The 144,179-nt window shown below is 40.8% G+C and overlaps 1 protein-coding gene across 1 annotated transcript; it reads left to right on the top strand.

Moving 5' to 3' along the window:
- The first annotated feature begins 28,229 nt into the window (after positions 1 to 28,229).
- LOC134603184 (aminopeptidase N-like) lies at positions 28,230 to 118,130 on the top strand. Its single transcript, XM_063448917.1, has 21 exons — positions 28,230 to 28,473; positions 69,776 to 70,622; positions 71,816 to 71,958; positions 73,924 to 74,066; positions 74,186 to 74,315; positions 74,935 to 75,089; positions 76,719 to 76,832; positions 90,857 to 91,000; positions 92,430 to 92,495; positions 92,719 to 92,784; positions 93,149 to 93,327; positions 94,980 to 95,053; positions 96,249 to 96,382; positions 97,459 to 97,514; positions 98,242 to 98,389; positions 99,416 to 99,507; positions 99,765 to 99,872; positions 102,188 to 102,355; positions 111,041 to 111,181; positions 114,255 to 114,336; positions 117,424 to 118,130. Exons 2-21 carry the CDS (start codon positions 70,000 to 70,002, stop codon positions 117,574 to 117,576), a joined length of 2,919 nt encoding a protein of 972 aa, XP_063304987.1. The 5' UTR covers positions 28,230 to 28,473; positions 69,776 to 69,999; the 3' UTR covers positions 117,577 to 118,130.
- The last annotated feature ends 26,049 nt before the right edge of the window (positions 118,131 to 144,179 follow it).

Genomic DNA, 144,179 nt, shown 5'->3' with positions numbered 1-144,179 from the left:
AAAGACAATAAAGTTTTTTATTTTTTTTTATTTCAGTTACGCAAAACTTTATTTACTTCATTGTGAAATGTCTCTAATTCCCTGGTGTGGAGACCACCTACTGCTGATATCCTGATGCACCCACCGAGGGCAAAAAACGAGTTCAGGGCAAGTTCTAATGCTGTAATCAAACCATTGGAGTTCAACTCTTACTAGAAATGTCTATTGTAAGAAAGCCATTTAAATATGGGCAGAGCCAGGCACAATGAAGTATTTATACTATTTTATAGAGAAACACTTGATTAACATAAAATAGATATTCACTTAGAAATGTAGTTAAGTGTTTTAAAGGAATGTTTTACAAGAAGTAAAGTTAATGTCAGATGCGCAACCTTGAAGCTTCCTGGAAAATATCCAGTATTAATTCTTTGGTAGACAGTCAGATTCTATGTAGCAACTGATCAATTGTGATAAACAAATGTTGCTAATCTTCTCCACATGTTAAATGGTTTAGGACTTAATAGTATCCATGATTTGAGCTTTCAATAAAGTTTAAAAATAGCCTTTACTATTTTACAAAAAGAACATTTCTTTTAAAGATATCCATATATTCGTTAAAATACTTTCTAACATCTGTGTAATTTATTTTCCTGATCCAGATTGCAGCTGATTAACTGGAGGAGAGCAGTAGCATTCCTTGAGATGGTCCTTTGAGAATCATTTGGTGACCGATGCCAGCATTCAAATGGAATCTAGTTATTTATGAATTTAAACATAAACAAGGCATCATGTTGAAATCTACTATATGTAAAATCAAACTAGGGGGACAATGAGTGGCTTACTTTAAATAGTTTTACATGCAATTCCACATTTGGACTAAGGCTATCCTATGTGTGACAGAGACTCTCCAAGCAGAGAAAATGAAACTACTCATCAAGTTAATAGCAGTTGTTCATCAGCTTCTACCAAAAGAACACTAAGTAAAGGACCACTAATGTCACCAGGGTCACTTCATATTGATGACGTGGTCCTGTCATTTTAATGATGCAATGTATAACTGCAATGTTCACATTGTGCGGTTAAATACAACTCTAGTAGAGGTCTTTCTGACAACCACTAAAGACACCTTCACCTCCAGAACTGAGTGCATATCGGTCCTGGAATCAAATGCTGCTGATAGCAGTATTAGATTGGAGGAGTGTGATGTTCAGCTGCTCATGCCTATTTTCAACCCGTTGCTTCTCTATGGAAGCTAACACCACCAGTGGAGAAGCTGGAGGCTGTAGCAGAGTCCCAGCGCTGGAAACAAAGTGAATAAACTTTATGTTTAATTTAATTTTACTCAGCAAAGGAGGTGGACTATGATCACAAAGCTATGAGGGAAGCTACAATCCTGAAATAGATTGATTTTTTTGGGAATATAGGTTCCCTTTAATAAAAATAGTTTTATTTTAATTGGGGTTGTTTCTTTCATGTTTAGATTACTAGGCCTCATCGTTTTTTTTCTTTTAAATAATTAAAAACATCATAAAACTCAACTTTGAGTAACTGAAAAGGCTCCTCATAACAGCTGATCCTCCTCAGAAGCTTGTCATAGAAAATCATTGATGTCATACGGTGCATGCACGGGAATTAACACCATGTTCCATCAATCCACTGCTTCTCAAAGAGACATTGGCTGAATTCAGTGTCAACTTGCAGAATGTGATGATATGGAAAGTGAAGTCCTTCAAATATCAGAGGATGTACGAAGGAAGTAGCTCTAGCGGCTTTTTGTCTGATAGCCACTAGAGGTGTGTTTTCAGCCAAAAGTAAACATTGATGCTTCTCAGGTATGGAAATGTTTTACATCGCTTGAGAAAAGAGACAACACCTATGCACCAAAACCACTACATAAAGATTTAGTGATTTTAGTGCTTTGGGAGTCCCTTTAATTTATTACTCACAGAATAGCATGCATATGACTGCTAGGCAAGCTCTGTCATGAGAACGCAAATACTAGCTACTTAGGAGTTGTATGCTCTGCACACTAAATGACCATATACCATGTACAGATGATAGCATGACATTGTGATTTTTGATAAAATTACTGTATGCGAAATATGTGAACTCATAATATAAAAATAATAATAATGTTAACTCTTCGCATGCCATCACTAGCCAAACTGCATCTCTCCCCAGCGGGCTGACGATATTCCCACACTCCATAGCCAGGTAGGGATTTGTAAGCACAAGCTCATGCTGTGTTTTACACTCTGCATATCCTGTCCTGGCAGGGAGAGCCGTATAGTACATTTCTGTACAAGGAGATATTGCAAAATCTGTCTCTCGTGTATTTTAAGCAGCCAAGTACTTGCACATAAGGGAAGGAATAGAGCTGTTCTCTATCCTGTCTGCTGATTGCTTATAACTTCAACTGCAAAGCCTTGGAGATTACTGATAGCTTTTAACGAGGCCCCATTTAGTTTTATTATCTCAAGCTGTGTGCATATTCTCTGTTACATTATTACCATAATTTACATATGAGTAACGCATACTGAACTTATAAAATTGAAGGGGAAATAAATAGATAAATGTGACACCTCAAAACTACTTTAATATAATAATCCTTTCAAAGATTTAAAAGGAAATACATTTTCGACCTTTGCTCACATAGTGTTGGAAAACCAATAGTCTCTATGGTCTTCCCTGCTTGTGTGCAGGGAGTGAAGCAAGGAAGACCATAGAGACTATCGGTTTTTAAACTCTGTCTGACCCAAGTGTATGGCTGAAGACCATGTCATACACTAAAGTTAGGGATGAGTTTTTCTAATTTATACTTATACTTCGTTTAAAAAAGAAAATAATCTATTTTCTTTCAAGACTTTATAAAATGATTATTATATAAAAAAAATATAATTGTGAGGTGAAATTTGTCCTTTAAGGATGCATAATTGTATACCCTTATGTATATTTATTTGTGCTTTACAGTGGTTATATTCCTTAACCCTGGGAGATTTTCCAACATTTTTTTTTTTACAAACATCCTTCTTTATGTTCATTCTATTTTGTCCTAAAGCATGTCCTCATTTGCACTTTATTACGCAATCTGGATTTCATTTTTGCTGTTTTGCATATTCTTTCCAAGTAACCTTTGTATCACGATTTTACTTGATTCTGATTCAGTTGCTCCTGAAAAGCTGTAAAAACATGTTTAATGTGAATGCTAACATGTCTCAAAGTCACAAGGCGGCCAAATAGATAATTTGTGGACCCGGGATATACTTTTGTGGACCCAGGTCATACTTGAAAACGAGAGAAATTTCAATGTATCTTTCCTGGTAAAATATTTTATAAATAAATAAATAATCTGTAGCAGAAGACAGATATAATGAAGAAGAGAAGCAATACTTCATAGAAATTTAATTCTTCAATCTCAAAATGGTAATACTTGGGAGAAATTTATCAAAGTGTTCTTAGAAGGTACAGTTCAATTCCCCCATTATTTTGATTGGATTTATTAAAGCAATTTAAAATGGTTGGTTTTCTTTATAGCAAATTTAGCCAGTTTTCTCAGAAATTTTATTTTAATAAATTTTTAAACAAAAGTTAAAAGGAAAAGTGTCTATGACCCTTTGATAATTACCTAATGTAGACGTGCGCACTGGGTGTGCCAGGTGTGCCCATGCACACCCTAATGCACCCGACATGCCAGATGCTCTAGAAATAGTTTATAAATAATCTCAGTACACATAAATACATGAAAAGTAGACAGTCAAGCAGAACTGGAACTGGATACCATGCATTACTTAATTAAAAAAAAAATTAAACATTTGTTCGCTTGCTATTTATCCTTAGTTTGATTCTTGATGGACATGATGGTATGATATCTGAAAACACATATTATAATTGTGTGAGGACTTGCTCTCAAGCATATTGTTAATTAAAAAAACAAGTTTACTTAAACAAATTATTATAATTAAGTCCTTCATAAGAGCTGTAATATCATTCAGTTTTTAATTATGTTATAGACCTAATAACATACACCTTTAATGTTTTTTTATGTACATATACTAATAGTGTTATGCTAATTGTGCGATTGTTTATAGCTTACAATGATTGTATTGCTTAATGATGAGCATTTGGATGAAAAATGTTACCCCCTTTCTGTTTCCACATTTTTCTTTTGTTTGCTGTTAGAATATTTTTAAAATGTGAAATAAAAAAAAAACATTTGACTAGAAAGCCTCACCCAACAAAAACTGATAGTCAATGAGAGGGGAGCCCCATTGTTTTTCTCATTTGTCTTCCCTACATGATGTCCTGCTGTTTCACAACATTGGATGGAATGATGGACACTAAGGACAGAAGAGTGGTGACGTCAAGATTCCAGAAAATTTGTGGATGGGAATCCGCTTACATTCTTTCAGTCATGATGTCATCTGCTAGTAGAATGATGCAAAGCTACTTTGTCTTCATGTTGGACCTGATGCATATGATATGCAACATAGTGACTTTGGATACTGACAGTAAACCTAGTTTTGCAGTAATTTTCTCATTTCTGGTGTATTTGTTTTGGCAGAAAATTCAGAATAAAACTTTAGTGAGTTTATTTCTGACTGACTGCTTTCAACCTGAGAGACCAGTGTTTTGCTTTCAGTTATTCCTCTTTGTAAAAATTCAAATAGAAGGTGATGGAGGACAATTATTATATGGTTTCCAGTCACAAAATAGAAAATTATCAGCAAAACTACATTTAACATGGTTTTGTTTTCTTTTCTACTTATGCATGTGGAAACTTCATTTGTGAAGGATTTTTTTGTTATTTTCATGAATTACTTTGGGATGCAATATGTGGCAATTTCCACATGCATAGCATACTTTCTATTCCACAGAAGATATGTAAAACTCTCACACCTAGAAAAATGTAAAAACGTGTTTCCTTTAAATGTATATTCCAGGTAGATGTCTACAGCCTTTTTTTGGATGCATTAAAACAACATCGTCGCTTCTGGGGTCTTTCATCACCGAGGAGACATGACCACCTGGCATGTGAGCATATTCAGTATTATTACAGAACCTCTAGAAGTTATAAAGGAGAAATAAGACTACAACTTTGGTACTCCAAATTACTTCTAAATATTTCTATGTGAAAGCGTATTCACTGATTTTTCTGGAATGTTATTTCTCATTCTACAAACGTTTTAACTATTGTTTGCTCCACCTTTGCTGTTCTTTTGTGTGGATAGTACTTGCAATAAATGTTAACGATATAATACATTAAGGATGAGTCACTGAATAAAATCACAGTTGAAGAATGGGCTATTATGCTAATGCCATGTATGTTTTTTGATTCCCAGTGTAAAAAGATTGGGAATCATTGCTCTGGCGATTACATGAATATCCTCCTCGAAAACAGATCCTTGCCAGCAGAAGATGTTCCAATTTATGGAAATGCAAAATACTAAATATATTTGTGTTGAAGGAAGTGAAAACATTATAACATAACAGTCCTGCAACAGCCTGTGACCATTATCTGCTGATAGGCCTTAAGGTTACGATTCAACAAATAAACTTTTGTTTCCATCACTGATCCTTGGCACTTTCACAAGTATTTCTTTTTAAATGTATAAATGTATCTATTGTTATCCAATTGCCTCCGGTTCCATGAGACAATGCAGTGATTTAGAATAAGGGCATAATGTTCTAAGGTTGATCGGTTTTATAGTGTTGGCATGTTCATTGGGATGGATTAAAAAAGGGTGGTATTCTATCTTAGTATTAGGTTAGTTTAATGCATGACCATAATTAGTGATTATGTCAGCAGAATTCTTGCTTTCACTGTCATATAAAATATTTTTAGGGTTTTGCAATAGTATTTATAGTGTAATCCATTGAGCCCTGGCTCTATCTCTATATTCAGTACTGCACGTTTGCTTGTCTAGCAGACCTGCATGCCTTGTTGAACAGACAGGTGTCTATGCAGGTTTATTAGTTAACTCAAATACCATAAGGACAGCATTGGGAGTAAAGTGCACTGCTACTATTCATAATCTTCCACTTGGTTCATTCATTGAACAATGCCAGAGGAAGAACCGGGATTAACACCCTACAGCTTTTATTTTTAAAAATAGTTTTTAATGCAACTATGATAAGAACTTAATATATATTGCCAGCAAACTAAATCATGCTTTGTGTCACTTTTCAAATGGATAGCAAAATGCAATATTGCCCAGTATAGTAAAATAAAGAATCGAGACCCTTGCAAAATAATAAGAAAAACTCTGTATGTTTTAAAAGGACTCAAAGCACCATAAGATTTTATGCTCAAGGAACATAGTGTCTTATAACTCCAGAAATTTGCAAACATCATCTCAGCTGTTAGCTGACCTGCTTAGAGAAATGTATCATAAAGGGAAGCCACGATACCCTTTGCTCATACAAGATCTTATACCTTCCTGAGAGACTTTACAGTATGTTATTCTGTGAGGTGTGGTTCAGTTCAGAATGTAACACGACCATCACGATCATGTTCAAAGTCACTTTCCATGCCTGACCATATTTCAGTGCAGAAATCACAAACCCAGGGGATTTACATCAAAAGAACTTAAAATGCGATTTTTAAAAATAAACTAGATTTGAAATTACAATGTTGGGGTGGAGCCAGATCTCGACCGGGTCGGCCGCATGAAAATGGACCTCTGTCGGCTTGGCACTAAAATGCACACAAATACAAAATATATAGCGCACATTCTGCCCATTACCCAACCCGAGGGGTCACTCACAACATGGGGCGTAAAACCAAAAGGCCCTGACCGGATCGGCCCAGATTCACCTCCGATATCTGAGATATCGATATGTACACCTGGACACAGTTGAACAAACCTCTAAAACACACGTTTCACAAGTCCTGAAACTCTAGCATCAGGTCAAAGATCTTGCTTTGGCCCATGCCACTCTGAGCCACCAAGTATCAGCAATGGAGGATAAAAGGCATTGGAAACACCTCAATATATGGGGCCTCACTGACACCGTGGCAGAAATGCCTCATCTACTACGCAGGATCTTCTCAGTTCTATTGCCTCTGAAAGAGCTAAAGGCATTATATTAAAAGGCATGTTCCGCCTCCCTAAGTCTCCAACAACCACGTCCTCAACCACCAGCGACCTACAAGTTAAATTTCAGAACAGCCAGGTCACCCACAGCATCAAGTACCATTGGGGAACCCCTTGCCTACTTACAATACAGCACCTCAATGTGGAGCACAAAGTGACCGAAGTCTCTGAGATAGAAGCTATCCTGACTACAGTAGGCCTGAAACAGGCTGCAATATCATGGGATCCGGCTACAATAGTCCCATTTGTCCCAGCCAACAAAGCAGCAACCAATGTGGAAGTCTCCTGACTTTCCTCCTATTTTAATTATTTCTTAGGAAACTTTTTCTTAGGAAAGACAGAATGGGACTGACGTACAGTGCCCTATGCAGCCTTCCAGTCAGGGCCCCCTTTACTTGTAGCATAGGGAAGATAAATGGGACCATGCATGGCCAAGTATCTTCATGGCACTCAAGCCTCTGTCTTACACTTGTGGGTGGCCACCTTACCCTATTGGCTAGCTCAATTAATCTTACCAATATTTTATGAATTAACTAAATAAAACAATACTCTAAATAAAACAATATACATGTCTGACTCAAAATTTTAAACAATAAGAATATACCAATAATCCACAATTCACTCACTGGTTTTACAAAATACTCTTTAATTTTTAATGATGGCTTCCTGTAAAGAGTATTGTCAACAAACCTTAACATCTAAAGAATCATCACTGTATATGTTTCTGTAGAAGAGAGATAGGGAAACTTTTTGTAGCACCATGAATAGTAAAACTTTGAAGTTAAATTTTTTTTTTAAAGTAACATTTATGTATGTTGAAAATTTATTTTTGTTATATATGGGTATGGAGGATACTTTGTGAGGTTGTATATATGTGCAGGTTTTGCATATCTGTTTGGGATATCTATGATATTTATGTGAGTTTGGTTGTGTGTAGTGTTCTGTTGTCTGTTATATTGTATGTGGATGGGTTTGCTTGCAAGATTTTGTGTGTGAATGTTGGCTGTTTGTGGTATTGTGTGAATTGTGTCAGAGACTGTTTGTGTGGATGGGTAATAAAATTGTGTGTCAGCTGCCTGTTGTGTTATGTATGTGTGTGCCCTGTTTTTGGAATTTTTGTATGTGACTGTCTGTGGTATTATGCGCTTGTATGTAGACTGTTCATGGTAAGTATGTTTATATCCGTGTATGTGGGATGCCTGATGTTTGAAGTATGTGTGTGGGCTTTTGTTGGCACGCAAGTATGTGAGTTGACTATTGTTCGGTGTATGTTTTGGCTGTCTGTGATACGTTGGTGTGTCTAGTATTTATGTGGGCTGTTTGTGTGGGTGGGTGGGTGGGCTGTTACTGTGGGTGTATGTGGGCTACCTGTTGTATTATATATTTGTGGGAACTGCCTGTGTTTTTGTGTGTGTGCTGTTTGTGATGTTATGTGCCTGTATTTGGGTTGCTTGTAATATTTTTGTCTTTAGACACGGAGGGGGACATTAATTCTCATAAATCCCCGGAGGTCAGGTGGGAGGAGCAGGCCCCTTCTGGACTCATTCTAGTCTGGTACTTTGATACTGAGTCAAAACACGGTAACCCGTGGCAATACTCAATTACTGAGAAGAGCCAGATCTTGAGTTAAAGCTCCATGTGATGTCTGTACCTGGTGAAGTTGCAGACCACAGATTACATATTTACATGGTTACATAGCTGAAAAGAGACAGGTGTCCATCAAGTTTAGCCTTTCTCGCATTTGTTTTTGCTGTTGATCCAAGTTTTCTTTTGCTGGATCAATCTAGGCTGACTGGGAAGATCCTCTGATCTCCTCAAATGGCACATTTGGGTAAGGCAGTCTCACGTGCCATGCAATCTCATATATTTTCTATGAAAGTAATGAGGACATGGTTTGCCGCATATAAAAATCATATTTTAAATGGACACTCCCGCACTTGCATAATTGGGACAAATATTTCTGTTAGAGAACTTGAACATCAAGCACGTGCTGTCATAACTAAGTACCTACATTCAGGAAAAAACACAAATGTAGAGACTCTGTACGTTAATTGAATTTGTCCACTCGTTACTATAACACCCCAACTGTATTTATTTATTTATCTAGCCACAATTAGACCTGCTGGTTAAATATTTCATTAAAGAGGAACCTAGAATGTATAGAACCTCAATGTGAGGGTTCTAACACTGTAATACTCTGCATGACTGATTCCTGTTTAATCGTGGATTATCTAGCAGGCATGCATGAAGGCATTCAGCAATCAGTATGTGTTATATATTGACATTTCTAGGAATACAGACTGTTCTTTGTGTTTGAAGATTAAGTGATTGCAGATCAGAAACCCTGTATTTGGACCATACTAGGACTGTATATCTGCAGATCTGCTGCAGAGCTGAATAATCATTGAAAGTTATAGAAGGACCAGGATTGCCTATATCTGTAATACATTCAATATGCATTCAAGGGGTGGGAATCTCAAGCCTGGAGTGCCCTTTAAAGGAATATTCTAACTCTAATAAATAAAAAAAATAAATATTTCTAAAATTATTATATTACTTTTAAAGTTAAAAGTGTTCCTAATTGTGGTTTTAGATTCAGGGCTTTCTTTTTAAGAAAATAAACTTAAAGAAGGAAATACGTTTACCTATAAACTTGAACTCTGTGCAATCCAATCATTTTCGATATTCCCGTATGGGACACATGGGCAGCGATTGTCACACTGCCAATTCAGTGCTTTTCAAAGAGAAGTATTAGTGTATTCCTAGCAACCTACCTTTCTACCCTACTCTAACCTTTTGTGTCACATTACCCCACTCCCTCTAGCATGTAAGCTCATTGAGCAGGGCCCTCAATCCCTCTGTTCCTGTGCGTCCAACTCGTCTGGTTACAAATACTTGCCTGTTAGTCCACCCATTGTATAGCGCTAGGGAACTTGTTGGCGCTTTATAAATAATAATAATAATAATAATAATAATCATGTTATGTGTGTGATGACATCAAATATGGAAACCTTTGAAAATTAAAGGTCTTAAAGAGGACGTGCCTATAATTAAAATGCTGTTTCTTTGAAAACATAAAAGCTTTAATCAATAAACTCTGTGACAAACAAATAAATAATTATGATAAAGGGGAATACTTCACAAAAAGATGCAGAGGCCTGAAGATTAGTCTTATTAAGGCTCAGTTCTCTATCAGATGTGAATTAAGGGCATGCAATGCAAGTTCTGCTACTTGTTTATTTTCCAAACTGCGTTTGGGAATGGACTTGACCTTTAAAGTCTTAAATTATAAAATATCCCTACATCATACTTTCGAAGATATGCGGCTGTGTACCTCTTTGCCTCAGCACACTCCAGCTCAGTCAATCTCCCAGTAATTTCTATTATATTTCCAATATTAGTTATCTCTGTTGGAGCTCAATTAATCGTTTTACTTCATAAATATCATAAAACAATTCAGTCCAACATCCTGCACGAATGTAGACAATCTTAAACTCCCTGGAGGAGGAAGGAATGAGGCCATAGTTGATCAGAATGTACCTCCCAGGGAGATAACCATCTCATTACGAATAGCTGGCTTTCTGGGCAGAGGCCTTAAAATGAGCATTTAGGCCTCAATTTCATGCACCATTGAAAGGAAAGATGCTGTTTAAAACAAATTAGCACAGTTATAAAACGTAAAAGTAGACATTGATATCCATTTTATGCCGAATTGTAATTTGTCTGAAATTTGTCTAACTCCAAACTTACGATAAAAAAAAACCGACTTGTCTAATGAGTATATTCCTTTTGTTTCAGAGTACTGATTAAGTAAGAAGTAACCAATAAAGGAAAAAAAAAAAACATTAAAATATCCAGGGCTGGATTTATTCTCCTTGCTGCCCCAAGGTCAGTTTCCTCAATATGCCCCACACATTCTCTTCATTTATACACGTATATTAATGCATGTGTGTTACAGTAATTTTTATTTTTATTTTTTTTTATTCTTTATTTTATTTGTGCATAGTGGGAACAACCGTTTGCACTGCCACAACAGCTGGTGCAGACAAATACGTAAACATCTTAGAACATTGGTATGGCATCAAAAACAGTGCACATTTTTTTGTTTTTTGAGAGTCAAGGCACACGGATTACAAGCTTAATTTTTTAGTTTGCGCAGGCGTAGTTACTCAGATCATTCTTTCTTTAAACTGTTTAACTAACGAGATATACATTTATATTTTTGCTAGGACATGCATCTCTAACTGGCATTGATACATCTATGATAACACATCCACTCTGTACAACCTGCTGATAGTGCTAGTACTACTTAAAGGCTGTTGGTCTGAGTAGATTATCTGTGTTTCCACGATGTGTTTAGTATAGGTGCTATTAAGTTAAGAAGGAGAGACTGTACTACCCAGCTGATGGTGAGTCTTATCTAGGCACAGTTATGTTCTTGGAGTTTGAGTATAGGGAGGGGGGGGGGGGGGGCTGTCTGTCTGTAATCTAGTTGGTATGCTAAGGTACTTGCTAGTGGACAGATGAGGTTCTAGTGTCTAATAGCTACCCCCAGCTCCCTAGAGTAGGTTCAGAAACAGGCTACTTAAAGGTCACATATAAAGCAGCTATACCCAGGGCATTAAGTAAGTAGCTTGTGGGCTTTTCACAGAAATGAGGGTTAAGGTTAATACCCAGCAGGTCAGTTTACTTGTGTGAAGATATGCTATCTATGCCTACTTAGATACAATTTAAAAGCAAGTTAAATGTAATGTGAGTGAATGCATAAACAAAAGCGGCATACAGGAAGAGTCCACTGGTTCATCAAAAGGCAGACCGCTGCAAGCCCTTACATGCTGTGCCACGTTACAGCTGCCGAAGGTGTGCCGGCCGGCTCTCCCGGTATTGTAGCTGTGGTCTCCACCTGTCATCTACCCGGCTGATTGTAGTGCTGGTAGAGTCCCGGCAGGTTGGTGCGTCAGGAGGGACCCACGCCACTAGCCCTTGGCACCGCATGGGTCTGCGTGCGCTGGTTTCCTGAGGGCAAGCACTGGGGGTCCCAGACCATGCTGGGAGCGATGTCCTCGCATGGCTCGGAGTGGAGGTTCAGGCTGCCGGCTCCTTTATTCTGCTCGCTGGTGTGACAGTCCAGTCCGGGAATCGAGCTGTGGCCAGCAGATCACGTCACCGTTAAAGAAGCTTGCAGGTAGTTAGTGCCCGTCAGCCATCTTGTGGTCAGAGCGCGGGAATCCCTAATCATGTTTCATTCTTTAGGGTTGGTGCTGTGAGTGTTGGATCTTGCCAGTGGGGACCGGGATGACCCCCGCCGGTCCAAAGGGGGGGGGAACGGGTCTTGTGAGGCGTGTGACAGGGTTGTTGTGCGGCAGCTAGGCATGTGAGCGGGGCGGCGGCCGTCCACCCCTCTCCTTTTCCCGAGTAGGCCGCAGGCTCCAAAGCTTTGTGTTGTCCTCAGGGACCCCAAAACTCCCGATCTTGGAGTGTGCAGTAGCGCCAACAACTGCCTGTGCACTCTGCTGTATTTTCAGGCGTAGATGACCGTTATAAATAGCGATTTACAGCCAAAAGGGGCCTCCTGTAGCAGGAGCCTCTCCCGCATGCGACCGGTCAGCATGGCGGTCAGGCCCCGCCCCCCCCAGTAATTTTTTTATATACATTAGATTCTGTATTTATATATATATATATTTTTTTTTATATAGATGTATATATATATATATATATATGATGCCAAAATACCAGAATATTGCAGTATGCAATGGTACCGTTTTTATTGGACTAACATAATATTTCAAAGACAAGCTTTCGAGAGTTTCCACTCTTCCTCGGGTCTGAAGCAATACTATATTTACAGCACAAATAAATATTAAAACAATACACATATACTAATGTACATGCCTATATATGTCCACATGTGCATGATCTTCTCCCACAATTTAAAAAGTATTGATTTTTGCATGAACATTTTGCCTTTTTCGAAGATCCATGCAGACACACACATGCACTGACCCATGTAGACACATACACACACTAACCCATGCAAATTTGGATCAGAGCGACTGCTAGGCAGAATAGGCGGCTGCCTAGGGCACAGTGGCCTGGGGGACGCAGTCTCCTGGTGACCAGTAGGAGGGGAGTGCTACAGTATCCTCTACCCAAGCTGACAGGAAGTGCTCACTGAGAGCGCCAAACTGCTTTCTGTCAGTCCGAAGCTCCTCTACCACTGTCGGGGCTTGGCCACGCTGAATGGCGGAGGGAGGTGAGTTGGCAGGCACAAACAGGGGAGAAATAGGCACACATAGGCTGTGGGGGGAGAAATAGGCACACAGGGGCTGAGGTAGAGGCACACAGGGACTGGTGGGGGGAGAAAGAGGCACACAGGGGCTGGTGGAATGAGAAAGAAGCACACATGTGCTGGCAGAGGAAGAGAGAAACACAGGTGCTGGTGGGGGGATAAAAAAAGAACACAGGGGCTTGGGGAGAAAGAGTCACACAGGGTCTGGTGGGGAAAAAGAGAAGAACACTGGAACTGGTGAGAGGGAAAAAGAAGCACACAGGGGCTCGTGGGGGGAGATAGAAAAGAAAAAAAAAAGAAAGAAGAAAGAGGAACACAGAGACTGTTGGTGGTAGAAAAAGCCACACAAGGGCTGTGGGTGGGAGAAAGAGGCACACAGAGGTGAGGGGGAGAAACAGACACACATTGTCTTGTGGAGATAGAAAGTGTCACACTGGGACTTTTGTGAGAAAGAGAAACATAGAGGGGGCTAGGGAGATCAAAGAGACATAGGTTGAGAGAGATAGGTTTAGATGAAATGTAGGAATAGGTCATCTGTGAAATCATTTATATTCAAAAGTGTATAGTTCATATGGATCTCAGTGAAGCTTTGCAATAGTTCCAAGGTTAACAGATCATGCAGGAAAATTTTAAATAATATTTGGAAGAGTGTACATTGACAAAACCCCTCCTCATTACGTGGAATGCAGACTCAAACCCATTGTTTACACATGCCATTTTAACTCAATTTAAGGTACTGCTTTTGAAAAGTATGCCACTAGCCTGTACAACTTTATGCTATTTTTTGAAACAGTAGCCCATTGATGTCCTCTTTGCTTTTTAAGCATTTTATATAACTCCCTCAATATTCTCATACGATCTTTATAGCAACTTTTCTTTATCTTTATTGCACTTTTATGATTGAGCCAGTGAATCACAATCTTTAAGTTCCCAATATCACCAACTTCAACTTTGCCAATGTTATTCAGAGGAGCACATTGTGCTAATGTGTCATTTTCCTGGTATCTGTTTAATTATGGAGTCTCTTCATTGTTCTTAGATAATTCTCAATCTGGATAGTTTCCATTGTATAACATGCAATCTTAATGACTAAACCATCACCTGAACATGTTCTTATGTAAACAATGCACCTGTCAATCATACACCAGTTAAATTATACTGCCCACACCTTGAGTTCATAGCTTGTGTCTACATGTCTCATACATAGTTACAAATCTAATTAATGCTTATAACCTCTCCCAGTAGGCACAACATAAAAAGGAGAAAGCAACTATATTTAACATGTTTTTGCTCCATACAAAAAACAGAAGAAAAGAATAAAGAAACACGACGTAAAGAAATGTTTTTGGCATGAGTTGACCGTGCGGTTCCCGGACAACTTGGTCCAAGGTTTTGAACGACTGCAACCCGCCAGGAGAGCGCTTTTTGGAGGGAACGTGCCTGAGCTCCCGAAAGATCAGAACTTTAACACGGTGGCGTTTTCACTACACTGCATGGACCTAAGCGCTATTTGGAGAACTTGGGCGGGTTATTAAATATTTTTAATGCTGTTTTGGGGTATCTTTATGTTTTATATTTTTGCGTTTGCCTCTCTGTTCCTGGGAGATAATTAGCTTACCGGTCTATAACGCGATTATCTCCCAGACACAGATATTTATGGGAGGGGCTTGTCTTGTATTGAATAGAGACCTCATGCTGGGGGCAGTGTATAAAAGCAGGCAACGTGGCCATAATAAATGAGTTCCTTGTCACACTTCACTCAGTCTGGGCTAGTGTTTGGGTTGGTCAGCTCTCTGCAGGAGTGCTTAATCACTTGAAGCTGTTCCAGGGCAGGAAGCAACGTTGAGACCTAAGACTATTTATATATGACTAATAAAGAACAAGCCAAGAAGGCTATTACCAATGCCGCTCTTTCTGAGCAGGCAGATGATTATGAGATTATAAGTGAGCATCATTTCCAATTTATATTGGATCAATCTGTGCCTAAAACAGTTTCAGATACCAGACATGTCTTCCATGCAAGTATCTTTGTTTAAATCTATGGTTCTATGGCTTTATTGTATACTTTTACTAGATATAAAAGCTCTGATGATCCCACTACACCTTCTGATCATTTTTGGTCAGTGGAGGAATCCTCTCATAACTAGGCTAAAGGTTTTAAAACAAAACGGTAAAACGACCCATAAAAGAATGCATTGTGTAGACTGTCCTATTATCTCTCCTAAACAGGGTAAAAGCCTCAGGAAAAGTAATGACCAAAATAAAATCAAAGTACTGATATTTCACCATAGAAATAAGAAATTGGTGTCTAAACCACACAATAGGCCCTTTAACCTTGTGGAAGTAATACAAATAAAGAAATAATCCAGACACAAACCAGATTCATATCATACTTCATCCAGTGAATGGCCTGATTCAGACTCTGATGATGATTATAATTTGGTTGAAGACTTTTTACCTAATTCATTTTCTGAAAATGAGAAGTGTTCTACTATTCCTAATAAAGCTTAGACTGTTGTTTTGGATGCTAAAGGCTACAAACGTTGGGCAAAATGGCCAAGACCATTTCTACCTAACAAGTCATTTGTAAGTAAATCAGAGAAGAATCCCAAAAAAAGATTAAACAGATAAATGAGATCCTGTCAAGATAAATTGCTGGGTAATTTCTGGGTAATTTGGGACCATTCACAAAAATATTTGCATTAGCTAAAGAATCAGCCAAAACAGGACTGTAAATACTGACATTTTTTTTTTTTATTCTTTATTTTGTTAAGGCATATATAAAGGGTACAAAATGAAGAAAAGGGAAATGCAGGGGTGTTCCACATTTATGGATTAGTACAGAGATAGTATCATTAATTACATTTCCAGGTAGTAAGTGCCTCATTTTTCTTTTTATATGACATTCAATATGAACAGGAACGTTATTCAAACATTATAGCTCAACGTAAAGCATGATATCAGAAAGTAGTGTATTAAACTGGTGAGTGACATTTTAGTGTTGGAGCGTCGACGTTAATGCCTAACAAGAAGTAACCCGGTTAGGCTATTGATTTTAAGCAGAGGTATATTATAACGTCTTGTTATGTGGTGTATGTGTAAAGGGCTTCCGTGGCGGTCGGGGTATGATGAGTGGGTTCCTGGTGGTGCCTTATCAGGGGTCGGCTGCCTTCGTGGGTCGTACTGTCTGGCCACCCATGAGGGGTTGAAGGGTGGGTAAGTCAGTGGTGCAGTGTGTTTGTAGGCGTGTGCCTCTTAGGTAGGTAGTTGGTGAGGGGCAGTATCAGAGGCCCCTGTCGTTCTTGTGTTCCCCTAACCTATGGGGAGACGGGGGGGGGGGGGGGAGATTGTGAATAGAATTAACGGGTTCGTCTGTTTGGGTGTCAGCATTAGTGGAATAACTGGCAGTATGCGTCATGAAACATAAAACACGAAGTTAAAACATGAAATTAAACCAAAACTAGGTACATTAGAAAAGAGAGAAGAACATGGAATATTCAATTGCTACAGTCCACTTTGCAGGGTGCCACTATAGTGTGGCTCGGTGGTAGATGATTCTTTCTTTGCCGCCAACATTGGAGAGGTGCACTAAAGTAGTGCCATTCAAGCTGCGATTAAGTCACTGAGTCTTGATCTTGAGATGGGTTGCGATTCCGAGCTGGAACAAAGGGTGTCACATTGGGTATGTCCCATTGGTGATGTGTTGCCGGTCTCGGTGGAGTTCCAGCGCCTCTCATCAGGTCCAGGGCTGTGAAAAAGGTGGGGGCATCCGTTGGAGAAGACGCTGTATGCACCTTTCCGTCCTTGATGACCGTAAGGGTTCGGGACGCCGACCACCGGTAGGCCACGCCAGCCTCTCGCAACTTAGTTGTGATAGGTTGCATGGCTTTTCTCCAGTGAAGTGTTGCCCTGGTGACATCCTGGTAAAATGTCAGCTGGTGTGATTCAAAGTCCATGGGGGCCCGTTCTTGGAACGCCTTCATGAGCTTTTGTTTGTCTGTAACGGTTTGGCACTTGAGAATAATATCCCTGGGCAGGCTCGTTGGGGCGCGTTGTGGTCTATTGACCCTGTAAGCTCCATCCAGCGGGATTTGTTTAGCTTGTTTGGTGGGTAGGGATGAGGCCATCAGCCGCCTAAGGAAGTGCGTCAGTTCCTCCGCGGTCACCGCATCGGAGACTCCACGGATTTTTATGTGCTTGCGCCTACTCCTGTCATCCAGGGTGTCCACTCTGTGCGTCAGAGAGGAGTGCAGAGTTCTCAGTTGTTGCACAGTGTCCCCTAGGGCTGCCAGGCTCTGCTTGAGATCGATCACGTCTTCCTCCGTGGCTTGTACACGGTCAGTGACCGCTTGTACTTCAGTTTTGACTAGGGCGATGTCAGTGTCAAATAGTAGCTTGATTCTATCATAAAGGTCTGCAATGTCCTTTTTAGTGGCGTGTGCTGGACTTGGGGACTCTATTGCGATGGCTGTCGCTGTTTCTGGGTTCTTGCTGCCTTTCCCGTTCCCCCCTTCAGTCTCCTGAGGCTCTATGGTGTCTGGGACGGCTGGGGGTGGTGAGGGTTCTGCTGTTTTGGGCCTGGAGCATTTGAGGAGCGTCCCTATATCTCTCGCCTCTGGAATGGGTGCCCCTGTCTGTTTCTGCGTTTTTCGACCCATGATTGGTGTGTCAGGGTCGTTTTGGTAGGGGTGTAAATACTCACTCCAGTCCGCGAGGAGCTCGGCGTGGTAAGTTGCGGCCTTCAGGCTTTCAGACCGGAGCTTCTGCCGGGTCTTGCGGGGTAGACTGAGGCGGATGCGAACCGGAATGGCATGGGTCGATGCAGCCGGGGTTCCCCTTCCCGCTGTAAGTGTTTGTAGTCGGCGGCTTGAAGTTATTTTCGCAGTTTTTCTGCGTTTTTAGGCAATTCGTAGCGGAGCTGTCTGTAATGGCGTCTAGGCTGTAGCGGTGCCAGGCCACGCCCTTACATACTGACATAAATACTGACATTTTAAGAGTATGGGCTCAAAGAGCTGTGTGTTTTTTAGGAAACGCCAATTCGGCTTTATCCTGCGAACAACACAGAACTCTCCTCAGGCGTAAAAAACTAATATTGCCATTAACGAACCAGTTCCTTCAGCAGATGTCTTATTATTTGAGTAAGTATTGAAGAACTCAGCAAATCCGTCAGTATTTTTTAATCTCTTGGCAAAGCACAAGTTTCTTTAATGAAAGTTTTTAACCTGAAGGTTTTCGTAGGGCTGGGAAAGGTAGAGGCCGCTTTTCCAGCTGTAGTTCCCAGAATTGACATTTCTCCACCAATTTCCCCCAATCTTCTTCTTGCTTTCCATCAATAGAAAGACAATGCAGACCAAGAGGTCAAAGAGGATTTCCATGATCATGACATGTACCCTTCTTCCCACATAAAGTTAGGAGACAGATGTACCCAGTGGTGTATCCTGGTTTTGTGCTGCCCTAGACATTTGCCCTGGGCATTTGGGGTCAGCTTTTTTTGCCGACCCCTGGAAAATGCCGCCCAAGGCAAATACGTCCCTGGATGTACCCCTTTTTCATCAGAACCATGGGTTCTAAATGCCATCTTGGGTTACAAAATAGAATTTTATTCCCCTTTAATTCCAACCAATTTACCCATAACATTTTCAAGAGGAGACACAAATCTAATTCTAATAGAAATCAAGAATCTAAAATCCAAGAGAGCTATTATTCAAATCCCCTTCATGTTCCTGGTTTTATAAGAAAACTTTTTCTAGTAAACAAGAGAAATAGGTGTCACAGACCTGTCATAAACCTAAGAAATTTAAACAAATTTGTATGTTACCAACACTTCAAAATGTAGGGAATTCACTTACTTTGGGACATATTAACCCAGAACGACTGGAAGATAACAATAGATGTAAACGAATGTCTCACTGTTCCTATCTACGAAACCTACCAACAATACCTCTAATTCCTCCAGGAAGACCACAAATGGCAGTTTACATGCCTTCCTTTTGATTTATTTCCAGTTCTTTCTTTACAAAATTAATAAAACATGAAGTATCCCTATTACGGAGTCAGTCTAATCATTTATCGTGATGATATTTTAGTCCCTACATACCATTCGCGAACATTTGAATTGGACTCTTTCATTACTAACAAGTCTAGGTTTTGTTATAAACACACAAAAATCTGACCTACTCCAGAAGAAGAATTTTTGAGGATTCATGGTCAATTCTCAGGAAGCTACCCTAAGTCTTCCATCGAAGGAATTAAAAACCATTCGCAAGGAAATTCGTTCAGTAAAACAAACATTACATGTCTCTCCAATCATTAGCATGGACAGTAGGATTGCTTTCAGTGTCAGTTCAAGCTATATTCCCAGAACCCCTCCATTATCGAGCTCTTCATTGTCTCAGAGTGAAACATTTGACAGAGGGACTGGTTTACTTGTGAAAAATCCCGTTCAATCATGGGACCGAAAAATTATATTCAGTTTCCAAATATCATCATCGAATCAGTCGCTAGTCTTTTGGGCTGGGGAACAGCATGAAGTCCACAGGAGGGAATTTGTCTACAACCGAATTCCTTATCCACGTAAATTATTTCAAATTATTAGCAGGTTCTTTTGACCAAAATAGTTTTGTGAAACACAAAACTAATTGTTGGGACCTTCTCAAGGTTGACAATATAACAGCAGTTCAGTACATCAACAAACTGGGAGGTACAAGATCAAAACCTCTAGCAGACCTTATAAAACTATTTTGGCATTTGTCTTTCAAAAGAGATATTATACTGAAGGCAGAACACCTACCTGATTTATCAAATAATATAGCAGACTGAAACTCTTGATTCCTAGTCGACTGCAGTGATTGGCCATTAGATCCTTCAATTTTTCATCAACTTCTTTCACTTTAGGAGCCTCTCAAGGGCGATTTTTTTTATCGTGCCTCAAACATCATAATTTCAGTTGGTGTCCACATCCTGAAGCATTGGGCACAGATGTGTTCCTTTAAACATGGCCCAGGGGAACCAATTATGCATTTCCCCCATTCATCATGAAGTTCTACTTCGATTTTCAGTTCAGAGATAATCTCTGGCTGTAAAACCTCCTTGGTAGCCAGCTCAACACTGATTCCCTCAAATCCTGAGCAGGATAATAGATTATCTGAGAATTCCCATTCAATTGATTTAGACTTTGGATTCATTGCTGCATGGAACAGGGTTTATGATCCCGTACATGCACTTTTCTCCTCCATACTAATTTTTTTTTTTGTTACATGCTTTTAATTCAGATAAAGCGTATTGTACAATAAAATTAGTTCTGCCATTTTGACGAGTCATTCCCTATCGACTCTTTTAAGGTAGGTAAACACACTTTAATCTGTAAACTCATGAGTGGAATTAGACTTCAAAAACCTCCTTGTCCCAAATATACTTGGGATGTTAACTGATTTCTCTAAATGCTTAACTCTTGGAATAATAATGAATTGTTATCTTTAAACTTGTTATTTTGTAAGTTAACTCTTTTACTTTGCCTTGTTTCTTTTAAAATGGTATCTGATGTCAGGGCTTTAGACTGTTCAATTCTCCATCTCCATGCATACGAACTAACTAACTAACTAACTAACTAACTAACTAACTAACTAACTAACTAACCTCAGAACGGTTTCTACCCTTCATTTCCTGATCATCCCAATCTTTGTGTGGTTCACACAAACACACGTAGTGTGTTTAAAAACATATAAATCACAAACTCAAACCTTCAGGAATCCATAATTTTCCCTATTGTTAGTTTCATATATTAAACCTCACCTTCATTTAACTACTCCACTTTAGCGAGATGGGTTAGACTTATCATGTCTATGGCTGGAATAGATATGGCAAAATTTGGTGCTCATTCCACTAGGGGAGCTATGTTCACCAAGACTTATCAGACAGGTGGTTCATTGTCAAAGCTGCAGACTGGTCATCAGAATCTACCTTTAAATCATTTTATTTTAGACCTTATTCTCATATTTCTATATTTTTTTTGTAAATATATTTTGCTGTAAACTTGCATCATATGAGTCTCCTGTCTGCGATAAAATTCAAGATTTTCCTAGCTTAAAAGCAACATAAAATATGAGTTTTATTAAAAACAGGAGGCGAGTATTATCCTGCCAGTTAACCCACCCTATTAATTCTCTCTTCACAGTTTAAAAGAATCCAACTTTTCAGTTTTAAGTTGCACTTCAAGTTTTCATCATTCCTGTTTCCTACCATTATGGGATTAATTCCAATACATCCTTCAACGTTACATCTATTATCGTCGCAGCACGAAAGAGGAATAACTGCCTCAGACTACCTGTTCTATAGACTAAGCTTGATGCTGATTGGTCAAGGAGTTTACCTGTTCATGCTGGGTTGTGACATGTTTTTCTTTAGTTCTACCTATCTGTCATTAATACTTTTGCTACTCTGAGTAGTAAAGAAAGATAAACGCATTATACACGCCTCCTGTCTTTAATAAAGCTCATATTTTTGGTCACCCTGGGCTAGGAAAGTCTTCTATTTATTGTCATGCTTAACAGATTGCAGAACGATCTCTTACAAAATAAATTATATAGGTGACAAGCAATAATGGATAGCATAATATGTCCACATAACAAAAAGGCATTTATTCAGCTGTCTAAAATAACTAAGGAGACATTAATACAAATAATAAAAAAAAGCAGTACAAAGGATATATAACATAGACCTCACCCAGGAGCAGAGGTCACCAAAAGCCTCAACATAGAGAAGCTGCAAGGCCATGTCTAGCAGTATACCGTATTTTTCGCTCCATAAGACGCACTTTTTTTCCCCTCAAAAGTGAGGGGAAATGTCTGTGCGTCTTATGGAGCGAATATGAAGCTTTACTTACCTGTCTTGCAGCGTTGGCCGGCAGCACAGGGCGCACCGCGGTAGTGGAACTTGAATTTCATGTTCCGGTTTCCGGCGGGACTGAAAGGAAGTGTGCACAAGCTGAGTGCGCACTTCCTTTCAGTCCCGCCGGAAACCGGAACATGAAATTCAAGTTCCACTACCGCGGTGCGCCCTGTGCTGCCGGCCAACGCTACAAGACAGGTAAGTAATTATGGGACAAGGGTAGGGGGACAGTATGGGAGAGAAGAATATGGGGAGGGGGTTGAAGTCTATGGGGAGGGGGGGGGATGAAGTCTATGGGGAGGGGGGGGATGAAGTCTATGGGGAGGGGGGGAGATGAAGTCTATGGGGAGGGGGGGAGATGAAGTCTATGGGGAGGGGGGGAGATGAAGTCTATGGGGAGGGGGGGAGATGAAGTCTATGGGGAGGGGGGGATATGAAGTCTATGGGGAGGGGGGAGATGAAGTCTATGGGGAGGGGGGAGATGAAGTCTATGGGGAGGGGGGAGATGAAGTCTATGGGGAGGGGGGGAGATGAAGTCTATGGGGGGGGGGAGATGAAGTCTATGGGGAGGGGGGAGATGAAGTCTATGGGGAGGGGGGGAGATGAAGTCTATGGGGAGGGGGTGGATGAAGTCTATGGGGAGAGGGGGGATGAAGTCTATGGAGAGGGGGTGGATGAAGTCTATGGGGAGGGGGTGGATGCAGTCTATGGGGAGGGGGTGGGTGAAGTCTATGGGGAGGGGGTGGGTGAAGTCTATGGGGAGGGGGTGGGTGAAGTCTATGGGGAGGGGTGGGTGAAGACTATGGGGAGGGGGTGAGTGAAGACTATGGGAGAGAGGAGAAGACTATGGGAGGGGGGGACACTATGGGACAGGGGAGAAAAAAAAATATTCTGTACAAACTGTCCCATAGTAAGAAACACTATGGGTCAGTTTGTTCAGAATATTTTTTTTTCTGGGTTTCTTCCTCTAAAAACTAGGTGCGTCTTATGGTGAGGTGCGTCTTACGGAGCGAAAAATACGGTAATTGGAAAAGATATTCAACATGCATCAGCATCTAATAAAGTGCATTGGAGCCTACTAACTTTGCTTTTCCCTCAAACTACAACGTTCCAAGCTCTTTGTTAAACTAAACAGCTTTTACAGGGAGTTTTATAGTCATCAATCTGTCTGCAATTTCTGCAGGACCTTACAAAAATATGGCATGAGGGAACACAAACCTGCTCTATTGGCTTCAAGGTAAGTAATGAACATTTTCTCATACCTTATACATGAAACCCATTGTAGCGAAAGTAACCTCGCCACTAGGTTTTGGAGAGGCCTGCTTGCCAGCCTCTTGCCCTGTGACTATGGCCCCCGGCGTGTATTGCCTTTTAAAAACACTATTTGTGCATATTGGGACTTCGCACAATGTCCCTTTCAAACATGTGGCGGCGGCCATCTTAAATTATCCAGTGTTTTGTCGTCGAGTGTATGGAACTGTGTGCCCATGTGCACCGTGGGGCAAAAATAAGACTTCCATCACATTCCTGAACCCCTGAACCAATCTGGGTGATTTTTAGATATGTTGATCACACAGATCTGGCTATCAGGGGATGTGACTGTGGGGATATGTTGTATTTTCGGGTACTTTTTGGAGTTTGTAAAATGTATGTTTTTTCTGCCTAGAGTTAATTGAGTTAGTCCATTGTCTTTGTTAATTGTATCACAGGCAGAGGGGAGGGTTTGTGTACATTATCTGGGAGTGTCTAACTGTACAAGACTGTTTTGATTGGTTTTGTGACTTTGTGTCCTGTGCTCCACGTGGGTGGTAACCTTGTGGGGAAAACTGTTTAAAAGACAATAAACCCTCAGTTCAACTGAATTCCTGTTTTACCCTCAACATAGAGCCTTGTGTCATGTGTGGGGGAAAAAGCTGCATCTACTCTGGGGGATTGCTATACTCTGTATACTCCCCCGGGCTATAATCACTAAGCTCTTTTAAGAGCTTGTTCCTGCTCTTGGAGGAGAGGTTCACCCACTGGAACCTGGAGCATTATCGTAGGTCCTGGGTGGGTAGAGGACGTCGAGTTTCCAGCCAAGCTGCGGTGGTTCATGGGATCTGCAGTGCTTATGGTGTCTGCTGTGGTGCTGATCATCCTTGGTAAGCACTAGGAGCATCTGTCGGCGGAGGTACCCAACTGAGGTAAAGGAAGCTCCGTTACGCTTACACCCATCAACTATAAACGACACATTAATTTAAAGCTCTTTTCTAATGTCAGCCTCAGTGGTGAACATAATTTAGGTTTAGTTAGAAAATATTAAATATCCTATTCAAGGCTCAATTTTCCAATCACCCAAATTATTTATAAATTGAAATTGAGCCCTAAAGAGTTAACATGGAATTTGTGATTTATTTAACAGTGACAACAGATGGGAAATAAGTTAGTGTGTGCACACAGACGCGCGCACACACACACACACACACACACACGCATACTCAAACATACAAATCCACCTCTCACACACGAAAAAAAAGTAACAGAGGCTCACAAATGTTGAAAGCTTGAAACTGTAGATACTGCATATTACTGTTTTGGCTCAACTATTAATCTGAAACATGTATGCCTATAAACATGCGTCAATAAAACAAAGATTGACAAAAAAACAAAACAACAAATCTTCGTCTGAATGAAAATAGAATGCTGTGCATGTGCGATTGAGATGATGAGCTATTTTCAGTCCTGGCCAGTAACCTAAGATTATATATATATATATATATATTTATACATATATAAATATATATCAATGTCACCCTCCTTGAGCTTAGAAGTCATGCAGAGAAATAAAGTCAAAATCAACAATTCTAATTATGAGGATTCTTGGTCGTATACACTTTTTAGTTTATATTTTTGTATCTCTTGTGTCTCAATGATTGTTGTCCCCTCTGAAAGGGTTTTCAGTTTCCCTCCTGCCCCCTCTACAATGAATGCCGAATGCCGCTTGATGGCTAATCTTCCATACACATTGCTCCTCTAACAAAGCATCCTTCTGTCAACTTGTACTTTGATTGCCTGTTTCATTGGAGACTGCATTCACAATTCCGATCCTCACATGAAAACGCTCTCTACAATAAAACCCTTTCTAGTATTTCACCTTGTCTTACCTCCAAAATCACTCTGTCCCCTCGACTTAAACTTAGACTGGAAGCTCTATCTTCGCACAGGTAAATTTAATGCACAAGTTATATCTTCTATTTCTGGTTCTGCCACATAGCACAATTTATATTTGTCCTGTCCATTCTATGTCAGTGAAAGACATCTTCCAAATTCTGTAACTTCAAAATGGAATATGGACAAATCATGTAGCAAATTAAATAGACAGTGGATGAGCTGTTATGTTTGTTTCGTAATTCGGAGTTCCATCTGTAGAGACAAAATCTAAAAAAAAAAAGATGGTTGTTGGATAAAAAGATGATTGGTGGCTTGGAAAAAGCCACTAACTATTAATTTTATTCATAGGTCAAGTGAGAAGTGTCAAATAAAAGGGAAAATGTAGGTACAGTAAAAATAATCTTTATATAGTTAATATATAACAGATAAATACAGTTTTTTGCTGCTTTTTCCTTCTTTGGTTACTTCTTCCTACTTGCTATGTGAACCAAATAATCCAATAATATGCAACATTTACATTTTGCAGTACAATGCTTAACCTATTTTCATGTCCTTTTGGTTTCTCTTAATCATTTCCCCAAAATGACGGGATGAAATTCATGTAAGCTAAAACACCATGTCAATAAATTTTAGACCACCTGAGCAAATGTTTGTTTGTTTTTTTCAAACAAGTCGATTTGGTTAAACCGATTTTTATTTAACAAATCAATTTGACTGAACTGAATATTTTCTCTATGCACATGTTTAGTCAGTGACACCATCATTATTCTTGCACTTTTTAACCGACGCTGTGTTTTCCTAATGTCCCTAATCTCAGGACTGAGGCAGGATGTACCTGTCCCAGGGTTGCTGAGGTTAGTGGGCGGTACAGTCCCATGTGACAACTGCCAACTGCCAACATCACCTTAGGTCCCCTGGTTTATATTAAGGCCCCCACAATCAACATATTTTCCCATAGTGCACCTTATTGATGTTATGTACACTGTTGATTACCAACTAGCAAATTAATCCTTCTCTACTAGATACTGCCACCAGTTCTGTTTTCCCTATTTTGCTACAGAGTATTATGAAACTGTATATGAAAACACTAATACCTATCATCAGGTCTTATTGTATAGCTTCTGATTATCTTTACCTTAACTCTCTCTACTCTTACTTTCTTCTTCCTATCAGCCATAAACATAAATAAAAAATAAAAAAAATACTAAACAACATAAATAAAATATGTATAATATATATGTTAACACCAGTTAAATCGTATCATTATGTCTCTGTCTGCTTTATATGAATGTCTGTGTTGGGTAAGAAGCGTCATGTTTCCAAAATGTTTGATGTTAAAAATTCTCAAAAACGAGTCAAATATATTTCTAAATCACTTGAGGAAAATGAAAACTGATATTATGTTTTATTAGATCTTTTTACGTTTGCTCTCAAACACAGGAACAGTAAATAGAGATTATGTTTACTATATTTAGAAGAAGAGCCTTCATTTCAAGGAAAGGAACTGTGAGCCAGAAGACTATAATAATTGTTTATTAATTGTTACATGTCACTGCATTGTTAAAGAATCTAGTAGAGAGTTTAACAACAGAATTAGGTAGTGGTAAACTAATCCTCAATCGAAGTTTTCCTTCGATCCTAATAATATGCATGAAAAATAACCACACAGCTTATTTAGTTTTGGGTTTACCATTACGATATTTTGAAATAAGATAACTGTGAAAAATCCCATTATGGATCTTTTATTCATGTGTCATCAGAAGGAAATCTTAGATTAGGTCAAACTGGCCCCTGAACAATCTAGGGCGAATGCCTAGTGGATCTTGATAACTTTCTGGCATGGCTTAATCTTTTAAATGTTGGCATTCCGTCAAATGGGCTGTGGCTGAGCTTTAGAAGCTTATACCCATAAACTGCAAGAATGCCCTCAAGTTGTGTTAGTACATATGGGGTATTTTTGACCTCTAGGTTTTGTTTTGTTTTTATAAATAGTGAATCAATATGTTCATCTTTGAATTTTGGACGTCTTAAAGTCACAAGCTGCTCCTAAATCTCAGAACACTATTAGTAGTCCATAGTACGTGTTAAAGCAGAACAACAGAAAATATTCCATTGTGTATTTGAGCTTCAGAATAGTAAATAGTATTGTCACATGGAACACCTCAGAAGTTTTCTGGGATGTAGCTGGCCAAATACGTTTGTAGGAGCGGTTGTCAGCAGGGTCAATTCAACTCTGCATTTTACCATGGTCAATAAAATGAACCCTAGTAATTTAGTTAGCCATAACAATGATAAATAAAATGGTGATTCACGTTAACACATTGGATTGGGGCAAGAACCTTTCTATAAAAATTATTTGGATAGGTAAAGAGTTTTTTCAGAATACATGTCTTAATACGTATTATTAGTTTAAACGTAACAATAACTATGAAAATGCTGTAACAATAAGCACACTGACACGAAATGTCAGGACGATTTTTAATTGGATTATGCATTGCGCCATTTGCACTTTCCACACTATGCAAGGTGCCAGAATGCCTGAAGGGTTATTCAGGACAGTAATAACCCTGAATGTGAAAAAAGTGTTCGAAGCAAAGAAAATATGTTGGATAAAATAATGAGATGAGTTAATATGTCGAGAATTCATTACATGTGCTTTGGTTCCTAATTCTGTTCATTTAACAGTATTTGATCAAGTGCAGAACAGGTTAAATCTGAATTTGTCTTGTTCAGCCAGAAGGTCAGGTTACCAACATTTATGTGCAAGCAAATTATCCCTACTCTGTTTCTAATTTTGAGAGAGAGAGGGAGAGAGACAGAGGGAGAATGTGGTTGATGTTCTTAGTATAATACTCACTCCACTAAGTCAGTAGAAAAGTGCTGTATCTGTGTGGGAGAGGAATTGAGGAACAAGACTCCCTACAATTCACCCACAGTTCAGGACACAACACATCATCTTCCCTGCTAAACATTTAGAAACAAAAAGCACATATTTATTTTTCAAGAAATTCCAATCCCTGAAGGAAGCAGCTAGAAGCCTCTGTGTTGCTGAATCTGTGGAATGAATTAACAAAGGTAGGTATGAATTGTTTGTTATTACATAGCAGCAGAGGGACTTCATTAAAGGTTTCTTTTATACTCAGGAATAAATCTGCTCGGTTTTACGTTTGTATCCTTTGACTAATATCAAAATTTATCGCTAGCTTCCTAAATTTGCAGTAAAAAGAAAGTTGGGGAAACAGCTGTGACTAAAGTGTCATTGTGAATTACATTGTAGAATGAATGTAGTTTAAACTTTTTTTTTAAACATTTTTTTTTTTTACCAACTTTTGTTTAAATATTCTGATTATGGTTAATAATATTGATATATGTTATACCTTTTGATTTATGGCATTGTGCAATTTAGTGATTTTTAAAATTTTATTGATTCAATAATTGTTTGTAATATTTTATTTTAGAATGGCATTTCGTACTCTTTACAGGTATATAATGAACCTAATCATTAGAATTTTGAACATTTCTACACATCTTACTGTATCTTAGTGAACAAGTCACCCCTGATGCAACATTACTATTAATGAAACCTACAATACAGCTGTCACTAAAGCAATTTAAATGAGAATGGGCATGTGAGCCAATTTGTCTGAATTTTACATAGAAATTTAAATATTTATGCCAAAATAGCTGAACGGGAAAAAAAATATGGAAAATGTTAAAGTTGGATTTTTTTGAAACATTTTAGAAAACGTCCTGTTTAATAAATAATCCTGAATATTGCTTTGCACATACCTACGTATGTAAATAGATAGTGACTTAGGCAGACAGGTGACTAGGCAAATGGATGGACAAATTGATGGATAGATGATAGAGAAAGAGAAATAGAGAGAGATCAGTGTTTGTGCACATAATCGAAGTTGAATAAACTCAGATTGTAAACTGCTAAATATTTTGGCGCTATATACATGTCAATAATAGTAATAATAATATGGATTTCTGTGTTTCTTGTGCACCTGTGTAAAACATAATTGCAGTGATTGAAATGGGGCCAACAAACTCGCCATCTATTCTCCCCACTGTGAAATCTCAGATAGAGTGTCTGATAACTTCAAGTGCACTAGTTGCTGAGTTAGACGATTATTAAATAAATGGATAAAAAAAGCAAATTTTAGAATAGAGGACATTAATAGTGCATATAAATATATGCTGCTGTAATTGCTGGTTTCTGTATTTAACTGTGAATTTATCATGAAACCACTGGTAATTCGATATTTGACCTCCAGAGTGACTGCTGAGAGGTAGACACAGGCAAAAATAAAACTAAACATAAGGCAAAATAGTAATAGGAACCAGTGCCCTGCTTTTCTCATGGTTCCCCATTGACTAAGGTCACCCCACTCCCAAACTTGGAAGATTGTTCCCAAAAGGAACTAAAATCCCTGCCGGAGGATAGCTGAGAAATTGTCTGCTTCTCCCACTCTCGCTGTACCTAATATAGGCCTTTAGAGCCCCCCTGAATGAGTCTGTTCAGGATATTCATAAGAGGCTAGCTCAATATGTATGCAGGTTTAACCCCTTAAGGACACATGACATGTGTGACATGTCATGATTCCCTTTTATTCCAGAAGTTTGGTACTTAAGGGGTCCTTAAGGGACGAGTAATGTGAGATCAAAATAGGCAAGTTAAAGCTTAATTCCACAGAGCGCTATCAAAGTGTGACAGATCCGCATGGCAGTCTGGCCTCGCCCCCGCCCCCTTAAACATTCTTAATTGCATCACAGTGACAGCATTTCGAGTTTCCATAGGAATGTCATTCCATGTATCTATTACCCCTATCGTAAAGTATTGCTTCTCCATCAACCTCAGTCTTTAACTCTCTGATCTCAAATGATGTTTTATTATTCTAGTTATTTTATTTTAAAATGCTGCCTTCTCTATTAACCCCTTTATGCATTTGCTAAACATACAAAAAGGTACAATATTGCTTTCTTTAAATTATTACCTTTCAAATGAGATTTCCTCAGTAATCTTTACAATAAATATTTAACCATTGTAGCCATTATAGTATGAACATTGGTGAACAAGTGTGAAATGGATGACAGGTGGGGACATGATCACATATGTCCCTTCTAGAACCCCAATGTACTGTTTATTTACTATGTAAGCCCATTGGAAGATCGGAGGGACCACCAGACCAGATTTTCTCCTAACACACCAGGAGCATTTATGTCTATATAGCAGCAGTACAATATATTAATAGAAACATAATCCATGTAAGTCAAGGGTGTTAAGTTAGACCATGGGCCAGCACCAACAATGGTAAATATCAGTAAAAGAGAAGAGGCTCAGGCACTCCAATAGCTTCACGTTTGTTTGAACATAAGTAACACTGCAACGTTTCGACCCAAGATTGTTTTTTTGTCAGCAGTGGTTAAAATAATGAACACCACCATCAACTACCTGTAGCCATGTTGTATATATAAATCCGTGTAAATTTCTGTGCTATAACATATGAAAGTGACATTTCATTTTCAGATTGCTGTACAATGGCACCTAAGAATAAAAAATCACTTTAGTCAAATTCAATTCATATCTATCATGTATATATCTCTGTGTTGTTGTTTATGTTTAGGTGTAGATATTTGAGTTTGGTCTTAAATATGAATCTTTATATGCATTGGTGTAGAACATCTCTGTTTGTAAGTGTGTGTATGTGTGGTTGAGCAAATGTATGTGTTTATTTTCTAAAGATAAACTTTGACACTATATTCAGCAGTACCTCTCGCGAATGCAGGCTCAGCTATAATCATTAAAAATCACCTTTACTTTATAGCGTTGTTATATGTGTCAAAATATTTTAATGCTTTTAAAACACACGATAGTAAATGAAATAAAATCATCATCACAGGTTTTATGACACATAGTAATTACGATTAGTCATGTTTCCCTTCTTAGAATGTTACACACACGCTAGTATGACAGTATGTAGCCAGCCACCGGAAAATATTAGGAACTTTCAGTCACATGATTGAAATCATAGTGAAAAGAATAAATAAAAGGACAGAAACACTGCAGGGGAATAAGACTTGGAAACAAAACTGCAGACTAGGGAATCCTGGAGGAAAACACAGTAAGGTTTCCTGCTAATATGATCCCAACAACAGCTGCACACACAGAGAAGTATTCACAAAACCAACTCTGCATATGTGATCGGACAAAAAACACTATTTTCAGAATTGCAGAATGCTGGTTGTATTCTTCTTACCCCGCTTTCAAACAGCAGAATATCTAGTGACACCTTTTAAAGGAACTCGCAAAGTTTTTAATTTAACCCCTTAAAGACCAACAGTACTTCATTTACTGAACTCTGGTCCCTAAGTCCTCTATGTTTGTATGTAAATCCCTCCTTTGCAGCCTTACCTTAAAGGAACACTATAGTGGTAAAACTACAAACCTGTATTCCTAACGCCATAGTGCCTCTATCCCTCACTGTATTAAGATGTCTCCTCCCCTGTTTGCCATAAAAATTAATAAAATAAAATAATTACATAGCTTTTTCACCCCCTTGGTGCTGCTTACCTTCCGCCTTTCACAACATGGCCTTCTTCATGAAGGTCCAATCCTAAGCTCTAACGGTCCTGTAATGCACCCACTCAGTCAGTGGCACTAGAACATTCAATTTCAGTCAGTACTGCTTAAGTGCCACTAGTGGCTGTCAGTATGACTGCAATGCAATATAAGACAGGTTCATTGAGATTGAGTGGGTTGGGTGACTACAGTGTCCATTTAAGACAAATGGTGCTGATTTTCAATGAATTAACCCCAAAGTTGCCTCCCAGGTGTGTGTCCTCTCTTCCAGCTGTCTTTTCATTCAGCCATCAGGTGATACTCTCAGCCTGTTAACAACTGCCAAGGCAAAACCTTGTATGGTGTGATAAGTTGGCAGGATTATTCACTAACGTAAGAATTGGCAGGAATTCATAGTGAATTTAAAATGTATGGTCAAAATAGTTTTACTGAAAACCGCATTGACTTGGAGAAGTTTTTTCGAATTTGGTTACTTTGGCCTAAATTTTGAAATTAATTTGGAATTCCCAGCGATTCTCACTAGGGAATAACCCAATATGTTACAGAAAGGCAACCTTTGGTCTGTTCTGTACAATTTCCAGACGGGCTGATGAATGGAAAGAATGATTGACAGATCATCAGTTAATCCTTCATTTTCTCGAATTATTAACTTAGCAGAAAACCTTTTCTGCCTTGAAGTATTTACGATGGTGGTATGGGGGTTCAAAACACAAACAGTGATAAGAGTACATTGTCTGCATTATATTTTACTTTTAGGAACACGTTGTTACATAGTCAATGTGTTCTTTAGTTCATTTGTGCTTTCCTTTAAGTACTGTGGACAGTATTCTGTTATCACAGAGATATTTAAATGAAAATGTTAATGTTAAAAAATAAATATATTTATTTTCAAGTTATAGTCGTTACTATGTTTTAAGTTTAGCTTTAGGGCCCCCTTTGAAAATCAAAGGTTAAGTTGGTACCACCTCTAGTGACAGTGTTTTACATTGTCTAAGAAAGGGCACAGCATTTCTGTATAAAGATGTTGTTGTTTTGCTGAATTGGAGATTATTTTCCAAATCAGTAATCCAGGCCTGAATTTTGCTGTTTTCACTTCAATTCTATACAATTAACTGTTTAGAGAATAACCCAGTAAGCCTTCATCCCTTACCTTGAAACCATACTCTCTTATTGTAATATCTTATATTGTTATTGAACCATATCGTTGGGAAAGCACAGCCCATCACCTTGTCTTCCCTGTATCAGTTATCCAGAATAACTGCATTCAGTTATGTAATTGTATACATATGACTCTTTTTAAAAGCAAATAAACAAACTATCCATGAACAAAAATACTACAATTTATCAATAACAATTACATTAATAATATAATTTTGCAATTCAGATTCAAAACATACAACAAAGATAAAAAAAATAATGAATACATTTTTCCTGTGGAACCCTTTGACATAGTGTATCAAGATCGTGGACCTCTCCCTCCTCCCCCTCCCTCCTAGGTAAAAAAAAAAAAATGTGCCGGTGTGTGTCTGTGTGTCAAGGTGTGTGTATTTGTGTTTGTATGTGCCAGTGTGTGTATCTGTGTGTCAATGTGTATCTGTGTGCCAGTGTGTATGAATCTGACACACAGATACACACACACTGGCACATATTGGCACACAGACACATACTGAGACACAAATACACACTCCTTGACACGCAGTGTGTATCTGTGTGTTTGTGTGTGTATGTATCTGTGTGTCAAGGTGTGTGTATCTATGTGTCAAAGTGTGTGTATCTGTGTTTGTATGTGCCAGTGTGTGTCAAGGTGTGTGTATCTGTGTTTGTATGTGCCAGTGTGTGTATCTGTGGGTCAGTGTGTATCTGTATGTGTGTGTGTGTGTGTGTGTGTGTGTGTATCTGACATAGTGATACATAGTGGCTCACAGATACACACTGACTCACAGAGACACACACCTTGACACACAGATACACACACTCAGATGCACATATACACACTCAGATGCACACAGTGACACATACACACATCTTAACTCAAAAATACACACACATAATACACACAGTGACATATATACACACTTGCACCCATACATTCACACACTGGCACATACACACTCAGATACACACATTGACACATACACACAGTTGCATATACACACACTGACACACACTCAGATACACACACACTGATATACACTGGCACACACACACACACATACACACCAATACACACATACTGACATACACACACACACTCAGATACACACAACGACACTTACACAAACCTTGACACCCAGATACTCACACTGACAAACACACACTCTTTGACAGACACACATACAAACATATATACACTCTCACTGACAAGCACACATGCATTCTCACTGACAAACACATACACACTTACACACTCACTGACAAGCACACATACACTCTCACTGACAAACATACATACACTCTTTGACAGACACACAAGCACATACAAACTCCATAACAGACACAGATACAATTTGGGAGTGCTGGCATGCAGTCTCTATGTCCCTGTGGTCCAGTGGGGCTGCTGGGAAGGGTGTGCAGTCCCTGGGGTCCAATGGGGCTGCTGAGTGGCTGGGTGTGCGGTCCCTGTGGGCCAGTGGAGCTGCTGAGCGGCTGGGTGTGTGGTCCCTGTGGTCCAGGGGGGCTGCTGAGCGGCTGGGTGTGCGGTCCCTGTGGGCCAGTGGGGCTGCTGAGCATTTTGACATGCAGTCCCTGGGGTCCAGTGGGGCTGCTGAGTGGCTGGCGTCCCGGTGTACAGTTCGGGCGGTGAGGGAGCATTGATTTTCCTGCTCCCTCGCACGCCTATTAGTGATGCTGAAGCCGGAGTGACGTCCGGCATCACTGCTGTGCGCGCGAAGGAGCTGAGCAGGGGAGAGTACTCTCTCGCTGCCCGCGGCCATTTTGTTTACTGATATTTGGATGGAACCCCATTTGGCGAAACACCAATTGGAAAACGTTGCTCTAGGCCAGTGATGGCGAACCTTTTTGAGCCCGAGTGCCCAAACCGCAATACATGCCAACTATTTTTTCCTTAAAGTGCCAACACGGCAATTAAACCTCAATACTGAGGTTTAAGTTTAGAAAAAACAACTCGTACTGTTGTCCGAACTAATTAACAACTTTTGTTTTAAAAGAACACAACAGCAGAGAGTTCAATAATACAAATTTGAAATAATTATATAAATAGATAAAATTAAGCTTATATTTATTAGTATCTCCAACAAATGCAATACATACACACAGAGACTGCTGAATACATACACACAGTCTGCTGAATATACACACACAAGACTGCTGAATACAGAGACTGCTGAATACACACACACACAGTCTGCTGAATACACATACACACAGACTGCTGAGTACACACACACAGACTGCTGAGTACACACACACAGACTGCTGAATACATACACACAGACTGCTGAATACATACACACAGTCCGCTGAATACACACACATACAGTCCGCTGAGTACACACACACAGACTGCTGAATACACACACACACACACACACAGACTGCTGAATACACACAAACACTGCTGAATACACGCACACACACAGACTGCGGAATACACGCACACACACAGACTGCTGAATACACACACATACTGCATTGAGGGGTGTAGTTTAAGGGGCATTGAGGGGTGCTGTGTGTGTGCTGTGTGTGGGGTGCTGTGTGTGTCTGAGGGTTTCTTTGTGTGTGTGTGAGGGGTGCTGTGTGTGTGTATGAGGGGTGCTGTGTGTGTGTGTATGAGGGGTGCTGTGTGTGTGTGAGGGGTGGTGTGTGTGTGTGTGTGTGTGTGTGAGGGGTGGTGTGTGTGTGTGAGGGGTGGTGTGTGTGTGTGAGGGGTGGTGTGTGTATGAGTGGTCGTGTGTGTGTGTGTGTGTGTGTGAGGGGTGCTGTGTGTATGAGTGGTGGTGTATGTGTGTATGATGGGTGGTGTGTGTGTGAGGGGTGGTGTGTGTGTGTGTGTGTGTGCGAGAAAGGGGTGCTGTGCTGTGTGGGAGGTACGGCTGCTGTGCAGGGGTAGGGGTGCTGTGCTGTGGGGAGTAGGGGTGCTGTGTGTGTTGTGGGGGTGCTATGTGGGGGGATAGGGCTGCTGTGGGTGGGGGTAGGGGTGGGGAGCGAAGCTGGGTGTGGGGGAGGGGTGGGATGCTGGGTGTGGGGGAGGGGAGGGATGCTGGGGGATAGGGGTGCTGTGGAGGGGTGCTGTGTGGGGGGCAGGGGTACTGTGTTTGGGGGATAGGGGTGCTGTGGGGGGTAGGGGTACTGTGTGTGGGGGGTAGGGGTGCTGTGTGTGGGGGTAGGGGTGCTGTGTGTGGGGGGTAGGGGTGCTGTGGGGGTAGGGGTGCTGTGGGGGTAGGGGTGCTGTGGGGAGTAGGGGTGCTGTGGGGGTAGGGGTGCTGTGGGGGGTAGGGGTGCTGTGGGGGTAGGGGTGCTGTGTGTGGGGTAGGGGAGCTGTGTGTGTGTAGGGGTGCTGTGTGTAGGGGGTAGGGGTTCTGTGTGTGGGGGGTAGGGGTGCTGCGTGTGGGGTAGGGGTGCTGTGTGTGGGGGATAGGGGTGCTGTGTGTGGGGGTAGGGGTGCTGTGTGTGGGGGGTAGGGGGGCTGCTGTGGGGGGTAGGGCAGCTGTGGGGGGGTAGGGGTACTGTGTGGGGGTAGGGGTACTGTGTGGGGGGTAGGGGTACTGTGTGTGGGGGGGTAGGGGTACTGTGTGGGGGGTAGGGGTATTGTGTGGGGGGGTAGGGCTACTGTGTGGGAGGGTTGGGGTACTGTGGGGGGGTAGGGGTGCTGTGGGGGTAGGGGTGCTGTGTGTGGGGTAGGGGAGCTGTGTGTGGGTAGGGGTGCTGTGTGTAGGGGGTAGGGGTTCTGTGTGTGGGGGGTAGGGGTGCTGCGTGTGGGGTAGGGGTGCTGTGTGTGGGGGGTAGGGGTGCTGTGTGTGGGGGTAGGGGTGCTGTGTGTGGGGGGTAGGGGGGCTGCTGTGGGGGGTAGGGCAGCTGTGGGGGGGTAGGGGTACTGTGTGGGGGTAGGGGTACTGTGTGTGGGGGGTAGGGGTACTGTGTGGGGGGTAGGGGTATTGTGTGGGGGGGTAGGGCTACTGTGTGGGGGGGTAGGGGTACTGTGTGTGGGGGGGTAGGGGTACTCTGTGGGGGGTAGGGGTGCTGAGTGGGGGGTAGGGGTACTGTGTGGGGGTAGGGGTGCTGTGTGGGGGGGTAGGGGTACTGTGTGTGGGGGGTAGGGGTACTCTTTGGGGGGTAGGGGTGCTGTGTGGGGGGGTAGGGGTACTGTGTGTGTGGGGGGTAGGGGTACTCTGTGGGGGGTAGGGGTGCTGTGTGTGGGGGGTAGGGGTGCTGTGTGGGGGGTAGGGGTACTGCATGTGTGGGGGGGTAGGGGTACTCTGTGGGGGGTAGGGGTGCTGTGTGGGGGGTAGGGGTACTGTGTGTGGGGGGTAGGGGTGCTGGGTGTGGGGAGGGGAGGGATGCTCGGGGATAGGGGTGCTGTGGAGGGGTGCTGTGTGGGGGGCAGGGGTACTGTGTGTGGGGGCTAGGGGTGCTGTGGGGGGTAGGGGTACTGTGTGTGGGGGTAGGGGTGCTGTGTGTGGGGGGCAGGGGTGCTATGTGTGGGGGGTAGGGGTGCTGTGGGGGGTAGGGGTGCTGTGGGTGGTTATGGGTGCTGTGGGGGTAGGGGTGCTGTGGGGGTAGGGGTGCTGTGTGGGGGGGTAGGGGTACTGCGTGTGTGGGGGGGGGGGGGTAGGGGTACTCTGTGGGGGGTAGGGGTGCTGTGTGGGGGGTAGGGGTACTGTGTGTGGGGGGGTAGGGGTGCTGGGTGTGGGGAGGGGAGGGATGCTCGGGGATAGGGGTGCTGTGGAGGGGTGCTGTGTGGGGGGCAGGGGTACTGTGTGTGGGGGCTAGGGGTGCTGTGGGGGGTAGGGGTACTGTGTGTGGGGGTAGGGGTGCTGTGTGTGGGGGGCAGGGGTGCTATGTGTGGGGGGTAGGGGTGCTGTGGGGGGTAGGGGTGCTGTGGGTGGTTATGGGTGCTGTGGGGGTAGGGGTGCTGTGGGGGTAGGGGTGCTGTGGGGGGGTATGGGTACTGTGTGTGGGGGGTAGGGGTGCTGTGTGTGGGGGGTAGGGGTGCTGCGTGTGGGGTAGGGGTGCTGTGTGTGGGGGTAGGGGTGCTGTGTGGGGGGGGTAGGGCTAAAGTAATAAAATAAAAAATAAAATAAGTATATTAAGTCCCCCCCTTCCTCCTTCTTACCTCTAATGAAGGAAGGGGGGGGACACAGCCATCCCTGGTGGTCTGGTGGTGGCAAGCAGTCTTCCGGTTTGGGAGGCAGGGGAGGGATCTTTGCAGCAGCTCCCCTGCCCTCCCGCGCGATGCTGTGTGGAGCGTTGCCATGGTAACGCGCGGCAACGCTCCACACAGCTTGCTCGCGGGAGGACAGGGGAGCTGCATCACAGATCCCTCCCCTGCCTGCCGAACCGGAAGCAGAGTAGGCGCCTGCCGTTTCGGGCAGGCAGGTGCCTACTCTGCATTATTGGCGAACCTATGGCCGCGTGCCCACAGAAAGGGCCCGGCGTGCCACCGGCCATCACTGCTCTATCACTGCCATCACTGCTCTAGGCGTTCATTATCCTAAATAGTGCTGATAACAATTTTTGCAATATATCAGTTTGTAAGAATTTGCTGCAATCTGCTTCAAATCAGCTCACCCAAATTGTTTTAATCTGGTTTAAGTGAATTTGCAGGCAGATAGTTTTGTTGAATCTGATCATTTGTTTGTGTATTTACATAATTCGGTTCTGGATTTCAACAGTTCAGTTGAATCCAGGCAGACTGAAATCTGAATTGGTCAGACTAAAACCTGATTGGTAAATTTTGACATTACATTCGGATCAGGGCATTTATAACTCTCTGAATAAACCTGTTAGTGAATTAAATAGGTGACACAGGAATTCGGAGGAAACCCTAGGATAGCTGAGTTCCTGACACACTTTTTTGTGAAGATATCGCTGATTCCATGCGGGTCGGTCACCACACCCAGGGCCATATTAAGAGCCCAGTGGACCTGGTGCTGACAATTATGATGGGCCTAATTACAGAATCTTATCAACCTAAAACAGTGATAACTCTCAAGCGTCATGTATCTGATGGAGTTGGTGTTGGAGGGAAGCGCAAAGGATGCAGCTATAAGAAAACACATACTCTATGCTAATGTCTTTATTTAATTTGTGCTTTCATCAATCAAGTAAATCCATACCCCCTAACAGCAGTGTCCAGTGAAGCAGGAAGTCAATGGGCGGGGTAAAAGGGTGGGCCACTGACGCGAATCACATGACCAGAACTGCCAAAAGGGTCGAACATGCCCAAAAAGAGGGCATGTCTGTCCAAAGAATTGGAAGGCCAGCCTGGCATCAGTGTCCCTATGTATCACAGTGTCAGTGTCCCCATGTCGCCCAGTGTCCCCATGTCTCAGTGTGTCCCGTGTCACTAGGATATCAGGGGACACAGAGTCATGGGGACACAGTGAGACATGGTGATACTGAGAGGCCCAGGGACACCGAGACACTTGGGGACACTGGGAGACATGGGGGCACTGAGACACTTGAAGACACTGGGAGACATGGGGCACTTGTGTATACAGACATGGGGACACTGGGAGACATGGAGACACTGGGAGACATGGGGACACAGACATTTGGGGACACTGGGAGAAATGGGGTCACAGACACTAGGGACACAGAGACATGGGGGCACAGACACTGGGAGACATGGGAACACAGACATTTGGGGAAACTAAGACACTAGGGACACAGAGACATGGGAACACAGACACTGGGAGACTAGTGGACACTGGGAGACTAGTGGACACTGGCTGGGAGGCATGGGGACCTATACACTTGTGGACATAGGCATAGGGACACAGACATTTGGGGACACTGGGAGACATGGGGATACAGGGAGACATGGGGACACAGACATAGGGACACTGTAAAACATGGGGACACAGACACTGGCTGGGAGACATGTGGACTCTGGGAGATATGGGGACACAGACATTTGGGGACACTGAAAGACATGGGGACACAGACACTGGGTGACTAAAGGACACTGGGTGACTAGGGGACACTGGGAGACATGGGGACACTGAGAGACACTGTGTCCCTAGTGTCTCCATGTCCCAATGTGTCTACCTATGTCTCACAGCTTCCCCATGTGTCTCAGCATCCCCATGTCTCACAGTGTCCCCTAGTGTCTGTGTCCCCATGTTTCCCAGTGTCCCCAAGTGTCTGTGTCCAAATGTCTCCCAATGTCCCCTCGTGTCTCAGTGTCCCCTAGTGTCTCCCTGCTGCCTATCCACCCATCCTTCCCATACCTGAGCTGTAGTCTGTCTCCGCAGGCTGGGAGCTGCTGTCTGGACTCTCTGTGCTGTGTAGCTGCTCCCCCACGGATCAGTGAGTAGAGAGAGGCAGTGAGTTGCTGTAACTTCCTATGCCTGCCTTTCTCCATACACTGGTGCTGGTATTGCAGAGTTAGAAAAATATTTGCATTTGTATTGCCGGTATTACTGCAATACCGTCACGGCCTCAAATACCGTCTGTGCCTTAAAACACCAGTCAGGTGGCAGTAGTGTGTAAAAATGTTTTATTTTTTTTAATGGGCCTATTCCATGGGCCTGGGCCTGGAGCTGCAGCTGACCACACCATATAAAAACGTGGAACAAGGGTCCATATGACTCTCTTTTAAAACCCAGTAAATATTTTAAAATCATGAAACTACTTTTCCTGATAAATGTTCTTATTCAGTTCAGCAAAATGGCAGGTGGAAACAGTTGTTTCAGAGAAAAATATTGCAGATGGGAATTAACTAAAAGCAGGTGAGTTGCAAAGTCATTTTTAGCAACCAGATCCATATAAATGTGTCCGTTTACTAAGCATTAGCTTGAAATTGTTGCCTTTTCTACCCCCTACCATAACATGTGCGGTTCTGGTGAAAAAAACAGGTTGGACTTTTGGCCAAATATAATAGGGAGGATAATAGGGAGGAATAGGCAGGAATTTTAACCCCTTAAGGACCAAGCTTCTGGAATAAAAGGGAATCATGACATGTCACACATGTCATGTGTCCTTAAGGGGTTAAATAACTATTTCTCCTCTGTATATATTAAGGAAGAACCCATGGCTATAAATGTGCAAATGATTGCTACTAAAAACTTGCAGAATAATTGTAATTGGTTAACTCATGACAAGGTGCTGCAGCAACTAAAGAAAGTTAATATAAACAAAGCTCCAGGGCCTGACGGTATCCATCAACGTGTACTTAAGGAACTAAGTGTAGAAATAAGTGAACCTTTGTTTTTAATCTTTCAAGATTCTTTTCTTTCAGAAAGTGTTCTGGAGGATTGGAGCAAGGCAGATGTGGTTCCTATATTCAAAAAGGGTTCAAAATCCTTGCCTGGAAATTATAGACCTGTGAGCTTAACTTCTGTTGCTGGTTAAATATTTGAAAGGTTATTAAGGGTTATATTCAAGAATTCCTTGAGGAGAACATGGTTATCAGCAAAAATCAGCACGGTTTTATGAAGCACAGGTCGTGTCAAACTAACTTGATTGCATTCTACGAAGAAGTAAGTAGAAGTATAGAGCAGGGTGTTGCAGTGGATGTGATCTATTTGGACTTTGCCAAGGCATTTGATACAGTTCCACACAGAAGATTAGTGTTCAAACTCAAGGAAATCGGTCTAGATGAAAATGCTTGTTCTTGGGTAGAACATTGGCTTAAAAACAGAGTACAAAGAGTTGTCGTTAATGGTAAATTTTCAAGCTGGACAGAGGTGGAAAGTGGTGTCCCTCAGGGGTCTGTTCTGGGACCCCTTCTATTTAACATGTTTATAAATGATCTTGAAGACAGCATTGAAAGTCATGTTTCAGTGTTTGCAGATGACACAAAACTTTGTCAAATAATACAATGTGAGCAAGATATTACTTTGCTGCAGAGGGATTTAGATAGACTGGAGGACTGGGCACTCAAATGGCAGATGAAATTTTATGTTGAAAATGCAAAGTTATGCACTTCGGTGTAAAGAATACACAAGCAACGTATACCCTTAATGGAAGCGAATAAGGGATAACAACACACAAAAAGGACTTGGGAATTGTTATAGACAACAAACTATGCAACAATGTGCAATGTCAATCTGCAGTGGCTAAGGCCAGTAAGGTATTGTCATGCATGAAAAAGGGCATTCATTCTCGTGACGGGAATCTAATTTTGCCTCTTTATAAATCACTGGTAAGACCACACATTGAATATGCTGTGCAATTTTGGGCACCTGTTCTAAAGAAGGATATTATGGCACTAGAAAAAGTGCAGAGGCGGGCTACAAAATTAATAAAAGGAATGGAACATATCAGCTATGAAGAAAGGTTAACAAATTTAAACCTATTTAGTTTAGAAAAACGTCGCCTGAGAGGGGATATGATAACATTATACAAATATATTCAAGGCCAATACAAACCATTGTGTGGAAATCTATTCACAAACCGGACTTTACATAGGACACGAGGTCATGCGTTTAGACTAGAAGAAAGAAGATTTCGTCTAAGGCAAAGGAAAGGTTTTTTTACTGTAAGAACAATCAGGATGTGGAATTCTCTGCCTGAAGAAGTGGTTTTATCAGAGTCCATACAGATGTTCAAACAGCTACTAGATGCATACTTGCAAAAACAGAATATTCAAGGATATAATCTTTCAATGTAGGGTAATAACTGCTTGATCCAAGGATAAATCTGACTGCCATTCTGGGGTCAAGAAGATATTTTTTTCCTAGCTCGTTGCAAAATTGGAAGTGCTTCAAACTGGGTTTTTTTTGCCTTCTTTTGGATCAACAGCAAAAAACAAATGTGAGGAAGGCTGAACTTGATGGATGCAAGTCTCTTTTCAGCTATGTAACTATGTAACTATGTAATGTTTTCTCCTTTTTCTATGCCCCATGTGTGTTGACGTATTCATTAACATTGTAACAATCTTTTCAGCCTGATTCAATTCCTGAATTCTAGGTGTTACAATGGGATTTGCTTTATGCTAGTGGCTCTTTGAATGGAAAACACTCTAGACATCACATCAAGTTACAGGATTTATCTGCAATGTAGCTTTCATATACCTACACCGTTACTTGTGTCTATGGATACTGTTGATCTAGAATAAGAGACTCTATAGGCCTCTTGTGCGATCTCCACAACATGAAGGAAAATGACTGTAGGTTAGATTTTTTTAAACTGTTCGCAGCATTCTGTTCAGGAAATGCAGTTGCTTGCACACCAGATATTTGATAAAATCTAGCACATACTACACGCTACTTGTGGTTATTCATAGCTAATACTTCTGTTTTCCAGAGATTGGCACAATGACGCCCACCATTCAATAGCAGCATTTATTATATTTATAGAGAAGTGAATCACAGTGGGGAGAAGAATTACTCTTACTGCCATTACTCAGTGTCTTGTTATGTGGCAATGGGACAGACAGAGGCTCGTGGTTATGAACTCAGTCACTTACAATGCACATATTTTTCAGTGAGTTTCTTCATCCGAAATTCTAAGAAAATTAATGCTGTGCAGGTACCCCTTCCCCCCAAAAAAAGATTGGTCCAAAAAAATGTTATCACAAAATTATTTATTGTGGAGACAATCTAATGAGAAATAGTCAAAGATGCAGAGGACAGTAATAATTTGTAGAAGTATTTGTGTTATACTCACATGCTGCTGTATAAAGAATATTTGAAGATTCTGGAGTTGATATGCTCTTTACAGATTCTAAAATGGATTTCAAAAGTTCAAATGAGGTTCTCAGCACTGCATAGCTAAACCAATTGTAGAACAGGCATGCATGATTCTTTATACTGTACATACCATATGAATAAATATATCCCTATCAGTATACAGATTGATGTAAAGCGTGTGTGTGTTAAAGAGGATTCTTAAAAATGGTGCCTAGTTGTTTTTAGCCATTTCCAAAATGTAGTTAGTTTGTGGCTGGACACAGTCAGTATAATTCAGATACCACTGAAACATATGGCTAACTGGCTAAAAGCTGGCAATTTCTTCAGTAGCACTGGAAGTCTTCAAGCACCATAACCACTACAGCCTGCTGGTTAGGATGTCAGAAGTGCCCTGGCTCCCTTCCAGACTAACTTGTTAAACCATCGTAGAACAGTTTGACTTATCTTGGTTCCTTACGTGCCTGCACCATATCTGGTTTTCTCCTGCAGTACTAGTGGAGAACCTCAGGGATCTACACTTGGACCCATTCTCTTTAATATTTTTATTAGTGATATTGCAGAAGGTCTTGATGGTAAGGTATGTCTTTTTGCTGATGATACTAAAATTTGCAACAGGGTTGATGTTCCAGGAGGGATAAGCCAAATGGCAAATGATTTTGAAAAATTAGAAAAATGGTCAGAGTTGGGGCAACTGACATTTAATGTGGATAAGTGCAAGATAATGCATCTTGGACGTAAAAACCCAAAGGCAGAGTACAGAATTTTTGATAGAGTCCTAACCTCAACATCTGAGAAAAGGGATTTAGGGGTGATTATTTCTGATGACTTAAAGGTAGGCAGACAATGTAATAGAGCAGCAGGAAATGCTAGCAGAATGCTTGGTTGTATAGGGAGAGGTATTAGCAGTAGAAAGAGAGAAGTGCTCATGTCATTGTACAGAACACTGGTGAAACCTCACTTGGAGTATTGTACGCAATACTGGAGACCGTATCTCCAGAAGGATATTGATACTTTAGAGAGAGTTCAAAGAAGGGCTACTAAACTGGTTCATGGATTGCAGGACAAAACTTACCAGGTAAGGTTAAAGGAACTTAACATGTATGGCTTGGAGGAAAGATGAGACAGGGGGGATATGATAGAAACATTTAAATACATAAAGGGAATCAACACAGTAAAGGAGGAGACTATATTTAAAAGAAGAACTACCACAACTATAGGACATAGTCTTAAATTAGAAGGGCAAAGGTTTAAAAATAATTTCAGGAAGTATTACTTTACTGAGAGGGTAGTGGATGCATGGAATAGCCTTCCAGCTGAAGTGATAGAGGTTAACACAGTGAGGGAGTTTAAGCATGCGTGGGATAGGCATAAGGTTATCCTAGACTTAAGATAAGGCCAGGGACTAATTAAAAGTATTTTGAAATATTGGGCAGACTAGATGGGCCGAATGGTTCTTATCTGCCGTCACATTCTATGTTTCTATGTATTTATTGATTTGAAGCAGATTTGATACAGGTTTCACTGATTGGCTGAAAGTGCTCAGCTTATGCTCTAAGCCTATGAGAGTGGCCCTGTTAGTTCAGTGTGCCTGACCAGATTTCTCATGCTGGAGAATCCAGAACCAACTGCTCTGAACGCAGACATCTGACGGGCCCAATTATGTTTTCTGTTGTTCTAAAATGGTTTGACAAAGTTCTTTGGAACGGTGCTAGGGTATTACTGGCGCAATAACCACAACATATAGCAGTAGTGACTATGGTTCTTGGAGTGTTCTTTGAAACCTGAATAGTAACATCCAATCAATATGTTTTGAAGTGAATAAGCTATTTAAAGATCTTTAAATAGATATGTGTGAATATAGCTCTCTGAGTAAAATCAGATTGACTAATTTTTCTTTTCTGTACATTGAATATGGGATATATCTGATCATTATAATCATGTCTTCTCATTTATATTTTGTTGAAGAGCATATATTACTTTTAGTAACTTTGATATTTTTATACAGGGCGAAAATACATTTTGATAGTGTTTATTTAATTGGTGCAGCCAGTCTTATTTACATTGTTTTGTTTAGTCAGAGATGTTTTATGTATTTCTGTATCTCTACTTGTACAAGGTGTTGTCCTCAAGCACAGTGGAGTTCTTGACCATTGGGAATGTGTTATAAACATTCAGTAAAAATTGGACATGATTAATTGTTTAAAAATAGAGAAACCTTTAGATCAAATATATATTTTGTATTGACACTAATCTTTTAGGAGTATGAAACAAACATGTTCTCAAAGTATGTCCGGTAAAACTGGAAAAACTCATAAAATACAGAATGCCTGCCTCTCAATACTGCAGAAAGACTACATGACTTGCTCCACCTCTTGGCAAGTACTTGCTAAGCTGTGGCATGAAATATTTAGCAAACCAAAGTTTGGCTTCTGCCAATTGCATCTAGGTACCATATGATTAAAAAGCAGAGTCGCTGTCGTGAATCTTTCATACCTAACTTCGATAGATCCAACACCAACAGGAAACATGAAATAGACAGATACAGTAACAGTAATTTTTCTCACAAAAGATATAAAGCGTACTGTTGTAATGGGACATTTATGCTCTGAGAAAGATGGATGGCAAAATGAATACAGTAGTTTATTACTTTAAATATTGGCATGAATTTTGGAATTTTGGAGTTGTGGAATAGAATGTAAAACCGGCATGTCAGGCATTCTGTTTTCCACTGAATGTGTGAAGAACTTTTGACACCTCTAGAGAATGACTTCATAAAATGAAAAAACTCACCTCACAATCCAACTTTGTCAACCAATGCCAACTATCTTCATCTTCTGTGTATATAAGTATGAATCCTTAAGAAAGTGTACTAGACCAAACAGGACAAAGAATTCTATAATGTGGAGGAGTTACGCCATTGTATCATAGCTTTGATTGACTAGGTTTTCAAGTTAGTCACAGTACAGGATCTGTCACCCTAAACTTACCTTTCCCCAATGCTTTCCTCTTTCAGAATTTGGGACTACTTTGCCTTATGTATTATTTCTATGCTTGACAATTCTTGACAAAGGGTAGAGCTTTGTCAAGTAACTTTTTCCTAGAATACTCAGCTCAATCCAGTCCTTCCTCTGTAACCTTGCAAGATAATTTATTTATTTATAAAATATTTTACCAGGAAGTACACATTGAGATTTCTCATGTTTTCATCTGTCATACTTTCTGAGCGCCTCCTGTGGGTAGGTGCAGGAACTTGACCTACAATCATTGACCATACTAAAAAGATAGTGGCACATAAGAAAGGGTACTGTGAATAAATGCATAAAGAATGTTAAAATGGAGCAGGAGGTTTATTGAAGTGATTGTGGGTATAATGAGGGCTAAAGTAGCTGTGGAGGGAAAAAAAAGCACCCTTAGCGTCAGCTGTGTCCAGATTTGTCTTCTTGGTAAGCACAGGGTAAGCGGAGCAGTGCTCATAAGGTGTTATAAATTTGGGCCATGTTTGTTTTAATTATTGAAATTGATTCTTTTGTACAGACTCAAATTTTCAGTCATATAGTGAAATACACCTTCACTTTTCTTAAAGGAACACTATAGTCACCTAAATTACTTTAGCTAAATAAAGCAGTTTTAGTGTATAGATCATTCCCCTGCATCCCCCCCTAATTAGTATTTTAGGGCCTCCACCCACCGCTTCCGTGTTCTCTGCTTTATTACCAGTGATCCTGACCCTGCAGCCTTGTTCATTTATTCTGCTTCTGATCTTGCTTCCTGGTGTCAGTATATTAGTCTTGTGACTCTGGATCTGTGCCTTACCTGCTACTTGTGGTAACTGCACAATCCTGCCCTTATACCAAAGGACTGTTTCAGTATATATATATATATAAAAAAAAAATAGTACAACAAAAAGAGATAAGTAGGAATGCAAAGCAGGTGAAATGATCACTTCTAAGGTGTAAATAAAACATATATATACAACCTTATAATATAATCGCGTGGTGGACGATATCTACAGAAAAATATATAATTCGCACATAGTGTGATAAGAGTATAAATGTAAAGACACGCAGGATGAATATATAAAACTCACAAAATTTCAGTGAATATCAGGCCCATCATCCTTAATCAGAAGTGGTCTTCAGGGTAAATTAGGAAGAGTCTTCTTTAACACTTGTAAGGTAAAGAAACCACATAATAGTGCAGATGGAAATAAAACGTCAAATGATTTATTATATAATGCACTTACAAAAAGGTCCAGGTAAAACAGCATATAATCCACTATAAGGTGGTATTAAAAGCATAACAAGCAAGTCCCCCAGTGGTATAATCCAACGCGTTTCGTCCGCAGGACTTCTTCAAGGATTATGATTTCACTCTTCCAGGAGTCTTCATTTAAATGTGCCGCCAAAAAGGCTGAATATAATCCACCTGTGTTGAAATTCCATCGCGTGCGTGTCAAGCTGGAACGCAATACGAATGTCCTGCGTCACTTCCGGTTCTTTTAAGCTAATAAGTTCCAATTCTGACATGTTATGATACAAAACAAGAGATTTTGACACATTGATTTTATAGTTTGAAATTAAGCTTAATTGTTCAATATTCGATAGTACTGCTGGAATAGATTTATTAGGTGAAGAAAGTGTAAGAATTACGTCATCAGCGTATAGTGATATCTTATATTGTAGGGCTGCTATATTAATTCCCTGTATCTCTTTTGTTTGCCTGATCAATGCAGCCAATGGTTCTATGGTAAGAATGTAAAGCATTGGAGCCAATGGACATCCTTGTCTCGTCCCATTGTTTATCATAAATCCTTTAGAATTCAGTCCCCCCCCCAAACATTTTTGCCAATGGTAATTTATATAAACTCATTATTCGATCGTGAAAAATATCATGTATCCCAAAGGTTGTTAAGACCTCCGACATGTATACCCAGCTAGCCCTATCGAAGGCCTTTTCGGCATCTAAAGCGGCAAAAACTACAGGGTCATTATCTCTATTTACTTCTTGTATCAAATTCATTATTTTATGTATATTATCACTTCCACTCCTATTGACCAGAAAACCTGTTTGATCTTGATGAATTAAGCTGGGTATTATGTTTTTCATTCTTTCCGCTAAGATCTTAGACTATAGCTTAATATCAATATTTATAAGAGAGATTGGACGATAATTACTAACGTAATTCGGGTCTTTGCCTGGCTTAAGAATTAGAATTATATTTGTTTGCAACATTTCTCTAGGAAATCCCATCTGATTGCCAATCCCATTAAATAATTTATTTAGCATTGGGAGAACCGAGACCCCAAATCTCTTAAAAAACAATGATGTAAACCCATCTGAGCCTGGAGCTTTCCCTGTTTTTAATTCTTTAATATTCCTCTCTATCTCTTTATTGGTTATGGGAGCATTTAATTCTAATAATGTTGTACTATCCACCTTTGGGAGTTTAATTTTCGTCAAGAAATCCCTGATACATGATATTGATACCTTAGGAGTAATCAAATTATATAAAGATTTATAGTATTCTTCAAAAGCGTTACTAATTGTTTCAGGGGATAAACATATCTTATTTCCATCAACTATTTTCTTAATTAGAGAAAGGTTTTTCTTAGATTTTAATTTATTTGAAAACGTTTTCCCCACTCTGTTATCTCCATAATACCATAATTGGTTTAATTTCAGAATAGCATTTGATGTTTTAAGTTCTAATCTCTTTTATATTTCCTTTTGGAGATCATTTATTTTTAACATGTTATATACTGTTACCTTCTGTTTGTTCTCTTTTTCTAACAGTGCTAGGGAAATGTATAAATCCTGTAATGGTTTACCCAACTTTCTCTTTTGTTGAATCCCCATTTTGATTAGAACTCCTCTTATATAACATTTAAATGCACACCATAAAATACCAATATTTACTTCCCCATTATCATTATTTTTAATTAATTCACCTATTTTGGTTTGCAAAAATGTAAGATTCTCTTCTGATTTCAATATAGATTCGTCTAATCTCCATTGGGGTATATTTCCTCCTTTATTTTCCTCATTTATCTCAAGGGTTAATGGAGCGTGATCTGACCAGGTGATAACTTCAATCTTAGAATTTACAAACATTTCAAAATTATAGGCATCTGTGATAAATAAATCAATTCTTGAATAAACCTTATGAACCTTAGAAAAAAAAGAGTAATCTCTTTCTCTGGGATGTTGAACCCTCCATATGTCATAATAATTACATTCCGACAAAAGAGCTTGAAAATGTTTAACTTTCCTCCTTTCCCTTGATTATTCTTATTTATTATCTGTTTTTTGGTTCTATCAATTTTATCATCTGGGGCCACATTCATGTCTCCCGCTATTAATAGTCTCCCTTTTTGTATTTTGAGAATATTTGAGAAAACCTTCCTAAATTTTTTGGGGGAATATACATTTGGGGCTTAGATGTTGACTAGTGTGTACAATATGTCATTAATCGAACAAAAAAATTATGATGTATCTACCTTCAGTATCCTTTTGTTCTAGTATCAAATCAAATTTTAATCGTGCGGCTATCAATATGACAACCCCTCTCTTCTTTTTTTTTATCTTGTCTGGATTCGAATATCAGTGGAAATTTTGCATATCTCCATCTTTGTTTATCTCCCTCCTTCCAATGTGTCTCTTGTGTAAAACAAATATCTATATTTCCATTTATTAATGAATTATACAGGCAACCCCTTTTCTGAGGTGAATTTAACCCCTAGGAGTTTATTGAAAGCACCTTAATCGTCATAATTGATGATAAGTGCTATATTATTATCAGAAGGTGACCCAGCTTATTTCCCCTCACCCAAACCGACAGTGCTCTTCCTTCATCCCAAACATACATTCTAAAACTTTCAATCCTATTGATCCATGCCTAGTCTATGCTAAATTACTCAGCTAGGTTGCAGTTGCTGGCACAAGGAGGAGCTAAGGGGCGAGTGAGAGACCTTAGTATATTCCCAAATATGTCCGATTCAAAAAGGGATTCCTTACGTCTGATATAACTTAACATATGCTGGAATATTCTTTTAAGATATCTTTATCTCTTCCTTTCTCTTTACCTTTCCCCTTTTTTTTCTCTCTCTTCTTCATTCTTTGGATTCTATTCAGCGAGTGAATTTATCTCTGTTGTGCTTGATTTTTATTAATCTTTCCATTCTTCTCTATTCCTCTCTCCTCTCTTGTTCTTCATCTGTTATTTGTAGACTTCTCCTTTATTAAATTAATCAGGATTCCGTATATTTTCATTCCTTATTGTTCTTTCTTACATCTGGAGTTATTTTTATTTTTTTTGTATCTACCCCAATTGTGATTATTTTATATATGTGTTATTATATTTACAGCATTATGTTGTGACTATTCCTATATCTTCTTATCATCTTTATCATCCCGTCTCAATCTTCAATATCTTCATTCTTATATACTTATTAATGTGTCATATATTCAAACTTGTATAGCTGTGTTTATATTTTCTCTAAAGAATCATTTATATTGTGATTAATATCGACAAATTGTAAATATTATCTCTTCTTATACATTTTTTTCTCTTTTCTTCATATATTTATACAATATTGTGAATTAAATTTATTTAATTTCTGTGTGTTTATGTGTTTATGTTTTTTAACTCCATTTTCCAATTATATCCTATATATTGGTCTTTAAGTATAAATTACGGAAAAATGAATTCCCAATACGGATTCCCAATTTGTCCAACTCCTCTGTTGGATCCTTGGCCACAGTCATTTTCTTGTTTTATTGAATAAAAAGCTGGATGGGAAACCATATATATAGGATATTATGATTTCTCAATGTAGTAGTCATATCCCTATATCTTTAATCCTTCTTGCGAAACCATTTTGGACTTAGGGATATTCTATGTATCTATCTGTCCAGATGTTATGGAGGTATTCAATGACTCATGTTGATCTGGGGATATTGCTCGTCTTTGTTCCTTGCGAGGAGGTATAATTATTTTTGGTGAGAAGAGGATGTTTGTATTAATTGATTTAATTTTCTCTATTTCTAAAGTTTTCTCTTTGAACCCATTTTTCCCTGGTTAAAAGGGGACTCAAAAAGGTCCCTTTTGATCTAGCTAATACTAACAGTACTAAACAGTACTAAACATTGATTAGATGCTTATTAGGACATAGTAAAGATAATAATGATACTGTATACTTGAGGCCTCCTTTGTCAGTCCCAATTATTCCAGGTATTACTGCTTGTTCCTCGCAGGCACTGCCCGTTCCTCTGGTGACCCGCTCTAAATGGCTATTCGGCTTTCCATGCTACCGCCAGTACCAACCTCCCTTTTATTTTCTTTTTTTTTTATTTTCTTTTTTTTTTTTTTTTTCCCTTCTTCATTCTTTGGATTCTATTCAGTAAGTGAATTTATATCTGTTGTGCTTACTTTTCTTAAATTTTTTTTTTAATTTTCCATTCTTCTCTATTCCTCTCTCCTCTCTTATTCTTCATCAGTTACTCGTAAACTTTTCCGTAATCTGATCCTCCTTTATTAAATTAATCAGGGTTCCGTATATTTTCATTCCTTATTGTTCTTTCTTAAGTCTGGATTTGTTTTTATATATCTACGCAGATTGTGATTATTTTATATATGTTTTAGTATATTTACAGCATTCTGTTGTGACTATTCCTATGTCTTTTTATCATCATTATCCTCTCGTCTCAATCTTCAATATCTTCAATCTTATATACTTTTTAATGCTTCATATATTCAAACTTGTATACCTATGTTTATATTTTCTCTAGAAGATCATTTATGTTGTGATTAGTATCAACGAATTATATATATTATCTCTTCTTTTATGTATATTTTTTTATTTTATTTTTATTTTTTTATATTTTTTATTTTCTTTATATATTTCTACAATATTGTGAGTTAAATTTATTTAATTTTGTGTATTTATTTTTTTAACTGCCTTTACCAGTTTTATCCTATATATTGTCTTTGATTATAAATTACGGTAGAATGAATTCCCAATACGGATTCCCAATTTGTCTAACTCCTCTGTTGGATCCTTAGCCACAATTGTTTTCTCATTATATTGAATAAGAAGCTTGGTAGGAAACCCCCATCTATATGGGATATTATGATTTCTCAGTGTAGTAGTCATATCCCTAAATCTTTTACGATTATTCCTGGTGGCTTGTGATAAGTCTGGCAAAATTACTATATCAGTATATTTTCCTTCTTGAAGTTTTTTTATAACGGACCTTTCTCATCAGGGAGTCTTTAAGTGCACAATTCAGGAATTGTACTATGATGTCCCTTGGTTCTGTTGTTTTTATATTAGGAGGTTTATGAATCCTATGTATTCGCTCAAATGGTGCTTCTCCAATCTCCTGAGTTTCCATATATTGAGCCATATATTATTTTAAATAATCCTCCATTTTATCTGATTTGATTTCTTCCGAGACTCCCCTGAATCTCAGATTATCCCTTCTGGATCTATCTTCCATATCCGTGGCCCTATTTTCTAGTAAACTCACTTGATCTTTTAATATATTGTTTTGTGTTTGAAGGAAATGTATTTCCTGACGTGTTTCTTTAATATATTCATCTTGTACACTCACTTTCTGCTTTAATTCAGTCATCTCAGACTTTAGCTCCACCATAAATGATTTAAAATCGTTACTATTTTTTCCATAAAGTTTATCTAGTGCTTCCACCAAGCTTTCTTGAGAAACCATTTTAGATTTAGGGATATTCTGTTTATCTGACTGTCCAGATTCTGTGGAGATATTCAGTAACTCATGTTGATCTGGGGATATTGATCGTCTTTGTTCCTTGCGAGGAGGTATAGTTATTTTTGGTGAGAAGAGAGTGTTTATATTAATTGATTTGGTTTTCTCTATTTCTAGAGTTTTCTCTTTTTTTGTACCCATTTTTCTCGGTTAAAAGTGGATTCAGGTTTTGTTTTTTTTTAAGTTTTTTTTTGTAAGTTTTTTTTTTTACGTTTATGCTAGCAAAAGTGATAAATCAAGGGAGAAAAAAAAAAAGTTACTTCATAGGATATTCTGCCAGCGTTTCGGTCGACCAGGACCTACAATATGTATTATTTGAGATCCTTATACTCTCAATAAACTCAGTTGCTGTTTGTTCCAATGATTTCAGGGTCTATAAAGGGCTCTTTTGTTCTAGCTAATGCTAACAGTACTAAACAGTACTAAACATTGAATAGGTGCTATTTAGGTAGTGCTACTGTATACTTGCGGCCTCCTTTGTCAGTCCCAATTATTCTAAATATTACTGCCTGTTCGTCCGCTGGTACTGCCCGTTCGTCTGGTGACCCGCTCTAAATGGCTATTCGGCGTTCCGTGCTGCCGTCATTGCCGCCATTGCCGACCTTTCCCCTGCTCCGAAGTCTCGCTCTCCTGTCCTCCTCCTCGCGCGCCCGCAACGTCACTCCGTTGGTTACGTCATCACACACCCATTCTAAAACAGAACCAGCAGAACCAGCAGAACTTAACATCTCCAGATGTTTTAAACCTTCAGCTTCCATGATGCTTTGTCATTCCTCTCTTGCAACTGTCACTAGTCTAATACTATCCTTACCTTTTGTGTCATTTTACCCCACTCCCTCTAGCATGTAAGCCCTCAACCCCTATTTTCCTGTGTGTCCAACTTGTCTGGTTACAAATACCCCTTGTACAGCGCTATGGAATTTGTTGACGCTATATAAATAATAACATAATAATAATAATAATAATAATAATTCTAAAGGTATTCTAAAGGCATACACAGCATCATGGGAGTTGTAGTTCTACAACATCTGGAGATCTTTATTTTTGCACCCCTGGTCTATAAAATATAGTAGATCGTTCTGAGTACTATATATCTTTAGAGTACATTGTGTCCAAGAACACTCAATAATATTTCAATCAAATAACATATGTTATTGCTTCAATGTACATCCATAATTTGTAACAACATTTAAACATTTATTTAGAAAAAAAAAAATCTTCAAGTAAGCCAGCATTTTACCATATGTTAGAAAAACTGGTTTTGCAGGAAGATATTCTAGAGATTCTGCAAAGAGATCAATTGGCACACAATAAAACTAATACAATTGGCAAGGTGACAATTGAACGTGTCTAAATGTATCATGTATTATATAGGGAGACATAAATAAGACAATAGCCTAAAATTGTTCTCCTTTTTATTTTGTCTAGATTTGTACAATTCTTTCCTCTCGCTTGTTAACTAATCATGCAATATAGTCTATAAGGCATGCATTGAATTTTACTGCAAAACAGTAAGATAAGAAATGAAAATCTAAACAGAATCAGTGATATGAGAAAGCTTATCTTAATCTGTGAACAAAGCAATAGTCAAAGACCATCTGCCAAGATTTTTACATAAATATTTACTACATAAATTTATTTGAGGCATAGGATAAATAGGGTGCAAATAAACACGAGGCAATTTTTTTTTTTTAAATAGATATTAAGATATGGTTAAGTGCTTATATGATATATTTAATCTTGCAATATTTCGACCAAGGCCTGAATAATTATCAAAGTAGCAGAATTACTCTTTGTGTCATACATAGTAGCTATGAATAAAAAAGATACATGACATAAAAAGATAAACGCAGGAGGGCGGGGCCGGACCGCCATTCCGAGCGGACGCACATAGGAAGAGCTCCTGAAACGTTACCCAATTCTGGACCCTAAAAAACGGTAAAATCTCACCCGACAACCGGCAGCTGGTCACGGGTGCAAAGAGCAACCCTGGTCCCGAGGAGAGGCTTGCCGCGAGGTTCTTGTCCCTCGGCGGGGTGATCCCGTATGACAGGGACTGCTCGGGCGGTGAGCGTGGTGGACGGCCGCTGCTCAGCTCTCCTGCCCTCCAGTGGTGCAGCAAAGCCGGGAAGCTTGGGGGTCCGGCCCTGTCCCCCCCCCCCTGGGCTGGCGGGGGTGATCCCGGCCCCCACCCTGTGACCCATCGGAGTGCCATGAAACCAGCGAAGGCCCACTCCCAAAATGGCGGAGACCGCATGGTGAACAAACGTGGCGCGTGAGCGACCGGACGCACCCTCCTCTCCTAATACCACACCCAGCATTAGCAGGATCCGGCGATCAAGTGCCAAAGCCCCACAAACAAGTGAAGAGTGACACCAACACCAGAGGGTACTGACCTCAAAACGGGATAACGCTATCAGACCTTGGAACACCCTACCATGCCAATCAGCCTCCCACGGGGGCAGAAACAAAAGGCCTGACACCTCCAAGCCACCATGATGGGAATCTCCCCTTGTCCAAGACAGGCATCAGGAAGGACAGCAAATCCCCCTAGAAGGAAACATCATCTTACTATAAGGACACCCAATGGGACTATAACTAGTACTAGCTAACCTTCCGACCCATCGAGACGGGCTGGCCTGCGTACAGACGGACCGCCCGACATGCCGCCATGGATCATCGCCAGGCAGACATGGGGCCAACATGGGGTGGACATTTTAAACAAGTTAAGCATGCTCTCATTGTTGACGCTGTTGTTCTGCTCAGCTTTATACGCTCAAGCTACCCACACTTTATAGCTAACATGTCATGCAATCATTTAACCACCGCTTAGGCAGACAAGTGAGATATATCACCTCTTAGCCACTCAGCCAAGCAGGAGCACACTGGTGTAATCTTGTTCGTGTAATCTTGTGTATAGTAACTTAGTTTATCTCCTCATATTGTTTGAAGCATGCTATTGTAATTCATGTTTGATCACTAGACTAACACTTTCGGTTTTCTCAGCAATATATTAACCTGAAACTGTATAGCTTTAATCTCACACTGTAATACAATTACCAAAAAAGAGAAAATGTGCATACAACCATGATTACTCCACTGTTACTATTGTCGACTATGAACGTGAGGAATGCTCTTGGGGTACCTTGCGAATGTTGTTATATTTATATGCGCGAAAAAAAAAAAAAAAAGATAAACGCAATATTCAAATGCTATGTTCAAATGCCATGATTTTTTTCATCAGGAACCTGGTGGCATTTTATAGAAATACAGCTTCTTCAAAATGCCAAAGTACAGTTACCTGGCTGACTTCAAGCATCACTACTACACATGGCATTGCAGGGTTTTCTAGAAGGCAGTATATAAGTCCAGATCTGTTAGTTGTTGTAGGGTAGATTTGATAGTAGCTTTGCACAAGTTCAGTAAGAAGTTCAGATGGAGAAATGTGCTTTTTTGGGGGTGAGGTCCCGTCTCAGAGCAAGGCAGAAAATACATTGAACTTTATATGTTAATTGGCTATGCAGTGCAGAATAATAGTCAGTCAAAGTAGAGGGTCAAAATGATTATTTACATTCATCTAAAAACTATTTTCTAACATCGAAAGCAGCATTGTCCGTAGATTTTTCCTGATTATACCCCACCTTGTCACTTGCCTACGTTTCCATTTATTATCTTTTTATCCTTGTGCCAGATGTCAATACCTGGGCACCTCTAATTGTTTCTTCTCTGCCCATGATGTCTGATCATTATTTCCAAAAATGTGAAAGTAGACACTGCAGTATATCTAAGATGGTGTATATTGTGCCTTAATGAGTGCAATATTTTCATCCATTTATGTCAGTTTTTTTTTTGTTTTTTTTTGTTTTTTTACATACATATTACATTTTTGCTGGGCACTTTGCAAATCCAGTGATCAAATCTCACAAAAATGATGCTCAGCAAACTCTTCTGAACAGAACAACAATCCAAATTGTGAAGTTACAATACTATATAAGAGACGTGACAATTTCAGTTTTTACAGATTAATTTGATAGGCCAATTTGCAATTTATGGCACTGTAGCAGCTTAACAGTTCAGATTACCCCATAAATGCACACAATCTGCAAAAGTAGGCACCACAGGGCATGTCATATGGTAATTGAACCTTAAGATGTTTGCCACAATTCAATGGTTCCTAAATAATCCATTTGGACATTTCAGATGCATGATAAAAAAAAAAAAAACACTTTACAATTACAAACCAAAACACTCGTCACAGAAACGGTCATCCGAGGTCCAAACTTACTACATTTCTTTATATACCATATGAAGCAATTTCTGGTTCATATATCTTGTGAATAGATACCTATCCAACATGTTTGGATTGTAAAAAAAAAATTTATAAAATCCTCCTCACACTCAGTTGTTTTCAAAATTCCAAAGATGCACAGTGTGAAAACTTAATGAAAAACGTAATTTATGAGTGTTCACTTTCAACCTTATTGATAGAAATGTTCTTAGAGCTTTGTATGGAACACAGTTCCAAGAACTCTATTTTATTGAAAGCCTTTTTGTAACATACAGACAAGACAAACTTGGACTGTGTTATAACATCTGGACAAGTAGATGGGGGCCCCACAATGGGATTGTGTTAATTATAAGGATTCATCATTGAAAACAAAAATCTAAAGAATATCATATATGCAAAATAGTAAAAAAAAAAAAAAAATAAGCTGAAACATTAATTAATAAATTACAAAATTGAAAAAAAAAAACCAATTTCTCTGAGACAATAAAACAATTTACTTACTAGAGGCATAGACTGAAATAGTTAGTTTTGCAGCAATTTGACAACAACATTGCAATTTGCTAGTTGCAGTAAATTTGTCATATTTGGGGTCAAAGCTTTTCCTAGTGACACCAGCTGTATGGTTTCACAAGATCTGCCCATTTAGCACCGCACTTACAACATAATACACTGCTCATCCTTGTGGCACTGAAAATGAAATTAAAACAAACAAATGATTACATGCAGAGGTTTTTGAGATGTCACTATGTAATTAGAGTGAGATGATAGGCTTTCTCATACTGAGCAAGCCAATCAGCTTCATCTAAACTCTAATGATTGAATTCATTAAAAACTGTTGGGTACACTGGAAATCAATAAATTCAGGTGAGGCTCAGTGTATGCACCTGGGGCATGGAGGGGAGGCATACAAGTCAGGAATCCAAAAATGTTTCCATATCCCTTCTTACCCCCAGTGAGATTTTGTATTGATAAGACAAATAAAACTGTGTCACAAAATTCAAGGCCTAAAGCCTGTGATTGTTGGCTCAGAAAACAACCAATGCCAGTTCTCTGACAGTCAAGTGCTGTTTCGCACCAGGCGTGTCTGGCACTGTAATAAGAATATGCTGGGGTCTCACAACCCCCCGGGGCGTATATTTCTTAAAGATTTCAATATTTATATGGGCAAAAAAGAAAATGTTGCTGTATGTAACTATACTTACACTTACAATTGTGTTGGTACTGTGCAAAGCTGGCGCTTGCTAGGAAAATATGTATGCTGACTAAAACGAGTTACACGCAGAAGTATTAGTAGTAAAGATCACGGAGTTTTTAACTCATTCAGTTAGCTATGGCGGTTCACCACCACCTAATAGATCAACCTGAAAATTGTTACTTGTATTCACCCCATTCACTAATATCTGGTATTGCCACCATCCTTTGTACTATCAGATTCATGTATTTTGGATAAGTGTTTGTGACTTTATATACAACATCAAAGGTATTTTTGACTCATCATTACCGATTTCCTTAAATTGGCTCTGCCACTTTCTTGGGTCTTTGCATATTTTGTAAAGAAACCAGATAGTGACTGCTTTGCTTTTTGTGTGATGAGCAGGGGTTGCAGGGGAAGATAGCTTTTACTTATCTAAACCTATCCTTCATGGGCGCTGCCATCTTCTTATAGGAGGTTAGTTTCAGCTCCTGACAATTCATCTGCCAGGAGCCGATGTCAGCACCGTACTCTCGTTTATGCGCAAGAGTCCAACTCTAATGTCAATGGAGGATCCCGCAAGACCATGAGGTCCTCCACGTAAATAACTTTTTCCCCTCAATCAACACTAGTGACGGCTGTGGACTTGACAAGGCTTGAGAAAATGTAGCTCTGCCTCTTGTCAAGCGCAGGAAGAATACATTAAAGAAAGAAGTTATTAAGCTGTTTTATGATATCTTTTGAGTGGGCTGGGAATTTCAGTGGAATTCCAAAACAGTCTTTATGAGCATTTCATAAAGATTTTATCTTTATGACATGCTAATTTTTTGGGAGGAGGAGGGGATAAGTTGTTCAGGTTGTTTGGAAGCTTTTAAAAAAAATAATTTTCCATTTCTGCCTCAGATTTTTATTGGGATTAAGAGACCTTTAGTACCTTGACCCTACAAGGTTCTTGAAGCACTCCTTTGCTGCTTTGGGATTGTGTTTTGGATCGTTGTTCTGATGAAACCTGAATTTTCACCCAAGCTACAGTTTATGATGCAGCAACACATTTTATAATTTAATATATTTTTTTTTTACTGGCCATTGACCTAAAAGTGCTATATTTTAATTTGTATTGTTACATTGCCAAAACTAGCATACATCACTATGCTATTGATAATAATTTCAAAATAGCTGCCAAACCACATGAATGATTAAACAATAGAGGTGGCCAAGCATAAGAGTATGGCGAAAGTGATGGATATAGACAAATTAATAACAAAGATGTCAAATATCAAATGGGTGCTGCCTTATGTCCCCTTCGATCACCATATTACCTTAAGCAATCTTGTTATTGAATAATCACATACTTTTAGGACTCCTTGAATGTAATTGGTTCATAGCGGCTCTTGAACTTGGTATTGCCTTGCTGTGAATAAAAGTGGCAGAGAGTCTAGCTGTGGACTTGTGTGCCAAAATTCACATTACTCTAACACATGGTTTCAGATAAGAATTTTGAAAAATGTTGCACAATCCCCTGTAGATGCCAAACCACGTGTCCCTTCATCTTCTCTATAATGATTGTGAATCAAGGTCATAGCATAACTTGACACACCAAGGTGCAGATCTGTAGCAGATTGGTTCTGGAGAAATTTTTTTAATATTGTGTGAAAAAGTTCTACAAAAATGTCTGCCAGACCATGTGACCTAGGTAGCCAAGCACAACGCTACAGACACAGAACATGCACAGATATTGCAGATATCATATGCATAACAAGTTGTAGCATAATTCAATAGTGAAATTAATGCAAATTTATTATTATTTAAGTTTTCCATTGCTTTGAGAAATTATTTAGATTTTTGAATATTCTGCGAAAAAATCCCTACTTTGTCTTATGATATCTTTTGACCTGGCTAGAAATTTCAGTCACATTCCAAAATAGTATGTGATAGAGGACCTAACTCTGAAGATATGAGCTAGATTTTCCATTGTTTTGAGAAATTATTTAGATTTCCGAACATTGTGCGAAATTGGGCACTCTAAACCTATATCACTGCCTCGCTGTGGGACCTTTGTGGCCAAGCAGAAAAGCATGGACATAGCACATGCACTGATATTTCTGAAATCATGTTTTAACATAGTTATAATGTACTATTGAACATATAGTGCAATAGTAAAAACCAAAGAAAAGAAAAACGTTACCTGCGCTTTCTCCTTAATCCCTATGTATATTTAGACAAATGGAGGTCATTTAGTTGCTCCAATGGCCATTGGAGGAATGCCCGCCTGCCAACGTCAAGGCAGACCCCCCTAAGCGGGTCCTAACACTGACCCTTCAGCCTGCTTCCTTGAGCTTCTGGCAAAGCTATCTCTAATGAGACAGAAAGGGGTATTTTTTATATACACCCCTATACTTATTAACCCTTAATAGGGAACACATGGGATGGATAGCAGCATTGCAACCAGGCTGTGTGATGCAAAGTAAATACAAATACAAATACAAAAAGAGAAGTCCTGCGCTTAAGCAGCAAGGAAAATATAAAAAATAAATACATTTAAGCAGTTTTAGGACACCTTGAAGGCAATTTGGTCATGATTGCCATCTTGATTTCAATATTGACTGGCTTTTAATAACCATGGTAGAAAACTGCTAACAGGTGTGCCAAGCGTTACATTGTTCTGACTAACGGTTTCAAGAAGATGTTTAAAAAATTTCCTCAAACCGTGTGAGCAATTGACTTCTTTTGAATGACTGTGAATGTTGACACACCAAGTTGTAGATCTATAGTTCTTGAGTAGAAGATTTTTGAATACTGTGCAATATTGGTTGCACAAACAAAAGCTACAAGTCTATTGGTGTAATTCACAAAAGTCCAATTGGGGCAAAATCATCCGGCTGCATACAAGGCTATTGGTACTGCAAAATCTGACATTGTTTACACTTTTACAGATTTTCACACACTGTCTAGATTTTGCAGTTCAGGCCTTGAATAATCCTGACTTTGGTCCCGACAGCCCTACACCAAATCTAACCATAACCCTACACCAGACCTTAACATAACCATAAACTAACCATAACCCAAGCACAAAGAGAGTTCCTCAACTACTTTCAGTACTGAGATTACCCAAGGAATTTCCAAGCTTTTACAGTACAGAATGCTCTGTGGGCACTATTTACTGTGTGATGGGAAGCAGCATGGGAAGGAGATCTCCCTCTCATACTGAAGATTCTAGTGGTGACACTGCAGCATGATTATCCCATTGCTCATCACTACTTTTCAAACACTGTGATATCCTGGAATTTCTCTGAATTCCAAGATAATCGTTGTGGCTAAATGTGATCTTTCAGCTATGGTGGTTTAAAAAGCCGTGTGCACACAGATCATCCGCCTGTCTAGGTATATTGACAGATCAGACATACTTGTATGGCTGTGTCTTCTGCATTTTACCACAATCTATGGGTACATGTTATATCCTTAATTGGGTAACATTAAGGCACAATAAGTGGACAGTAGAAATAAGTGGCTATTTTGCCCTTTTAATGTCTATAGGACAAAATTCACTGAAAGTCATTCTTCACTAGTTTAGTACCTAGTTTATTAGCCTGAATAATGTTATAATGCCATTATATTACAGAAAACTGTAAACACAATAATGTTAATGATGAACAAAATAAATAGAAAAAAAAATACTTAAATATGTAATCCATTCTTTGGTCAACAGCAATCTATATGTGCAGTTGCAACTTTTTGTGTGCTACTTTTGAAATCTATGTATCAAATAAATATTACACTTCATAATTGTAGATTATACTAGCTTTAGTGTAACTATAATCTTAATTTTATTAATGACAGGAGGCGAATATTTGCTTAAGTCTCTCTTTACTAGAACTCCACAGCAGCACATTAACAGAGAGATAAACACCAAAGACAAAAACATAAGGTATCTATATAAGGCTCCTCCTAAGCCACCATTTCCTCTTTCACGCTGCGACAACGTAACGTAAACAATGACAATAACTAAATAAAGAAAAATTCACAACATAACGATGAATGTCATCTGGAAAAACTTCGGATAATGGATGAACTTGATCTTTATCCCGCCAAACGGCCGATCCTATGAACTGAAGTCGAACCATTAAACTGAAACGAAATAAACAGAATCGAAAACACTGATTAGTGAACGAAATGTACTGATAAAACATAAATCCCACGATCCAGTACTGATAGAATAAAGACACGAAATCCATACTAATGACCGTCAATACAGTATAACATGCACTTCCCACAACATCACCCCAGACTAACCAACCTAGCCCAGATAATCAGACAAATCAACAGAAATACAATCAATGCAATCCATCCAAAACAAGGGGGGGGGAAGAAATCAAATTGGGTGGGAAATATTCGCCTCCTGTCATTAATAAAATTAAGATTATAGTTACACTAAAGCTAGTATAATCTACAATTTTATAGCATGACAGGAGGTTTCATATTTGCCGTTTTAACGCTCCGACAGCAAAGCAAAAGAAGCATGTTCCGACGGTCTAAAGTAAAATAGGCGAAAAAACTCTACACGGGACCCGTCCACCGAACGCAAAATGTCCTGAAGGGAAGCGCTCGCCAAAAAAGCTCCGGAAGCTGCGGCGCCCCTAACCAAAAGCGCTCCGAAGGTCGCATCCACGCCCGCCAGAGCCAAAAGACATCTTATCCATCGCGCCAGTGCCTTCGCTACACAAAGCTTAGGCGAGTCCTAGAAGTAAGGGCATGATACAACCGTCGAATCCGACTTGGTACGTCTAAGCACCTTGACGGAGACCCCCTCTGGAGAAAAACGAGAAAGCGCCGACATCGAAGGCCCGGACATCCGAAACACGTCTGAACGAGACCAGACACAACAAGAGGGCAAATTTTGCTGAAAGCTGGCGAAGAGAAAGGTCCTGGTTATCAGGCCAATTCCGAAAGAACGCCAAAACCAAACGCACGTCCCAGAGGGAAGAATACTTGGGCGCCGGAGGGCGCACCAGTCTCATTCCACGCAGGAGCCTGCAGACTAGCGGATCCTGGCCGATGGGGAAAAACCCGAAGCGGGACAAGTGCCGTCGAGATAGCTGATCTAACCACGATAACCAAGCGATATGACCGACCCAGGTCAAAGACAAGAGACAAGAAATTCAGCACGCTAGATACAGGACCCGTAAAGGGATCGGTATCCCGTTCCAGGCACCAGCGAAACCAGGAGCTCCATGTTGAGAGATAACACCTCTAGTGCTCGAAACCGAGTGGTTGATGTATTGCACCGCCGAACCATTGTCCATCCGAAGGAGCACGCATCAGTCCGACAGATGCTTCGCCAGGCTCCGAATTGCCAACGAACCTGCAATCAACCCCAGGCAATTGATGCGGGATTCCGATCTATTGTCTGACCACGGGCCCCCCGTGGACCTCGTCGTGCACGCGGCACCCCAGTCCCAAGGACTCGCATCCGACTCCTACACGAGATCCAGGGTCATCCCGAATATCGCCTTGCTGTTCCAGGCGGATATATGCAGGAGGCACCAGCTCAATCCGGCCTGCACGTCCGAGGCCAAGGAGATCATCTGGTCCTAAGAGGGTCTCTTGCGTAGAGAGTGCGCCTTCAGCCGCTGCATGGCCCTGTAATGTAGTGGGCCCGGGTAGAACGCCTGTATCGAGGCCAAGAGGAGACCCACCACGCGAGCCAACCTCCGGAGGGGAGTTCGGTCTTGTCGAAAACACGTCTGATCTCCTTCCGAATGGTCGTTATCTTCGCCACAGGCAGGCGGAGAATGCCGTCTTGCGCAACGACTACGAAACCCAAGAATTCCACCGTCTGCGCAGGCTCCAAGGCCGATTTCTTCAGAATGACCACGAACCCCCGGCATTCCAACGAGGAAAACGCAGAGCGCGTCCGAAATGTGAGCCCGGCGGGGTCCTCGCAAAGATAAGCAAGTCGTCCAGATAGACGATGCAGCGTACGGCCTCTGCTCTGAATTGGGTGACCACCGGTTTCAGGAGCTTGGTGAAGCACCAAGGGGCCGAGCTGAGGCCGAAGGGGAGGCATGGGAATTGGTACGGAGAGTCTCTCCATACGAATCAGAGGGGACTGCGACAGGCCCCGTCCACCGGGATGGAGAGGTAAGCGTCTTCTAGGTCCAGTCTCGCGACCCAGTCTACTGGCCAGAGAAGGCATCGAAGAAGGTGAATGCCCTCCATCTCGAAGTGGTTGTATACCTCGAAGGCGTTCATTTCTCCTAAATTGATCACTGGACGGAATTCTACAGACTTCTCCCTTACCAGGAGAAAATCGAGCTGACGAAACCCCCCAATCCGGGGCCTGTAGGACCGCGCCTTTGGCTAGCGGAGCTCGAACTTCCACCTCCAACAAGGGCTGTTGGCCTCTTGTGATGACGGGGATCCTCGGGCGTCCAACCTGTGTAGGGGAAGAGTGGAAGTCTGTGACAAAACTCCGCACTGTCCCAAGGACCCATACTTCTGAAGGTAACCGTGGGCGGAAGACCCTCCCGATCGAAGACTTCGCTTTATCCCGGGAGGTAAACAGAATAACCTGTTTCTGCAGTTCCTCAACGAAAGGCTCCCTGAACAGCAGACCTTTAGCCAGGGGACCCACATCTTCGGCTCCCAAATCCGACAGCTTGTTGTCCATATGGAAGAGTGCCGTCTTCCTGGGTTCCGTGCAAAGGGCCACAGTGGCATTGCCCAGCAGGCAAATTGAACGAAGTGCCCAGTCCCTCATGGTGGCTGGGTCCAGAGCCCTACCTTCTGTGAAGGCCTCGTCTGTTAGGGCCAACATCCGGGGTAACCGCCACCCTGTCCGGCAGTACCGGTCTGGGGCATTCTGCCCGCAGCTTCTTGCAGGCCTCACTTCCAAGGGGTCTACGGACCCAGTAGCGCACGAATTGTGCCAAGTGGTCGGGCAGTGACTAGTCCGAGGACCTGGGGCGTCGGATAGATTGAGGCTCTAACAGAGGTTCTCCAGTAGTGCCCAAAAGGGTATCGTCCCCCAACATTGTCGTGGGGGCCCTAGTCGGTGGCGCGTCTTCCTCTTCCCTGCGTCCACCGGGACCCTCGCCAAGGTCCGCAACCCAAACATCTTCTCCATCTGAGGGAGGCTGGTCTGCCCGCCACACATCCAGCGCGGCCAAGGTGGAGGGGGGGGGTTTAAGGAGGCCTCCTCCCCTGCGCCCGATAGGTGGTGGCGCCTGGCCGGCGAGGTTGTCAACCTCAAACCACGTCACTTCGCCGGAGTCTTGCCCGTCCGGGAGCGTGGTTCAGGGTCTTCACCCTTTCAATAGCGCGTTCGCGCACTTGCCTGCTCTCGCACCCGAGAGTCTGACTCATCCGAGTCTTCTGCCAACTGAGGGGTTCCACACACACCCCTGTCCGTATGTGGTTGAGGGAGGGCCCTAGCCAGGGCTTTTTCAACAGATGCGGTCACAGCCGCATTAAGTAAAGCCTGCAAATTCTGCTCCTGTGCAGAGGCGTCCATAAAGTCTGAGTCTATGATACTTGATACCTACGAAGCTAGAAAACAGGTATCATTAGCAGGCAAAAGGGGCAGCACCCCTAGTGTTGGCAGAGGCAAGTAATAATGCATGCAGGCTCAACAAACCGTTATCCAGGGTATGGAGCCACCAGTCCAATAGCATGCATAGTATGGCACAGACAAAGCAGGCCAATCATGGGGCACAGAAAGCAGGCCAATCAAGGGGCACAGACAAAGCAGGCCAATCAAGGGGCACAGACAAAGCAGGCCAATCAAGGGGCACAGACAAAGCAGGCCAATTATAAAGGCACAGACAAGGCAGGCCAGTATAAGGGTACGGGCGGTACCGACCCAGAGGTATAATGCAGGCGGAAACCTAGATCCCTTTAGATATGTAGTAGAATCTTGACTATTAGGGTGCAGGGTAGAGACGAAGCTGGGTCCTTATAGGCAAGGTTCTTCAAGATAGCGAAACACTTTAGTTTTTATATGGTTGTGCCTAATCCATTAGGCCACAAAATACGAGTGCCATGCTCAACCACCCAGATGGGGCCTGAACCCACAATCCCTGGCTTTTGACGCCAGTGCTACCTCCATCAGGCAACCGAGGCTTGATTAGAGCAGTCCTAGTTCAATAAGTGGGTAAGGACACCAGGCAGGGACACCTGCAGGAGGCACGCAGTGCCATGTGGAAGTCAGGAGAACCAGTAAACTGTAAAACCATGTCCATAGAAAAACATGCAGGGCAAGCACACATGCAAAGAATCGAAAACTAAAGTCTATTGCTTAGTTACTTGGGGAGGTGAGGGGGATTGAATCTGCGACCCTCATATATGGGGCATAATTTATGATGCAAGGGCTCACAGAGCTGCCTCACATGGACAGAAAAGAAAGCTGTCACCAAAAAATACGCACCCCCAAACAGCCCAGGAGATGGGGAAACACACCGGACCAGCTAGTCACTGTACCTTTAATAAGGCAGTGACGCGCGCGGCTAACACAGTGGAGAGCCGCGCACCCACTGCCCGACCACGCGGTCGCGGGGAAGGTGACCGGGAGCGGAGGCTCCCGCGGCAAATGAGTAGATCCCTGCTCCGTCCCCACTCTGATAACAGTGTTAGCGAGTGAGCAGGGACGCGGGCAGGGTAAAGAACAAAACGGGGATTCCCGCTCGGCGGACGAAGCCGGCGGGCGGGAATCGAAATGAAACACACGAGGGACCGCAGGAGTCTTTCTCCGCGGTCCCGGCGGTCGGCACGGGGAGCGGTCGGAAGACCGCTTCTCGGCGACCACCACGGCCAATAAGCCAGAGGAAACAGAACAAACAATAAAGCCAACAGGGTAAAACAAAACTCCCAAGGAGAAAACAGGCACAAAGAAATAAACACATGGTAAACTACCAGTAATCTGTATAAATAAACACAGGTAAACTACCAGTAATCTGTATAAATAAACACATGTAATCTATCAGTAATCTGTATAACTAAACACATGGCAAACTACCAGTAATCTGTATGACTAAACACATGGCAAACTACCAGTAATCTGTATGACTAAACACATGGCAAACTACCAGTAATCTGTATGACTAAACACATGGCAAACTACCAGTAATCTGTATAACTAAACACATGGCAAACTACCAGTAATCTGTATAACTAAACACATGGCAAACTACCAGTAATCTGTATAACTAAACACATGGCAAACTACCAGTAATCTGTATAACTAAACACATGGCAAACTACCAGTAATCTGTATAACTAAAACACATGGCAAACTACCAGTAATCTGTATAACTAAAACACATGGCAAACTACCAGTAATCTGTATAACTAAAACACATGGCAAACTGTCAGTAATCTGTATAACTAAACACATGGCAAACTACCAGTAATCTGTATAACTAAACACATGGCAAACTACCAGTAATCTGTATAACTAAACACATGGCAAACTACCAGTAATCTGTATAACTAAAACACATGGCAAACTACCAGTAATCTGTATAACTAAAACACATGGCAAACTACCAGTAATCTGTATAACTAAAACACATGGCAAACTGTCAGTAATCTGTATAAATAAACACATGGCAAACTGTCAGTAATCTGTATAACTAAACACATGGCAAACTGTCAGTAATCTGTATAACTAAACACATGGCAAACTGTCAGTAATCTGTATAACTAAACACATGGCAAACTGTCAGTAATCTGTATAACTAAACACATGGCAAACTGTCAGTAATCTGTATAACTAAACACATGGCAAACTGTCAGTAATCTGTATAACTAAACACATGGCAAACTGTCAGTAATCTGTATAAATAAACACATGGCAAACTGTCAGTAATCTGTATAACTAAACACATGGCAAACTGTCAGTAATCTGTATAACTAAACACATGGCAAACTGTCAGTAATCTGTATAACTAAACACATGGCAAACTGTCAGTAATCTGTATAACTAAACACATGGCAAACTGTCAGTAATCTGTATAACTAAACACATGAAAAAAACTATCAGTATTGTAAAGGAAACATTCACCAAAGAAAATAAAAGAGCCAGAAAGGCACATAAATCTCACAACCAAGCATAGTTCATAACAATCCTAAATAAATCACACTAAATCCCAAAGCCACCCACAATAAGCAGGAGGCAGAGGTACTCTGACCTGTACTGATGCAGAGCAGCAAAGAAAGAGGAAATGGTGGCTTAGGAGGAGCCTTATATAGATACCTTATGTTTTTGTCTTTGGTGTTTATCTCTCTGTTAATGTGCTGCTGTGGAGTTCTAGTAAAGAGAGACTTAAGCAAATATGAAGCCTCCTGTCATGCTATAAAATTACTGAGTCTGTTTGTCTGTCTGCATGTCTGTCTGCCTGCCTGTCTGTCTGCCTGTCTGTCTGCCTCTCTGTTTGTCTATCTATCTATCTATCTATCTCCCTTTCTGTCTGTATAGCTTTAGTGTAATATTTAAACTTTAAATTATATTGGAAGGATTTGCACAAATGTTGTTGAAGTTGCATATAATATCAAATTACAAATATCAAATTGTAACAATGATCAATGGTTTACATCATCATATAGTAAAAACAAAAATAAAAAAATAATATAATGCCATATATCAAAAAGGTACATTTATGTTCAGAATACCACCCAGTATTCCATGTTAACAATCTACATATTTATCTTTTCTACAGGTGGAACACTGACATTCCCAGTATATTTACAACGCAGTTTGTCAGTGATTTTAGGGACGCAGTTAAATATCTGAAAAGTTAATTTATACGTTAAGCTCACAACCTTTGCTCTGCACAGTTAATCTTATACCAATCTACTCAGAACAAGCACGACCCTCTGACGTGTGAAGATATAAGGACCAGCTCCTTCATCCACTCTTCCTGAAACTCCAGCTCCCAACACGATGGCAAAGGGGTTTTATGTCAGCAAACTGATTGCTGTTGTTGCCATTGTCCTTTCTGTAGCTGCTATAGCTACTATCATAGCTCTGGCAGTTGTTTATGCTCAAGAAAAGGAAAAAAACAATGAACTGACCAATAATCCTCCTGCAGCAACGAGTGTCCCAACTACATTTGCCACCACTACCAGTGCCACCGGTACCACTACCATCACTGCTCCATCTGACGGACCATGGCTCAAATATCGACTACCAAAAACCCTTAAACCATATCATTATGATATTCGACTTCATCCAATTCTAGAGAAGAATGCTCAAGGACTTTATATTTTCTTTGGACAAAGTGAAGTTTTCTTTACATGCGTTGAGGCAACCAACCTTGTCATTATTCACAGCAACAAGCTCAATTTCACCACGCCAACAAAAGCTGTTCTTATAGACAGTGCTGGAAATGATCTGGCTGTGTCTAAGGTAGAAGAAGTGCCGTTAACACAGTATCTGGTGCTACATGCTGACAAACCCCTGGAAGTTGGTAAAAATTACTCTGTGTTTTCTCGGTATGTTGGAGAACTGGCAAATGACCTGGCTGGATTTTACCGGAGTGAATACATAGAGGATGGAGAAACCAAGTAAGTATTGGAATGTTTAGTTCTCACAGTAATACAGATTGGGATTAATCCTGGGTAGCGATTATTGGACTACACTTTGTTTAATATAGCCAAAATCATAGATAATAGAATTTGTGTTTTCAACCTGGTGGGCTGCCTCTTGGCGACCACTAGATGTAATAAACAGGATGGGTTCTACCAGTTTACTATTCTTCATTTTTGTTTTTGCCAGACAGGTTTATTTAAAAAGTGAGAATTCAAAGTTAATTTTAAGTCAGCTATGCTTCAAGTTTGACCACTTTATCCTAAAATATTAAATTCACTTTGAATTCTTACTTTAGTAAATAGCCGTGATAATGTTGTGGAGAGCTGATGAGAAGTGTTTGCTATTTATAATGTTACTAAATAATGTATTTGTGTATAATATTGTATGATAACAAATGCTATTGAGACATTTAGCAATATCATTTTGTATTTTAAAGAATTATGTTAAAATAATAACAAAATCTTGGCTGATGGCACATCCTCTGTTTATACTTTTATTTAATGTTTAATATGTGAAAAAAAATATTTTATAGAGAGGGGTTCTTCATTAATCTAAGTAAAACATGATTTTATTTTTTGAGTTTTTAGGAAAAGTTAGGAAAACAAACCTCTCATGTTTCAATAAATATAGGTCCCATATACACCTTGATATTAGCGGAATTGGTACAGAAGTAGAGATGTAGAGACTTACTTTATTTTAAGACACTAATTGCCACAGGACAGGGTAACACTATTTCACTGTACTTTCACTGTATTTTTAGAATTATGGGCAATATTAGTACCCTGATACTTACAATAAGGGCTAGAGGGATAACAATATATGGCAAGGATACAAGGCATTTTCATTGCTTACAATATGATATTGGTCAGGAGTCTAGGGAATGAAGCAAAGGGTAATTTCTTGATTCCAATAATCTATCTCCCCTTGATTATCATTATAAACCTTTACTCATCACATAAGAGATTGTGAACTAAGTGGGGCATATTACTAAATACTGGCGATACATGCTCTATTTTATATATAGTTTCTCTTAAAAATGTGAGATCTAGACATTACCTACACCCATACTCATCTGCAGTGCATCCAGTGGCTTTGGACTAAGTACTGAGGTATTTGTAATGTACAGTGCAAAGACACTTTTTTCAGTTAACATATGTTCTTGTGACAGGATCATCGCTACCACACAGATGCAGGCTCCGGATGCCAGGAAGGCATTTCCCTGCTTTGATGAGCCGGCGATGAAAGCCACTTTTAACATCACTATAGTACATAAACCAGACTATGTGGCTCTATCGAACATGAATGCTATCAGTAAGTGACTGTTTTAGAACACTCATATACGTAATTGATTCTAAAATATTTCTTGTAGCTGTGCAATTAGTGAACATACGCATATGCAGCATTTATAGGTTGCATAAATACAGATTTACTAAATCAAAGGTCTGCTTCTTGTATATGTTTACTACATGCGATGGTGTAAAGCAGAACTTTATAATCCCTGATGATGGAGTACAAGCCAGGTCCTCACTGCAGCTGTAACTGCAAAGGATGCCTGCAGAGAGAACACAAGGTTTTTACAGACAGCACAGAACAACTAAATGGGAATGGACAGGGGATGGTCAACAATACTTAACATCGAATGTGTCAGAAGGCAGCATCATGGGAAATAGGTAAGGGTGGTAATGTTAAATAGGCTGGATTACCCAAAATAGAAGTAGACACACAGTATAATTATAAAACCTGTACAATAGGATCTGGAACTCCTAAAAGATATAACAACAATACATAGTGCTCTCTGTATAAATGTTAAAACATGTATCACACAGACAAGGTAAAACTCTTATAGTATAGAGCCGTAACAGGCTCTATATAGGAAGTTCCAGGGTGCCCTATACAGGCTAAATAGAAGATCCCAAACAGGAACTGAGAATGGAGGCTGCAAGGTAAATGACAGATGCTTTATTAATAAAAATATAGGGACAAGAAGCAGTGTGAGAAATAAACAAATATTGTCAACACCGCAAAAAACAACATAAAATAACAAGAATAAAAAAAGTCCCGAAAGGTAAAAGCTGATTGATGAATTTATAAGTATACTGTGGATGTACTTCACTTGGGTTTTTTCCCCCATTTTTTATTTCAATTAGGTGATAGGGGATTCACCTGCTTGACACCCCACGAATTGTATTGTATTTTACTGTATTTGAGAAGTATCTACACACCAAAGTACTTTTTCATTATAGGCTGGATTACGCATTGTACTAACCCCTTTCTTGCCTTATAACAGCCTAAAGTAGAAGCACACTTTGTTTTACAGTAATCCCATCATCGTTTTCCCCTCTCAGACTGCCGAGGGGACATTTGGTGGGTTGTAGGAAACAGTGTAAGACTGACAGGGTTTTGATGTCCGAGTCTCGTATAGCAAGAAGGTAGATTTATTAAAGTACACGAGTTATTTACACACAAAAAAAGCTGCCTCTCATATACTCTTCTATGTGTACAAGGCTACACTACACCACTCCTTATGCTTACTCCAATATTCTTTTAGAGCTAAGGATCCAAAGTCTATCTCTTTTTACACTTTAACAGTGCAGCGATCCATACCTTTATTCACCTGGCAGCATCTCGCTTTCATTAAAGTGTCATTTGGCCTAAACAAACATCCTGACAGGATATCATCTCACGGCTTGTGGATCGTTTGTATAGATGATTTTATTTACTCTAAGGGAGGTAACTCAAGAACAGTTACTTAACACATAATAATATGTTAGTCCAAGCACCGTGGGCACTTCATTGGTTTAAAGGGGTCGTGCCCCTTTTTGTTTTGAAATGCGTCAGATAATGAGTTTAACCCCTTAGCAGCTAGAGGTGTAACTCACCGCCAGGCACCATCATTAGCATGTAATTTGCAAAATGAAGAAAGAGGGTCGCAGTACCTTGTGAGTGTCTTTTGATTCAGATGGTGCTCAGGGCATGTAAAAGAGCAGGAGACAATATAGTGTAGTAGGTAGGTCTCCTGCTCTTTTACATGCACTGAGCACCATCTGGATCAGAAGACACTCACAAGGAACTGTGACCCTATTTATTCATCTTGCATCTTACCTACTACCAGAAAGAAGAGACTCTGGCTTGGGTTGTCCTAGCTGCCTACTAACATCATTCGGAAGCGCTAGAAATTGTTTTTTTATTTATATTAGCATGTAATTTGTCTATTATACTACAAAACATCTGTGGACTTTAAGTATTTTCTCTGACAGTAATTTCTGTTTATTTTAGGTCACAACAATATTATTCTAGAGGGAGTAAACTGGACTGAAACTGTTTTTCAAAAAACAGTGAAGATGTCCACATATCTTGTGGCATTTATAGTCTCTCAATTTAGTCCTACTGGTGATCCAGGGAGTAGTACAACGACTGGGGTAAGATACTTTGCAGACTGTATATATATATATGTTTATGTAAACAAGTAGAAAGAAGAACAGAGGTTAAAATATTTTAACGGAATGAATCATGAAAACTGTACATTTTTATTCTATAGGTTCAGATCTGGGGCCGTAAAAAAGCTATTGAGGAAGAGAAACAAGGAGATTATGCTTTGAGTATAACAAAGCCCATCCTGGATTTTTTTGCACGCTATTATCAAACTCCATACCCTCTGCCAAAGTCAGGTATGCCTACCAATAAAAAGAAAAAACTACAACTCCAGCAGAAAAAAAGAAAAAGTATAATGAAAGAAAATTAAAAATACACCATATTTCTAATTTTTCATTATATTATTCCTAACGATAGGATTTAAGAAGTTTGTTTATTTTAATATCTCCTCATTTAGTGCAAGCAATGATATATAAATCGTTTTATATTAACTCTTATTTTAGTTAATGGAATACTCAAAGAACCATAAACACTACAGCTTACTGTAGTGGTTATAGTGCAGGAGTGCCATAGTGCCGCACCACTGTAAATATTCAAACTTACTACTGATTGCTCTCAGCTAATGACCTTCTTACAGAAAATCCAGCTTAGGAACTTTTTGCTCTCTGGCATTAGTAGTGAAGGTGAGGAGCGGCACCCAGACACCAACCAAGTAAAAAGTAAAACCATTCAAACTTTTTTTGAATACTTACAAATGAGAACATGAGGGGCACTTGGCACTGGGCACTCTGGACACTATAACCACTTCAGTGAACTGTAGTGGTTATGGGTCTTGGAGTGTTCCTTTAAGAAATATAATTTAATTATCTACACATTTTTACACATGTCCTACTAATTTTGAAATCTGCCCCATAGACCAGGTGGCCATCCCTGATTTTAGTTCTGGAGCCATGGAGAATTGGGGCCTGGTGACATACAGAGAGACAGCTCTTTTGTATGACCCTAAAGTATCGTCTATTGGCAACAAGGAGAGAGTGGCCACAGTGGTAGCCCATGAGCTGGCTCATCAGGTATGTTTAACCTTCACATCAACAAACAGCAATAGACAACTTAACAAGGAACTGTTACTTTCCAAATGTGTTAATACTCTGTTTACTTAGCCCCTATATTTAATAAATATGAATTTAGGACAGAAAACAAAATAAATCAAGAAATCCACACCTCTTTGTCATGCAAATGGGTGCCTACATTTTAGCTTCCTGTCAATCACTGCCATAGCCCCCCCCCCCCCCCACCCCTATGGAAAAGAAGAGTTTAACTGTTGTGCAACTCTGATGATGCTTTGTCAGCTGTAGATCTACCACATGCCCATCCTCGCAGGGTTGTATGCGTATGATTTTAGATGTGTACTTGCATTGAGTATGTGTGTGTGAATGTTTGTGTATATGTATAGATGATGTTAGAATTCAGGGGTGTATGCAGGGGATGTATCTCTGAGCCTATCCCTCCCTCCTGATTATTGCACATAACAAGTCTTCCCCCCAGTGCCCGGTTAGCAGCCTCGCATTCCTGTGTTTTGGCACAGGAACTTCTGGCAGTGTCAGCACAGCCGGGAAGGGCCCCATGACACCCATCTGAGTAAAAGTCATCAACAGGCTTCGCTGAAGAAACACCTGCACCGACAGTAGTTATGTGTTAGAATCACTGTTATAAGCTCTGTCCTTCGCACCAGGCCATTAGCATAGAGAAAGCACACAAACAGAGAAGAAATTTAACAATGTTTCCATTTATTCTCCTAATTTGCCATGTTTGACCTGGCTTTGACTTTTCTGAAATGGAATATAGTATAAATTGCAAAATCTTTACATAAATTTAAAAAAAACACATTGTTTTGGAGAAAAAAAGGTAACACAAGTTCTTTGTGATGATCAATTTTACCAATTCCTATCCTGCAATTGTCATCAAAACAAAACACTAAGCCCTCAGTGAACGCTTTTGTAGCAACCTTCTTTTCTACCTTACTCTTACCCTTACCTTCTTGTGTCACTATACCTCACTCCCTCTAGCATGTAAGCTCATTGAGCGGGGCCCTCAATCCCTCTGTTCCTGTGTGTCCAACTCTTCTGGTTACAAACACGTGTCTGTTAGTTAGTCCACCCATTGTACAGAGCTGCAGAATTTGTTGGCGCCTTAAAACCAATAATAATAATATTAATATTCAGTGATGTATATTCCATAGAAGTGACAGTTTTCATACATATAGTGAGTTTGAGAAAAGCTAATTTTGTCGATCCAGAAAAAGGCAGAACAAACCCTTCCAAATATTGCACCTTTCACCTCATCAATGCCACAGTCAGTTAAAAAATATACAGTGTCATCAACAAAAACTCACAAATACAATCCGCAGAAAGATACCCTAATACATGCATGGTAAACTGGCAGTTATAGTTAGAGACATTCCTGCATGTGCTATTCCTAAAATGTTTGCATGCTAGTATTATATCGCATTGCCTCATCCAACCCCACAGGGCAGGGCCAGATTTTAGAGCAGTTCACAAATCATGTAAAGATTTAATACAAAAAGGATTGCACATCATACAGATTATGGTATTACCATGTCAAAATAATATTGAACTAAAGAGATACTTTACAGTATATAGTATAACTTTATTCTCTTGTTCACCTTGTTTGTTTTATAGTGGTTTGGAAACCTTGTGACCATACAATGGTGGAATGATCTTTGGCTGAATGAAGGATTTGCCTCCTACGTGGAATATTTGGGAGCAGACTATGCAGAGCCCACCTGGAACATAGTACGTTTTTTTTCCCTTATATTGAACGCAGAGGCGTAACTAGAAACCACGGTGCCCTGGTGCGAAAATTGCTCTGGGTCCCCCCCCCCCATACTTCTACCCCCACCCTATACATCTCTTTTTTGTTTATTCTCACTTTCCTTCCTATCATTTTCCTTCCTTCTTTCTTTTATTTTCTTTTATTCCCCTCCTTTCCCTCCTCTTCTGGCATGTTACATTATCACGCCCCTGATTTGGAGTGCAGCCGCACGCGCACTTCCTTTTAGCCATCAAGAGAAATTTAAAAAGGCGTTAATCTCTCTCTGTGGCTGACAAGAGAGGGGAACGGAGAGTGTGTGGTTGTGCTGCAGAACCCACCATTGCCCACAATGAAAGCCTGAATTGTCCAGTAGTGGGCGGTAGGGACCAGGTTGATGTTCCCTGCTTTACATGCTTAATTCCCTACATCTTGGCTACTTTGTAAGTAATAATGAGATTGTAAGCCTTTTATATAGGACTAGCTCACACACCCTGCCGAAGATTAAATTAGGCATTTCAGGAATCACAAATAGAAACATACTGCGCATGTTTGAGGTGCTTGCAAACTGGGTTGCACACAGATGCTTTCAATTCATACGGCTATTCAGAAAGCCATCATTCATTATAAGTGAGACTGTTTGTGCTGTGGTGGAAGAAAGGGAGAGGGAATTATAGTACAAAATTAATGTATTGTGTGTATACCATTAATAATGGAAATTAGCAAGTTAATCCTTTCCCCCGGGAATGTTAGTAGTTCACTCTTTTTATTTTATTCTTTATTTTTGAAATTTTACAATTTTATTCAGTTTATAGAAAAAACATAAGGATGGGGGGGATACAGAAGACAAAAATGGGGGGAGGGAGGGGGTAACATCCAAGTGCCCTCCATCAATTAGAAGAGACATAAAAACGTATTTGATAGTAATACACAATTCCTTAATATATCCTCATGAACACTCATAAGTCGCAAGTTCCGATATAACTAAATAGTTTATTTGAATGAGACTTAATTAATGTTGAGATATTCTAAACCTTCCTATATTAAGACAGTATAATATGAACTTTATAATACGTTATTGCTTCACCCTATGTATAGGGTTTACCAATCTCCACTTGTCCCATATATCCCATGTTGCTATAGCATTTTGAGTAGAGTAGTATGTGTTAGTAAAACAACCTTCATAAAGCTTCTGCACATCCATCTCAGAATATACTTTCTGGATTTTAGAAATGTTTGAACTCTTCCAAGCTCATGCGATAAGGCGTTGAGCCGTCAGTACCGTATGAAAAATTCGTTTTTGGAGGTATTTGGGAATATCTGGGGCGAGGTGCAATAGCAAAAACAAGAGGGGTTCATATGGTGATTAAATTTTTATAAGATTTTGTAACAATGTATGTACCTCCTCCCAAAAGGGTTGGAGGTGTGGGCAGTTCCACTATATATGAATAACTGATCCAATGTTATTTTGACATCTCCAACAGGTGGGTAGAACGGAAGGAAACATTTTGTGTATCCGCTCTGGGACCATATACCACCTATAAATCATTTTTTTGTTTTGTTCAATAAGTGAAGCTGATTTAATTTCTTGATATTTATGGATATATTAATCCATTGTTCCTGCGTAAGCTCCATAGCCAAATCATTTACCCATTGTTTCCCTGGTGTAGAGTCTGAAAGTGGTATATAATCTAATAATAATTGGTAACAAATAGAGATTGGTTTACATAATGCCGATGATTTTTTGTAAATACAGAATTTTTCCAATAACGTAAGTTGTTCACCAATAATACAGCGAGAAAGAGACTGTATATTTAGTTTTTGTAAAAAGGAGTATAATTGTCTATAAGAGAATTGAGAGGTCAATGGAATATCATAAAGTGATTGAAGGGTTTGAAAATCCTGTAGGCTAGAATTAGCGTAAAAATAAATTCAATGTGTAAGACCCCTCTCCCGCCATGGTTTTGCATGGAAAGTAGGTATACAATATATAAGAGCTTCTATAGGAGTGGCAGGGGAAATTGGGTATCTGCTTAGCTTATGTCTGTGTATATCCCAGATTTGTATTAGCAAAGCTATTTGAGCAGGGACTGCTTTTAAAGGGGGTCGTAACTGTTTAGGGAGCCATAATATATGAGTAATGTCATATGGTAACATCATATGCTGTTCGATTCGGACCCACTGGGGAGGATTATGGTTGGAAAAATGTGATATGCCAGCCGCCAATATGGATGCATGATAGTAAGTGCGAATATCGGGGACTGCCAATCCTCCTACCCTTGCCGGTGCTCTCATAAGTTTCATAGATACTCGGGGGCTCCCTTTATCCCAAATAAACTTAGTAATATCATTTTGAATTGATTTAAAATAAGACTGTGGCATTGATAGTGGAAGATTCTGAAAGACATATTGTAATCTCGGAAGTATGGACATTTTAATAGTTACGGTACTATTCTTTCGGTCCAAGTAAGGAAGAGAGAACTCCATTTTATCAGGTTTTGCTTACACTCCTTCCATACCCTAATATAATTGCCTGCACTCAGATCCGTTTGTCTTCTGGAGAAGATTATCCCTAAATATTTAATGTTATCATGTCTCCATTCAAAGGGATATGTTTTATATAATATATTTAAAACTTGAGAGGGTAGGTCTATTCCCAAAGCCTGCGTTTTAGTAGTGTTTAACAAATAGTAGGAATGCAGACCATATTCTTTTAATATCTGCATAAGTATAGGGAGGGTGTTTAAAGGATCGGTGAATCGGTTGTGAAAAACGTTTAATAAATAAGGGCCTAGATCTTGTGCATATTTTTTATAGTAGGCATTCGTCAGCCCATCTGCTGCGGGTGACTTCCCCTGTGGTAATTTAGCAATTGTGTCTAACAACTCCGTAAGCTTAATAGGCCTAAGGAGTATATCTAATTGGGTGTTAGTGATCTGGAGTAAGTGAACTTGGGTTAAAAATTGAGTTATATCTTTTATGCTCATATTATAGACACTACTGTCTCCTTTCAAGTTATACAAACTAGAGTAAAAGTTTGCAAATTCTTGACTAATATCTATTGGAATGATTTTCTTTAAGCCATCGCATCACATTACATAGGGTATCTTAAAGTTGGAATACTTATTTTGAAGTCTGGAGGCTAAATATTTATTGGCTTTCCCACCACTATGATATAGTATGGAGCATACTCTTAGTTTCTTCCGCATTAAGTACCTTCAGTCTTGCATAGAGCACGGTGAGCTGTTCCGCTAATTCAGGGGAGGGACAGATTTTATTTTGTTTAGAAATTATGGCAATTTGTCTATGACAATCAAGTAGACTTAACCCATTTTGTTTTTTCAAAAAGGAAGCGCGTCTCAGAAACAGACCTCTTATCACCGCTTTATGTGCTGACCATATTGTAAAATCCGAGACTTCCTCAGTCGCATTTAATTTAAAATATTATTGTATTCTTAACCTAATATCTTCTGTAAAGACTGCACCTGACAACAAGGAATCGTATAATCGCCAGGACCCCCGACCTCGAGAATGAGACGCCTCCGAAAGATCTAAACACACTGGGCTATGGTCCGACCAGGTTACCTCCCCTATATTACATTGCGTTAATTGTGGTAAAAGTGCTCTATGTAAGAGGAAGGTATCTATGCGAGTATATGTGTTATGAACACGTGAATGAAAAGTGTAATCCCTCTCTGTCGGGTGTAAAACTCTCCATGCATCATATAAATCATATTGATCTAATAATTTTGTAAACGCTTTAGATAAAGTTTCTACTCTCCATTTGTTCACACCTTTCGGGGTTGCAGTCGTGTTTAGCCCTGGTGACTGAATACAGTTAAAATCCCCACAAAGTATCAAGTCTCCCTGTCTGTATTTTTACATTTTACTCAGGAGGGAGCTCAAAAAATTCCGTGGGTAGTCATTGGGGAAATAGGCCGCTACCAACGTCATTTGCACGCTATTAAATTGACCCACCAATATAACACATCTCCCTCCTGGGTCCACATACTGTCGTTGAGGGGTATAGGCTGTATCTTTATGAATTAAAATTGATACACCTTTAGATTTGGAGCTAGACAAAGAGTGTACCTGTATAGGGAATTGTTTTCTAAAATAGCTGGGATACAATTTTTCTTGAAGTGAGTCTCCTGTATGCATGCTACATCAATTGCGTGTTTGGTGAGGTCCCTAAAAAGTAGCCTACGTTTTCCTGGGGAGTTCAAACCTTTTACATTATATGACACTAAGTTCATAGGTATATCAATTTATAATAAGACCCTTTGTAATAATGGTTCCTACAAATATTTCCACTGTATCTATACTAAGGCCAAAACCGCTTGTTTTGACAAGTACGTTTTATGTAAATTTTTGTATAATAGAATAGGCAAGTTGGATGTATGGGAAAAAGGATGGGAAGGGAACACACAAAGGGATGAAAACAAGGGGGAAGGGGGAATTGGCGTGGGCAATAAGCCCTGTATTGCTCCCTACTTAGGAGCCAAAATGCCCCGAGTACAACTCGGGTGCATACCATAGGAGTAGTGAAAGTGAGAATCCCCATCACGGTGGGAGCTCACGATGATGGCAAAATGGAACGATATGATGCTAAAAAAAAAAAATACAGAATAGAACCTAAGGAGCATTATCTAGCCTTAAATATGGCCCTTCAGGCCTCCCTGACACCCATATTTACATATCTAGATGTAAAAGAAGAAACAAGAAGAAGCAATAAACCCAATAATTATAAAGAGGGAATATCCCCCTTCTACTTAATCCGGGAAGGAGGGCTTACCCTTAAACATTTAAACTATAAACACAAATTATTTACCATGTTAAAGAATACAATTTTACAAAATGTATATACTTTAAAGCTTTGCAACTGCATATACTGGCATCCTATCTTTACCCTAAGGGGGATATCTAGCTTTATTTATAAACCTTCAGCTCTCCATAACTCCAGTATTTGCATATCTGCATGTAAAAAAAACACACACAAAAAAACCCAACAACAATAGAACCCTTTGACTATGGGCTTAGGAAGCTTCCTATTACAGTATTTAAATCATAATCCCAATTTCATACCGCATTAGAAACAAAACCCGCTTTATATGATTTAAAGAGCGACTCATTGCTCTTACTCCGACACAGCCCTCTAGAGTACGTTGCTTTAACAAACTGACAAAGGACCGCTGAGATATCAGTTTTGAATTCTAGTAAATGCAATATTAATATTTCACAATCAACTATAGTTTTACCAAGACTCCCTTTTAAGATCCTATTTACTAGCACAAGCTTCTAAAAATTTTTTTTTTTTTTTGACAATCTTTATTTTTGGTTTAATCAAGGTATAGACACGAACAGAAGTCAAACATGCAAAAACATGAGGTTAACAGGTAGAGCAGTGTCTAGCAGGTGGTTAGAGATCGTGTATAGAAACAGACAGTAAGACTGGCATTTCTTAAACAGCAGCATGGTTGGGTGGAGAAGGCTTCCCCCCCACCCAATCCCACTATGTGAGGGTCCAATCTTTTGTGCTCTCTGTCCTCTGTAATATTTTTTTTTGGTCAATCTTTATTTTGAGTTTTTCAAGAACAAACAAGACATAAAGAAAGGTTCAAGGGATTCGTTATACACAAACATCGATAACATAGTTAAGGATACACTCTTTTCTCCCGTTAGGGTCTATTCCAGTATATGGTACAATTGTGTGGGGTAGCCCCCTCTGCTACTTTATCGTCCTTATATTGAATGGTGTAAGACCTTTATTCACATGGTAAGTATATATCACGGGCATAACAGCATAACCGTGTGAGCAAACCGTAATGTCAAGTGGTAATATCAGCTTGGGACCATGGACTATAGCATTGGAGGCTCCCTGTGTTACCCAATCATTTGTTTTCCCATCTGTCATCCCTAAGCTACTCTCTTCGGTCCTCCGCCAATTTTGATTTCCTGTGCCAGAAAGGGAAAGTTGCAAGACCATAGCTGATGTAACATTATTGTAATACCTGCTGAGTGAGCAGGTGTATATGTGTAGCAGGCATCAGTCAGCAGTGTGGGGGGGAAATGGAGCTTGCCGGCCGGGTGGCTTGGTGTTGTGATGCCAAAGCATCTTTTGCTATCACAGTTCCTGCCCTGCCATGCAATAGAGCTAATCTCTCTGTGGCACGTCTATTGAGTGGTCAGTGTGAGCTTGTGTTCGTACACTGGGCAGTCTATCACCTCTCTCCGTTAGTGACTTTGGTGATCTAGGGATTACCGGGCCCTCAGCTTGCCCCCAGTGTAGCATTAGTGCGTGTATTACGTTTGGTTTCCCCGTCATCTTTCCCCCCCTTCGTAGCCAATGGTATGGACTGCAGGGTCTGAGCTTGCTAACCGTCTGTGGGGTGCGTCTGGCTTGGCGACTTGGGTAGTTGGTGGTGGTCAGCAGTCGGCCTGTCACTTATGAGGGTCTAGGGTCCCATATGCCTCTCTGCAAGTGCCAATGGCCATCATGTCCCGTTTACGATTAGCCTCAAGTCCCTGTTGCCCTCTGCCATTTGGTCTTCCCGAGTCATGGTATTTGTCCATGGTTCGGAGCTTATCTGTAGAGCCTGGGTGCGGCCCTTCCCTAACTTTTGCATGGTGACATATGATAGGCGGAAGCCTCGACTTCGTATGCCTTAAGCCTATACGTAGCTCCTGGGAGCAGTGTGTTCAGGGAGTGTGAGGGAGGGAGGGGATGGGGTGTACAGGGTGGGTGGGTGGTGGTGAGGCAGGGAGGGAGCGGGGAGGGAGGGGAAGGCACATTCGCCATCGAGGCCGCAGCCCCCCGCATTCCTCCCCATTGCCCAGCCGGGCACATCCTCGGGGTCCGAAGAGGCCCCTCAAGGTTTGACCCTCCGGAGCGTTCCCTGTTTCGAGCTTGCGTCAGGAGTCTGTACTGGGATTTAGTTTGGTCTATTCGATATATACGTTAGCCATGGCATCCAAACATGCATGTATCTTTCTGTGGTGCCGTTGAGGGCGGCGGTTAGCTGTTCCATCCCATGTATTTCTTCGACCCTGTCCATCCAGTGTTGCAGGGTGGGTATCTGTGTGGAGCGCCATCGTGTCGGAATGAGCGTTTTGGCAGCGTTCAGGAGGTGTTTAGTTAGTGTCTTTTTATATTTTGAGATGGGTAGCGGTGTATGATGAAGTAGCATCTGTAGTGGCTGCAGGGGAATGTCTGTGCCCGTGATGTGTTCGATCTGAGCGTGTACCTGTTGCCAGAATGGGGTTATCTTTTGGCATGTCCACCAAATATGAAGAGCTGTGCCTACTTCATTGTTACAGCGCCAACATGTCGTCGAGGAGTCTGGGATCATCTGTTGTATTCTCACTGGGGTTCTATACCAGTTGGTCAATATTTTATAGTTGAGTTCCTGTAGTTTGGAGCTAATTGAGCTTTGGTGAGTCAAGATGTGAATGTTCGTCCATTGGGGGGCCGTCAACGTTACCCCGGTGGCTTCCTCCCAGCGTGCAGTGTGTTTCAAGGGCTCGTGTTGTGTGGAGGATATCAGCATCGCATAAAGGTTCGAGATTCCTCTGCATAAGTGTTGGCGCTTCATGCATATTTTCTCGAACTCTGTTAGGGGTCTATGTATTAGGAGTTTCCCTGGTAGAGCTTGGTAGAACGATTTGATTTGGAAATACCTGTATCTTTTGAGCCCCGTTGGTACTCTATCGGTGATCAGGTCCGGGAGCTGTTTTAACGAGTCGTTCGTGCACCACTGTTGCATGTACGTCCAGTCCGTGTCCCCAAATGCCTCTACGTCGCGTAGAGAGAGTCCCCCAGCGAGGTCTGGGTTGTGTGTGATCGGTGTCAGCGGCCCCGGGGTCGTCGTCCACGCCAGTTTAGTCCTAATTGAGTACCAAACTCGTAAGGTTGCACCGATAAGTGGGTGCTTGCGGGTTCTCATTAAGGTTAATGGGCCTCCCAGCCATATTGCCGCTGGCAGCGAGCCTCCCATCTGGAGCCGTTCCATGTGTATCCATTGTTTCCGTGTGCCGGTGGCATGCCAGTCAACAATTCTATGGATATGTGTAGCTCTATAGTAGTCCAGGAGAGATGGGAGTCCCATTCCTCCTTGCGCCTTTGGTAGTCGTAGTTGCGATCTTTTCAGTCTAGGAGCCTTGGAGAGCCAGACGAACTTGGCGATGGCCGTGTCCATGGCTCTGAAGAAGGTCCTTGGTATAGAGATAGGTATAGTCTGAAACAAGTATAACAGTCGGGGCAAGAGATTAATTTTTATCGCGTTCATTCTCCCGAACCACGATATGCATAATCCAGCCCACCTGGCTAAATCCGAGCCCAATTTCTGTTGTATAGGTGCGAAATTGTGCGTGTATAGCCGGGAGAGGTCTGCAGGTAGCCAGATTCCAAGGTATAATAGCTTTTCCTGGCACCATGTAAAGGCATACTGTGTTTTAAGGTGGGTAGTCATCGTATCACCCGTTGTTATGGGGAGAGCCTCTGATTTGTCCGTGTTTAGTTTTAAGTTTGATATTTGTCCGTATTCCTCAAAGGCCCTCAGGAGATTCGGCAGGGAGACCATTGGTTCGCTGATAAAAAACAGCATATCATCGGCATATGCCGCCACTTTATGTTCCTGCTCATGCATAGCAAACCCCCTAAAATTTTAAATAAGCTAATTAAATTAGCAGAATTCTATACATCCTGCACAAATGCATCTACAGACTGTGTATTTTTCTTTTTCTCTTCCTTTTTTTTCCATTTTTTTTTTCTTTTTTCTTTTTTTTCTTTTTCCCTCCTTTCCCCTTTCTTCTCTTTTTTTCCCTTCCTTACCTTCCCCTCTTTTCTTTTACATCCCTTATAATCTTAGAGTTGTCAATAACTATGAAAACAACTCCAATATGCCCCAGATTTTTTTTCTCTCTTTCCTCCCCCCCTTTTTTCCCCTCTTTCCTCCTTTTTTTTTTTTTTCTTTTCTTTTCTTTTTCCCTCAATCTTTCTAACAATTTTAGGGTTTTGTTGAAGTTTTCCCTACTGTCTTCCATTCTGTTTGTATGTTTGTAGAGTAGGAACTTTGACTAACATTTGTTACTTCTTCAATATGCTCAATCCCCCATTCTTTTAAAATGGCCAAGCCACTGACTCGGTCATCTATTACTATCAATTTCCCATTTTTCCAAACAAAAATTTTTGTTGGGAAACCCCAACGGTAGGGTATGTTATTGTCTCGTAATACTTTGGTGATTGCAGCAAATTACCGCCTCCTTGCCATAGTAAGAGGAGATAAGTCCATATACAGTTAATGCTTCATACGGGGAAGGCAGAACTGGAGTCTTACGGATTGCTGCAAATAAAGCTTCCTTGGCAATATATCGATTAAAGCACACAATGGTGTCACGTGGTATGTCTGCTGCAAGCCTTGTGGGTCTTGGTAATCTATGTACTCTCTGTATTCCCCATATATTTTTATCCATAGAAGGAGCCAAGGTAGAACATAATGTTGTGATGTATTCTTCCAAATCATCAGCCGAAATTGCTTCAGGCACACCTCTAAATCTGGCATTATTTCTGCGAGACCTATCTTCAAGGTCTGCAACTTAATGCCATCATTTCTTGTTTTCTTCCTCCAATCTACTAATGTTCTCATCCAGCACATTTTGTGCTTTACACAAATCATCAGATTTTTTTTCCAAGTGATCAGTACGGTCACCTAGTTCCGATAACTCCTGATGTATACTTGTTTTTATGTTGGCAAAATCCTCTTTTATAGTTATCCTTAGATCTTGGAGTACCTGTTTTAGAAACCCCTTAGAGATATGCCCCTCTTGTGAACTGTCTTACATGGGGTCTGATTCCAGTCCATAATCCCGTGATTCTGTTTCATCATCTTCTTCCTGCGTTTGCCTTTGCTTATCTTTTTTTGAATAGCGTGCTGGATCTGTTAGCTTGGTTTGTTTTGAAGGCGGCATCTCCCTTTCCTTCTCTGCTGTACAATAATGAAGGGTAGTGGTAGTTTATAAAGCCAAATACTGAGGAATACTGCAAGATATTTATTTCCACACACTAAACTGCGATATTCTAACAACCAGATCTAAAATGCCGCTGCAGTGCCTAACAAATCTTTACAGCATGCTATATAATCTTTCAATCCTTTAAGTCCTCTTTAATTTTGAGTTCTGTAGTTCTATAGTCTCCATCCTGTTTACCTTCCTTCTTTCAGTTCTTCCCTCTTGCCTTAAATTCTGCTTTAAATTCTTCTCCGCTTACTTTCCCCTTACCTCGATTTCAGTAAGGCTTTTGACACTGTTGCACATAGAAGGCTTATCAACAAACTACAATCTTTGAGTTTGGATTCCAATATTGTTGAATGGGTAAGGCAGTGGCTGAGTGACAGGCAACAGAGGGTTGTAGTCAATGGAGTATATTCGAAGCTTGGGCTTGTCACCAGTGGGGTACCTCAGGGATCTGTACTTGGACCCATTCTCTTTAATATTTTTATTAGTGATATTGCAGAAGGTCTTGATGGTAAGGTGTGTCTTTTTGCGGATGATACTAAGATATGTAACAGGGTTGATGTTCCAGGAGGGATAAGCCAAATGGAAAATGATTTAGGTAGACTAGAAAAATGGTCAGAGTTGTGGCAACTGACATTTAATGTGGATAAGTGCAAGATAATGCATCTTGGACGTAAAAACCCAAGGGCAGAGTACAGAATATTTGATAGAGTCCTAACCTCAACATCTGAGGAAAGGGATTTAGGGGTGATTATTTCTGATGACTTAAAGGTAGGCAGACAATGTAATAGAGCAGCAGGAAATGCTAGCAGAATGCTTGGTTGTATAGGGAGAGGTATTAGCAGTAGAAAGAGGGAAGTGCTCATGCCATTGTACAGAACACTGGTGAGACCTCACTTGGAGTACTGTACACAGTACTGGAGACCCTATCTTCAGAAGGATATTGATACCTTAGAGAGAGTTCAAAGAAGGGCTACTAAACTGGTTCATGGATTGCAGGATAAAACTTACCAGGAAAGGTTAAAGGATCTTAACATGTATAGCATGGAGGAAAGACGAGACAGGGGGGATATGATAGAAACATTTAAATACATAAAGGGAATCAACACAGTAAAGGAGGAGACTATATTTAAAAGAAGAAAAACTACCACAACAAGAGGACATAGTCTTAAATTAGAGGGACAAAGGTTTAAAAATAATATCAGGAAGTATTACTTTACTGAGAGGGTAGTGGATGCATGGAATAGCCTTCCAGCTGAAGTGGTAGAGGTTAACACAGTAAAGGAGTTTAAGCATGCGTGGGATAGGCATAAGGCTATCCTAACTATAAGATAAGGCCAGGGACTAATGAAAGTATTTAGAAAACTGGGCAGACTAGATGGGCCGAATGGTTCTTATCTGCCGTCACATTCTATGTTTCTATGTTTCTATGTTTCTATGTTTCTATGTCTTTTCCTTACATTTTTTTCCTTTTTAATCATTCACAAGTTAAATCAGTTAACTCAATTAAATGAATTATAACAATTGTATCAGTTGTATCATTTCTATCAGTATATCAATTGTATCAGCTACACCAGTTATATCGTTGAGTCGTTGAGTTGAGCCATTTGAGTTAAGTCCGTTGAATTTGTAATATCAGTTAAATCAGTTATATAAGCTGTGTACAATTAATTAGGATTAGTTAGTATTTCTCAAAATTATTAACTTATTTGATCTTATTTGAGATTACATTTCCTCTTTCTCAAAGTGGAAAATATCTTGGGCTTTGCCTCAAATCGATATATTATATGCTTACTTGTTTACTTGTTTATCTTGTTATATCTTGTCGACTGAGGCAGCTCCTCAAACCCACAGTCGTACTCCATAGTTACTTTGTAACCGTCTGTGCCTTTGAAGTATACTGATCCACACTGTGTGTGGGCACCGCCGGTTAACACACAAAGAAACATCTGAAGTGTTTGTGTTTGAGAGTACCGCCGTCAGAAAGCCGCTCACAATTAGATTATAGGCATGTCAATACCGTCTTCGCTAATCCCACAAACGTGCAGGTAGCAAGTAGCAGAAAGCCTCCGGCAGCAACAAGTAGCTCGGCAGTTCAAGCAGTAGCAGTTCAAGCAGTATCTCAAGAGGTCAGTAGTTTCAGTAGCCCAGAAGCTCCTTAGCGCAGTAGCTCGATGGCACAAAAACCTCTCTGAACTATTAGACAGAACGAGCAGGTTCAATCGGGGAACCGGGGAATTCAGAAGATGGTTCAAGAGAGGTGAGTCAGAAAAAAAAAAAAAAGCCCTAAGCTCTTAAACCTTGCTCCGTTCCATTACTCCACCCAGCTCACGGCGTACATGTCAACACGCCATGTCTCCCACGTTACATCATATGATATTCTTTATTTTTGAAAGAACAGTGATAAATACATAGGTCAGAAGTGACAAATAATATGACATTTCATAGATAGATAGGTAGATAGATAGATAGTTGATGGATAGACAGACAGGCAGATAGATAGATAGATAGATAGATGGCAACATAAAAGATTCAACATACAGTGGACATTTTTTTTTTAAAGAAAACAAGAGTAAACAGAGCCAGGCATAGCAAAATAAAAGAAACTGACAGGCTATACATTCTGCCTAAAACACTTACGCTTTGATATAATACCGCTGGGTTTGATCACATTATGAAAAGGAACAAAAACAAATAAAAGAAAACATAAATCTTAGCATTGCTGGAAAACACTAGCTTGTAGGTATCAGCTTGCATCAAAATGAGACAATACTGGGCAATGCTGAAAATAAATGGCAGGCAACATCCACAGCTGCTAGTCAGCCAACACCACGTGCTGGACACGATAGAGAGTTCATCTCCATATCAATTTCTGAGAAACTTCCTGCTCTCTCAGGACTTTGCGAGGAATGGTGGTTCATCACTTGTCGCGTAAGTCGAGAGTAGAAGTGCTGTGGCTGCACATATCTTCGAGCCCAGTTTGAAACGGGAGTCACTTCCCTTAGCCCAGATGAAGAAAGCACCGTCCCAGCAGCCGCGTGGGTCCGGGGTTTAGCTTAAGATGTAGGGTGTTTGGGTTGGCTATGACTGCGCTGGAGACCTGGCACAGAAGCCATTTTATGTACACAGCAGGAACTTCTAGATTTTCTGTCACTGTGCACCACTTTGGCATGTTTCTGTTGGCGTTCGGCCAGTTTTCTCCAAAAATCCTTGAAAATTGAGTCCAGCTTAGTGGTGAAGTCAGCTTGTGCTTTGAGGTTGGCAGCAGGCCTACTATGCTCTCCTGGGATCGCAAGGGTGGTGCTGTGGCCGCCATTACATAGACACTCCATGACCATGCTGTGGCAATGAGGTAAGTAACCCCAGCGGGAACCCGGAGAACCATCGCTGCGTTGGGTGGTCTGTTATGAGTGTGTCCTGTGTCAGTGGATTAGCCACTTCGCCTGGACACTAGGTCCTGCACAGAGCTAGGCCGCATGTTCGGACAGATTGGTCTTGTGGCATAAATGCTTAAGATGGTTATTACCGTGGTCCCTATGATTTCTGCTCAGTCCTCCAGGCACCGCTGCATCCAGTGCTGGTTCAGTCAGAAAAGGCTTGTTTTTGTTCATAGGTGCCAGATATCTTAAAAAGCACAACCGGCCATCTTGGCTGTCAGGCTCCACCTCCCCCCCCCCCAGTAGTTCACTCTTTTAACACTGGCCATAGCTTTCTTTTTTTGTTTGTTTTATTTTTGCTACAATCCTTTAGAATGTAAGCTCATCATTGAAAACACCTATATTCTAGTTACTGGTTGCAAATTGCTTCTGCACTAGACTAAAAGTGTGTTTACTTTCTACTCCTATTGAACCTCTATCTAGAAATGTTTATATGTATTGCGTGTTTTAGTAACTCAGTGGTGTGCTGCTAGAGCCCTGCAGAATATGTTGCATACAATTAAATAGTCAGTCAGATATGGTTGGATGTGACCTAACTAATCTTTTGTTTAAACCCACAGAAAGACTTGATAGTGCTGTATGATGTGCACAGAGTAATGGCAGTCGATGCATTGGCTTCTTCTCACCCACTGACATCGAAGGAGGAAGAAGTTAACACTCCAGCTCAAATAAGTGAACTCTTTGATTCAATTGCTTATAGCAAGGTGAGGTCATTCACAACTGGATGGAGGTACAAAGAGTAGAAGAAGTGAGGGATAGGGAAAGAAGAGGGAACAAGTGAGGGATGGAGAAAAGCAGAGGGGAACAAGTAAGGGAAGGAATGAAAAGTGGGATCTGTTGGAGAAAGGGAGAGTTATGGGGATAGAGCCTTTATTGGGGAAATATGGAGAAAAAATATATTTGAGGGTGAGATAAATGAATAGAGAGAGATAGAGAGAGATAATAAGAGGCAGATAGGAATTGGAAACACTGTGCGCAAACACACCTATACATGCAAACTAAATTTCCACACATGCACACTAAAATGCCACACACATATGCTCCTGCATGAACACGTTGGCACTCTATAAAAATACACCACTAAATTCATACACTAGCACTCTACACAAATACACCTGTCATTCACATGCACTCACTAAAATTCCACACAAATATGCTCTTTCATACACATTGACATTCAGGTACCCAGCCAGCAACATACTCCAAACGGATCATATTCCCTATCCGCAGTCCACCCAGTCAGATAGTCCCATCTTACCTCCCAGTCATAGTCACTCGCCATGTCTCATACACTTAGCCAAATTACATCACCTACCCCCACCCACTTTCCCTTATTTCCATCCAACCACCAACCTAGTCCTATTCACCATACAGCCAACTGCTCACATTCATCCATTCAATCACATACCCCAAACTAATCACATTCATTCATCCAATCACACACCAAGCTTCATATATATGATGGACTGAGGTGCATTGAGGAAACTGGTCTTAGGGCAGCAGGGTAAATTTGGCTCTGCGTCTGACCATTGAGTGTACCTAGAGGCAAAAGTTAGCTTAGTTCTGTAGATGAGGACCTTTGTTTAATTAACAGCTTTAGTAACTTATATCCTCCTGTCCTGTTGGGTCTTACGCCCCACCTCCTATAGACTGTAAGCTCGTTTGAGCAGGGCCCTCTTCAACCTATTGTTCCTGTAAGTTTTTGTAATTGTTTCATTTATTGTTAAATCTCCCCCTTTGATAATATTGTAAAGCACTATGGAATATGCTGGCGCAATATAAATACCAGTAATAATAATAATAATAATAATACATCCAGAAACACTGTTAATGTAGAAAAAATACTTATTTATTATTTCATAAAAAGTATTGCTTTTTTTATTATCCCACCTTCAGATGTATAAGAAATGATATATATATATATGTAGAGATTGTAGCCCTATTAGTCCAGTGATGTAGATGTAAAAAACAGATACAATTCGTATCTTGTAATATCTTTTTTATTGGACTAACAGAATTTTTTAAAGACGACACATTGAATATATATATTTATTTTTTAATTTATTTATTTTTTTCGAATTTGATATTAGATATCTATCTTATCTAGTAATGCTTCTTTCCATTGTCATGTAGGGAGCTTCAGTCATTCGAATGTTGTCCGAGTTTGTGTCTGAGGATGTGTTTGTTAAAGGACTAGCTGTAAGTATTGGATTAAAAACAGTTCTGAATAAGCTACATATTTGTAGTCTAACCTTGTTATTATTGGATGCAATATTTAATCTGATTCTAAGCAAACAATCAAATGAACATCCTGCATTTAAATTGTGTGTATAGAGATAAAACCAATACTATTGCTAACATTACTACTACCTACTATTGCTAATGATCATAGTATAATAAAGTGTTTTTTATTTTTTTTCAGACCTATCTGAAACATTTTGAATATGATAACACTGTGTATAGCGACTTGTGGACTCATTTACAACAAGTAAGTAATTTGCAAAAAGAAGCATCTATTTATTATGACGTTTAAGTTTAACAGGCCATTGGCACAAGGTGGTAATTTTAATTTTGAATGAAAGATTAAAAAATAAAATAAAAAATAAATTAAAAAAAAAACTCTTTCTGCTGTGTATTTTTTTACGCATCAATACCTTTCATTAAAAAAAATGCTTAAGCCATATTTATTAGACCTGGCAATTTTTTTTTTTTTTTATGTGTTTCCTATAGAGCCTCAGTCATGTGCCACTGTATTCAAGCATTGAAAGAGAAGAGGCATTAATTTAGGCATTAATGAACTCCTAACACTCAATGAAGCTAAAATGAATTATTCTTTTTTTTTTTTTTCCAAGGCTGTGGATACTACAGTGCCATCTTTAAATTTACCTAAAACAGTTGCTCAAATTATGGACACATGGGTTCTACAAATGGGATTCCCAGTGGTGAAAATTGACACAACAACTGGAGTCGTAACTCAGAAACACTTCCTCTTGAATTCAGATTCTGTGGTGACGCGCCCATCAGAATTTAAGTACGCAGAACATTTTTCTTATATTGTGTTATAAGAAACAAAAAAGGAATACGTATAGATATAATCATGTACAGTCAACAGGCATCATGGATTCCATGGATGTAAAATACCAGGAGGTAACAGGACTGGCTGTCTAACTGACAGTCACAGGTGTAACAAGGTTCATTTAAAAAAAGTGACAATTTCTATGAAAATTTGCACTTTTATAAAATGAGAAATAGGACACAATCTTCACACATAAAGCATTTCTGAAGTTGAAATGCTTTATGTGTTTGGAGTATTTTTTTTTTTTTTTAAACAGAGACATTGAAATAGACTGTTGGAGAGCAGAACTGAACATGATAAAAGGAATGTATAATTTGACAGTTGCAAGCAGAATTATTTCTCTAAATATTAAATATTTGAATGCATGCATCCATTACACACTTCTGAAGATAATATCAGCACCTGTTTTGCCTGCATGCAAAAAATGATCAAGAAAAAACAGCTGCTTTCCCCACCTCCCCATAATTAAATCCCTGTATTCAATGAAATATTAAAGGTTTAAACAGTACTTGAGAAAAATACTTTATCAGAGACAGAGCTAAACAATTACCCTCATTGTGATTATCCACTGCCTCTCTGCCCAATACACTGCTCCATTTGCCCTCTCTTTGCATATGTCACTGTGCCAATACTCTCCCAAACTTTCCAATTCACTGTCTAAATTCACTGCCTCTATTTACACCCCCTCCCCATGTCATGTGCCCAGTACACTCCCTGACCCACCCTTGTGGTCCACATTTAATCCCTCTTTGCTCATGTCACGGTCCCATGGCACATTTCCCCCAAAATCCAAATTAATGAGACTATCGGACCCCTTTAACTATTGCAGGCTGTCTGTGCCGTTTAGTGTGTGTATGTGGGCTGTTTGTGCCATTGCATGTGTGGTGGATGCTGACTTTGGCATTATATGTGTATAAGTAAACTGTTTGTAGTATTGTGTATGTTTATGTAGACTGTCAGTGATGTTGTATGTGTGTATGTAGTTTGCTTGTAGTTTTCTCAATATAGTTTCTTATTCTTATGAAGTTAAAAAGTTCCCTTGCTTGTAGCTCAGATTTTTTTTATAACTCTTTGAATGGCAAGACTTTTACTTCTGATATCAAATTTAATACCGTTTTCTTTTAATTTTTTTTAGATCAATATTTTCTATATTAAATTCTATGACACCTAATGGCATATATAGATCGATGTTAAATGATGAGATTAATTGAATCTTAATTTTGTTCCAAATGTTTATTAAATAATCTATAACTTGAGATATATCTTCTTTCATATGTAATTGAACTTAGATTTTGTCTCATTCCCTGTTAATTGCCACTATTTGGTAATTTGCACAAGCATTGCTGCATCATATAAATATTCTAAATCAGGTAGGTCATCGCTCCTATCCTGATAGAATTTGAAATGAAACGCTAGGGTGCTTATCTGCCCAAATAAATTTATTAAATATCTTTTGAAATTCCATCGGGATATTTGCCTAGATTTTTAGGGGATTGACTTCAGAATGAAAATGATTTCTTTATTCCTTTCATTTCTTTGGAAAAAGATCTAATATTATATGTGATGTACATTGATGGTATCCTAATTTTTGTATCAAATCTTTCCAGTTACACATGGATTGTTCCAATTACCTATACCAAAAATGACTCTCCTGGAAAATACTGGCTTCTGCAGTCTTTAGGTATAACATTTTTTGGTCTTCTGACTAGATATTTTGTGAATTGTCTAAATAATTTTACTTGATCGAGAAAACAAATGCAGACTTTTAAATTTCTTTATCCCTTTGTTTGAATTTATTACTAAGGATTTAAACAGCAGAGTTAAAACCACTTTCCTATGTTATTCAAACCACGTTCCTATGTTAGGACAAATGGTCTGAATCACCTGCTATAAATCACTGGCATACATTGGTAGAGGGATAGACTAGAGGTAGCTTCACTGAGAATACACACCCAACAGCTCGCAAAGGGGATCTGTCACTTTACCGGATTTTAAAAATTATCTTTACTTATCCTCATATAATATAAGGAATACTTGGAAAAATATAATATTGAGGGATATAATTTTTAATTACAGTAGTGGGGCAATAGCTTCTTGATCCACAGAGATATCTGTCTGCCATTTTGGGGTCAAGAAGGATTTTTTTCCTAGTTTGTTGCAAGATTGGAAGCGCCTCAGACTGGTTTTTTTTTCCTTCTTTTGGATCAACAGCAAAAACAAATGTGAGAAAGGCTGAACTTGATGGACACATGTCTCTATTCAGCTATGTAACTAGGCTTGAAAAATATAACTAAATGTAGAAATTCTCACCTTTTTATCCTGTAACTGGTTCTTCCATCTAAGATCTGAGATCAATCATTGCTATAAGGTTTGTTCCTCGAACTTGGAAGTCAGGAGTGATCTTTAATATTATATTCCATTATGCAAATCCCAAAGAGGTGACAGTTCAACATCAATATAAGATGGCGCTTTGGGTTCCATATTTAAAGTGAAATACCTTACTATGGGAACTAAGGCACACAATAAATTCTAACTGAATGTTAATGCTTTAATTCTTTTAATAATTTTGCAAGAGAAGGGTAAATTTTATTAAAATATTCTGTGTTTTTCAACACTCATACACAGTTAAAGTTTTCATTTCTGGGCAAACATATTTTTTATTAGATAAAAAAAATGAAATATTATTTTAGAAATTATTCTCAGCTGCGGTTCCCATGAACTTCCTAAACATTTTGTGGAAAGAGACTGTTTTGAATGATTCAAAGTATTTTTTTTTATTGTCTGTAAAAAAAAAGAGAAAATATCTGGTCATTCAGAATACTCATTCATAATATGTGTCATCACTGACAATACTTTCTACATATGTACATGATTAGAGACAAACAATGACTTTAAGACGAGTGGAAATGAATGGCTTCTTGCAAACATCAATGTAACCGGGTACTACAGGGTTAATTATGATGATGGAAACTGGAACAAGCTCATTGCACAACTGGGAACCAACCATTTGGTGAGTATACAATATTTAATGTTTGTTTGACCATACATTTTAACATAATGCTTAATACTTTAAAGATTTGTTTATAAAGACTCTTTAAGCAACACCATAAAACCTCTCTTTAATCTGAAGTTTTACTTCAATCTTTATCTCTCTGCATCTTTATTCTCAGTCTGCAGCTCTTCCTAGAACTATTTTGTTTGCGTTATCTATAAAAATAACATGAATGAAGCAACATGCAAGATAACTGTGGCTTTAGTTACCTTGCACAATTGTTTTCTATCATAGTTGCTCATGGATTAAACTGACTGCGACCAGGTCTACTGCAATTATGTAGCCAGAGATAAAGGACTCAATGTAATATTGTTGGATAAATTTATGTAATATCCAATTTCAAAATGATCTAATATTGTAAAAAAAAATGTAATTTTTTTTAATATTTTGATGTTTCATAATGCTTGATGTTGAATTTTTTTTTACAAGTAGTATATATTAAGATAGTAAAAAAAAAAGTGGTTCATCTCCAAACTGAGTAATTCTTTTAATCCAATAAATAGAATTGAGTCTTATTTATTTGAGCAGAAATTAAGCAATACATTTAGCAAACTTTTCTAAAAAAAAAAGAACATATAAAAAATTAAAAATAGATCTGTACAGATACTCTATCACCACAAATTAAAAGTACACAGGCAATTCAATTCTAGCAAGAAATCAAAAATGTGAAATGAACGCTAAATTCACTTTGAATTCTCTGCAATTTCTGCTTTATGGAATAACCCTGTCTGTGTAATAAATGTGTTAGACTACTTTACATGCATTCAGAGTACTTGCTGTCCATTTCTATTTTGGAAGTGTGTTTCTTTAAATGCTAGATGCGCTAGTGAATCTTTTGTTTGCTCATATGTAGTTCTTGTTTTTAATGTGGGAATATGGTCATTTACGTGTCAGGGAACCTTCAGCTCAGCAAATATTGGAGAGTGACCAGGTGTGTGAACTTACCTTAGATCCTGTCTAGAGTAGACTAGAGAAGATGGCATTTGACCAGCAATGAAAAAATTATAATTGAGTTTTCCCATTTTGTCTTGTAGAGTATTCCTGTTATCAATCGTGCCCAGATAATTGACGATGCCTTTAATTTAGCAAGGTAGGTTAATGTCAAATTAAACTCGGTTCCATTGCTATAGATAAAATATTATTCTTTAAATTCTGAATTGCTAGAAATTCAATGATAATTCAAACAGAATTATTGTGGCCTGAAATGTGAAATTCATGTGGCATTCTCTCTGAAATCCTGACAATTCACACCTTAGTGGATAATCTTGTCAGTTTTAGTGGTAAAGATATGGAACTTTGTGAAATGTGAGATAATGATTTGTTTTCTATTCTTTTATTAAAGTAACACGCTGAGTACTGTAACAACGTAATCTCAATTAAGTTGTTATGGTGCCTGGAGGCCCTGGTTGCTGTTTTACATTAAGTAGTTAAACTGTTTATGAATGGTTTATCCCCAAACTTGAGTAGGCAGCACCCGTCTTTTTTGCCTCTCTTCTTTTGGCAACGTCTGAGACTTCAGCTCGCAGGGTACATACATTTCTCACACGATATTCTAATGGAACGCTAGTGATAGACTGGGAGCATCAGCTCCGGACATCGCCGGAACAGGAAGGGTTGATCTGATAGGTGCGGTCTACTCTTCTTTGAGGTTAAACTGTTCATAAACAATTTAGCCTTGTTAAGTGCCCAGGAGCTCCACGCAGCACAGCAACTTAATTTAGATTAAGTTGTGATAGTGTCTCGAGTGTTTCTTTAAAGTATTATCTAGATATCAAATTTTTACTTTAACTTATCAAGACTTTCCCATTATTTCTTAGAGCAAAATATGTACCTATAACAACAGCACTAGACACCACTAAATTCCTCTCCAATGATGTTGAATATATGCCTTGGCAGGCAGCGCTGAGCAGTCTCAGTTACTTTGTGCAGATGTTCGACCGTACAGAAGTTTTTGGGCCAATGAAGGTAATTTACTTTAAATTTCGGCAAAAAAAAACACGGAGCACTTTAGATGAATACAATGAGTGAACTTTATAAGCCAATGAAACAGCTCAGCCAAGCCATCAAACCTCTACTACTAGATATCTCTTTAGTGTAGAGTGCTCACAGTACAGCTAGGGATTCTGGGTAGGGCATGCATATGAGGCTCACAATGATTACTTTTAAGATACATTATGAATAAAGCAGTGAAGTTTGCATATTTTTTACAGACCAATCACATTTGGTCTCTAATAAATATACATCAACATATAATGAAACATATTTTTTTCAAGTAGTGTCAAAGTAAATATATGCTAAATCAGGATTCGCCAACTCAGGAAAACACATTATAGTTAAAACAAATAGCAATGTGTAAGTCACAAATATGAAATGTTTTTGTTAATAGTCACCAAAGAAAGGTCCAGGCACTCCAAGGCTTAGATAGGCATTTTTATTAAAACCACAGTGTCCAGCAGCAATGTTTCCACCATGAGGTCTTTTTCAAGCTTTTTCAATGTTGGGTTCACTCAGTTGTAGGAGCAGTAGCACCTCTAGTGGCTGTCACGAAGACAGCCACTAGAGGTATGTTCACCCTGCAATCATAATGTTGCTGTATCTACTAAAATACAATGTTTAGCGTATATTGCAGAGTTAGAATCGAAGGGCCACTGCACCCAGACTACTTCTTTAAGATGGTATGATCTGGGTACCTTTAAGGGTCCTTTAAATCTTACTGTGTAGGATTGTATGATAATATGGGATAGGCACACAGCTATTGTTAGTAGAACATAAAGTAATAATAAAGACAAAGGCAAATTGAAGTTACCAACTGGCTGTCAAATCTTTGTTTCTATAACTTTATATCAAAGTCTGTAAATGTATCTTGGAAAATATATTTTTGCTTTAAAAAATGCCTATTTGAGCAGAGAAATGAAAAAAAAAATATTTAATTTAACTATTTGAAATATCTTAATGGGATGTTAATGATAAACCTATCTGCTTTCTCTGCAGGAGTACATGAAACGACAAGTCTCCCCAGTGTTTGAACACTTTAAAACTACAACTGGAAATTTTACCATTCGGCCGGCATCATTAACAGATCAGTAAGATAAATCCAATGACTGATAACAGCTCTATTGAGTTTGAGCATTATGATAGTGTCACTAAGAGACATATGTTATATTTACTTTCATCGTGCAACAAACGTAACAAAATTTACTTAGTCGGATTTTACTATTGTGCTTATAACACTTAACACATAGTAATTTGTTCACTTTGTATGAAGGTGATAATTTTTTAAATCTCTGCCAAGGTATCGTATTTTCCTTTTTTTATTTGCTGACGTAATGTTCTTCTTCAGATACAGTGAAATAAATGCTATTAGCACTGCTTGTGGCTATGGAATTCCTGAGTGTCGTGAATTAGCATCTAAACTCTTCAAAGACTGGATGACCTCGGGCAATAATGGGTAGGTTCATTGTCCTGGTGGCAGTTAGCCACAGTAATCACTTGTGCTGTAGGAAGGTTTAGCATATTAATAACCATTCTCCGCAGTTTTATTCAGAAAGTATTTAATTTAACAGGGCTGCTTTCAGAGGACAGTATTTCACACAATTTCTTTTGTCACGGCTAGGTGTACATTAAGAATTCATCTAGTTAATTCTATGCTGAGTTTTGCAATGACTAGCACTCAACTGTTATCTCAGAGAGTTAGAGACTAAGCCAGTGGTAGGCAACCTTCAGCACTTCAGATGTTGTGGACTGCATCTCCCATAATCCTCTTACAGCCATACTGCTGGCAAAGCATTAGGGGAGATGTGGTTCACAACATCTGGAGTGCCGAAGGTTACTTAACCCTGGACTAAGCTATGAACTGCTGGTTGGAATATATTAAAAAACCTGCCTATACTTTTACTTAAGTTTCTAATTCGGTTTCTAATTCATCATAGGTAACTATTTATAGGGCTGTTCTCTAACTGGGAATTGTAAGGAAATTCCTAGTTTGTCACAAACTTTAAGCCAAAAATAAAACTACCACAATATTTGTGATTCTTTCTATAACTGGGGTCAAATTCAGCGAATAATTGGTATTTTAATTTATATATTTTTTTAAATGTAAATTTGTCTTTCTACTATTCCATGTAACCAATATATCATCTTTATATTGGCACCAGAACACCACGTTTCCACCCATAGAATTGTTATCGCAAATGTAGCTTTATCCCAATAATTCATATAGATGTTTGCATAACTTGGCCCAAATTTGATTCCCATGGATGGATGTTCCTTTTAACTGTATACTGAAATTGTCATAAAATAAAATAAAAGTCATTGGTAAGAATAATTAAGAATGAAAAATAAAAATTTCAATAGGTTCTATTTTTTGCATTCTTATCTAATCTTATCATTGTGTGTAATCTCAATTGATGACACATTATCATATGTGAAGCAACATCCTAAATCATTCACAAATAACTTGCATGCCATGAATTGGTCTCCAATTTCTGTAGTAAACTTTTTTTTATCTTTTCAATATGAATTTGATGATAAAGTGCATTTGTGCAGGTTTCAATTCTATTGGGAGGGATTTGATGTATTGGAATGTATGTCATTTTCATGTCTGGACATTTCTCATTTCTGTACATTTTATTTTCATCTCTATAATTGTTATTTTATAATCCTGTTCAGTAGCAGAAACTAGATTCATTAGTGCTCATGAGGTCCTTTGTGTTCCACCATGCCAGCACCCACATCAATATAAAATGTCCATCTACATTTCCAAGCATTCAAGGTTAGCCAGTCTTTGGAGGGGATACATATGTAACCACAGTCTAAAGCAGGGGTCAGCAACCTATGGCACATGTGCCATGCAAGGCACTGGAGTAGAGCAGCCTACAGCAGCGATCATAGTTCCTGCTTTTGACTTGTACTTTGCCAGCCCTGTCCCCACTGGACTCCAGGGAAACCACCCACGCTGCTAAATACACACAAGCTGCAGAAGATGCCTCCTCTTCAAACAAATAATACAAACAGTCCACACACAAACACACACACAGTCCCCACAAACACACCACCACTGACAATCCGCATACATTCACACAACCCCATAAGTAGCCTCACATGCAATACCACAAGCGGCCCCTTCACACAGCCCACATTCATAGGTCTCATACACAATACCACATACTGTGCATGAACATATACAATACAACTGTCCACATATGCACAAATACAATGCTACAAAACAACTGCAGCACCCATAAATAACACAAGCAGAATACAGTAACGTTCAAACCTCAATTTAAAAAAAATAGGACCGGCACACCAAGGGACTTCAATTTCTTGTTTTTGCACAGTATTACTAACTGTCTACCTCTGGTCTAGAGTATACAACAAATTAGTTAGCAGTATCCAATGCAGAAAGGGCCTATATTTGATTTGTGTTTCTGTTCTTATCAAATTATTGGCTCAACTACTTAAACATATTCCTAACTAGTCCCTTCAAACCTGTGATTCCCCCGTTTGGTTTGTATTGAATTCTACCGCCTCTCCTCAATCACCTAACCCCTTTGCCAGACCATATTTTGGCTTTTCATACGCTTTCAATTTTGTGGTTCCAGTTAATATTTATTTATTATTATGTATTTATTTTTATTTATGTGCTGTTCACACCCTATTGTGAATTGTAAAGCACTGCAGATTATGTTGACACTAAATAAATGCTAATATAATAATACTTGCTAGAAATTAATTCCTAAAGTATTGCTTTGTTGTTTTTGACAGTATCCATCCAAATCTGAGAACAACAATTTACTGCAATGCAATAGCTAATGGAGGAGAAGCTGAGTGGAACTTTGCATGGGCTCAATTTAATGCGTCAGACAATGCACAAGAATCAGACAAACTGAGGTCCGCGTTGGCCTGCAGCAGGGAGCCCTGGATACTCAACCGGTGAGAACTGAAAGTGTAATTATAAAGTGCTTGTTATAATATAGTTTATTAACTGTATGTTTAGTGTATATCACCTCTTACCACAAAGAAAAGGTGAAACAAAAATAAAACAAAGTTTAAATACAGTAAAGAAAGGAAATAAAATAACAACTTCCACTGTGTACTTCCACCTCCCAGGTGGAAAACTTTAACACTCCAAAATATATTAATAAAAGAAAAAAATTTGATCCGGCTAAATAATTTACAGGAAAGGAAAACGATGTATAGTGCAAAAATGCATATAACAATAAAGTCTGCGCTTCATATGGTTACACTCACAAGAAGATGGAATGTGTATCACTTTAAGTGTGTCTCCTCTGATGTAAGTGGGGGGCCAAATGACCTCTTGTCCTCTTTGAAATCGTCCAAAGCGGGAATAGACTCAGGAATCCAGATGTAGTTAAAAGGATATTTCTATTGTAGCCGCATAATTACAAACATCAGTTAAAATGTTTAATAACAGCACAAACAACAACAACAAAACTAAACAAAAGCAATAATTTATATAGTTATCAAAATGTATATTGACTTTTAAATAACAAGAAAATGATAAAATAAAATAAGCATATAAAATTAAACACTAAGCATAACAGGTTCATGGGAAGTGTTAAGAAAATAGATATATGATAAAGATGACAACCTACAAAAAAATGAGGATTGGAGAACTCAAAAAAATTGACACGGTGATTCCAGATCAGTAGATGACTTGTTACATATTAGAATGCCTAAGCAGGGCCGGTGCAAGAATTTTTAGGTACACAGGTATCACTCCCTTGATGTATACAGAGGCGCCACTTACAAACAGAAAGATTATTGCTTTGGTGCTTTTTGATTCTCAGTCATGCCACACAATACTGTGAGCCGTATTGCTTTGGACTGGATTTTCCTCATTTACCTTGATCCTGGGCATTAAAATTTACAGTATCGTGTGTTGTGTATGAGTTAATCACAGAGATCCACAGCAAAAAAACAGAAATGTCTTTTTTGAGTGTATCACAAATCGGTAATGTGCATAGTAGATTATTACAGAGCTCCACACCACACCTATAAAAATGAATGTGCATTTTGTATAACACTATCACAGAGCTCCACTATAATAAACCTCATAATAATGTGATAATGTGTGGTGGCTGTGTTTGGTCTGTGTGTGATATGGTTCATGTGCATGTGTTGGCTGTGTGTAGTGGGTGTTTAATTCATATAATAAAAAGCTGTTTTGCCTCTGCTCTTGTTTACTTTTTGTTGTTTGGAGGGAGCTAAATTCCCTGGTGGCCCGGTGGTAAAACACATGTCCTGTACTTATGACTGGTGCACTGCAGACCCCTCCTTCTAGTCTGGTGCTTGTTACGAGTCAAAGTTCAGGCTAAGAATCCCGGTGTGAGTGCATTGACTCTATAACTGGGCACCAAAACCATGAGACAGCAATTATAATAGTCTGAACCAGACACAGGTGCATACCATGCACTCCACCTACGGGTCACCAGGAATTAAATTTTTATTTATTATATTGTTGAACATGTAATATATTGAAAAAAAAAAAGTTAAAGGACCACTATAGTGCCAGGAAAATATACTCGTTTCCCTGGCACTATAGTGCCCTGAGGGTGCCCCCACCCTCAGGGACCACTTCCTGCCGGGCTCTGGAGAGAGGAAGGGGTTAAAATCTTACCTTTCTCCAGCGCCGGGCGGGGAGCTTTCCTCCTCCTCTCCTCCTTTCTCGCGAACTCATCGGCTGAATGCGCATGCACGGCAGGAGCCGCGCACGCATTCAGCCGGTCGCATAGGAAAGCATTTACAATGCTTTCCTATGGACGCTGGCGTCTTCTCACTGTGGTTTTCACAGTGAGAAGCACGCAAGCGCCTCTAGCGGCTGTCAATGAGACAGCCACTAGAGGCTCTGGAGGCTGGCTTAACCCTCAGTATAAACATAGCCGTTTCTCTGAAACGGCTATGTTTATAAAAAAAAGGGTAAAAGCTAGCTGGACCTGGCACCCAGACCACTTCATTAAGCCGAAGTGGTCTGGGTGCCTAGAGTGGTCATTTAAACAAAGGGAACAAAATGCTAGAGAGACTTGGCATTACAATGACATAAGGGAGATGGAGTAACAAAGGGTTAGGGGAAAGAGAGTAACAGGGAATTATGGGGCAAAGTGATACAGGGCTAGGGGTGTAGAGTGACCAAGTGATAGCAGGGTTGGGGATTAGGGGACAGAGTGACACAGGACTAGGGGAGCAGAGAATTAGGGGGACAGATTAGCACAGGGCTATGAGGATAGGGGGCAGAGTGACACGGGGCTATGGGGACAAAGTGATACATGTCTAGGGAAGCAGTGTATTCGGAGGACAGAGTGAAACAGGGTTTATTGGGCAGGAGATTAGGGGAAAGAGTGACACAGGGCTAGGGGGACAGTGACCCATGGCTAGGGGGCAGGGAGACAGTAACACAGGGCTAGGGGGGCAGGGTATTAGGGGTACAATGACAGGGCTAGGGCGACAGTGACACAGGGCTACAGGGGCAAGGGATTATGGGGACAGAGTGACATAGTAATAGGGGGCAGGGATTAGGGGGCAGAGTGACAGTAATAAGGGGCATGGATTAGGTGGACAGAGTGACATAGTAATAGGGGGCAGGAATTAGGGGGACAGAGTCACACAGGGCTAGGGTGCAGGTGGATAGAGTGACACAGGGCTAGGGGATTAGTGGGCCAGTGACACAGGCCTTGGGGGCTGGGGGACATAGTGACAAAGGGCTAGAGGGCAGGGGTTTAGTGGGGCAGTGACACAGACCTAGGGGGCAAGGGGACAGTGACACAGGGCTACAGGGGCAAGGGATTATGGGGACAGAGTGGCATAGTAATAGGGGGCAGGAATTAGGGGGACAGAGTCACACAGGGCTAGGGGGCAGGTGGATAGAGTGACACAGGGCTAGGGGATTAGTGGGCCAGTGACACAGGCCTTGGGGGCTGGGGGACATAGTGACAAAGGGCTAGAGGGCAGGGGTTTAGTGGGGCAGTGACACAGACCTAGGGGGCAAGGGGACAGTGACACAGGGCTAGGGGGAGGGGGCATAGTGACACAGGGCTAGGGGGCAGGGGGACATAGTGACAAAGGGCTAGAGGGCAGGGGTTTAGTGGGGCAGTGACACAGACCTAGGGGGCAAGGGGACAGTGACACAGGGCTAGGGAGGAGGGGAACATAGTGACCCAGGGATAGGGGGCAGGGGGACATAATAACCCGGTGCTAGGGTGCAGGGGATTAGTGGGGAAGTGACAGACCTATGGGGCAGGGGAATATAGTGACACAGGGCTAGGTGGACAGCGTGATACAGGGCTAGGTTGGGGCATAGTGACACAGGGCTAGGTTGGGGCATAGTGACACAGGGCTAGGTTGGGGCATAGTGACACAGGGCTAGGGGGACAGTGATGCAGGGCTAAAGGGCAGGGGTACAGAGTGACAGAGCTAGGGGGAAGGGGATTAGTGGGGCAGTGACACAGGCCTAGGGGAAGAGTGACATATGACTAGGGGGGAGGGGGACAGTGACACAGGACTAGGGGGCAGGGGGACATAGAGACACAGGACTAGGGGCAGGGGGATATAGTGACATAGGGCTAGGGGGACATAGTGACACAGGGCTAAGGGGACAGACTGACAGGGCTAGGGGGAACAGTGAAACAGGCCTAGGGGGCAGGGGATTAGTGGGGCCGTGACTAAGGCCTAGGGGGCAGGGGGACATAGTAACACAGGGCTAGGGGGGCAGTGACACAGGCCTAGGGGGCAGGAGATTAGTGGGGCAGTGACACAAGCCTAGGGGGCAGGCGGACATAGTGACACAGGGCTAAGGGGAAAGGGATTAGGGGTACAATGACACAGGGCTGGGGGAGGGGATTAGGAGTACAGTGACACAGGGCTAGGGGGAGGGGATTAGGGGTAGAGTGACAGGGCTAGGGGGAGGGGATTAGGGGTAGAGTGACAGGGCTAGGGGATTAGGGGTACAGTGACACAGGGCCGCTCTCCTTACCTCCTAACTGGTGATGCTGCCAGGCCCATCAACAGCTCTGTCTGTATTCTGTCCAGTGACTGTCAAGGCAGGGGAAGCTGCACACTGGGCCTGAGCTTAGTTCAGCTGAGACCACTGGGGAGTTGGAATGCAGGGAGGAGGAAGTGCCCCGCCCATCAGACTACTCTGACATAAAATGTGAGTCACAGGCAAAGGGAAAAGGATTCGGATTTTTGCACCCCACCTCGTGTTGCGCCCTAAGGCGGCCACCTGTGCCGCCTTATGGACGCGCCGGCCCTGTGCCTAAGAGAAGTATAAAATGTAATGTTATAAAAATAGAGTGAACTAATGTTAAGTTAGGAGAATGTTGCTCTGTGTTTAAAAGTATTTAGTATTTCCTATATAAATGGGGTATAGACAGGGCAGACTGTCATGGCTGTACTAGAGGAGGAGAAAAAAATATATTAATATATTTATAAGGTGGGAGAGGAGAAGAAAAATATAAATAATAATAATCAAGAAATGACTGATTGTTGCTGCTAAACAGATAGGAAAATCCTTCCTCTTTCCTCTAAACCAAGCATGTCAAACTTGCGGCCTATGGGCCGCATGTGGCTCACAATGAATATTTTTTTTGGACCGCCTGCCCTGGGGCCGCTTTGTACTGTTTCTTGTCTTCCCTCCCACAGCCACAAGGGGGCAGAGTGGTTGTCTGTCTGCAGAGCAGGCCAGCCACTCCCCCTTTCCTCCTGCTGGCAGTGCCAGAGTAGCGTCTGGCCTGCTTGAGGACCGGCGGTTAGTAGAAGAGGGGCTTGGGGGGACCTTCCTGTGTAGTGTGTTAAATTTGGGAGGGGGGGGCAGTGTATTAAATAGCGGGAAGGAGGAGGCAGTGTATTAGAGTGGTGGGAGGGAGCAGTGTGTTAAATTGGGGGGCAGTGTATTAAATAGGGGGAGGGACGGGGGCAGTGCATTAAATTAGATAGGTGGGTGTGGGTGCAGTGTATTCAATTAGAGTGGAGTGAGGGGGCAGTGTATTAGATTAAGGGGCAATGTGTTGGATTTGTGGGCAGTGTATTAGAATGGGGGGAGGGGTTAGTGTATTAAATTGAGTCTGCTGATTGGGCGTGCAGCTTTTTGCCACACATGTACAGTAGCCTCCCAATGCTTTCCTATTGGAAAGCATTGGATTGGCTTAGATCATCAAGTTTGATGACCTCAGGCAAATTGAAGAACACACTCATAGGACTTCAAAATCAACACGATAACATCATTTGTTGTTTTACAGCTGTGCAACAGCTTACATTCCCCATTTCAGTCCCATTACCAAACTTTTCTTAATATGTCAAAGTAATTGGACTGAAACATTAGTTATATGCAAATGCAAGTCTCCTTAAAATAAATTTGCTCTTTGAAGCCCTACGAGCATGAAGACGTCCAGTGTCAGTTAGGCTCTTTTTTTATACAGTACTTTTCAAAATAAACCTACGTTTCTATAAAAACTGAAGTTTTAGTTTTTTTTTTGCAGCCCATATAAACTTAAAACTTGTTTATTTGGCCCATGTTAGCTGTTGAATTTCATAGGCTTGCTCTAAACAGTTAAAATAGTGTAACAATGCTTTCATAAGCACAACTTTCAGACTATTAATACTTTATTTGGATCTATAAAATTCACACATCTATCATAATTAAACATCGGCATAAAAAATAACATGCGAGAAGATACAATACAGTATATATACAAAGACAATATGCTAAAATATGTGAGTAAAAAGCAGCTCTCTATTCAGTAAATTACTGATGGAAAGTCTCTCTTTTTTGTCTGTTTACTGTGTCCACTTTTATGAGACAATTCAATGTATATATAATTTACAGAATAGAGGTGCTTTATACGCTCATATTTTTACCATATAGTCTTTGTATATATATATATATACTGTATTGTATCTTATTGCATGTTATTTTTTTATGTTGATTTTTAACCATGATAAAATATTAATAGTCTAAAAGTTGTGCTTATGACAGCTTTGTTTAACTATTTACCTTCTATTATATTTTTCATTTATTCTGTTCTCGTGGAAGACCTAAAGACACACTTTCCCTTTCGCTGGTGCACAGACCACATCAAATATCTGGGTCTGGGTCCTTAAGAATCTATACCAGCTGTACCAATTGAATTTCCAACCACTGCTATCCCTCCTCTGCTCGGATATGAAATTGTGGACTACACCACATTTTTCATGGACCGGACGCATCAACTCCATCAAGATGAATATTCTCCCTCGAATCCTATACCTGTTCCAGACCATCCTGATCGACCTCCCATCCGCCTTTTTCGATCCCTTAATTCGGCTCTGAGAAAATTCATATGGAAGGAGCGCAGACCACGTATATGATTGGGACACCTGATGAGACCAAAGGGGGAAGGGGGACTTGGCCTATCAGATATAGTGGGTTATTACAAAGCAACGCACCTGTCGAGAATTGTAGCCTGGCATGAAACAGACACGAGAGGATCTGGACAACGTGCCAGACGACACAGCCCAAAAAATTGACACGTGAACAACCCTTTATTGGGGCGACTCTGAAGGTTCGGTACCAGACATGCTTTCGTCTCTCCCTAACAACGCTAACCGGACCGATGTACTCAGTCACAGGCAACCCGGCATTTCCTGCTGGACCGGATGTGGGGGCCCTGGGGTTCCTGTGGAAAGGACGACACAAACGCCTCTCAAAACTCTGCAAGAACAGCACTCTGATACCCCTGTATGAATTCTTGCAAGACAGCAAACCAACTATGTTTGAGCGTTTTCGGTATCACCAACTGATCCACTTCCACAAGTTGGTTGCTCACCAACTGCAACTTACGAGACCTCTGCTCCCTTTCGAGGAGACTTGCTCGAAAGGTGAAGGCCTCTATTGGGGTATATCGGTCCTCTACACACTCCTGCAGCAGGCGGATGCAGTACCTCCTATGAAGTTCCAGGCGCAATGGGAATAGGCATTATATTCACCGTATACTCCACCTGAATGGGACAAGATGGCCTTGTGCACGTCCCTCAGCTCACGATGTGCCAAATATCATGAAATCAACTATAAAATACTCACTCAGTGGTACGACACACCACAGAAGATTCATAAATACCAACCAGCAGTCCCTGAGCAGTGCTGGAGATGCGAGAGGGAGGTGGGAACTTTCTGGGCATGCCCACTCATAACACCGTACTGGGAACAAATATACGAGGCAATGCGGGAGATGGCTGAAGAGGGGGTTGCTTTTGACCTGGCAGATATCCTACTCAACAGAACAGACCTACCCATATCGAGGTATAAGAAAACGGTGTCCCGACACCTCCTAACAGCAGCAAAATCACTGATCCCAGCATTGTGGCGGCAGAAACATCCATTAACGTTCCAAGCCTGGCTCCAGAGAGTGGAGTAGATCAGACAAGTGGAAGCCAAAATAGTGGCGGTAAGTGGAAGGCTGGAGAAACAGGGGGAGATCTGGAGGATGTGGACGTACTACCTGTGCATCAGGGACGATCCCGGAGACGAACCCACCGGGTTAGGGGTGGAGTGGAGGACCTGAGCGCACCTGTGGCGTGGTGGATGGGGGGTGACCCGCGGGGCCAGGCACTCCAGCCCAACCTGTTCCTCACCCCCGTCCCTTCTTATTACAACTAATTTCACCATACCTTCTCCCTCTCCCCTCTATCTCTTTCCTCATGTACGTATAGCGGAGCTAACCTAACAATCCTACCTAATAGGGTGCACCCGCCTTTTCGATCTCTCAATCCTCAGCTGACACTCTGATAGTGACAACCCGACTAATGATATCAGCACGGCATCTCACTCCTCCTTTGGGCGCATAACATACGGGAGGCGAGGCTCATTTCGGAGACACTTAATGGGGACTCTTCCTTAAGGTCCGTGAACTGGAGGCAAACATGCCAAGTTCGAGCGGGCTAGAAAGACTCACAACACCCAGGGGCATATGACATATGACAGACAATAGGTGGTGAGAACAGACGAGTCTCCGCGGAAGAAGACTAGCTACCAACAAGACCCGCACTACACCGGGACACCTGACACACACTACAAACAAACACAGGGAAAAGGCAGGGGGATCCATGGGAGGTAAGAAGGGGACACAGAGGCTAAAATATAATATGGTAACACCTACACACTCCCTTTACCCTCCAAGGGAGGTGCAGTGATCCTCAGCAAACTAGATAACTAGGGGTCATGTAAAACGAAGTTCAACCACCAATGCGTGAACATATCCAGCCACCTAACCCCTGATGTGTATGCCTAGATGGGGGGAGCAGCCTGAAAGATGTACCCACTTGAGCTTATGTACCTTAAAGCGTTGTTTAAACACTACTCTATCTTTTCTTTCTGTATCACCTAATGTTTTGAAAAATATTCTAATAAAAAATTTACTCTGTTCTATGTAATTTATTTTATTGACAGATATTTTAAAAATTATATTTAAAATATCTTATATATATTTATACACGCCCTTTGTTTAATGTCCTGAATCTATAAAACCTCAATAATAAATCAGAAAAATCCTGAGAGTGAAGATGCTAAAGTAATAATGTGATAAACTTTGAAAATCCATTTGAACACTTCCTTCATTTTATTTACAGACTCCTGCGATACTCATTGGACACCAGTAAGATTCGCAGGCAAGATGCCATCGGTACCATTAACAGTGTTTGCAGTAACGTGGTAGGACAAAGTCTAGCTTGGGACTTCATGAGAGCCAATTGGAAGACCCTCTTTAACATGTAAGTTTTTGCTCATTAGAAAAAAAATAGAATGACAGCCACTAAATTTTTGATAGCTGAACACATTGATGAGAAGTCTCCTTTTAAAAAGCATTAATTAGTAGAATATTCTAATATCTTTCTGAGTGTTAGTTCCTTCAGTTGCATGGACAACTTAAACCAATATAGTATTATTTTTACCATATGCAAATAAAATACTTTGCTAGGAAGATCTAAAGTACTAAAAGTGAGGTAAATAAACACGGAAGCCAGTGGAAATAGAACCAAAGGAACATCCTTTACATTTTTGCACACTTTTTTAGAACAGAACACTTAAAATGTTTCCTAATTCGTCCATTAAAGCTGAGATAAGTCAAAGCATTAGCAAACAATCCCACTTCACAGATTGGTTTAATTCCTGTCAGTTCAGAATTTTATCTTTCAGAATTTGATAAACATATGGTAACCTTGTCACACCTTTATCAGATGTTGATTTATAGAAAACAAGTTTATTCAACAATGTGATGCTGTAGAGAATAGACAAGAGAATTGTTGAATTTACAGATGTGCTCAAAAGTTTGCATACCCCTGGAGAATCGGTAATATATTTACCAATTTTAAAAAAAACATGAGTGAGCAGGCAAAACACATTTCTTTTATTTCTTATGGGATTCATATTCAACTGTAGGTTATAACAGAATGGCACAATCATAAAACAAAACATGGCAGCAGCGAAATAAAAATAAATGAAATGAAACATGTTCAAATGTCTGCATACAAAGTAGTTCATAATACTGTGTATTGTCCCCTTTACCATCAAGGACAGCATGCAGTCTTTTGTAATAGTTGTCTATGAGGCCCCTAATTCTTGCCGGTGGTATAGCTGCCCATTCGTCTTGGCAAAATGCCTCCAGGCAATGCAAAGTCTTTGATCGTCTTTGTGAAGAAAATAGACTTTGTTCTGTATTTTCTCCTATGTTCGGGCTTTCTTTATACAGTACTTTGGACATATTGAATCTTTTAGTTTCGTAGTTTGAAACTACCGAACACCGACCACCCTCCTGGCTCATTAACTTCAAAGGGACCATCTATTAAGCGCTCTCTGGGCGGCCGCTGTTCGTTAGCCGAATGCCACGTGGAACAGAAAACGGCAGCCATCTTGTTCGCAAAAAAGGAGGCAGCGGGACTTGGTCGTCGAGTGTCTGGAACCACCACTGAAAACTACCGAACACCTGCTTCCTTTAGTTGCCGAACAGCCAGGAGAACGCCATTCGGTAGTTATGTTCATTCAGACAAGGGGAGCAATCGCTCCTATGAGCCAGGGGGATTCATTTGGGACTTTTATTCGTTTTTGTGAATTGACCGACCGCACACACTGAATTCATGGAACTGTTTTGGGCAGGAGCCTCGTGTGTGGTCGGTAAATTATGACTTCCATGTTTTTTAAGAACCCCTGAACCGATCTGGGTGAAATTTGGATATGTTGGTCCCCCAAATTTGTGGGGATACCCTGTGTGGAAAGTAGTGTTCCAACATTTGGAAAAATTGTGTGCTCTCTGCCTGGGGATAATTGATTAATTCCTTAACTTATCTCAATATCTCCCAGGCAGAGAGAGGGCGGGGGCTACTGTAAATCTGCATGCTGATTGGTTATTGTATTTGTTTGCTGTGGGAGGTCCTCTTGCAGGAGGATTTCTCATAAAAGCCAGTGTGGCATCACCCTTCATGAAGTCTAGGCTCATGTTTGGGGGGATATTCTATTCGCTGGGGAGAATCATCTTGGAAGCTGCATTCATCTACACTATTCCTCTACTTCCTATGGTAGCTATAATCACTATGGTAGCTATAATCACTTATACTCAGCTATTTGGAAAGGAATAGAAGGAATAATCACTTATACTCAGCTATTTGGAAAGGAATAGAAGGCCGCAGTACCATAACCACTGCAGGTCTTAACAGTCTTGCATGAACCGCACGTTTGAGATCTCTCCAGAGTGGCTCGATGATATTAAGGTTAGGACACTCTGATAGCCACTCCAGAACCTTCACCTTTTTCTGCTGTAACCACTGGATGGTCAACTTGGCCTTGTGCTTTGGGTCATTGTCATGGTGGAAAGTCCAAAGCGTCCCATGCGCAGCGTTGTGCAGAAGAATGCAAATTTTCTGCCAGTATTTTCTGAAAACATGCTGCATTCATCTTGCCATCAATTTTCACAAGATTCCCTATGCCTTTAGGGCTTACACCCCCCAAAACATCACTGAGCCACCACCATGCTTCACAGTGGGTATGGTATTCTTTTCAATAAAGACCTTGTTGACCCTTTCTCCAAACAGAGCACGTATGGTTGTGACTGGCCTTTTCAAAGCTTTGGATATCTTTTTATATCCCTTTCCATCTTTAAAAAGTTTAATTACCTTGTTATGCAAGTCTTTTGACAGTTCTTTTCTGTTCCCCGTGGCTCAGTATCTAGCCTACTCAGTGCATCCACGTGAGAGCTAACAAACTCATTTACTATTTACATACAGGCACTAATTGCAATTTAAAAAGCTACTGGTATGGGAAATGAACCTTTAATTACCATTTTAACATGCGTGTGTCACCTTGTGTGTCTGTAACAAGGCAAAACATTCAAGGGTATGTAAACTTTTGATCAGGGCCATTTGGGTGATTTCTGTTATCATTATGATTTAGAAAGGTGCAAAACAACTATGTGATTATAAATTGCTTCATATGATCACTATCCTTCAATAAAATACATTTTTATGCATGATGAGTCATATTTTCAAAATCAATGCCAAATTTCACAATTTCTGCCAGGACATGCAGATTTTTTTTAGCACACCTGTATTGGTTTTAAGCCAAAAGATCTAAATAAGAATTTTAAGACTGTTATTTTTCTGTCATGTAAATGGGTATTTTCTAATATTTCCGTTTGTCTTGTCTTGCACTCTATTTAGACACTTGTTATCAATGTCTGACAAGCCATCTAAGAGAAGCAAAACTCTCCTTTGTTTGTGTGCTCCATGTAATATGTGAAAATGTTACATTGTTTTAAATTTATTCCTGTATGCATTTTTTTTTTTTTTAATTTAGGTTTGGGGCGTCCTCTTTTTCTTTCAATAACTTAATTGAACGGTTGACTAGACGGTTCTCCACTGAATTCGAAAAACGTCAGGTAAGAAGTCGTAGGATGTATCTCTAGCTGTTCTGTTAGTAGGCACGATAGGCTACACATATTAACAGTCAGTTAACATCAAGGTTTTTTATCTGCCACTTAGGAGGGTCATTCTTGGTATAGGTGCTTACTATTTTATTAAATATATATATATATATATATATATATATATACTACCTCCTAGTGTATGTTAAGGTATTCAATGGCAAGTCCCACTCTCCGTAATGACCTCCAAACATAGTTCTGACAATCGGACAATTTTTTTACTCTCCTTAATGTCCTTCAATAGATAGATCGTACTGTCTTGCATTTATAATTTAGTGATATTATCTTTGATACTACCTTCTCTTATGGACCCCTTATACGCTAGAATTCAATCGTGTGTGAATGTTTGTTATTCTTCGAGGTTTTATTATCCAATTTTTGTGTGTGCTTTGAAAACTTACGTATATGAACATTTAGCTAATAAACCCCTGAGATTTGATTCTTTGGCAACTTGAAAGGGACACTATAGTCACCTGAACAACTTTAGCTTAATGAAGCAGTTTTGGTGTATAGAACATGCCCCTGCAGCCTCACTGCTCAATCCTCTGCCATTTAGGAGTTAAATCCCTTTGTTTATGAACCCTAGTCACACCTCCCTGCATGTGACTTGCACAGCCTTCCATAAACACTTCCTGTAAAGAGAGCCCTATTTAAGCTTTCTTTATTGCAAGTTCTGTTTAGTTAAGATTTTCTAATCCCCTGCTATGTTAATAGCTTGCTAGACCCTGCAAGAGCCTCCTGTATGTGATTAAAGTTCAATTTAGAGATTGAGATACAATTAATTAAGGTCAATTACATCTGTTTGAAAGTGAAACCAGTTTTTTTTTTCATGCAGGCTCTGTCAATCATAGCCAGGGGAGGTGTGGCTAGGGCTGCATAAACAGAAACAAAGTGATTTAACTCCTAAATGACAGTGAATTGAGCAGTGAAATTGCAGGGGAATGATCTATACACTAAAACTGCTTTATTTAGCTAAAGTAATTTAGGTGACTATAGTGTTCCTTGAAGTGCATGAATACAAATTTGGAGTACATATTATCTCTAGCTGCTTTCGCTAATAAGGGTACTCTCTATCCCCCTGTAGAAGGGTTGGACATTTTGGACAGAGGTTTTTAAGAATATTTATGTATTTTTAGTCCACTTACACTTGTGCACTTTGGGAGTGTATCTTCTTATTTTTTTGTGCATATTGGAATTTTAAGAGCTCATTGTTGCCTAATAAAAATTAACTATGTTTTTGCCTTATACTTGTTGTTCTATTCCTTCCTTTTGTATTTCATATATATTTTAACTATTACCACACCAAACTTATAAAGCACTACAGAATATGCTGGCGCTATATAAATGCTAATAATACAAATAACAGTATACACTTTGTATAGAAGTTTAGCTTTATTGAAGCAATTACTTGTACCCCTCCCTCTGTCCCCCATATTCTATTCCCCATATGATTAATTATTATTGTATTCCTGACCCTATAGTGTTAAAACCAGCATCTAGCCCCCTGGGCCCTTCATGCCTCCATAAATATAGCAACATCTCACTGTTTTCAAGCCAGAAGCTGTAGATCTGCATGCTGACGGCCTCAAAATAAAACAAGCAGTCTGCTGACATCATCAGAAGTGGTAGCCTGATCCAATCACAGTGTTTCTCCATAGGATTGGCTGAGACTGATAAAGAGGCAGATCAGGGGCAGAGCCAGCACAATTCAAACACAGCCCTGGCCAATCACTATCTCCTCATAGAGATGGATTGAATCAATGAATCTCTATGAGGAAAGTTCAGTGTCTGCATGCAGAGGGAGGAGACACTGAATGTTTGGATGCATTTTAGGCAGCCATGACCCAAGAAGGATCTCTAACAGCTATCTGAGGAGTGGCCAGTGAAGTTATCACTAGGCTGTAATGTAAACACTGCTTTTTCTCTGAAAAGACAGTGTTTACAGCAAAAAGCCTGAAGGGAATGATTATACTCACCAGAACAAATTCAATAAGCTGGAGTTGCTCTGGTGACTATAGTGTCCCTTTAACCCCTTAAGGACCAAACTTCTGGAATAAAAGGGAAAAATGACATGTCAGACATGCCATGTGTCCTTAAGGGGTTAAAAAAAGCATGCTAATTAATATATTATTATGTGTATGTTAATAATATATATTATCATGTGTCTTTATTCAATGCTTTTTATGGGCATCTCCTAAACACTGTTTTAATTTGCAGGGGTTACATGCTGGATATCCCCCAAAATCCCTTTGAGAAAAATCTGAATGAATTATTGTGTTGTTGTTTCTTCATCATAAGGCATTGACGGGGTTATTTACTATAGTGAGAATTGTTGGGAATTCAAAGTGAATGTCACATTTAAAGTAGTTGAACTGGAAAAATTCTCCAATTCAACTTTGTTTCCAATTCGGCTACTTTCACCATAAGTTTGAAACTCACTTTGAATTCAACTTGAATTTCCTACAGTATTCACTTAAATTAATAATAGTGTATATGTATATTTCTTACAACCGTCAAATTCACCAGCACTGTTGGATGGGAATTGGAAAGAAAGAGGATAATTTACAAAAAAAAGTGTAAAGAAAAAATATATATATATTTTATTGGAACGGTTTGCATGTAGTTTATTATCTACTGACTGTTTTAAAATGAAAAATAAAGGAGCCCCATGACAGGTTTCATTCAATATTACTTTCGTGTATGTGTGTGGAGGACCTACTGTTTCTGATTGGGGTGCACATCCAGCACTATCCATTGACACAATGTGGTGGTTGAAAATTCTAAAATTGCAGAATTCACAGTGGAAACCAAGTCAACAGGAACACTATTGTTTTGTGTTATAATGCCTCCACCTTTAGAACATTTCACCATTTTGTAAATGGCCTTCTTCCAGCCATTTTGAAATTCCCTTTCTTCCAAACACTCATATTATGTCATGAACATCTGTAAGTACAGAATTATATGCTTAATGGTTGGCATATGAACAAACATGTTCTATCTAGATGATCACACTCCTTACATTTTGTGATTCCTCCTATTTAGTTGGAGCAGTTCAAACTTGACAACCAGGAAGTTGGTTTTGGGACAGCCACTCGAGCACTGGAACAAGCCATGGAAAAGACAGAAGCTAACATCATATGGGTGAATGAAAACAAAGTACATGTTCTGGAATGGTTCAAAAATGCAATAAAATAAAAATAGTAAAAAAAAAAAAAAAAAAACTTTTGAAACTCACCATCTTGCACATGATAAGAGCAAGTTTACAAACCTTTTGTGCCTCCTAATCAAACTGTTAACATTCCTTCTTTATGTGTGAAATGGAGCATTGAATTGTGGGACACAATTTGCCTCTCACAAATGAATATGAACCAGCAATCTTCAGTGAACATGTGTCATGGGTTTCTATGAATTAACTTTAAAAGTGATGGAGAAATCCCTTTTTTGCCAAAAGAAAAATCAATCTTTATATCACTCAGGGTTTTAAATCTGCAATTACCTTTAACCCCTTAAGGACACATGCCATGTGTGACATGTCATGATTCCCTTTTATTCCAGAAGTTTGGTCCTTAAGGGGTTTAAGACACAAACATCTTGATACTTTATTTATACTTTTACAATCTATATGTAAATAATTAGGTATATAATTTCCATAAAATGCAAAATTAAGACCAAATGCAATCAAAAATGTGAATGTTTATTTCTTCTGTTTTGCTTTATAGAATGTAAATTAAAAATGAACCAAGTCAAAATGTCATCTTTTTTTCTGCACAATTCATTCTTGTTTAAAAAAAAAAAAAAAATTACTATGGAAATATTAAGATAATTTAAAACAAATCATAAGTAGCTCTGTATCATCAGAGACGCATCAACATACAAGAATCTGAATCAATAAACCATTTTGTCTCACAATTGTCAGCCCAAATTTGACATCACATATTAAAGGAACACTCTAAAGTCAAAAATACAAACTTTTTATTTTTAACATTAAAGTTTTCTCCTATCTACTGCAGATTTCCCTACCGTCAGTAAATAAAATAAACAAAACGTTATTACTTACCTTTCTTCCTTCCCCGTGCCAGTCTCTCTTCAGCTGTCACTCCTTCCCATCTCCTTATAGAGATGCTTTGGTTTAATGCTCCTCCATTTGGCATCTTTAAGCAATGTATGAAGTTGGTTCTGCAAAACCAGCCAGCAAGGTATTCTAGTGACCGTCTGAAACATTAGAGATTTCCTTTGGGATAAATGTAAACAATGCCTTTTTTTCAGAACAATTTTCCGACTGTATCGACAGACTTTTTGTGTCATAACCACTAAATTGCATGATTTTGCTATTACATGACGAAAAGTCATGATTTTATTAAAGACACGGAGGCGAGTATTGCATATCACTTTCTTTACTGTCCACCAATAGCAGCAAAGGATATAAGCAGAATGAAAAAACAATGAACATACAGTGACATAGGCCCCTCCTGCACAGGTCCCAGTATAATAGGCAGCACTTCCCTTCCATTTCCCTCTTTCTGAAGATGCATCACTATACACAGAGTCCAAAACAGGAACAGCAATATAGTCCAGAGATAAACGAAAAACATAGAAACTTCAACCCAAGAGGAGGATCATAACATCAATTAACATGGAAGCACAACTTGATGACTGCCGACCAAACTGTATTCGCAGGGAGAGATCTTCGCATGCTGAAACCAGACATTCCACCGGAGCAGATTAGGCTGTGAAAACATAAAAAACAGGAGCCCAAGGGTTAAACCGGTACTTGAGACTGACATCAAGGCCAAACAGAGCAAGGCCCCACCAATATCTGCAGAGAAATAACCAGATAGACCCACACTGACATAGTTACATAGTCAAATCTCTTCCAACACAGATCCCACTTACCGTACCAATCAAAGCGATACTTGTCACCTATATATTGAAATAAACTGGGGGGGGGGGGGGGGAACAAACAAGTCATAACCTGAGTAGTATAAAATGGGTGGGACAATACTCGCCTCCGTGTCTTTAATAAAATCATGACTTTTCGCCATGTAATAGCAAAATCATGCAATTTTATGACAAGACACGGAGGCTCATATTGCAAGTTTAACCCCTTAAGGACCAAACTTCTGGAATAAAAGGGAAAAATGACATGTCAGACATGTCATGTGTCCTTAAGGGGTTAAAGCTGACCGACTACTGCCGCGAACGTATAAGGAACCGGTCTGAAGTAGAATTCCCGAAAAACCGATTCCCTCGACCAGTCGGCCATCTTCATGAGGTCCTCTAGGCGCGCGCCTGAAGCCATCATTGAAGATGCCGAGGCCCCCCTGATCGAATGGGCGCCGAAAATCGCAGTGTCAATACCGGCTTGAGAGAGTAGCCATTTAACCCATCGACACAAAGTGGTGCTAGTTACGGGTTGAAACAGCGGACGGGTAGATAAAAATAGATGGGGGGAGGATGCGGAATGGTGTAGCTTGGTGCGATCCTCATATGCGCGTAGGCAAGCCACCGGACATAGCGCCGGTGTGGTGGGGAAATTCGGATAAGATACTGACCTAATAGACGTTTTGGTGCGTCTGCTGATATTGAATATCACTCCATTTGGGGTATATGATCTGGCATTAAAGTCCAGTGCTCGGACATCCGAGACCCTCTTACAGGAGATGAGACAAAACAAACAGACCAGCTTGACTGATAGTTGTCTTAGGGAGTGTGCGGAATTAGTGGGCCAAGAAGCGAGGAAGGATAACACCACCGATACATCCCAGGTCGCGGTGTAGCACGGTCTGGGTGGCCGAGAGAGGCGAGAACCTTTGAGGAGCCGGCACACCAAGGGGTGCTGGCCCGCCGGGCAGCCATCGAACCCCTGATGTGTTGAGGAGATGGCTGATCGATATAGGTTGATGGTCCTGTATGCCTTACCTGCTTCAAAGAGCAGGTAAACTGCAGTTACAGGGGCTGAAACGGGATCCATGTCTCGAGCCAGGCATCAACCAGCCCAAGCTCGCCAAGCTGACCCATATGCCCGTCTAGTGCCGGGAGCCCATGCCGCTGCCAGTAGGCGTCTTGTAGTGTCCGAAACTCCCTGGACCTCCCAGGGTCCAGGGAAGCATATAGGAGGTCTCCGCTCCAAACCTGCAGGAAGGGGTCCACTGCCTCCAGCCTCCAGCTGAAGAATCGTGGGAGCTGGGTGTTGAGCTGGGAGGCGAATAGGTCTATAGCAAAAGGTTCCCAAAGAGACGATATACTGGAAAACACATTCGTGTCCAATTTCCAGTTGTTGGCATCCGATAGATATCGTGAGCCCCAGTCCGCCTGGACGTTGTTTAGCCCTGGCAGGTATTCCGCTTGAACCACCAGGTCCCGGTCTAAGCAAAAGTCCCAGAAGTATTTCGCCAATCTGGCCAAGACCGCAGATTGAGTACCACCCAAGTGGTTGACATACCTCACTGCTGATACATTGTCCATGCGGAGGTGGATGCATGTATGGGCTCGGTCCCTCGCGAAGCTGCGGATCGCGAAGGAGTCTGCCAAGAGTTCCAGTGCGTTGATGTGGAGTCGGGATTCGGATTCCGACCAGCGACCCCCTGTCGCCACACCCTCGCAATGAGCCCCCCAGCCATGGAGGCTCGCATCTGAGTCGATGGTGAACTCCGTCATGGAGCTGAAGATTGCCCTGCCGTTCCAAGCAGATAGGTTGAGGATCCACCATCGCAATTTGTCCTTTGTCTCCTTGTCTAGCGATACCAGGTCCGCGTAGGATGCGCCGGCCCTCAGGTGAGCTATTTTTAAGCGTTGCATCGCACGGTAATGGAACGGACCTGGGAACACTGCCTGAATGGAGGCTGCTAGGAGGCCGATGAGGCGCGCCAGTTGCCTCAAGGTGAGTTGCGGGTGTATGAGAGCCCTGTGGAGCTCCTTGCGTACTGAATGAGTCTTGGACCCTGGAAGGCTCAAAGTGGCCGCCTCCGTATCCACTAGGAATCCCAAGAATTCCATACGAGTGGCACGACTTTTCCTGGTTGATAATGAAACCCATTTGAGAGAGCAGGTTCATTGCCAGCCGCAGGTGTGCCAGAAGTATGTAGCGATCCTGGGCCATGAGCAGGATGTCATCTAGGTATATGATTAGACCAATGCCTCGACTGCGTAGCCAGGCCATAGCTGGGCGCAGCAGTTTTGTGAAGCACCATGGTGCCAAAGGGCAGGCATGTGAACCTCCAAGTCTCTGTCCGCCAATGGAAATGCAGGAGATCTCAGGATGCTATAGGCACGGTGAGATATGCATCCTTGAGATCCAGCTTTACCAACCAGTCCCCCTGAAGGAGTAAATCTCTCAGCAGATGGATACCCTCCATCTTGAAATGGCAGTACCTGACCATAGCATTGAGAGGGCGCAGGTTTATGACTGGGTGCATTTGGCCGCCCTTCTTTTCCACTAGGAAAATATTGCTTACGACTCCCGTGGAGTCCGGAGGTGCCCGTTCTATCACTCTCTTGGTGAGGAGCGAGCATAGCTCGCCGTCGAGTGACCTGCGATCCCGGACGGGAGAAGCAGATCGTTCAAGGAGAAGGGATAGTTACAGGGTTCCCTACAAGGTCTATGTGGAAACCTCGAATGGTGTTTAGTACCCAGGGGTCGGAGGTTATCTGTGCCCAGGCTGGGAAAAAATGTTGGAGTCTGCCCCCTACATAAACATGCGAAGAAATATGAGGTATGAGTAAACTCACCATAGGGTCTTCTGGAGCTGGTGTTACCACGGAAGCCTCTGGATTGCCACGGGCGTCCGCGTGATGGGAAGAATGGGGAGCAGGTACTTGTCTCCTGGAAATTGGAGCAGTGCTGAAAAGAGCCTCATCCTGAGCCACGGGACTGAAAGTACGACCGGCCGGACAGACGGCTCCTGCATCTGCCGGCCCTGGTGGAGACCCGTCCCTGAAAAAGCCGTCTCATGGAGGCTTGGGCCTTATCAAGGGCCGTAAATGCCCCCACAAAGCGCCCCAGGTCTTTAATGAAGGAGTCGCCAAATAGTAATCCTGGTGCATCCTTCCCAGCCTCTGTTAGGGCAAGGTTGGCCAGTTTAGGCTCTATTTTAAACAAAATGGCTTTGCGCCGTTCAATAGAGAGGGAGGTGTTTACGCTCCCGGCAATACAAAAAGCCCTTTGGACCCAACCATGGAGGTCTTCGGAGTCAACCATATGGTTTCCAGCTCTGGCATCCTTCGCCAGTTCGAAAAGTTTTGCCAGTGGGACAAATATGTCTAAATGTTTATCCTGGCATGCTTTCTGGGCAGAGTCTAGGCTCTTACGTGGGTTCCAGCCCAATTTAGTTAGGAACTGGGTCATTTTCGGATCAACTTCAGGGGTATCACAGACTTTATTTGGCACCATAGGCCTTGGGCACTCTGCCCTCAGTTTATTCCGTGCCGCTTTACTAAGCGGGCGTCGTACACAATTTTCAAGGTACTTGGCTACATGGTCCGCTGGGAGCCACTCCACTGACCTCGGATGGTGAACCTCATCTGGGTTGAAGAGAGGTTCGCCCAACGGATCCAATAGGGTGGACCCCGCAGTTGCGGGGTGAAGCGCCCCCGTGTCACCTCCGGACGTCTCTGCCTGAGCAGAGGGAAGGAGGTCAAGGCCCAGTTCAGCGGTCTCAACATCTGATTCGTCATCTGACTCAACCATAGCCTCCTCACCTGACCCGATTTCTGAGTCGGAGTCACTCTCATGTTGAGCTCTAGCACATTTCCAGAGCCGCGCCCGTTCTGCCTGGCGCAGAAAGGCTCTTTTGTGTGGGTGGGACACGCTTTCTGGGGTGACTGTAGGTATGCCAGTCGTAACAGTTCTGGAGGCAGAGGGGTGTTTGGATTTATGGGTTCGCCTTCTTGGGTGCGCCCTCAGACAGGTCCATAGTGGGACGCGGAAGAGGCGTCGTGGAACCTGACATTTGCGCATCCAAAGGATGTGGCAGGAGGGCCTGGGAGACGGTAGGGGAGAGGGTAGAAGACATGGACCCCATGGCTGCCGTAATGGCATCTGTCATCGAGCGCGGTAGCGCCAAGAATTGGTCCCCTTCAGGTTGGGTGGGTCTATCTGTCAGAGTAGATGGCGTGTCATAGATGACAGGGGTCTCTCCCAAAGGCAAAGGGGCATCTATCACCCCAGAGGGTGGTGAGCTGGAAGGCATCCTGGGTTTGGGCATATTGGATGCAGCTCAATATTCCTACCAGTGAGTTTACAGGGTAGTAAGGGTTAGTCACTCAAACAATAGGGAAAGAGAATGATAGGGATCTCACCAGGGTCCAGACCAGAAGCACACAGACACACACGAGGTAGTATGAGAGATAGGAAGTTGAAAAATGGCCGCCGTGAGTCTCGTGAAGTGAATTCGTCAATAGAAAAGAACCGAATGTGCGGTAAAATAGGCGAATTCGTGTGAATAAAACAGATGAATGTAAAACAGACAAATGAGTAAACCGCACGAACCAATTAGTCAAACGCGGCAAATAGGCGAATGTTGCTACATGCCGGTGAAACTAACGAATGTTCTGTGTTCGTGAATTTAGCCGGACAGCATGATTCATGCACAAAACAGTCGAACATAACGGAGAAAAGCAGAGCAAAATGGCGCCAGAGGACAGGGAGAGTAGAGATGGCGAGAAAAGAGATAAGAGATAAGAGCAAATCATAGAAAAAAGCCAAACTGAGAGCGCATAGATAGATATTTCACACAGAAGGTCTGGAACCCTGGAAGGCAACAGTTTGTATATACAGACATATAATAAACATAAATAGATAAACTGAGGAGAAAAGATTCCTTAACAGAAACAAATAAAAGAATAGTATTGAATCTGTCAATAAAGAGGAAACAATAGAACAATAAATTACAATAAATAGCAGAATAACAACCACAACTGACAGAATAAACAAGAAATCAATGAGAAAAAAATGTGAGCTGTTACTTATCTTTGGAGCAGCAAAGAAAGAGGGAATGGAAGGGAAGTGCTGCCTATTATACTGGGACATGTGCAGGGAGGGGCCTATGTCACTGTATGTTAATTGTTTTTTTCATTCTGTTTATATCCTTTGCTGCTATTGGTGGACAGTAAAGAAAGGGATATGCAATTTAAGCCTCCGTGTCTTGTCATTCTTGTGCACACAGTGTCCCTTTACATTTTGCAAGTGTTTTCAGGGTAATTGTCTTATAATACTGTATCAAATTTTACCATTTAGTTAAATCATCAATTGCAACAATTTCCTTGCATGGAACAAGGATGGATTCAGAAGAGGCTAAGTAGCTGCTCTGTTCTTCTAGATCAGGGGTAGGCAACCTTCAGCACTCCAAATATTATAGACTACATCTCCCACAATGCTCTTGCAGTCATGATGCAGGTAATGCATCAGAGGAGATAACGTCTGCAACATATATACAGTATTTTCAAGAAATACCTCCCTAGCATCTTCAGTACAGCTTTCACAATGAGACATGTTGACTGAATTGTTTTAAAATTACTTTGTTGTTAATCCTTCAAAACAAGTGCCTGAAATGCTGTAATTAATTGTGTGTATGGTTAATAGAATGTAATATATCTGATGTGTATTTAATATTTGTGCCCGGTTTCTGGGTACGATGAGCCATTGAAACATTTTTGAGAATTTTGTTCTATGAGAAATTATAATCCTACATACATACTATACCATTCCATTGCTTCTTTAATGTCTTGCCGTTCACAATTTACTTTATTTGCACAGTTGACTAAAGTTCAGAATATTCCTTTCCAAACAGATGTCTTTCCTACTATAAAACCAAATGGCCCAAAGACAAAATTCATATCTAAATTAGACGTTTTATGCTATCATCGTACGCTAACAACATTAATTACTAGTTTTAACCTGTTCTCAGAGTTAGAACGGACTTCATAAAGTGTTCTAAAAAGTGATTTTGTCATTATTTTGATTCTATTTATTAAAGTGTTTTAAAAGGTGATCGTTTTCTTTATAATATCTTCCACAAGCTTTTGCAGGAACATGCATTTCAGAAAACTGCCAAATTTAGAGTGGTGGAAGAAAGAGAATGAAACAGAACTTTTGTGTCTGATAAAGTTGTGGAAAGACTGATAAATTAGTTTAGTCGCTTAGAAATATATTTAAAAATGACTATTAGGGCACAAAAGAAGCAACAGATGGGTACAAAGGTCAGACACTCGACTCCCCAAGTGCAAATACAAATAAAAAGCACTGTTTCATAGCTATACCCACAAAGAAAACATGCATGCATTTAATTATGCATTTGTTAATTGGGGGTGTGTCTAAAAACAGCTTGCAAAACCTGTAGTTCTCTTGTCTGAAGCCTCTGCAAGACCTTCCTTTCATACCCTGCCCAGATGTCGTGTGACCAATCACAGACTTCCCAATGCAGCTCAATGAGAAATCTTTCCAAGGCAGGTGCCTCTGGGCCATTTAGCTCAACTGAGCTCTACACATCAGGAAGTAACAGAATTGGTTGTCTGACAACCAGGAGGGAGTAACAACATTAATTAATAAAATTAAAATATATAAAAAATAAAAAAAAATATTAATATATAAAAGTGGCAATTTCCATTAAAATCTGCATTTTTTTTGTAAAATGAAAAAAGAAGATACACTCTTCACTCATAAAGCACTTCCGCAAGCTAAAGTGCTTTAGGGGCCTGGAGTGTACCTTTAATAAATTGCACCAAAAATCAAATAAAAAAAGCTTTAAAAATCAATGATGCATCAGTTCCATACATTGGGGACCCATTCAAATAGCTATATTATTTATTTCTTGCTATGATACCAGCTTTGCATCACCATGCATTTGGCAGTGTAGTTGAGATGTATTATTAGAACATCATTTTCTTCATTTCCATCTAACTTGTATATTATACTCACAGTGCCCCAGATCCTGAGCTGTTCTTTTCTTGATTCCAGTAACTGTACTCTAGGACCAAAAGAGCCACGTTGCAAACAATATGCTGTCAGGGTTGTATAAAGTCGTAATTATTGTACAAGTTCTACTTTTTGGGTTGCCTTGCTGAAATGTCAGGATGAATTTTCAATCATTGCTTTACATCCATGTTTGCTGCAAAATATAATAGAAGCCATGGTTATTTTCTATATTGTTCTTCGGAGGTGTTCCAATTCAAATAGTTTTTATCCATGTTGGTAAAACTCTATCAACAGTTAATAAGATCTTTGTATGAATGGTTTTCCTTAATAGAAATCCTTTTGAAGCGTGGTTTATCATTTTGTATGAAGACCTCAAATTGAGTACAGGGCCATAATAACAGCCCGATAATGTGAAAACTGCCCCACCCACAGTGTTAAAGCTACAAACAAATAATGCATATTGTGTTTTGCATTTCTAACAGCGGCAAAACCATATTTACATTTTCTGTAAAAACAAGAGTTGCAGTGGATTAACATATACTCTACCTTTAACCTTTGATGAAGAGTTTTAGAGCCTCCCATGCAAGGTTTTACTGTGTACATTAAAGAATTATATGGTTAAATTAAAAAAGAATTCAACAAAAATAAAATCAATCTTAAAAAATAAAATCAAGCTGAATTTAAGTTTCATGTCAAACAAGGTTTTAAAGTAAGGATTGTCCTTTGGAGGTGTGGACTGTGCAGTTACAGAGTGTAGGAGATGTAATGGTGACCTGGGACAATGGGACTCTTTTACTGAAATGTTTTTTCAATTTATGTAACGGCCATGAGCTAATTTTGCAATGCAGATACATCTGGCAGAGGGCAGATCCCCAGTAAGAAGTCAATCCATTACTAAATGGTTTGTGTACTTACATTGGGTGGTGCTAAGGCATTCCTGGCACCATTAGTACACTATAGCTGTTATGGTACTTGGAGTGCTCCTTTGAGCATGGTTGATAGAAACACAAGCATGATCTCAGCAAATTCAACATGGGCCAAGAAAAATTAGTTTAAAAAAAAAGAGAAAACAGAACCATAAAGGTGAAGCAGAGTCATGGAGAACGCCAAGCAATTAGCATACTTCCAAAGTTAGGGAAGGTCAGAACACAAAACCCTTGGACATGCTAGTTTAAGTTATAGTTTTACTTATAGTTGTTATAGTTAAATATTGTTCATGTGATAAAATGAAATGCATGCCACTGAGACAAGGTTACATTCTGTTACATGATTTCATGACTACTACTCAATAAAATGTGTATGGATTGCATGCATCTCTGACCACCAATGGCTGTCTGCAGGTGAAAGGTATGTGCTTGTGTGAGTTTTTCCAACTCTGTAGCGTGACAATCATAATAGTTGTGACATATTGTCACCCTGTTCAGAAGTCCAGGACTTCTTGCCCTATCATAAAATCGAGGCACACTCCCTTTGCATTTATCTTTCTTTCTTTTATTCATCTCGGGATGCAGGGGGAGAAGTTGGGTTGTAAGACTATGAGATCCATGTGTCATGTAATTAAATTGTTACTAAGCACCAGGAACATTTCACCATGAGGTAGTTTCTTTGCATTCACAGAGTGCAGATTGTACACATTATATGATCCACGTACACATCTGGAACTACTAGGTGAAAAGTCTGTCCTACACAAATTTCTGCTGGATCTTATCTCTCAGAACTTAAAAATGTGTCAGCAGAATTTAAGACAACCTACAAACAGATGTTCTCTCACTACAATTTCGAATGAGATCAATTGGCAAGGGAGTCTGTAAAATGTAAGCAGTATTAACATATCAAAGCTTGTGTATAAGAAGTTTAAAGAGAAATCAAAAAGTATGAGAAGTAAATTCTAAATTACACATCAAACATATTTTTCAAAGTATCTTCAGCTCTTAAATTAAAGATCTCCTGTTTCAGATATGGCAATATTTTAAGTCTAAGAAGAACAATTCTGCTGGACTACAGTAACCATTTTGTTGAATAAGTGAAAAGTACCAGACCATCTATAAAAACACACTCTCTCTGTAGTTTATCAATCCTATAATGTGTGGAATGGGACATTTGGTCAATAATCAACATAATCTCCCCCTTCCAACTTTTCCAAGGTAACATTTGTTGAACAGAACAAGGGCCACTGCAATCCCCATAGTTTTTCATGTGAATTCCAAAAAAGTACAAATACACTCATATATTTATACAGTTTAGATAATTAAATCACTCTTCACAATACATACATTATCCTGCAAAATAATAATAAATAAATGAAAAGGAGCTCAGAAAATAAGTATATATTGTGAAAATAAGTTAGACGCTCGTGACTGTTTTAAAATTAGAAGATTCAGTTGCACTCACACTTTGGATAGTTTTAAGATCATTTGGGTGACATTATTTTACTCTGGATGTCCAATTTTCTTAAATTCATACATTTGAAAAAAGAATTAACAGGTACAGATTGAGTGTCAATAGCAGACTTAAAAATATGAAATACTCCTCATGTGATCTGGACTCCAGTAACTCCCTGGACTGAAAGGAAGGGAGGGCATGACTGCTGGCCAGCAGTAAGGGGGTGGCCATAGGAGATACTATGTCTCAAAAGGGGGATAAAAAGGACTGAGCAGGGAGGGGACTCACCAGTAAGCCATAAGAAGTTCAGTGGATCCTGGCTTTTTTCCCGCCTAAAAAATAAAAAAAATACAAATGTAATTGATAATTATTAATTACTTTGGCTTGCGGAAGGCTTGATAGGAGTTGGGATCCCAGTACAGCATGGTGTTGGATGGAACAATGGTGTCCCAGGAGGCACTGGTTGGTATGCTGAGGGCTTACCTGTAGTCTCATGGCCGGAGGAAGATCGGGGGCTGCAGTGATGAAGAGGACGGCGGATGATCCCCCTGCAGACGGTCGGAGGGCCAGGTGGTCAAAGCCTCTGACGCGGTTATCCCCCAGTCCAGTGAGGAGGGGTGGTACCCGGCGCGGATATCGGAGACTGGACCACCCAGACAGACTGGTGCTGCAGAGGTCCCTCGGGCATGGTCGCTCAAGCAGGGAACCAGAGGTGAGGACCCAAGATGACGCCGGCATGGCGGTACGCTCGAGGAGTCCAGCCGCAGACTGATGACGTTGGACGTAGCGCCGCGGGGAGCGTATGTGACGCTGGCACGTCTGCCTCCACAGCCTTTCCAGCGAGTCGGAAACCCCGGAGGAGGAACCAGGAGACAGGAAACTCTACCGGATGCGGGCAGGAGGCACAGAAGGAGCGGAGCCAGTTGGGGAGACTCAGATTCAGACTCTGGAACAGAGTTGGAGGATGAGGCAATCCTACCTGCAGTGCAGGAGCCAGCTGGACATCTCTCCAGGGGTGAGTTGACGTGCACTAGCGTCTGGGGCGAGTTGCCAGGAGAACAGGTTTTACATAGTTACATAGTTACATAGTTAGATAGCTGAAAAGAGACTTGCGTCCATCAAGTTCAGCCTTCCTCACACCTGTTTTTTGCTGTTGATCCAAAAGAAAAAAAAAAAAAAAAAAAAAAAAACCCAGTTTAAAGCACAATTTTGCAACAAGCTAGGACAAAAAATTCCTTCTTGACCCCAGAATGGCAGTCAGATTTATCCTTGAATCAAGCAGTTATTACCCTACATTGAAAGATTATATCCTTGAATATTCTGTCTTTGCAAGTATGCATCTAGTAGCTGTTTGAACATCTGTATGGACTCTGATAAAACCACTTCTTCAGGCAGAGAATTCCACATCCTGATTGTTCTTACAGTAAAAAACCCTTTCCTTTGCCTTAGACGAAATCTTCTTTCTTCCAGTCTAAACGCATGGCCTCGTGTCCTATGTAAAGTCCGGTTTGTGAATAGATTTCCACACAATGGTTTGTATTGGCCCCGAATATATTTGTATAATGTTATCATATCCCCTCTCAGGCGACGTTTTTCTAAACTAAATAGGTTTAAATTTGTTAACCTTTCTTCATAGCTGATATGTTCCATTCCTTTTATTAATTTTGTAGCCCGCCTCTGCACTTTTTCTAGTGCCATGATATCCTTCTTTAGAACAGGTGCCCAAAATTGCACAGCATATTCAATATGTGGTCTTACCAGTGATTTATAGAGAGGCAAAATGATATTCTCGTCCCGAGAATGAATGCCCTTTTTCATGCATGACAATACCTTACTGGCCTTGGCCACTGCTGATTGACATTGCACATTGTTGCATAGTTTGTTGTCTATAACAATTCCCAAGTCCTTTTCATGTGTTGTTATCCCTAATTCGCTTCCATTAAGGGTATACGTTGCTTGTGTATTCTTTATGCCGAAGTGCATAACTTTGCATTTTTCAACATTAAATTTCATCTGCCATTTGAGTGCCCAGTCCTCCAGTCTATCTAAATCCTTCTGCAGCAAAGTAATATCTTGCTCGCATTGTATTATTTTACAAAGTTTTGTGTCATCTGCAAACACTAAAACATGACTTTCAATGCTGTCTTCAAGATCATTTATAAAAATGTTAAATAGAAGGGGTCCCAGAACAGACCCCTGAGGGACACCACTTGCCACCTCTGTCCAGCTTGAAAATTTACCATTAACGACAACTCTTTGTATTCTGTTTTTAAGCCAATGTTCTACCCAAGAACAAGCATTTTCATCGAGACCGATTTCCTTGAGTTTGAACACTAATCTTTTGTGTGGAACTGTATCAAATGCCTTGGCAAAATCCAAATAGATCACATCCACTGCAACACCCTGATCTATACTTCTACTTACTTCTTCGTAGAACGCAATCAAGTTAGTTTGACATGACCCGTGCTTCATAAAACCGTGCTGATTTTTGATGATAACCATATTCTTCTCAAGGAATTCTTGAATATTATCCCTTAATAACCTTTCAAATATTTTACCAGCCACAGAAGTTAAGCTCACAGATCTATAATTTCCAGGCAAGGATTTTGAACCCTTTTTGAATATAGGAACCACATCTGCCTTCCTCCAATCCTCCGGAACACTTCCTGAAAGAAAAGAATCTTGAAAGATTAAAAACAGAGGTTCACTTATTTCTACACTTAGTTCCTTAAGTACACGTGGATGGATACCGTCAGGCCCTGGAGCTTTGTTTATATTAACTTTCTTTAGTTGCTGCAGCACATTGTCTTGAGTTAACCAATTACAATTATTCTGCAAGTTTTTAGTAGCAATCATTTGCACATCTATTGCCATGGGTTCTTCTTTAATATATACGGAGGAGAAATAGTTATTTAGAATTCCTGCCTTTTCTTGGTCTTCATTAACTAACACCCCCGTTTCAGTTTTAAGTGTACCTATACTTTCATTTTTGGGTTTTTTGGAATTTATGTACTTAAAAAATGCTTTGGGGTTGGTTTTGCTCTCTTTAGCTATCATTTTTTCATTTTGAAGTTTAGCAAGTTTAATTGCCTTTTTGCACGCATTATTTGCTTTCTTATATCTTTTATAAGATGCATCTGATTTGTCTGATTTAAATGCTTTAAATGCCCTTTTCTTATTTTTAATCTCTTGTTTTACTTCTCTACTAAGCCACATTGGTTTTAATTTGTTTCTTTTATACTTATTTCCCAATGGTACATACTGAGAAATGTACCTTTCTAATATTTGTTGGAAGATGATCCATTTATCCTCAGTGTTCTTTTCACTAAAGAGTTTATGCCAGTCAATATATTGTAAAGCTTCCCTTATCTTATTGAAATTGGCCTTTTTAAAATTATATGTTTTAGTATACCCCATGTGCTTTTGTTTTTTTGAGTTTATTTCAAAGGACACTATATTGTGATCACTATTTCCCAAGTGCTCACCTACTTGAATGTTGGTCAAAAGATCAACGTTGTTTGTTAAAACCAGGTCCAGACAAGCGTCCATTCTAGTTGGTGCTTGTACAAGTTGTGACATGAAGTTGTCATTTAACAAGTTTAAAAACCTAATTCCCTTTGCTGAGCTACTAGTCCCTATGTCCCAATTTATGTCTGGGTAATTAAAATCTCCAATAATTAAAGTGTTACCAAGATTTGCAGCTTTCTCAATTTGCTCAAACAGCTGTTGTTCCTCGTCAATATTAACATTAGGTGGTTTATAACATATCCCAACCAATAGTTGGTTTCCCTTCTTTTCCCCCAAGCAGATATTTACCCATAAAGCTTCCACATTTTCCTCATCGCATTCAATTTGCTTAAGATTTGGCTTTAAATCATGGTTGACATACAAACATACCCCACCACCCTTCTTGTTTTTCCTATCCTTCCTAAATAATGTGTACCCATTTAAGTTAACTGCCCAGTCATGTGTCTCATCCCACCATGTTTCAGTTATGCCTATTATATCATATTGTTTAGTGTATGCTAATGCCTCTAGTTCCCCCATTTTGTTATTTAGGCTCCTTGCATTAGTAAGCATACATTTAATATCATGCGTCTCTTGTTTATTTTGTGAATTACCAACATTACATAGCTTCTCTGTTTTAGGTTTGCTGCGCGCAGTATTAGAGAAGTTGCCGGGGGGGATGCAGGTGCAGGGTGCCAAAGCGGCTAGAGGTGGCTAGAGGAGTCCAAGGGCGGTATAGACCTAGTCTTCTAGGGTGTCTTATATCTCCCTTGGGCGTGCATGTCCCTGCCGAGACGCAGGAGAGGCTCTTGAATGGTGAGTATGTGGATTTCTTGTCGTTGGTTCCCCCAGACAGGGACTCGGTTGATAGGCCCTGTAGGAGGGATCCTCAGAAGGGCGGTAAGTCGAAGCAGATACCACGCATGTTTGGCAATTGATTGCAGGGGTTTAATATATTTGCTAGCGTGTTGGTGCATCGTTTTCCTGAAAAGGCTAGCTCCCTGTTTGGGTATCTGGATTTAATCTGGGGGGCCTATAAGATGTATGGGGGCCAATGTTGGTTTCGGTATGACCAACAACTTAGACAAAAAATGGCTGCGTGCCCGGGGATGGATTTTACCATGCAGTATGGTACCCAAAAAAGAAGCTGGCTCCTTCCGTTTGATCCATCACCTGTCCTACCCGGCTGAGGGATCGGTGAACGATGATATCGGGAAGGAGGTGTGCCGAGTGCAAAACGCGTCCTTTGATAGGGCATTGGAGTTCGTGCGTACAGCGGGCGCAGGAGCGCTCCTGGCGAAGTCAGACATAAAGTCACCGTTTCGCCTGTTGCCGGTGCACCCTGAGTGTTTTCACCTCCTGGGCTGCCATTTTCAGGGTTTCTATTATTACGTTATGTGCTTGCCCATGGGGTGCACAATTTCTTGCTCATACTTTGAGATGTTTTCCTCCTTTCTCGAATGGTCACGGTGCAGCAGGTGGGTTGGAGCTCGGTCACGCACTACTTGGATGACTTCCTGTTTGTGGGGTCGGCCGGGTCTCAGGCGTGTGAGGGGTTGTTGGGCTCCTTCCAGATGGTGGCTAGGGAGTTTGGGGTCCTGGTCGCTGAGCAGAAGACTGTTGGTCCGGTAGGGTTAAAGGGGCAAGAAAGGTGCAAGGTGGCGTTGAAGCTCTGTGACGAGGAGTTGCGGGGGCACGTTGTCGTATTTCACACGGACAACATGAGCGTGGTCCATGTGATTACGCGGGCATCTTCTGCCTCCCCTCCAATGTTGGCTTTGATTTGACGCTTAGTGCTATTGAGTTTGCGGTTCAATGTATGGGTGAAGGCGTGTCCCCGGTGTGTTCAATGTGGTGGCTGACTCTCTTTCTCGGTTGCAGTGGGACCGTTTTCAAGGGGCGGACCGAGTGGGTCGGACTTGTCCTCCATCTTTATGGGACCTCGTTTTGGAGGCCTGAGACGATTGGTGACGGAATCATTGTCCCGGGCATTGTAGCGGGCCTTTCAGACGGTTTGGTCTCAATGGCTGTCCTTGCTGAACAGGGAGCGAAGGGTTACTTCTGATGCGGGCCGGTTTGAAGTCACGCTCCTGCTCCTGGCCTCCTTGCAGTCACAGGGTAAGTCTAGTGCCGCAGCTGAGCGTGCTATGTCCTTTTAATTCCGGTTCTTGGGGTGGAGGGATCTCACTAAAGAGTTCAGTATACAGAGGGTGTTGAAGGGATTGCAGATTCAGAAAGGTAAGGATTGTTGGAGGCCGATCTCAGTGGACCTGCTAGGGCGATTGCTGAGAGACCTTCCGAAGGTATGTGCTTCCGACTTTGAGGTGTTGCTTTTCCGGGTGTCTTTTTCCTTATGCTTTTTCTGGGCTTTTTGGGTGGGGGAGCTGGTGGCTCCCAATTTGCGGTCTGTGTCGCCCATGTTGCGGTCGAACATTCGGAGTCGGCGGTGGAGCTGCTGGTCCGTTGGTCAAAAACCGACCTCTGGGGGTCCTTTCTGCCCGGTGCAGTTATTGGATGCATACTTAGCAGTTAGACCTGGTGGGGTGGGTTCGTTGATGGTTCATCTCGATGGGTCTCCACTAACTCGATATCAGTTCTCCTCTAGGCTAAGGGTGGCCTTGCTGGCAGGCAGCGGTGACGTGCCGGGATACTCTGCACACTCCTTCCGCATTGGGGCTGCCATGCAAGCCAGCAAGTTAGGTTTTTTGGAGGCTGCAATTAAGCGATTGGGTAGGTGGAAGTCAGGCTGGTTTACGTTGTATATGTGACCGCACCTGTTGTGATGTTTTCTTTCTCGTAGGTCCCCCGTGCTTTGTCTGGATTTTGTGTCACTCGTATGTTTATTGGGCAGCGCGCAGAGCAGAGGAAAGATCCTACGGGAGGAACTTAGGCTTTCCATTCGAAGTGGCCAGGGTTCGGCGGCGAGGCATTCGAGGGCTCTCCTGGGGGCAGTTTTACGCAGAATGTGTGGAATTACGGAGGTTTGTTTCAGTTATGTTAGTGGTTCATGTTGGGGAAAATGATCTGGGTTGGGTTTGGATGGTGGATCTCCTCTATATGATTAAGCAGGATTTGGCCTGGTGCATTGTGCTCTTCCGAGACCTCACGCTTATTTGGTCCGAAATGGTTCCGCCCATGTTGGTGGGTATTGCCGCACACCTGCGGTATTGAGCGGGCGCGGCGAAAATTGAACATGACGGTCTCCAGGATTGTTGGAAGTCTCAGTGGCATAGTGGTCCGTCACGTGGAGCTGGAGGGGGACAACACGGACTTAATGTGGAGAGATGGAGTCCACTTATCGGGCATTGGGTTGGATATTTTAACTTGGGTATACAGTCCGGTGTGGAGGTGGCGCTGGCTGCTGTGGGCGCGATGCCCACAGGAGGGACCGGGCAGGGTCGACATCGCGGTGGTGGTGTTCCTGGCCAGCGCATTAGAAATTGAAGGAAATGATGAGTCAACTTGGGGAGTCGCAGCCTGCCAAGGGCTGATGGTGGTAGGCAGGCTGATAAGAACTCATGGATAAGGAAGTGGAATCTGTCTGTTGGGGGGAGCTCCCTCATCAGCTGACAGTTGGATGGAAAGCTGGTCTATTTATAAGTTAATAAAGCTATGGCCGTTGCCCTTACCCATAATTATGGTGTGGTGTGTTTTTTTTGGGAGGGCATCGGGAGGTGGATATTTGGGGCAGCAGTCATGGACCAGAGCTTCAGACACTAGCGTTAGTGCAGAGTGATGCTTCCTTTCGTCACATATATTGACTTCATAGATTTGCCTCCTGATGGCAAAATTAGCTTCAACCTTGAAAGAGTGCCCTGCTTATGTTTCTAACTAAACAAAAGAGAGCACGCTATGCTATCCCTACAAGGTTTTTAATTATGATTTTGGAGTGGAATACCTCAGTTCAGTCCTTGGTTCCATTCTTGTGAATTAATTTACTACAACGTCTAGCAGTCTTTGCTGTTTACTTTATACAGACCTATGCTTAGATGAAACACACTGTCACCTTTTTTAAGGCATATTATTTTGCATGTAATACTAGCTAATACATTTAAGATAATGGACTTTCTATACAGGGTCTGGTGAAAAATGTGACAAGAATCGATATAATTATCATATATGTGCATTTTCATTCAGATGGAGCGCTGACAACTTTTGGCTTGGGGGACCACATAGATGGCTCTAGTCGCATGTAGCATGTGATTGATGGACTTGACAGATGGAGGCTGCTGGAGCAACAAGGTCTGACATCATATACTCTTAGCCTCCACCAGTATAACCTGAACAGCATGACAGAGCATTCTGAGAGATATAGGCAAGGCTACGAGACACAGGCTCTGTTTACTGTGACTCCATTGCCACCACTCACAACTGGAGTGTGTTATTGTTGAAATATAGCTGTAGAGTTGTATTAGCATTAGCATGGCAGCAAGTTGAAGTAATAGCAGCACATATATGAAGCTAAGTGACTAACGATCCTTAGTCATTGGTTTGCTTAAACAGGAAAGCTGACAAAAAAAAAAAGCTTTGCTATATTTCTACAGAAAAAATGACTGCATAGCAAGAAAGACAGAGGAAGTGAGGAAAGATAGATATACAATAAGATAGCATACTTACTCTCCAGCACCATAGAGACTATAGAGGATAGACAATTGAATGTTACCAGCAGTAGTAGGTCCTCCAACACATTCAGTTTAAGGCACTAGAGATTATTACTAACAGTTATGAATGTCAAAAGTACTGTCTCATCTTATCCTGGGGTCACTTGTAAACAAGTTCACATTCTTAATAGTATGGCAACCCCCAATACTGCAATCCTCTGGTGTACATCCAGGGGGTTAGTACAAGTTTGGAGGACATTGAGATTATTGGTTACCTTCCTACGCACAAATCCACATGATGCTGGGATAGCTGCAGTCCACAACCTCTGTATTCTAGTATCCCGTGTCTGGAGTGGGGTGGGAGGGCAGCAATTGCTACCTGGCCCCCTACCAATCCTCCCATGCATTCAAAGTAACTAAAAAAAAAAGTTGTTATTTTTATTACCCTTATTATTACTGACATTTATAAAGTGCTGAATACATTCCACAGCACTGTACAATTGGGGTAAACAGCAATACACTATACACTAGACATGTGCAATTTGTTTCGGTCCGAATGTCAATTCGGACGAATTTCGGGAAATTTGGACATTCGGGCCTATGGCTGCTCACTTTAAAAAAAAAAAAAGGTCCCCCTTCCCGAGCCCCGACCCGTGCTGCGCGAGTGGGGGCTTCTAACCTGAAGGGGGGCTTATTGCCCCCCCGGCCCCCACCCCTGAATGGCGGGTGGGGGCCCTACAGTAATAAGGGGGGGCCTAATGTACCAATGGGAGGGACCTATTTAGGTCTCCCCCCTTATTCCAATTTAGGGCCCCCACCCACCACTCAGGGGTGGGGGCCATGGGGAGGACATTAGGTCCCCCCCTTATTAGTATTTAGGGCCCCCAACCGCCGCTCAGGGGTGTGGGCCGGGGGGAGGACATTAGGTGTCCCCCCTTGTTCCAATTTAGGGCCCCCACCCGCCGCTCATGGGTGGGGGCCAGGGGGAGGACATTAGGTCCCCCCCTTATTCCAATTTAGGGCCCCCACCCACCGCTCATGGGTGGGGGCCAGGGGGGAGGACATTAGGTCCCCCCATTATTTTACTGTAGAGCCCCCACCCATCGCTCAGGGGTGGGGGTCAGGGGGGAGGACATTAGGCCCCACCTTATTAGCATTTAGGGCCCCACCCACCACTCAGGGGTGGGGACCGGGGGAGAGGACAATAGGTCCCCCCATCATTTTACTTTAGGGCCCCCATCCTCTGCTCAGGGGTGGGGGCTGGGGGGGGGCAATAGGTCCCCTCTTTAGTTTAAAAGCCCCCACTCGCACGCCTGCGGCTGCTCACTGTTTAATAGACATGCCCCTACTCGCAGTATAGCGAGTATGGGGAAAATTAACTAATACTAAGTAATTTTTAAGGTCTTTCAGCCTTTTGGTAGATAACTCCCTAATACCGTGGGAATTAGGGAGTTATCTACTAAGCGGCTGCAAGAGAAGTCCCGAAGTCCCGAAATTCCAAAATGCCGAAGTTCCGAAATTCCGAAGTTCCGAAGTGTCGAAGTGCCGAAGTTGTCGAAGTTCTGAAGTGTTGAATTGCCGAATTGCCGAAGTCCCGAATTTCGGAATGCCAAACCGAAAATTTTCCCCATGCACATGCCTACTATACACAGATAAACACAAACGTCAAGAGGACCCTGCCTGCGATCTGTCATTTAAAGCACTTTTATACAAAGTACTTAGCTTGACGGCCTGTGAGCTTACAATATAGAAATGTTTATTGGGGAATTAAGAGAAGAGGTAGCAGGGGGAATTTAAAGGTGATGGCCTGAGAGTATAGCATTAAATTTCCAGCCTCTGTATTTGTCTGTATGAATAACTATGTGTGCAATTGCCTAACATGGCCACTATTGAACGTTTCATGAATGTCAAAATATATATTTCAACAAATATAATAACTTGGAAAGTATAAACTTAATGAATGTAGATTTTTCGATACTAGTTAAATATATAACTGTACGTGCTTTAAAATGTGTTTTCTCAGCTGGTAGAACATTCACATTTACAATATGTTAACAACCCAGCCTGTCGGTGTATATGGCAGATAATAAATAGTTTTAAAGGTAATATATATTTTTTTATGATCTGTTTACTACGCAACATCTGAGGAAAGGGATTTAGGGGTATTATTTCTGATGACTTAAAGGTAGGCAGACAATGTAATAGAGCAGCAGGAAATGCTAGCAGAATGCTTGGTTGTATAGGGAGAGGTATTAGCAGTAGAACGAGGGAAGTGCTCATGCCATTGTACAGAACACTGGTGAGACCTCACTTGGAGTATTGTACGCAGTACTGGAGACCGTATCTTCAGAAGGATATTGATACCTTAGAGAGAGTTCAGAGAAGGGCTACTAAACTGGTTCATGGATTGCAGGATACAACTTTCAAGGAAAGTTTAAAGGATCTTAACATGTATAGCTTGGAGGAGACGAGACAGGGGGGATATGATTTTAAATACATGAAGACCTTCTAGTTAAATACTAGTCTAGATCTCTCTTGTTGCTTATAAAAAATAAAATCCTCATTCTGCATGTCTCTTGACTACGATGTATAATGACTATGACCTATACTCTACCTATGACACTGTTGCACATAGAAGGCTTATCAGTAAACTGCAATATTTAAGTTTGGATTCCAATATTGTTGAATGGGTAAGGCAGTGGCTGAGTGACAGGCAACAGAGGGTTGTAGTCAATGGAGTATATTCGAAGCTTGGGCTTGTCACCAGTGGGTCACCAGTGGGTTACCTCAGGGATCTGTACTTGGACCCATTCTCTTTAATATTTTTATTAGTGATATTGCAGAAGGTCTTGATGGTAAGGTATGTCTTTTTGCTGATGATACTAAGATATGTCACAGGGTTGATGTTCCAGGAGGGATAAGTCAAATGGCTAATGATTTAGGTAAACTAGAAAAATGGTCAGAGTTGTGACAACTGACATTTTTTTTTTATTTTTTTTTTATTCTTTATTTTTATTGTGCTTAGAATGACAAAACAAGCTTATATTGCCACAACAGCAAATACAGGCTGAAGGAATAAAACAAGGTTATCAATAATCATGGCAATCATTATCAGCACATTTTTTGTTTGAAATCAAGAGACATCAAGCTATTTAGAACATTCTGTAACTTTACAAGGCAAGTATTGGTAGCTTAAACTTTCAGATTGTAAGAGTTGTGTTGCATGTTAATTAATTTAACAGTGGTTAAACTAATCTGGGCATCACAGATTATGCACATAAGGCAAGAAGGGGAAGGAACAGACGTAGGAGTTGAACATGTAAGTTGCCAGGCCGGCAGCAGGCTAAATTGGGATCATGGCCTATGCGTACTGCAATGTATAGTGCAAGTGTGGGAAGCGTGTGTGAACCTAGGGGCATGTCGTCCTGCATGCGTATATGTGACGCTCGTGGTGTGTACATGTACATTAAATTTTTTCTTGTGGTGCAGTGATCCGTCTTTCTACATGTGCGTTTGAGTGTTACTTAGTATAGAGATGAGAGACAGAGCATACAATAAAATATACAGTAGGTTGTAGAAGAGATGTCTATACATTTCTGTTGGCTAGAATGGACTGTTGCAATACACATAACATTGAGGAAGAGAGGAGTCAGGATAGCGTCCATTTTGTGTGTAAATTGGGTGAGGTGGACGGCTTGTGAGTCCTTGGGGTTGCGGCATTGTTAACCTATGCCCGCCCGTCGGTATACTGAGCCCCGTGGCCAGGATGATCGCTGCGTACTACCCCTGGGCACTGAGGGTCGCAGGGTAAGGGCTTTCGCCGGAGGGGTTCCCCTTTGTACCTTGGTTGTATGGCGTATTCCGGCGTGGTCCTGCCACTGTTGCGTCTGTCGCATGTGTGGGATACCCTCCTGTGCTCCATGTTGGTGGGTAGTAGGCATGATATGTCGCTTTCTCCGGCGCCGTCTGCCAGGGCCTTTCGGCCTGGGGGTCGTCCCCTGGCGTGGTGAGCCTTGTGGTGGCACTGCTGATGAGATCCCTTTTGCTGTTTGAGGCTTTCGGGCTTTCAGCCTTGAGGTCTGCGGCTCTGGTGGGCCAGGGGGAGTGTGGGTAAGCTGCCAGTTTGCGCCTGAGGGTTTCCCCCTCACCTCTCGCCGCCTGCGGTTCCGGTTAGTTGCTGTCTGTGTGACAGGCCGATCACTTCTGGCTGCTAGTTGCCTCTCCCTCAGTGCCTCCCAGAAGCGGTTAAAAATCGCCTCCAGTCGCTGCGAGAGATCTGGTTGTGGTTCACTTGTCGGCAGTATGCCCAGCTTGTTCCGTGCTCTATCGGACGCCATCTTTGGCGCGCCATGTGGCGGGTTGTATGTCTGGTGTTTGGGATCATGCTTGTCTTTTGCTTCAAGTTGGCTGCCCCGAGCATGCAATGAGGACCGGGATAACCCCCGCCGGTCCATGGGGGGGGGGGAGGTAGGCGATGAGCGTGCTGTAGGGTTCACTCGAGGCTTTGCCGTCGTGGAGAGCGGCCGTCTCTCTCTGGCTCGGTCCCGGATAGGCCCCATTTGCTGTTGCGGGTTCCCGGGCAGTAAGTGTCGCATGTTTGGTGTCGGTCGATTCTCCCGGGCTTCCCCGTTGTCTCTCTTGCCTTCCTGCCGGTTTTCACTCCGAGTTGCGGGTTTTTTAGCCCTGATTAAGTTGCTTTTGGCAGGAGCTGGTATTCAGTGTGTGTTTCCAGCTTGGCGGTTAGGCCCCGCCCCCCGTGGCAACTGACATTTAATGTGGATAAGTGCAAGATAATGCATCTTGGACGTAAAAACCCAAGGGTAGAGTACAAAATATTTGATAGAGTCCTAACCTCAACATCTGAGGAAAGGGATTTAGGGGTGATTATTTCTGATGACTTAAAGGTAGGCAGACAATGTAATAGAGCAGCAGGAAATGCTAGCAGAATGCTTGGTTGTATAGGGAGAGGTATTAGCAGTAGAAAGAGGGAAGTGCTCATGCCATTGTACAGAACACTGGTGAGACCTCACTTGGAGTATTGTACGCAGTACTGGAGACCCTATCTTCAGAAGGATATTGATACCTTAGAGAGAGTTCAAAGAAGGGCTACTAAACTGGTTCATGGATTGCAGGATAAAACTTACCAGGAAAGGTTAAAGGATCTTAACATGTATAGCTTGGAGGAAAGACGAGACAGGGGTGATATGATAGAAACATTTAAATACATAAAGGGAATCAACACAGTAAAGGAGGAGACTATATTTAAAAGAAGAAAAACTACCACAACAAGAGGACATAGTCTTAAATTAGAGGGACAAAGGTTTAAAAATAATACCAGGAAGTATAAGCAGACGGTACAAACTTTACTGAGAGGGTAGTGGATGCATGGAATAGCCTTCCAGCTGAAGTGGTAGAGGTTAACACAGTAAAGGAGTTTAAGCATGCGTGGGATAGGCAAAAGGCTATCCTAACCATAAGATAAGGCCAGGGATTAATGAAAGTATTTTGAAAATTGGGCAGACTAGATGGGCCGAATGGTTCTTATCTGCCGTCACATTCCATGTTTCTATGTTTCTATATTTGCCTCCTTAACAGTAAATGTTATACCTATCGTGTGTGCACAAATACTTGTAAGATGAAAACAAGATACAAAGCCAAGTCCCATACTCAGTCTGTCTTGCCACCTTCACTCAACAAGATGGCAAAGGGTTTTTTATATTTTGAATAGCTGCTTTAGGTACTATTGTAACTGATTCACATTTCCTGCACCACACAATGACTTGTAGAGAAATTATTACAAACAAACTGATGCTAGTGCATTAAAGGACCACTCTAGGCACCCAGACCACTTCAGCTTAATGAAGTGGTATGGGTGCCAGGTCCAGCTAGGGTTAACTAATTTTTTTATAAACATAGCAGTTTCAGAGAAACTGCTATGTTTATCAATTAGTTAAGCCTTCCCCTTTTTCCTCTAGTGGCTGTCTCACTGACAGCCGCTAGAGGCGCTTGCGTGATTCTCACTGTGAAAATCACAGTGAGAGCACGCAAGCGTCCATAGGAAAGCATTATAAATGCTTTCCTATGTGACCGGCTGAATGCGCGCGCAGCTCTTGCCGCGCGTGCGCATTCAGCCGACGGGGAGGAACGGAGGCGGAGAGGAGGAGGAGAGCTCTCCGCCCAGCCCTGGAAAAAGGTAAGTTTTAACCCTTTTCCCCTTTCGAGAGCCGGGCGGGAGGGGGTCCCTGAGGGTGGGGGCACCCTCAGGGCACTCTAGTGCCAGGAAAACGAGTATGCTTTCCTGGCACTAGAGTGGTCCTTTAAATCCCAATGTTTTGTGCACATGAAATTGTCCTATTGTGTTATAAAACAAGAATAAGCAACAACATTACAGTATTTTCAGAAAAGGGCAGTAAGAAAATTCACACACATAAAAATGTTAAAATATTTATTAAAAAAAATAAGCAGACGGTACAAACCCAAAATGCAGAGTATTATTAAAGCATAAATGTCATTTAGAAAAGTAAACAAAAATATAACATACTAATCAAAGCTTCAGCATCTATCTATAGAGATCAAGAAGAAGATCTGATCCAAATTGTTTATTCATAAGACCCCTTATATAGACTAGTAATTCATAAATGCTCATACATGTCAGTATGTAAGCTAATTACCCTAATCAACTAGCTAATTTAGGCTAAATCAAAAACGATGTTCTACCATCTAATGATCTAATCATTGTACTAAAGTAACATTTAAAGATAACCCTTATCTATATGTTTGAATTCAAAATTCTAAGCCAATAAAAAAACAAAGCATGCCTCATCAGATAAGAAAATATTTTATCTTCTTACAAGGCAATTCTGAATCTCCAGAGCTAACCGGAGCTCATCTCCGGAGCTAACCGAGCTTGTATTCACGAAACTCATTGCAAATGTTTATTTTTATGTGTGTGAAAGTGTTCAGCTTACGTAGAAAGAAGAATTATAGAAAATGAACACAATTCTACCTCCAATTTACCTGTTCATACTCATATTAACCATTTTGTACTCAAATGTCCACAACACTACACAACACTACACTACACAGCTCTGGCAGTTCTGTATTCTGCAGACAATCCTAAAAAAACAAACAAACATGAACTGGTAAACCCACTTAAAGCAAAATCTGGGGTAAAACTGTAACAGCAAGTGGAGCACCAAGTAGACCATAAAGTGTGACACCAGGTGCACAAGATGGTACACAATCAACTCCAAGCAATCACATCTATTTTACCCAGCAACATCTAGCAAGCTGTGAGAGGCCTCACATCACCAGTCACTCCAAGCAGTACTTTCAGTTTGTCCCAGGGAAACCTGCTGGTGGGGAAATCATGTTATGCCAACTTTAGAAAAAAGGTT

Source organism: Pelobates fuscus, chromosome 3, assembly GCF_036172605.1.
Source record: "Pelobates fuscus isolate aPelFus1 chromosome 3, aPelFus1.pri, whole genome shotgun sequence".
Lineage (NCBI taxonomy): Eukaryota > Metazoa > Chordata > Amphibia > Anura > Pelobatidae > Pelobates > Pelobates fuscus.
The sequence above is the reverse complement of the archived record's forward strand: the minus strand, read 5'-3'. Positions and strand labels throughout refer to the sequence as shown.

Bases quoted from the DNA above. Each gene is read 5' to 3' on its own strand.
- LOC134603184 (XM_063448917.1), top strand. From the start codon at position 70,000: ATGGCAAAGGGGTTTTATGTCAGCAAACTGATTGCTGTTGTTGCCATT. The intron at 76,833-90,856 runs GTACGTTTTTTT...TTAAACCCACAG, and splicing joins CAGAGCCCACCTGGAACATA to AAAGACTTGATAGTGCTGTA. The intron at 92,496-92,718 runs GTAAGTATTGGA...ATTTTTTTTCAG, and splicing joins TGTTTGTTAAAGGACTAGCT to ACCTATCTGAAACATTTTGA.